The 144,179-nt window shown below is 44.1% G+C and overlaps 1 protein-coding gene across 1 annotated transcript; it reads right to left on the reverse strand.

Annotated features, from left to right (window-relative positions):
* Positions 1-9,387: 9,387 nt before the first annotated feature.
* LOC143961003 (adhesion G protein-coupled receptor E3-like) lies at positions 9,388-114,596 on the reverse strand. Its single transcript, XM_077470105.1, has 20 exons — positions 114,493-114,596; positions 103,065-103,097; positions 96,842-97,021; positions 90,782-90,874; positions 86,794-86,931; positions 73,902-74,024; positions 53,121-53,243; positions 52,226-52,290; positions 49,668-49,751; positions 47,284-47,452; positions 45,506-45,619; positions 45,187-45,347; positions 29,185-29,352; positions 26,711-26,905; positions 23,211-23,446; positions 22,919-22,979; positions 19,559-19,650; positions 17,643-17,811; positions 17,436-17,537; positions 9,388-10,298 (listed from the first exon to the last, which is right to left on the reverse strand). The coding sequence occupies exons 1-20, from the start codon at positions 114,521-114,523 to the stop codon at positions 10,269-10,271; spliced, it is 2,367 nt and encodes a 788-aa protein (XP_077326231.1). The 5' UTR covers positions 114,524-114,596; the 3' UTR covers positions 9,388-10,268.
* Between the last annotated feature and the right edge of the window lie 29,583 nt (positions 114,597-144,179).

The following is a 144,179-nucleotide window of genomic DNA, read 5'->3' on the forward strand; positions in this document are numbered from 1 at the left end:
AGTCCGCCAGACTAAGTCAGTTGGATAGTCGGCTACGTGTGTACGTGGCATAAGGGCGTACATTTTTGATTTAATTCCTCACTATCTATCACAGTTTCGGAGGCTATGAAATGCCAAGTTAGCACAACCCCCTCAAATGACCCCATTTTGGAACGTAGACACCCCAAGCTATTTGACAGGCATGTTGAGTTTGTGGAATATTTTATATTTTGCCACAAGTTTCAGGAAAATTATAAAAAGAATTGTTTTTTTTTCACAAAATTGTCACTAAATTATATATTGCTTAACATGGCATGGTTATATGCGAAATTACACCCCAAAATACATTTTGCTGCTTCTCCTGAGTCCATGGATACCACATGTGTGAGACTTTTTGGAAGTCTAGCCTCATCCAGGCCCCCTGATAACCAAGCACCATGTCAGGTCACCTAGAGGCCAGGTGACAGATGCACACCGTAGGGATCAGGAGTGCACCGCAAGGTTGTGGACCCTACGGCTGACTGCTGTGGATGGGAGTCAAGGTGATAAGGAAGGCAGGGCCGCCGGAACACCAAGACGGATTCCTCCGGGGTTAGAGAGTAAGATTCCCTGGGGCGCGGAGTCCAAGAGCCAGCAGGTGTTCACCAGAGCCTCTAGTGGTGAGGATGGACCGGGCTGCAACTGGCTCCAGGTCGCAACCCCCAGGGTCCCCCAACTCACACCCACAGTAGGCAACAGGTGGATAGGGATAGTGAAGGATATAGCCAAGGTCAGAGCCACAAGCAGACAGGGATAGTCAGGGACACGCCAAAAGGGCAGGATCACAGGCAAACAGGGATAGTCAGGGACACGCCAAAGTCTGTAACAGAACAACAGAAGAGCAGACGGCAGGTAACAGGAAGCCAAACACACAAAGGTTGATCAGCAGGGTTGGCCTGCAGTGCACAGGTTAATATAGAGTTCCCTGATAGGAGCTAGGGTGGAGCCATGCCAGAGGATGGATTACAAAAGCAGTCAGGTGAGGGTTGGCTGGTCTCTAGAGATGAACACATGGAGACAGGTAAGCAGACAAACTCTATTGCATAACCATGACACACCACCTTCAGGCTAAGGGTGTAAAATGGTGATTTCCCTTCCTCACTACTTATCACAGTTTCGGAGGCCCTGAAATGTCAAGATAGCACAACCCCCCCCCCCCCCCCCCCCAAATTACCCCATTTAGGACAGTAGACACCCCAAGCTATTTACTGAGAGGCATGTTGAGTATTTTGCACATCTCAGCTCTGGAGTCGCTGATTTACATATCGTGAGAACAAAGGCTGTTGCTGTCAAGATAAATAAATCAGTGCTGCAGCTGAATGGCAGACCTGAAAAGAAAATAATGGTTAAGAAAAAAAGACAGTAAACTGTAAAGTATAAAAGAATTACATACCTGAAAAGCAAACATGATAAAACATAGTAACAATAAAACATGGCAATTAAAAAAATACAGTAAAACAGAGCAGAACAATAGAGAGAGAACAATAGAGAACGAATAGAGAGAGAAGAACAATAAAACAACAACTATTTTTGGCTATATTATATTTATATATATATATATATATATATATATATATATATATATATATATATATATATATTACTTTTTATCTTTTTTTTACTCAGCTCAGCTGTCGGCTAATTTCCAGCTATCTCTCCACAGTTACTCAGCTGTTGATGATATCCTGCTCATCAGTCCTGCCTACTTAAGCCTTCCAGTCCAGAGGAGCTCTACCTTCTCCTGCGATCCTGTTCAAGACTTGCTTTGCTGACATCCCTTCTGGCTCCAGATCCTGCTTGCTGTTCCACTACATTGATCCCTGACTTCTGACTTGGTTACTGAAATTTGGCTATGTTTTGACCATGTTTGTTCTTTTTACTTTTATTATTAAACAAGTGTGATTTAACTGTACTTCTGTCTCAGCCTGATTTCATGGTTTCTGGCACACGTGATACTGCAATGCTGGATGTCCAACCAGGGTGTACTAGGCCTCTGGTGCTTGCCAGTTCACCAGTATGATGAGCAGCACAAATACTGGCTCTCTGCTCCATATGAGAGCACTGCGGTTCTTGCACCTCAACAACAGAAGAAGAACAGGGTCAGGTACGCCTGACCTTTGCAGGGACCACTACTCGGTCTTCAGAGCTATCTGTCAGGGTGCTGCTGCTGTCTACAGGATCATATACTGAGCCTAAATCTGACAGATGGGTGACTTCCCCTTTGCTTTCATCTGTCATGCTCAGAAACGTGGAGGCTTCTTCAATAGTGTACCTCTGTTTGGACATTTTGGCCTCTAAATTTATAGGTACACAGGCAAAAAGAGCACCCCGATTGTCAGTGACTGCTTCAATCGCTACCCAAAAAAACTGTTAGCGTTCGCAGGGATCAGGCCTGTCTCTGCGAACGCTGCAGTTATGTGTTTAGTATTTTGTAAGTGACAGTGATTGATTGATACTGCACTTGGCTGGGCGGAGGGGGGCTAAAAACAGGTGCTAGCAGGTATCTGGGCTGATCCCGCTAACGCTTCAATTTTGGGAACCCTAAATTACTGGGCACACTAGTATAGATCTGATCAGATCAAAGATATTAATGTCAGAAACTATGAAATCAGACCGAGACAAAAGTACAGTTAAATCACACTAATAAAAGTAAATAGAACAAACGTAGTCAAAACATAGCCAGAGTTCAGGAACCGGAACGTATAGTCAGACAAGCCAAACCTCAGGGAGTCGGAGATGAACGTAGAATAGCAAGCAGGATCTGAAACCAGAAGGGATGTCAGCCAAGCAAGTCTTTTAACAGGAATGCAGGCGATAGTCTCTGTGATGTTGACTAAGGCGAAGGCAGAGATCCTCTGGGCTGGACTGAACGGCTTAAGTAGGCATTCCACTCCTATGTAAAAAATCTAGTGAGCCTAATAATGCAATCTTATGCGATAAAAAGTTGCGATCATAAACAATAAAAAATTGCGTTCCTATGTGATGCTCCCAATAACAACCTGTGTAGCATACACTCCTCTATATACACATATTGCATTCATTTCAAATAGAGAAATTTGCAACCCTGTGTGATAATTGCGATAAATGTGATAATTGCAGTGACAACCTATAATATACATAAATCTATATAAAAGTGCATCAATATACAATAATCAATATAGAAATAAAGTGACCCGTTTTTAAAGTGCTCTTGTGCCAAACTAATTCATGCATTAATCTGTGTCCATAAAATCGCAACAAGTCCATCCGTAACTATTCCATTCTTCTGGTACTCATTGCAGATGATAAAACAATCAAGTGCTCATGTCCACTCTTGTGCTCCCCTTTGGTGTATGCGCTCACCTTAGGGCATGTGACCGTGCACCTAAGCTCGGTCAAAACACGATTTTAACCACCTGTGGGTCTATGGTCAGCATTCGGATCCTTGGAAGGTTGCTTGCAACAATATTCATATGGAAAACAGAGGAAACTGGATAGTGTATTACCGTTTTAAAAGTTTTATTAAAAATTACAATATTCCCTATATTAGGGTACTCACATTTAATATTTGCTATGAGCGCACCACGCTGCAACAAGCCAATCAAATATAAAGACGCAGTACTGGTGTGTCCTCTCCTGCTCTGAGATCACTCCACTGTCTCACAAAACATCCTGTCCCCTCCCCAACATATGTCGATACATATAATGTATCTTCCTCAGGGGAATTCTATTGGATAGTTGAGATGTCAATCATTTTATAGTGTCATCGCGGCCATTTTGCTGAAGACAGCAGACGTTCTATCTTTTATTGTAAGCTCTCAGTCATTTTCTGATAGATCAGAAGGCTCCACATTACTGCATACTGCATTACTCCATACTGCATGCCGTGTGTTGTGACCAAGCACAATAACACACAGCGGCACAATAACATCAGTTTATAATGGCTTATAAGGTACGTATCAGCCTAAAATTAGCCTATATATCCCTTTACAGGTTACATTCAAGACGATATGTAAGGAAAAGGACACATCTTCACAGCGTCACTAACATAAAATGCATAAAAAATATAAAACAGTATCATTAAAAACAACAACATCCTAACCACTTCATCTGTCTGTAAATAGCAGTTAACAATATGCTAATAGACCGCTACATACTACATCATTCTGCAAAGTGTCATTAGCTCATAATGTATTATTTAACCAGATCTCTAAAGAACATCATCATTACCTATAGGTCAACTCAAGTGGAATAAATGACAGGTAAATACATGTGTAGCAACATGCGTGAATGTATGCACAAACACACACATCCACACTAGCCCATCCCTAAATGATGTATCATGAAAGACCAACCTATTTTATTGCATAATCGATGAACTTAAAACTGTATTGATAATAAAACAATCTATATATATTATTATAAAATGAACTCTAAAAAACGGAAGCTGTCTAATACCAACCTACGTGTACATGTGTAAAACATCCTACATGCCCAGGTATAAAAGCCGAAAACAGCCTAATACCAACATACATGCACATAATAACCCAGTACCTAGTGCACATATGCTAGTATATACTAGGCCCTACAAAGCTGTAAAACCATCATAACAATTTACAAAAGTCATAGAAGAAAATATAAACAAATATATTAAAAATACTATCAACACACCTTGCCACCTCTCATTAACCCGTATGACATTCTCCAAAGTATAACAATGAAAGGAAAAGTAGGGAAAAGGCTGATGACCGGTTACACATATATGTACCAACCCATACCAGGTACTGATCACAAGAGCCCTAATGTGCATCATATCCAAACCTAATCTGCCTAGATCAATCTAAATGGGCATGGGAGATCTCTATCCCTCGTTGGCTCTATAATTGCCAACTTAAATCTGTTGTGACCCAATTCCCAACCAGAATAAATATGATGAAGATGTAATGCCTTTAACTATTACTAAGAAAAAACTTCAGGTCAAACTCTTTGTTTAACCCCCCAGGATCCCAATTGATAAATCCACCAGGATTCTTTCTTGCTGATCTTTTATAATTGGACCCTCTCCAGTGTCTCTTAGGGGCTCCTATGCCCCAAAATTGCACCCCTGCTGTGTTCTGATTGTGGACATCCTGAAAATGTACTGATAGATGATGCTTCTCGAAGCCCTTTTGGATATTTCTAATATGCTCTTCCATCCGAACTTTTAGCGCCCTTTTAGTTCTTCCTATATACAGTATTACATGGGCATTTTATAACATATACTGCCCCAATTGTATCGCATGAGATGAAGTCTCTAATCGTGTGTAGGTGCTGGGTTTTTGGGTTAACAAAACTTTTAACCTTACTAATATTATTTGGAACCCTAATACAACTATAGCACCTACCACATCCATAGAAGCCTTTAACATCCCAAAACATCTTAGGTATAGTTGTGGGTGGCTCAACAATGTTGTGTACCAGTTTATCTCTCAGGTTCGGTGCACGCTTGTAGACAATCCTGGGTTTATCTCACAGACTATCCTTTAAGTGTATATCCTGCTTTAGTACCCTCAATATATGCTAATGATCTTTTCCACCTCTCTATTTTGTAAATTATAGACCAACACAATGCAAGTGCCAATCTGGTCGTTACTACTGTTACTTCCTTATCTGCTAGAAACAGTCCTCTTTCTATACTTCTAACTTTATCTGTCTGTCTTGAGAAAATCTAATTGGTAACCCTTCTCAGTGAACATTTCCATTAATTTATCTGTTTGCATCTCAAAATCGTCATTATATCCCATCTGAGCTTTCTAGGGACCATGTTATTTTTTAAATATTTCTCCATTGTAGCTATATCCCACCATATGTTGCTCTTTTTATCCATATTGTGACCTAATTTCCTAAAAAGATGCACTATATCATTTTCTTTATTAGCCGTTTCTGAAAATAATTCCACCAAATCTATATCTTAATTATCAAAGAATGAAAACAAATCCATGGTTGCTGCTAGCAAGTATATGAAAGGAAGACAATCTAAAAAACAAAGTCTTGTGAGCTACCATGTGAAAATCCAAATGATAATTAGAGATGAGCTTCTAGCATTGATCACGTCCCATATGCTCATGCCAAATAAATTAATACCAATGTAATGCTGCGCTGTCCAAAAGTAATCATATGGTAATCTTACTAAATACTAATTATTACTGACTACAGTTAAATAGTGCTGGGATATATCATGTTTGATCTCTATCAAGTCATGATTTCACACTGTGCAGGTTGGTTGCAGCCAGGCTGTAATGTATTGGCATCTACAAAAACTGATACAATTAGAAAAAGTGGCACTTGGGAAGTATTCATTTTCATAAAACACGTCAACACCCCTCAGCATACTCCTCTCCTTTGACTTATTACCGTATATACTCGAGTATAGGCCGACCCGAATATAAGCCGAGGCCCCCAATTTACCCCCAAAAAACTGGAAAACTTATTGACTCGTGTATAAGCCGAGGGTGAGACATGGCTGTCCATCCCTGTGTGTGTGTCCGTCCATCCCTGTGTGTCCATCCATCCCTGTGTGTGTATCCATCCATCCATCCATCCATCCCTGTGTGTGTGTGTGTGTGTGTATTCATCCATCCATCCATCCCTGTGTGTGTGTGTGTGTGTATCCATCCATCCATCCATCCCTGTGTGTGTGTGTGTGTATCCATCCATCCATCCATCCCTGTGTGTGTGTGTGTGTGTGTGTGTGTCCGTGCAGCCTTGTGTGTGTGTGTGTGTGTGTGTGTGTGTGTGTGTGTGTGTGTGTGTGTGTGTGTGTCCGTGCAGCCTTGTGTGTGTGTCCAGCCTACCTGTGTCCCAAGCCTCCGTCCCGAGCCGCCGTCGTCCCGAGCCTCCTCCGACCCGTGCCGTGCCTCCTCCGTCCCGTGCCTCCTCCGTCCCGTGCCGTGCCTCCTCCTTCCCGTGCCTCCTCCGTCCCGTGCCGTGCCTCCTCCTTCCCGTGCCTCCTCCGTCCCGTGCCGTGCCGATGGATCGCCGCTCTTCTCGGCGGCCATTCTACAATTCAAAATTCCGCCTCCGCCTGTGATAGGCGGAACACTCAATTTCCCAGCAGCCTGTGTTCCGCCTATCACGGACATCCTCTCATACTCGTCCGTAGTATGAGAATGAGCGGATGTCCGTGATAGGTGGAACACTGACTGCTGGGAAATTCAGTGTTCCGCCTATCACAGGCGGAGGCGGAGAAGGAGGCGCGGCTTTTAAATTTTAATGTCCGCCGTCTGTCTGCTCGATACGCTGATCGAGCAGTCAGACAGCGGTGACTCGAGTATAAGCCGAGGGGGCACTTTCAGCCTCAAAAAAGAGGCTGAAAATCTCGGCTTATACTCGAGTATATACGGTATGTCATTTTCTGTGAATGCCCACTATAGGGACCAGAAAAGATGGTTGCCGACTAGACAGCTTTTAAATTTCAATTGAAGCAATGGTGGATTGCTAAGGGTCATTTGCTGGGACCAAAAATTAGGCGATCTTTTTTAAGTACTTTTTCACATTTAATACCATTTATTTTGCTGTTGCTTATTATCTTATTTGTAAAAATCCTTTTCTGTAAAGATTTTCTTACATATTTTTTACCTTTTCCTTCATTAAAATTATATTTAAAATTGTTAAACTGATTCTCTACATCCTCTAAACAAGAAATTCAAAAATATCTTTGAAGAGAACTACTGTATTTAAAACTCTATTACCTGTCTGTGTAGCAGTAAGTGTTACAGACATTTCTTAAAGGTCAGAATTGATAGGGTAAACATTGCACTTTTTTTTTTTTTCCACAAAATTTTTTTATTGAGGTAAAGAAGTCATGCAGAGAAATACAAACAATGGAGTAAGTATAGCATCAGAATATACATGGCACAATAAGGCATGAATGCGTAGATAAATAGTTAATAGATCAACAGCTTACTCCAGAATTTAACCAATTTCCAACCGTGGAAAGAGTCACATTAAAGATCTTAGTTACTGATATAGTTGAATCTAGAACCAACCTTAAGGGTGCATTAACTAGAAAGGAGGGAACACTAAGATATTCTGAGCTATCGAATGGGAAAACAGATCAATCAGAAATACATATTATGGGGGAAAGGAAGGGTGGAAAAGATTAAATTTAGAGGATAGGGGTGACACTGAGAAGGGTATAATCTAGTATATGAGAATTATTTAACCCAATTGTGAGGAGTAAGCGTCAGTAAGTTTGAAACGGCGCCAGTCCTGCCATATTTCTGAAAATTTTGTGACTGTGTCATTGGATATGCTAATTAATTCTTCAATGGTTTCGGTGTTATTTAATCTACGGAACCATTCCGCTATGGTTGGTACTGTAGAGGATCGCCAATGACATGGGATGCATTGTTGCGCCGTGTTAATCATAATCATATTGAGTGATTTAAAGTAGCGTGTCCTGGGGATTTTGGTGTAGTGAAGTAGGTAGGAAGCAGGGGAAAAATTATTGGTTTGGGATGTTACAGCAATTATGGTGTCATGGACAGATCTCCAGTAATTCTGAAGGGCGGGACATGACCACCAAATGTGAAGCATGGTCCCTTCCGCCTTGCCACAGCGCCAGCATAAGTTGGAATTATTGTCTGAGAATTTGTGAAGCAGGGAAGGGGTTCTATACCATTTGGAGAGAATTTTGTATCCTCGTTCCTGAACCGCTACATTAAGGGATCCTTTGAGAATATAAGTACAAATGGTTTCCCACTCTGAGTCAGAAAGTTTGATAGCTAGATCTTGCTCCCATGAGGAGTAAGGCTTGCTGGAGAACGCTGAATCTCCCATGAAGAGATATGTGTACAGGATGGAGATGAGATGTCTTTGTGGTTCGTGTTGTGTACAAAGACTTTCTAGGGTGTTCAAATCTCTTGTCCAATAGTCTATATTATGTCGTCTAGTCAAGAAGTGATGTAATTGTCTATACGTCCAGTCAGAGATGTGGATAGGGGAAGCCGTGGTATTCAAATCAGCCAATGATCTGAAATTCTTTCTCCTGTCGAAGAATTGCCTAGCAGTAAGATCTGTGTGGGGCCAGGAGTTGGCCAGATAAATGGGACTCTTGCCTGGTGGAAAATCGGGATTGTTTCTCAGTGGGGTAAGAGGACTCAGCCATGGGTGCGGATATATTGTTTTCAATGCCTTGTGAATAACAGACAGTGTGGGCCCAATCAGCGGATGTTTCTTGTGCTGTATCGGTATATGGCGTGGATTTATCCAGGGCAGTGATCGAAGATTTTGTGTAGAGACAAAGTGTTCTAGTGGTACCCAATCTTTTACATTTTGGTGAACATTCCAGTCAAACATTGCACTTTTTATAACAATTGCCCGTAATAAGTGACCATTTTCAATTTCAAGTTAAATTATATTTGCTAGTTTATTGGCCATATATTGTTTCAAATGCCTCTGATTCCAAGCAGACCTGTCACAGAACCACTGTAATAAAAGTTGCAAATTTAGGAATATTCTTCTGGTAAAATGCTGCCAGCAAAATAACCTTTAGATAAGAAACCTTGTGTGTCAATATACAGTACACCAAATAGTTAGAGGTTGCTGAAAATACAGAGACACTCAGTATAGATATTCACCTTTGGCTTTACTTATTCTTAGGGTACATGCACATGGACATTTTCAGGTGCAAGGGAGCTCAGTTTTAAAATTTCTTGCGATCTTCCATGCCCAGTAAGCCACAGGTGGCATGTACAGTCAACCACAGATGTAAATGGCTGTACGCACATGACATATTCATTGAATGTGACATTTCCACAATGCATGATTATGGTGTATGATCAACTGGCAAGCCATTGAAGTTAATTAAGCCAGACACTGGCGTGACTCCACCGAACCTAGACAGGTAACCTGGTTTTGTAACTACCAGAGGTCCAATATGTTCTGGTGCTGCTGCATTTACAGTATATAAAAAGTATATATTTAATAGCCCTAGGCACATATGTCATAAAGTGATGCTGTCATTTACATAGACCATTGCTTGCATATGTGCAATATAAGCAAATACTGGTTGACACACTTCACTTCCTTTTGGTCCCATCAATGGTTGTCAGCCCTTCAGTTCACTGCTCATGTGTCCACAACAACTTCTTGTAGTTCTTACAGTCCAAGAAAGGTTTTTTCCCCAACATAGTTCACAATGATCAATTTTACCAAAGGATTAGCTTTTGAATAGCCCATATGCTGCAGTGAAGAATTCCCAGGTTCTCTAGGGTAGGCAATCACTTCTTCTACAGATGTGTTACTGCTGATACTTGGTTCTGCAATAGAACATATTATAATCAGAGGTGTAACTATAGGCACTATTTACCACACTATTTCATTGGGGCTCAGAAGTACAGGGGGCCAAAGCTGTCTGGTTACGCAGTGATTTATGCAGGTAGCAATAACATTGGGCAAATACATATGAATCAAAGGAATGTACGCATGTTTTTGAACCTCTAGCCCAGCCTTTCTCAACCTTTTTTTACCCTAGAGGAACCCTTGAAATATTTTCTCAGGTCTTGGGGAACCCCTGCTAAAATCAATTCAGTGAAGAATGCCCCTTACATTGGTGGCCAGATGGAAGAAAGCCCTGCTTACAGTCATGGTCAAACTACCACTCTTAAAGAGCTGATATGATGTCTGGTGTAATGCAGCTGGCTCTGCCAACTGGTGTCAGCCCTAGAACTATGCAGGAACCAGCAGACAGGAGGTACATCAGTAACAGCTCATGGAACCCCTAGCAACCTCTGGAAGGACCCTAGGGTTCCACAGAACCCTGGTTGAGAATGGTCACATAATGCACTGTAAGCACTATAATTTTCTTTAGAGGAGATTAGGATTTCATCCCTTCTATTACTATTTGACCCAAGACAGACTCATAATATAGATTTATGCAAATATTAATGCATGGGCTGGGTGTCCTCCATGAAATGTCTCTGGGCTTCCAGAAGCTTTCATATTGCTGTAGACACCCTATACTGATTACTATTTGTTTGCTACAGTAAAAGGGCAATAATCCTCAGTGGACTGTAGTCCACACAGAAAGACTTTATAATGGAGATTCTACAGTCTCTTCTACTACACAATAGTAACTAATCTACAACCCCAAAAAAGTATGGGAATAACTATTACAAGGTAGACTTCTCTGTGTCCAACACATATTGGCTCTAACTGGCTCTCAGACAGGTTTACAATGGCATGTCATACAAGGTATATTTACATCCTTTGTGGCTACTGATAAAAATAATTTTCGGCCTAGAGTACAGCTTTAACAATGGCCACAGTGAAGAGAAATCTACCAAAGGGGACACATGTTCTGGATACAGTTGTGTCAGAGAGGATTTCCCCTGAATGTAGAGAGATTTTGTATCACTTCCCATTGTATCTCCGTAACATGAAAAATTCCCCAAATTGGGCACTGACTCCAGCAAAAGAAAGAGGGTTACAGGGATGTTACCACTCTCTAGGTCTATATAAGACAAAAATAAGTGTTCTGGTTAGAGATATACTTTAACAATAACATTTTAGGGCTCCACACAGGATAAGTAAAAGGAAGACATGTAAAATAATGTATGAGAATATATTTTAAAAGTTGTTGAGAATTAAATGCATGCCTTTGTATGATACGTTTTGAAGCAGTCAACACACAAAGCTGGCACGGAAGGACAATCGGGACAAAAAAGAACGTATGTCCATTCTTATACCTTGCTTGAAACAAACATGGCACCTTCTTGGGGTTATGTTTGCTGTTATGGCAATAGGAGCCACAAATTGTCGCTCTGGGAGGCTCCGTATATCTTGATTCCAGTGGAAATGTGGGGCCAGCTTGACGACACAAGAGATTCTCATAAATCTTTTCCTGGCGTAGAAAGGTTTCGTCTGTATTGCCCGCCTGTTTGTACAAAATATAAGAATTGTACATTTCCATCTGGATGAGATATAAGCCCAGCTTTTTATACCAGATGTACCAGATGTACGATTTGAGGACCAGGTAAAGTTTTAGAACTTGGCAAGACAAGACAATGTCCCTTATGTATTTGTTGTAATCAGAAATGTATATGGACTTTTGCTTTGCTGTAGTTAACCACTTCAGCCCCGGAAGGTTTTACCCCCCCTTAATGACCAAACCTGTTTTTGTAATACGGCACTGCGTTAGGTTAACTGACAATTGTGCAGTCGTGCAAAGCTGTACCCAAGTAAAATTTATGTCTTATTTTCTCCACAATTAGAGATTTATATTGGTGGTATTTGATCACCCCTGCGCTTTTTCTTTTTTGCGCTATAAAAAAAAGCGACACTTTTAAAGAAAAAACTATATTTTTACCTTCTTCTATAAAACATATCCAATAAAAAATGTAAAGACATTTCTTCTTGAGTTTAGACCAATATGTATTCTGTTACGTGAAAAAAAATTCCCAATAAGCATATATTGATTGGTTTGCACAAAAGTTATCGCGTCTACAAACTATGGGATAATTTTATGGCATTTTTCTTTTTTTTACTAGTAACGGCGGCGATCAGCAATTTTTAGCGGGACTGCAAAATTGTGGCAGACAAATCGGACACCTAACTGACCCTTTTGACACTTTTTTGGGAACCAGTGACCTTTATTCAATGATCGGTGCTAAGAATATGCACTGCTACTGTACTAATGACACTGGCAGGGAAGGGGTTAATATCTGGAGCGATTAAAGGGTTAAATGTAGTCCTAGCTGTTGGTTGCTAACTGTGTGGGGGTTGCTCTGACTGGAAGAAGACAGATCAGTGTTCCAGCTTAGCAGGAACACAAGATCTGTATCTTCTTCCCTGTCAGAATGGCGATCTGCCTTGTTTACATAGGCAGATCACCATTCTGCCTCTCCAGGGAATGATCGCGGGTGACCAGTGAACATTGATTGGCATTATCTGTGTCCAATCAGCACCCCCCCCCCCCGTGTCTATTGCACAAAATGACGTACAGGTACGTCGTTTCATGCAAGAGCTGACCGGCCGCAGTAAAATTGCGGTAGGCGATCGGCAAGTGGTTAAAGTGGAACTACACTGCTTCTGAGCACCACAAGCCAAAAACACTATTTAATTCATTAGTCCATCTGCCCTTAGCTCAGCCCTGCAGCGAGGAGGGTGTGCTTAGCTGAGAAAACCTCTCCTCCCCCCAAAGAGTCCTGGAATGTATGACATCAATTGCCTAGACATGGGAACCAGGATGTAACTGAAGAAATATAAAAAAAAAGTTTCAAACAAGTAAATATAATATAATTTCCGATCTATTTACTAATGCTAGCAGCATAAGGATTACAAATAGTCATTGTTGACCCCCCATTCTGTCACTGCTATGGAGCTGATGACGTCTTCCCTATCCTTGTATTACCAACTCTCTTCAGTTTTGCAGAATGGGACTGCATGCTTCGTATTTGCGCTGGCGGTACACTCTTCAATTAATACTTTTTTTATACATATATTTTTTTCTTTGCTTGTTTAAAGATTGTTTAATTAAAGATTGTACCCCTTCTCAAATAATTTTACACGTGTTTTCTCTTTAGTCGCCAAACAAGTTGGGCACCCTGGGGAATCTGTCAGCCCTTTCCTTTTTAAGTACAAAAACCTGTACTATAGTTGGTTGTGCTTTCACAAAACCATTCACAAATTCCATATCTCCCCTACCATTTACAGTGGCGTACTAAGTGGGGGGCGGGGGGGGCGGGCCGCCCCGGGTGCCACATACTGGGGGGGGTGCCAGGCCAGCGCCCTCCCCCTTCGCGACTGAAGAGGAGACAGCGCCGCGGGTTAGGCTGACCACACAGAGAGAGCTGGCAGTGGGCGGCATTGCAGGGGGAGTTACGAGCAGCACCCAAGTGGAGTGACATCTGCTGGCAGTGATTCGGGACCCGGCGCAATAATCCCCTTCTCTCTGTGGTTGCGTCTCGCCATTCTGATCAGTCTCGGGCAGCAGCTGTCCCTCACAGTCGAGCAGAGTGAAGCCGCCTCCCGCTCCTCCTGCATGCACAGCACTGTGTAGACATAAAGGAGGAGGGGGAGGTGGCTTCACTCTGCTCGACTGTGAGTGACAGCCGCTGCCCGAGACTGATCAGAACGGCGCTAGTCGTACAGAGAGAGACCGACAGTGGGGGGGGTGAAGAGATTCTCTGCAGCTCTTATTATGTAACCTCAACATCCCAAACTGCAAGACGCAGCTGAGGAGGACTACAAGTCCCAACATACCAGGCTGTGTGGGCTTACATTTCTCCTCTGCTGAGCATAGCAGCTTTGTAAGCTGGGACTTGTAGTCCTCCATAGTGCAGCCTTGCATGCTGGGACTTGTAGGCCTCCTCTGTAGTTCAGTGCAGCCTTGCATGCTGGGACTTGTAGGCCTCCTCTGTAGTACAGTGCAGCCTTGCATGCTGGGAATTGTAGTCCTCCTCTGTAGTGCAGTGCAGCCTTGCATGCTGGGACTTGTAGTCCTCTTCTGTAGCGCAGTGCAGCCCTGCATGCTGGCACTTGTAGTCCTCCTCTGTAGTGCAGTGCAGTCTTTCATACTGGGACTTGTAGTCCTCTTCTGTAGTGCAGTGCAGCCTTACATGCTGGGAGGTGTGGTCCTCCTCAGTAGTACAGTGCATGCTGGGACTTGTAGTCCTCCTCTGTAATGCAGTGCAGCCTTGCATACTGGGACTTGTAGTCCCCTTCTATAGTGTAGTGCAGCCTTGCATGCTGGGACCTGTGGCCCTCTATAGTGCAGAGTAGCCTTGCATGCTGGGACCTGTGGTCCTCCTCTGTAATCCAGTGGAGGCCTTGCATGCTGGGACACGTAGTCATCTATAGTGCAGTGCAGCCTTGCATGCTGGGACATGTGGTCCTCTATAGTGCAGAGTAGCCTTGCATGCTGGGACTTGTTGTCCTCCTTGGTAATGCAGTGCAGCCTTGCATGCTGGGACTTGTAATCCTCTATAGTGCAGTGCTGCCTTGCATGCTGGGATTTGTGGCCCTCCTCTGTAGTACAGTGCATGCTGGGACTTGTAGCCCTCCTCTCTAATGCATTGCAGCCTTGCATGCTGAGATATGTAGTCCTCTTCTTTAGTGGGGTCTACACTGAAGATGGGGATCTGTATGGTAGGGAGGGGAATCTGCACTGTAGGGGGTCTGTGTAATATGCAGGGGGTCCAGAGCTGTGAGGGGCTGTGTAATGTAAAGGGATGCAGAGGTGCAGGGGGCTGTGTAATGTAAAGGGGTCCAGAGGTGCAGTTGTGGAGAGGGGGGGGGTACAAAGTAGTGGCAAAAAGATATTGAAGGATACAGAGGTATGCAGGGGGCAAAGTGAGGTGTTTTTACATTTTAAGGTGGAGGGGGGGTACCAGGCATAGGATCCGCCCCAGGTGCCAAATGCTCTAGGTACGCCCCTGACTACCAAGAAGGAATACATTATATGTGCTTTGTCTTCTGTTCAATTTTTCCAGGGATTCATCAGATACATTGTGATTAGGTGTGTAGAAGCTTTAAGGATAACTGTGCCTTTGGTACAAGTTGTCCTCTAATGCCGCATACACACGACTGGACTTTCCGGCAGACTAGGTCAGATGAGCTAATCCGAGTTTTTCGTAAAACAAATCCGACGGACCTAGAAATAGAACCTGTTTCAAATCTGTCCATCGGACTCAATTCCTATTGGGAAAACCGTTCATCTGTAAGCTGCTCCGATAGACCAAATGCAACGCAAGGTAAGCTATTGGCTGCTGGCTATTGAACTTCCTTTTTTAGTCCCATCTTACGCCTTTACGTTCAAAATGAATGTCCGTTCGTGTGTGGCAAAATCCGTTTGTTCGGAAAGTCAGTTGGATCTCCGACTTTCCGGCAGACTAGGTCAGACGGAATCAGTCCATCGGACAATCCAATCGTGTGTGAGTTAATCCGATAGTTTTTTGTAAAAAAAACTCAGACGGACCTAGAAATAGAACCTGTTTCAAATCTGTCCGTCAGACTCAATTCCTATTGGGAAAACCGTTCATCTGTATGCTGCTCCGATGGACCAAATACGACGCAAGGGAAGCTATTGGCTACTGGCTATTGAACTTCTTTTTTTAGTACGCCATCACGTTCAAAATGAATGTCCGTTCGTGTGTGGCCAAATCCATTTGTTCGGAAAGTCAGTCGGAAACTCCACCGAAAAAGTCAGTCGGGAAGACCGTCAGACCTAGTCTGTCGGGAAAGTCCGGTCGTGTGTACGCGGCAAAAGACGTGCAAGTGTGCAGACCACTTGAAGAACTACTTATCTTTGCCCTCAATCTAGGGTTCTTCACCCTGCAGCTCTAGCCAGAGAAGTGTCTTCTTTGGGGCACACATGTGCAGGATAAATATGCAGCTTTGGGCAGGGATTCACAGTAAAGAACCCTGGATCAAGGATGAAGGTATTTCGTAAGGTTGGATGCATTTAGGGGATGATGGCATGCTTTAAAGGAGAACTTGTCGAAATGATACAGTTTTACTTTTTGGACAATTGGTTTAGAAGAGGCCTACTTTTTTTTACACTGTTTTGGATATTAGCTGAGAACAGTAGTGGACAGAGTTACCAAAGGGTTCCTGCCTTAACCCCATTTTTGTCCCCCCATTTTAACATACTGGCCAAATAAACACACTTATTCACTGTGTGTTCATTGACAGCCATATAGAAGTGAGCTTTGTCCAGGCCTAGATGACAATGGAGTATAAATTAATTTATCATTCCCAATGGGCCTTTCTGTAGCTGCACTGTCTGTCCACAACTGCTTGGAAGGCACTGACCCTTATTATCTAACTTCATAGCAGGATCTGGGTATAGGATCTGAAAAAGCAGGAATGTACTGATATGGGATTGTGGACCAGTTGGAGAGCAGAATTGTATATTTCCAAAGCCAATAGTAAGTCTTATTCTCAAGAATTTTCAAATTTTGTAATACCTCTTGGTGTCCATACCCAAGCCTTGGCAAGTAGAAGTAAGGGTTCTTTGTAAAACACTGTGCGACAAATTGCTTCCATAAACTGCAGAACATTTATTTAAAAGTTAAATTCAGGAGCAAATGAGGTGCTGGAACATGGGGTTTCCATGTTAAAATGCTGAAAATGACCATCATGCTCTTCTACCACTTGTATTTCAGCAGGTGCTTCTGCACTAATACCAGAATCTCATCCACACTATGCACTGACATTGGTCCTAGGCAGTCCTAGGTGTTGTATGGGCTGGCTTAAACAACACACTGCTTTCTGTGTTGTCAATGTCAATGTTTACATCTAATTAAGTTGATTAGCTTTTTAATGGTCGAAAAAGTGCTTGTATTGGGATGCATTCAATACACTAACCTATGTTCATCTCGTTTTATAATACATGCAATTACCTCTTTCTGTAATGTATACAAAAAACATGAAAATAAATCAAAGTGAGAACTTACCGACTTTAAAGTTGTGGGCACCGTATTGCCATAATTGGTTTCTTCCGACTCTGACTTCTTAGAATGGAATCTTCGGAATCCTCTCATATACTCTTTCCATACCTGTTCATGTAAAAAGAACACTGTTAGGGCTATTTTACAGAGATCTAGCAACAAAGCATCATATGCATCATGAGACATGATAAACAGGTGAATGTGTCACATGACCTGGCGGTTGAGTAGGCAGTGTACACAGAAGATGTACAATCCCTGGAAACTGTTGCAGATGGTGAAGATGTAGGACATGACCAAGGTGCCCGACCCAAACTGGAAGAGACCGAAAATCCAGGTACAGCCCAATATAAACAGCTGAGCTAAAGCCTTGAATGTCAGAAGACTGTGGGAAAAAGACAAAGGAATATGCACAAAGGTGAGAGCACAAAATAAATGAGTGAATTAAAATCAATGAATCAATGAAGTGTGAGGTGTGATCCTTTTCTTCAGCTTTTACAAATAGGTATAAAAAAAAACATAGAATACCACATGCCATGAATTGTGTTTTAACAAATATTTTTTTTAATTCAAAGATTTAATATAACCTATTTATTTTAACTGGATTTAATTAAACAAAGACTTTAAAGTGAAAAACGTTGCAGGAAGTTTACTATGTGGACCATTTCTGATTACCTATTCATAAATTCTACATATAGTAAATGCAGTGCAAAGCTGTTTATTTAAAATGCACCTCTAAGCAAAACCTTTTTTTCAGTTTTGGATAGAAAGAGAAAGGGTTGGGCCTTCTGTCAGGTTTTTATTACTCTCCTTGTCTTCACTAACTCTATTTGTACTGATGACCACCAGTCCAAATTCAAAAATATTAGAGATGTCACCAAAACTAACGTTACAGGGAAATCATCCAATGGGGACACTTGTTTTGGGGACAACTGTCTAAGAGGTGAATTTCCTTCCTGTGTAGCCAATACTTTTTTTTTTTTTAGAAAATAGAAGAGTAAGGATGGATTAAAACCCCTGTAATGGGGCCTATTATTGGCTAGGTATTGGTACCAAATTGCACAAGTCCCTGTCCCGCCTCTTAGGACAGATACCCACCTGTTGTTGATGGAACCCCCCTCCAAATTGTTTCCAACTCCTGGACAAAGGCCTACTCATCCCTGGCCATAGACATTAATAATTATGAATAATGGAATGTCCATACATAAAATCCATTTTAATCACTTTACTACAGCTTCACAGTTTATTGTGCTTCGGACTTTAGGGGGGCCAGATCGTGAGCATTTAGAGTAGAAAAGTTCCCGATATCTGTGGGGAAAAAAATAATGTCCCATCTTCTGTTTCAGTGGGAGTAATTGTGCCTCATAATTGGTGTTAGTGGGAGGAATTGTGCCCCATTGTTGGTGTCACTGGGATGAATTGTGTCCCATCATTGGTGCCATTGAGCCCCATTGTTGATGTCATTGAGAGAAATTGTGCCCCATCATTGGGCCGCATTGTTGGTCTCATTGGGATGAATTGTGCCCCATCATTGGTGCCATTGAGCCCCATTGTTGGTGTCATTGTGAGAAATTGTGCCCTATTACTAGTATTAGTGGGAGGAATTGTGCCCCTTCATTTGTGTCAGTAGGGGTAATTATGGCCCCAAGGGCCGAATAAAGCAAGTAAAGGGCTGCATCTGGCCCCCAGGCCACAGCTTAAAGACAATGCATTAAACCAATAGTTATGTGTATATTTGAATTATGATTCATGGTAGGACCACTGTGCTGCACAGGCATTAGTCCAGGGCTTTGCAAATCCCAGGAGCTAGGTACCTGATATTTATGAAAATTTACGGCGGACCTAAACCTTTTAAAGCCTTTTCTTTACTGAAAATACATTTTCCAGTTTGACTTGAAAGTGTCCACTGGTTTCCAGCCACATGCTATTCAGCATATTTGTAAAGTTATATTATGAGAGCAATTTTTTGTTCTGTTTTGCTATATCCTTAGCAGTCACCATTTCAATCTTATTATATGCAAAATTCAGCACTCCATTGTGGATTGGATATCAGTTTACAGATGTCCATTCGCCAAAAGATAACCTGAACATCCATCCTTCATATTGAATAACGCCTTATATACCACACTTACCGGGTGTTTTTTATAGTTGAAACATTTGAATTAAGAGATGACACTTTCTGCCTGAGAAGGGCAAATGTAAGAACCAGGAGAATAAAGTTTATCTAAGGAAAAATACATTGTGAGAGTTAAAGGTGAATTCCAGGAACATTTAAAGTGCACAAATTAATGCAGCACTGTATGTATGAATATATCAGTAAATATAGTTTTTAATGCAAGCAAATATAAGTACTGCTGCACAGTAGAGCTATGACTGTGAGAGGAAAAAACAGCATAAGTAGCCAATTGCTGCAGTGCTCATGAACTAACAAGCAACTAACAGACCTGTAAGTGTTAGCCCTTGTACACACGGTCGGATATTCAGACGGAAAATGTCAGATTGAACCATGTTGTCGGATAATCCGACCGTGTGTGGGCTTCATCTGACTTTTTCCGTTGGAATGTCTGACCAACAAAGTTTGAGAGCTAGATATAAAAAAATTTCCAACAACATGATCTGATCGGACTTTTTCCGATCGTTTGTAAAGAATTCCGATTGAACAAAGTGCCACATATGCTCAGATCAAATTCCTAGACCAAAGCTATTGGCTACTAGCCTGAACGTAGTCCCGTCGTAACGAAATAACGTCATCACGTTAGGAACGATCGGATTTTCCGAAGACTTTGTCCGACCGTGTGTATACAACACCAGTTTCGGACAAAATCCGTCGGAAAAAATATGACGGATTTTGTTGTTGGAATGTCTGACCGTGTGTACAAGGGCTTAAAAGTACACTTTGGGATTTTTAGTCTTCCTCAGACTACAAAATTCCAGAATGTCCCTTCAACTAGATAGAAATTGTCAACTAGAAACTGTGGCTTTTGCAGAACCACAAACAGTTTACAGAAATGCGTATTAGGATTATGTAATAATTATGTGCTAACAATCATGCCATGATATAAGGGGTCTCCAAACTACGGCCCTCCAGTTGTTCAGTAATTACAATTTCCATCATGCCTAGTCATGTCTGTGAATGTCAGTTTTACAATGCCTCATGCATACCTCCCAACATTTTGAGATGGGAATGATGGACACCTACTTAAAGCAGTTCTCCACCCTAAAGTGGAAGTTCCGCTCATGTGATCCCCCCCCCCCCTCCGGTGCCACAATCGGCACCTTTCAGGGGGTGCAGTTACCTGGATAATCCAGGTATCTGCACCCACTTCTGGGACAGATTGACGCAGACCGCCGCAGATGCCCCGCCCCCCCGTTGTGTTCTGGGAAACACAGAGTTCCCAAGACACAGTGGGGACCAGCAGAGACGCGCAGCGCGACTCGCGCATGCACAGTAGGGAACCGGGCAGTGAAGCCGCAACGCTTCACTTCCCGATTCCCTGACAGAGGATGGTGGCGGGGGCAGCAGAGAGACGAGCGATCTGCCGACATCACTGGACCCTGGGACAGGTAAGTGTGAATTTATTAAAAGTCAGCAGCTGCAATATTTGTAGCTGCTGGCTTTTAATATTTTTTTTAAAGGTGCAGAACCGCTTTAAAAACATATGTAGGCATAGGACACGCCCCCTGCCACACCCCCTTAAAGGAGAATTAACCAAAAAAAAGGTTAATTAAATCCACAAGTGCTTTTTTTTTTACCACTACTATCCTTTATCCTTTACTTGGCTTTTAAAAGGTACAAATGCAGCAATTTAGACATTGGAAGAAAGGTTTAGCGATGGGAAACACTTTTTGAAAGATAAAAAGTGCATTTTATATGCAACTATATGGATCAGACCAAAATGAGGGACAAATGAGGAGGAATGAGGGCAGGACATTGCTCCAAATCAGGGGCAGTCCCTCGAAATCAGGGACAGTTGGGAGTTATGCCTCATGGGACGTGTAGTTCCACAACAGCTGGAGGGCTGTAGTTTGGAGATCCCTGAGCCTAGGTTCACACATATGGGATCTCAGACATCACATGTGATTTGCATCTGCACAGCAGGTTTCGTACACATGCAATGTGCAGTGCGAGTTCAACCATACAGTTCGCACTGTGATCTCTGAACTGATCTGTGGGTGTCATTAACAATGTATTGACACCTGCAGCAGTTTGCAGGGGGGCAGTGTGAATTGCCTGCGGGAGAGATGCAATGTATATTGTGGTGGTACTACTAGACCACTTTTTTCAGCACTTTCTTGCTGCTGTAGTTACTGTATAGTGGTGGGAATACTTACATTGAGGCCCTGACATCTGAGATGCTGGAAGTAAGTGGGGAAGATTAGTTAGCTGGAAATTGAAGTTTAAAAATTTGATCCATGAATTTATGTCCTTTCATTCCCAGATAACTCCTATCCATATCTCTGGTCCCTATTGTAGCACTACCCCGACAGGAGCCGCTGGATATTGAGTCCCCCTATTTGCATTTCCTGACTTGCAGTCAGAGACAGGGAATCGGTCCATGGGCTTGCTTTTGTTGTTTTAGGGAAATAACTTGGATAGGGTATTGGGATTTTGGGATGCCCAACTTGGCTTGAAGAAACATCAGGTGAAGACAATTTCCTTCTCTGGGTATCCAAAAATGAAGATCCTGGACTGTACTCCCTCTGGAATAATTTCAGTCTCTATGGATCAGTGGCAAAGTTCTTTATGAAGGTAAGAAGGTATTTAGCTCAATGCTGTCCCTGAAAAGTATGCTACGTCTGGCAGTCTCTTCCTTTGTATGCCCCTAAGTGTGCTGCTGATCTCACACTGTTCCTTGCCCCCCGCTACATTGGACAAGACTTCTGTTCAGGCCTTCAACTGTTCAGATCCTCCCATGCCAGCCTGGATGTCCTCTGCACAAGACCCAAAGGTAATGGAGATCTCTCTCTTAGGCTTCCTCTCCTTCCTTTACTCAGCTCCCAGCCTGGAGGCAGAGCCCCTTAGCCCTGGTGTCCCCTCCCAGGCCTCACAACAGCAACCTCAGCACTCCACCTTCCACTTGGCTCTCCTGCAGGCCAGGCTCCATGATATTTAAGGGCTGACCCAACCACCCTGCCAGGGCCTTCTGCCTAGGGTTTGGCCAGATTCCCTCAAGTATGCTGATAAGGACCTTCTGGCCTCCATCCTCTAACTTCTAGAAGCTTATCCAAGCTTGTAGAACCAGGGGGAGGTAGCAGTGACCTGTCCTGTAGAGCCATCCAGCCTGACCTAAAGTTTGCATGAATAAATAAACATTTGACATGGAGAGAAAATCGCATAATAATATGAATTTTTGCCCCCATTTGCACAGAAAAAAATTTATTTGCAGTTTTACAGGACTCTGCAGATTTTTTTTATGAAAACACACCAAGCAGCGATATGTAGGAAACATAAAATCAAATGAGATCCAAGCAGTCTCATAGTATGTACTCACAGTCAAAAAAACACACACTGGACCAAGAAAACTCCAGATGAGATCAAGATGAAGCCAACAGCTAGAGGAAAATATAGCATCATGTAATTTTATGTAAATGTATACTTTATAAAACACATTTTAATAACACAGCGGCATTTGGAACAGAGGAGGAATTCACTGAAAGTATATATGGTAGTGAAGAAAATTTCAGGATAGGTGAAGTGGTGAGAGAGGGAGGATATATATAGATGGAGGGAAGAGTGAATGATACCAGAGAATAGAACTTTTTATTTTAATTTATAAAACATACTATTTTTCTGTTCCGTATGCATTGGGCCGCATTGCAGCAGAGATGATAATGATGATGAGAGGAATTCCAAACCCAGCTATACAAACATATGGGAAATGGGAGCGCTGTGATGTCATGTAATTCAAGGCCTGCAGGTTTCGTACAGTCATGAAGAGCAGCGAGCTCTCAAGAGACATCCAGCAGAAAGCACAGAGGAAGGAGAACTGGAGAAGACCCGCAATCACTGCACACAGGATCTGAACAATGGATACATATAATAATGAAGTAAATAAATAAAGGTCTATTTTTGTTGAGTGATTTTAAAGTATCAGAAAGTGTCTGAACTTCATATACAATATCAGTCTGGTGTGTTATATTGTACCTCCTGGGATCTGGAAGTTAGTGGAGATCCCTGGCGTAGTGGTGCCTACTACAGTGATTTCCAGCTTTTAAAGCAGGGGTCTCCAAACTTTTTAAGCAAAGGGACAATTTACTGTCCTTCAGGCTATAGGGGGGCTGGACTGTGGCAGTGGGTATCGAAAATGCCCCGGCATAGGTGCTCCATCATTGGTTTTATTGGGAGAAATAGTGCCCCATTGAGTATATCAATATATATCAATCAATACTCAATATATCAGTATATATACCCTATCATTGGTGTCAGTTGGTGGATTAGTGCCCCAAGGGCCCGATAAAAGCAAGCAAAGGGCCACATCTGACTCCCAAGCCGCAGTTTGGAGACCACTGTTCTAGAGGGATCCCATAGGTATGGTATATGCATAGTTACTTTGATCCAGGTTGTAAAAAATGGCATACCTAGAATTCCTCTTTAAGCTATTTTCATGTCTATTTTGTGTTATCTAAGGGAAGAAAATACTTTAATACATTTTTCCTCAAGCTTGGCCAATTAAAAAAAAGATTGGTTTTGCTCATCATATCCCAAATATTTCATTTTTATGTGGAATTAAAAGTCAAAGTTAAAGGAAATCTATGCTGATGGAAAAATGTCAACAGCCATGTATGGGGAAGTTATGGACTGGTCATATTTGGTTCATCTCTAGGGTATATGAAGGCACAGTTTGATATGAAGGCATTTCACAATTGCTCCTTAGAGATTTTTGTATACTGCCTCAGTTATCCATATGGTCTCCTTTATGTTGTTATGACCATACGGAACACTTTAGGGAGTCCCATCGCTTTATTGAGGAAGGGAGAAATAGACATAGTGTTCTCAGACATTTAGCACAATAACATAATAAGAAGACTGATAGCCTGACAGTCTGGGTCATTCATTGAATCCATCCCTAGTTCCTACTCTGCGGCTGAACCCTTTTTATAGGCTGTGCCAGCATGAAACCTATTGATTTACGCTTTGGATACCCTTGCTCCAGTTGGCCTTAATGAGGAGATAGAGATTAATACCATCCTTTCTTTTTTTTTTTACTCTCTTCCACATATCTATCCAGGTATTAGTCAGGATATATAGATATATTGTATACATATGTTCATATGTGTTTCCCTATGATAATAATATTAGCATCTCCAGATATACATAGAAAAGTCTGCCTATATATACCACATTCTAGCCTTTTTTGTTTTTGTCTGAGGACTATATTGCACTCTGAGTAACCATTTTGGTTGGGATCCATCTCTGATCCTTTACCATATATCCTTTTCTTATATATATATATATATATATATATATATATATATATATATATATATATATATATAAATGCTGTATGGTCTTGGCCACCGTGCTGCAGCTCAGTTTCAGGGTCTTGGCAATCTTCTTATAGCCTAGGCCATTTTTATGTAGATCAACAATTTTTTTTTTTGTTCTTTGTCATGGGGTGCCATGTTGAACTTCGAGTGACCAGTATGAGACAGTGAGAGCGATAACACCACATTTAACACACCTGCTCTCCATTCACACCTGAGACCTTGTAACACTAACGAGTCACATGACATTGGGGAGGGAAAATGGCTAGTTGGGCCCAATTTGGACATTTTCACTTATCGTTGTACTCAATTTTGTTGCCAGCGGATTAGACAGTTATTTTGAGGGGACAGCAAAGTTACACTGTTATACAAGCTGTACACTCACTACTTTACATTGTAGCAAAGTTTCATTCCTTCAGTGTTGTCACATGAAAAGATATAATAAAATATTTACATAAATGGCAGGGGTGTACTCACTTTTGTGAGATATATATATGTGTGTTTATATATATATATATATATATATATATATATATATATATTCCATTTATTCATACTACTATTAGCTGCTAGGTAGTCTTGCCCCCACATACATATCAATAGAGTATTCTTTTAGGTTTATGCATGCAGTTTTTATACATGTGTTTTCATGTATGCATTTGTTATATATATACATATACATATATACATGTGTATTCTATATGTACTTGCTATATATTCTTCATATTAGTTTTGTTGTTTTTGCTTTCAAGTGATGTTGGTTCGCTGAGCTCAGTAGTTCCACAGCGGCATTATATGCAGGAGATGTGATTTTGTATTTGCCTTTTCCTTTCCTCTTTTTCCACCTTTGAAATGCTTCTTTATTGCCAAGTGTTTTGTGATTGGCTGAAACTGGGATACCCACCCCCAACCCCCCAACCCCCTCTCTTAAAGCAGCCTATAAAAAGGCTTACCTGTAGGTAAAATAAATAACTCCTAAACGTACACCATTTAGGAGATATTCACTCTGCATGCAGCCGCTGACATCAGCGGCACATGTGCTCTGAAGGTCCAGCGTATCATGCCAGAACTTTAGAGCTGCTTGCCGTAACCGTAGGCTCCCACACGCATGCGCGGAAGTGATCGATAACAGCGCTGCAGCCTGCAAACCCAGAAGTAACGCCAGGGGAACATCTCGCCCCCCCTCAGTGGTGACCGGGGGCTTCGTTCTAAGATAAGTGTTTTATAATGAGCTTTTATGCCTTTGTCTTACAGGTTTTTTTTGTTTTGTTTTTTTGGGCATACAACCGCTTTAAATAGAGCTTGCCTGTCTATAATTTTTAATGATTTGAGAAAGGAGCCAATAGGAGTTCCAGCTGCCCCAGGTGTGACATCACATCCTGCCTTGTGTCCCACAGTGGCTCTCCTCACTTCCTGGAATACTGGACTTGGTTTCCTCACTGACAACATGCTGTTTGCTGTCACAAGTGGCTCTTCTGGTGGACAGCTTCTATACAACGTGGCATGGCTGCAGATAAGCTCTTTGATTTTATATTTCTGAGTTTGCATTTGTTTTTTTTTTAATTGTAATAAACCCATTGATGCTGGTCTTAGCTGGCGCCCTCCTTGTGTTCCTTTTTTGTATTTAAATTTTTTTTGGGGATTTATAAATCCTTTGGGATTTTTTATGAACTCCTTATAAACATTATATGAAACATCTTCACATTTATCTAGGGGGGGTAAAGGCTAACTCATGTGGTTGGTGCGTTAACATTTGTTTGCGCCAAAATTTCAATTGTTGTTTGTGAAGGCACAGTTACCTTATTCCCAGTCTGATGAAGGCCAAACAAAACCAGAAGCTGTCCAAGGAAGAGACATCCGCACAGAGCTGTCAGGACGGAGGTATGAGCACTTCTTATAGACCGGCACAAGGTGAATGTAAGGATAGACAGACACAAGCAGACCAGGGATACACTCAGGCCAATCCAAGAGATCAGAATGAGGCCATCATCCTCCTGTAGATGAGAGAGGTGTAATATACATGAGTGGTCAACCAGAAAATGACAATATTTTGCCTTTTACATGCCTTCCATGCAACATTAATTTAGCATGTGACTTTTGTTCTGGACCTCATTTCACTGCATTTAAATTTATTAAAAGGCTTCCAGAGGTCTTATGCCACATATACGTGATCGGACTTTTTGATGGACTAGGTCCGACGGTCTTCCCGGCAGACTTTCGGCGGAGGTCCGACGGTCTTCCCGGCAGACTTTCGGCGGAGGTCCGACGGTCTTCCCGGCAGACTTTCGGCGGAGGTCCGACGGACTTTCTGAACGAAACTAGAGACTAAGTCAGTTCGAAAGTCCGTTTATTTTGAACGTGATGACGTAAACGGGACTAAACAAGGAAGTTCAATAGCCAGTAGCCAATAGCTGGCCTTGCGTCGTATTTGTGCTTGAGTCCGTCGGATAGATTTGAAACGTATTATTTCTAGATGCGTCTGACTTTTGGGGAAAAAAAGTCTGCTGGAGCCCACACACGATTGAATTGTTCGACGGATTCCGGTCCGCCGGACCAAGTCTGCCGTTAAGTCCGGTCATGTGCAGATGCAAGAGCAATGTGGTTAGTAGGTGTCTACACAGTCATTAAAATCTAATATAATCTTAAATATGTTATTGTGATTTCAAAGGTCATTTTGAATATTTGAATTTCCTTTCATTAAAATAATATCTAGTGATTCTGCCATGAATGCCCTTGTTCATGCACTTCCTATAGGGTGACAACATCTTGTCCCTGCCTGCCAATCGTGTTCCTGTGGTCTCTTACTGTCACACAGGTTTTAGATGGAGACTACAAGCGGCTATTTCAATATACAGTATGTAGGCATAGTCCACTGTGTTCACTATCAGAAAACCTGCCCTAAATAATGGCATTCAGCCAACACTGGTGTGCATGCAGATAAGAAGTGTTTGCAAAGGGGTTACAGGAGATCAACAGGACTGTGACGGAACAAAAGATGAAAACTAATATTTTTTTAACCACTTGAGGATTTTAAACATAGGAAATAAATCCTAAAACAAAGTTTCTAGGTAGAACATGTCAACTATATTCTGCTTTTGTCCCCAAACCAGAATTGCCCCCTAGCTATTGATGACAATTATCAGCTGTCAAAATAACAGCCAGGATTTGCAATCTATTATATAGCAGGAGAAACTGTCAAACTGCAGCTACTTCTTTGTAAAATAACACTTCCAGATAGTCTGCAAGTGTCACTGAGCGTTACATATTTCATTCATACATAGATCAAAGATGTGACTCTAACCGCTTCAGCCCCAGAAGATTTTACCTCCTTCCTGACCAGAGCACTTTTTGCGATTCGGCACTGCGTCGCTTTAACTGAAAATTGCGCGGTCGTGAGACGTTGCACCCAAACAAAATTGATGTCTTTTTTTTTCCCACAAATAGAGCTTAGTGGGCGAATATAAAAGCGATGTAACCTGACGGTGATTCTCGCAGCCGAGCCATGTTGCTGGTCGGCAAGCGGTTACTAGAATTTCAAGGTTATTCTGTGATGCTAGCCAACATCCATATGTTGCAATCCTAACAAGACTGATGCTAGTTCCAAAAATTCTAGTCTTGCGTTCAAGAATTTTTTGGATACACACTATACTGATTAAACTAAAATTGTACAATCATTTTTGTGTTTGTCCCTTCAAATAATTTTGGAAAGCTGCGTGCTAACAATCAGATTATCGCACTATCATTTCTAAAGTGGTATTTTTTCACCAGTTCTGATCATGTGTACTAGGCTTTACAATATATGTGAATGTATGCAGATTAGCTCACTGTCCAGATAATTATATAATCAATGAATCATGATCCAGACAAGAGGATAATTGGCATGGGTAGTGAGCTTACATATTGCCGGCAAAAATACAAAATACAAAATATCTTATTATAGTTGAATGATCAGGCCCTTTAGGAAGAGCTTTCAAAGATGCTCTTAAAATATATTTTGAAAAACAAAATAGCTATGTTGGAATGCCTTTGGAATTATCTACAGTGTTGTCACCATTTACACCTTTAGACTGCCTTTACAGTCACACAACCTCATCCTCCTAGCTTCCCAGCATATATCCCTTTATAACAAAGACAGTTGGCAATTATAGGTTATTATTATACTTAAATGCACTCCTAACAAATGTTAACTTTTATGTATATTTTATTCATTAGTCAAAACATCATGAGCTTATTACTGTCTTATTTAACAATATATTGTTACAGTTTCCATTACCTGGATGTCACCGGGTGCCATGAGGACAGCAAAGGTGGACAGGTGGTTGCAGACACAAAGAGTGCTGTTCACTCTGTCGGACTTCTTGGTCTCGCATCCACGGTTTGACCAAACCATCGTCTCTGTATCCCAGAACACACATTTCACAACGAAGGATGGAGGAACTGCCTATAGGGGAATGTACATTGATGAGATTTAAAAGTACATTGTTTATGTTCATGTAGCAAAGTCTTTAACCTCTTCCAGTCTAATGAGGACCTCCAAGGCCAAAGATAGTTGACATCCTTCAATATGTAGTGGGTTGTGAGGCATAGTGGGTGCAAAGATGGTGAAAGTCATTGGGCGCCAGACACTTCTTGGATGTAAAAGAGGTTTTATTTCTTTTGACAGTTTTTTGTATTTTTGGGGGAAAGAGGGTTAGGGCCAGGACACCCTTAAGTAGTTGTAGATTCAATTGGCAGACTCCGAGACTTCAATAGGAGGACAGCCATGCAGGGAAAGGGCCCAGCAAGGCACCACATCTGCACATGCAGGAATGTTGTCTCCTATGGCAACAGTCTTTAACAGTTCCTAACACAAACGTAACAGTTCCTTCAGCGTCACTACAACTGCCTCTTGTAGTTCTTCAACACTGAGCTCTCGGTCTCTCACTAGACCCACTGATTCACTGACTCACTCTGAATCCCTTGAGCTCCTCCAATCTTTGCAGGGGTATCTCCCTCAAGTGTCACTCATGCTTCCCTGCTGGGTCCCTAGCTTGGCACTCCTGATACTCCTCAAGCTTCACCCATGCTGACCGACTTGGTCCCTGGTTTGACACACAAGGCTGCTCTGCAAGCATCACCTCAGCTGGTTAAGTCCCTGACTTGAAGTTTCCATATTCTCCACCATGCCCGTTCGGTGAGAATACTGCTTCGGTACTTGCTTCAGTTACTCACTGTGGTTCCTGGTAAAGGTTAGTCCCTTAGTGGCGACAGCTCCCCTTCTACCTCGGACCATGACAGGTTCTCCAGCCTAGCAGAACCGTCACTCAATCCCAACCCAAACCGCAAGCCTCAATCCCTACCCTGCGCTGCCCTCTTACTTCTGGATAGGCCCTTACACAGCCTGGTAGCCAGGTGCCTATGGGATAGGTCCAATCTCTGGCCTAGGAGCCCGGGGCGTACAACACACGTCCAGCCAGACAGCTATCCAGGACCCAGATCACCTGACTCCACCCAAATATATAGGTGCTCCCAGCAGGCCAAGGGATTAAAAAAAAACCCTGCCCATTGTCTGGGATACCCCATTTACCCATTACCTGACCGTGGGTTGCCCTTCTCATATCTAGTACCACCAAGTACCCGGCCACCTATTGGTAGAAGAGAAAAGTGCAATAAGGCCAAACCTAGGGAGAAATCAATAGATCTCTATTAATCAACCAGAATAACTTCTCCTGGCAAGTAAATTTATGAGGAGCTCCCTGCCTAAACTACAGGGTGCTACATCCATAACAGGCTGAAATAAATATCTTGTATTAAACACCTATAGTTTAGTGATGGCATGGTCTCCTGTATATCTAGACATATAGGTCTGCAAGGAAAACAATCTGGGCAGCCAGTGCTTTCCAGGTGAATTCACAGCATTCTGCTCTTCGTACAAAGAAATATAAGGATTTCACGTGATAAAGGACGTAGGCATCAATCATATCTCTCTAGTAATAATGCCTCCCAAATCATAAAGCAGAAAGTGTTTGTTAATCTTTACATATACCTAGTGAAGTGACTGGCCTCAGGTGATACACAGAGATGAAACAAATGCTCTTGAATAAGTTGTATCAGTTTATCTGCAGTCTTCTCTTCTCTACAGCCTCATAAAGCACACAATTTACACAGAATCTCTGGGCTCCAGCAGGCAGAGGAGAGAAGAGTGTAATCAGAGACCTGAGTGGATGGAAAGGACACCCCCCTGTAGACAGATCATATGGAAACATGCACAGCTGAGGTTGTCAATCACAGGCTGTGTGCTAGGGGGAAAGGGGCCGCAGGCCGCGGGTGATGGAGCCATCCCCTGGGATTCTATGGTGTCAGGATAAACTGTCAGAAGTGACTCAGATAGCAGAGAGGAGATAGCAGATGGAAACCATACTAGGTGGTTTGTATTGAGCTAGTACACACTATAGAGGGATATACTTTGTTAATTTTTCTTTTCATTGAACTCCATAAAATACCAATGAATGAAGTTAGCTCTTTGTCCAAAGATATACCCATTCAGTTAAAATAGATGGAAGGATCACTGGGTATAAATAAAGGAAAAAAACCTTAAAAATAAAATGGATAGCATCTAAGGACAGGTAAATTGCAATATATTTCATTTATTCCTGAATTTAAATGCACTTTCAAGTATATTTAAAACCAAAACTTATTTTCAGGTTTGGATACAGGAAGGATGATTAGAAGATATTCACACTTCTAATTGTCCTAGTGACCTTTTCCACCAGGACAGACAGCAATGACAAATCCAAAGTTTTACAGTTGTCATCAGACAACTCACACTTTAGTGCAGGATTTCTCAACCAGGGTTCCATGTAACTCTAGGGTCCTGAGTCCCGAGGGTTTTTGCCATGATCCATCATGGCATTGCATTTATTTTTGCTTCACGGTAGCTTCACTGCACAGAAACATGGGCTTGGCAGATTGATATCAGCCCTACAGTACTCTTGGGCTACTGATGTCACAAAAGAGAACACCGCAGGATTAGAGAAGTGGTCTTCACAGAGCCAGCAGCATGTGATGAAAGGACTCCAGTCTATTACCCAAGATATGTACTAAAACCCCCTTTGGCCGTATTTGGCAACCATTCAATCTTTAAGCAGAACTATATCGAAAAATGTTCTTTCATTTTGGATAGAGCAAGGAAGGGTTATAACCATCTGTGTCCCATTGCGGAGATTTCCCTTCCCTGACTATCCCATAACCAAACAGGACATGAATCTAAATCCCTGCAAATTAAGGGAATCCCTTGGGGACCCCCAGGTCACCAGAACTAGTGTCACCATTGGAAGATTTCCCCTTTAATACTGTAGCTTGAAACACATGTACAGAGAGATAACACTCAGGGACAACCCCTCCCCTTCCCTTTGCATTCAGGGAAGGGTAAACTGTCCAATAACAATAGACACACAGGTCTGGTGTATTCAAACTTCTCATCAGTAAACAGTCATCAGCAGGGAGGGGCTGCTGGAGGAATCCCCCCCCCCTCTTTCACATAGACATACATCCCATTATATACTTTTCTCCCAAGGCAGACACAATAGAGCAATGGAATACAACCATAACCCAAACGACCAAGCAAAGAGTAAACAACAAAATGAGACAATGTACAATATATACACACAACATTCCAGAGTGGTTGTACAGTGAGTCCAATTAGTACAGGTCAGACTGGATTTTCCGGTCTATTAGAGACACAGGGTGATTCTGGGTTCCACAGGCCCCCTGCCCAAAGTGAATCCCGTCACAAATACTTTTCTGGGGACAACCCAAAATTTAGGATTTTCTTTTACTTTCACTTTCAATGATAACAGTAGGCTTGTGCAATTAGTTTCATAACAAATCGAAATTCGGCCAAATTTTGCATCTTTCGGACATTCGGATGCATCCAAATGTCCGAATAAAAAAATAATGAATTTCAACTAATACAAAAGAAATTATAGCAGATATAACGAATGAATTCAACATGATTCGGTAATTTGTTACTCAAAGTAAATCTTACAGTCCAATTAGCTGATTCATTTTGTGCTGGAGGTTGGATTACCAGCAAAGTGCATTCTTGATAACTGAGTGAGAAGGGTGTTGTATTGTATTTGAGCAGAGAAGAAGAGATATTGTCATTGTGTGTGTTAAAAGATTATCACGAAATCAAAATACATACATAAATATTTAATTTCAACGAATACAAAAGAAATTATAGCGGATACGAATGAATTCAACATGATTCGGTAATTCGTTAAAGATCTAATGAAACAAAAGGTCAACTCAAAGTAAATCTTACAGTCCAATCAGCTGATTAATTTTGTGCTGGAGGTTGGATTACTGGCAAAGTGCATTGCTGAGAACTGAGTGAGAAGGGTGTTGTATTGTATTTGAGCAGAGGAGAAGAGATATTGTGTATGTTAAAAGATTCAATAAAAAAAACGACTTTCCAAACTACGAATCGTTATCACGAATATATATACATACATAAATATAAAATTTCAATGGCTACGAACAAAATTATAGTGCATATAACAAATGAATTCAACATGATTCGAGATTCAGTATAACGAATTATCCGAAAATGTATTAACGCAACATAGCGAATATAACAGAACGAAATTGTATGTATTTTATGAATGACAACGAACCGAAACTAAACAAAATTTCCCGTTGTGCACAAGTCTGGATAATAGTAAACAGGACAAATAAAGAGGATGGATCTCCATCATGGGAGCACAGAAAGCAATAAAAGCTGACAGGTTCTAATCCTTCTCCTCTCTATCCAAAACTAAAAAAACTGAACTGAACTGAACCTGAACTGTAGAACCCGAGGACTGCTAGGCTTCTGGCTGCTTTGTACAAATTGCAAACTGTATACAACTTTAGGCTGCACTGTACTTTCTCCTGGTTATATAGTACATGTCCTGGCTGTCTTGCACTGCCCCTGGCAACAACAAGCACTTTTACAGTATGACACGCTTCTGGATGTCTTGCACAACACCTTGCTGCACCAAGCACTGGCTTGCAAGATGAAAACCCCACAGACACTTCTTCACTTTGCAGCAGGATCAACTACCCAATCAGTCCCAGAATAATGGTGCTTCCTCACTCTTGTTCTTCTGGGTCTCATCCAGACTCTGACCCAGGCTTTCTTTCTTGTAGGGCCTCCAGCTAAGCCCAGTCTTCCAAAAATAAGGACTTCCGAGGCCTCTCCTCTTTCTCTCTGCCCCATAGGCAGAGCCTTCACCACATGGGTCTCCTCCAGATGGCTGGATCTTGGAACTCTGCAACCTGGCTACCAAGTCTCAGAATATTCATAGGCTCCCCAACCACATACTGTGCACACCTCTCCAAGGATTGGCTGGAGATCCATAAATTAAAATGATAACATACAGTGGTCTCACATTAAAAGGATCCCCTGATGAAGTCACGTGACCGTGATGTAGGGCTTGAGTGGAGGCATACTGGAATTGATGCGATTGTGGAACGAGCTCGTAGCTCGTGGATATACGCCGTTACTCTGCTTTTTAATGTGAGTGCATTGTATGATGTTATGATTTAAAAACATAAATTTTAGGTTACTACACTATGAGAGTGCTCTTCTTCCTTTATATATATCACATTGAGAGGACATTAGAAAACAGAGACACAACATATGTGAGAGCAGATCATTGGAAACAACTATAGAGGACCCAAAGCGGTGACTACACGTCAGTACACCGTCCAAGGAACCATAGGCTATGCTGATTTAATACTTACCTGAGGTGAGAGGCTAGAGAGCATGGAGGTGATGTGGGAGCAAGATTGTCACCTATATTATGAATAATCACCACTAAGGGTCTAGGGATATTGTGCCCTACCTCACAAAAAGGACTTTTTATATAAGGACTTGTATCGATGGACATTCACCATTATATTGTTGTTTAGATTTGTGTGTTACTGTAGGTGTCCAGCCCTGAGACACAAGTTTTTATTTATGCACTAGGATCACTTTTATTACATGTTTTGGATCATTATCCACAGTATGAAGAGTGTGGCAATTGCTGGATGGCTAGGCGCATCACAGAGTGATTACTTTTAGCCTTGAGGTTACACCCAGTAACGTTCAATTGGTTTATGCACTGAAGTCACTTTATATTTATATTTATTTTGATGGTTATTAGGAGTGATTAGGTTTACCTACCATAAGAGTTCACGTCACATATTGGTTAGATTGAGTTAACTGTCAGAGCCTCACTACTCTCTAACAATTTATTTATGAATAGTCAAAGATAAGTTATTTAAGTGAAGGCGGCAGGCTTGCTATACATTTTTTACCCCACACACAGAGTGGTAGCGTGAGAGTAACACATAACAAAAGTTCTGCTCATCTGTCTCCTCCTTCCCCCTCTTTAAATGTTGGCATCTTAAATTTTTTTGGGGGAAGCGGGTACCTGGTTTTGACAGGTACCTGCTCCCAATATGGTCGGATCACTGCGGCGATCCGAGCGGAAGTTTGCCCACCTTCCCCCACAGCCTTCTGGGACATGTCACAGGTCCCAGAAATTGATGGAACCATTCACAAAGTGCAGCACAATTTTAGTAAATATAAACTGCTAAATACCCTTTCTCATCAGGAGCATATAGCAATCTTGTTATTTTTATCAGTTCCTGGTGAAGCTTGTATTTATTATTATTATTATAAAAGATTTATATAGCGCCAACAGTTTACGTAGTGCTTTACAACTTGAGGGTAGACAGTACAAATACAATACACTTTAATACAGTAGAAATCAGAGGGCCCTGCTCCTGAGAGCTTACAATCTAAGAGGGAAGGTCAAGAGATACAAGAGGTAATAACTGTGGGCGATGTGCTGATTGAGAAGATAAATGTACAGTTGTTAGGTAGGGGCCAGATAGGCTTCTCTGAAGAGATGTGTGTTTCAGGAATCATCTGGAAGTGGATAACGTAGGAGAAAATCGGACAGATTGGGGTAGAGCATTCCAGAGGATGGGCGAGGCTCTGGAGAAGTCCTGAAGAGCAGCACGGGAGGAGGTGACAAGGGAGTTTGAGAACAGGAGGTCTTGGGAGGAGCGAACAGAACGATTAGGTTGGTATTTTGAGACTAGGTTAGTGATGGCTTTGTAAGTTATAGTTAGTATCTTGAATTTAATTCGGTGGCTGAGTGGCAGCCAATGGAGGGATTGGCAGAGGGGTATAGCAGACGCTGAATGGTTTGTAACGTGGGTGAGCCTGGCAGCAGCGTTCATGATGGACTGAAGTGGAGATAGCCTATTTAGAGGTAAGCCAATGAGGAGGGAGTTGCAGTAGTCGAGGCGAGAGATGACCAGGGAGTGGATTAGAAGCTTTGTGGTGACATTCGTTAGGAAGGGGCGTATCTTGCAGATGTTGCGGAGGTTGAGGTGGCAAATTTTGGATACCGATAGGATGTGGAGCCGAAAGGTTAGTTCAGAGTCCAGCATTACACCTTGACTTGGGGGGACAAGTTGATAGTTGAGCCGTTGATATTGACAGAGAAATCAGGGGAAGCGGTACCTGAGGGAGGAAATATCATGAGCTTGGTTTTGGATAGGTTGAGTTTGAGGAAGTGATGTGACATCCAGGCTGATATGTCTGCTAATAAGTTGATAATACGTGAGGAGACAGAAGTCTCTTTATAGTGTAGGAGGAGGTTTCATACTGCACTAGCTGTCCCATGAGGTTGCAGGGCTCCTGACCATCCATCTGGACTGTGTTGATCACATGCACTCTCCCCAGAACAAAAAACCTCTCTAGCAATACACACCAAACGGAGCATGTGCAGCCTGACTCCAAAGGCTCTGTCTTATCCAGACTTGTCCAGGTGGACAGTGCAGGGAGGGGTGTATCAGGGGTGTATACAGGATCAAGCAGCCTTTTAAACAGACTGCAGACATAATTCTCTTTTCATAGCATATTTCTTACAGCTTGATTTCTACTTTAGTACAGAAAATGACAGCATATGTATTTCTCAGGATTAAAAAGGTAATAAAAAGAAACACAGTTTGCAATAAATAATAAAATGTTTCTGCTGGTAGAACACAACTACCAGGCAATCATTTTATTTTGGGTATTGATTTCAATAAAACCAGCTTTCTGCTTGAAAGAGTTGTGATGAAGAATATGTAAAATGAATGTCATTTACACGTTGCCATCAAATCTACTCTTTATTTTAGGTTTATGTTTACAACTGTTTGAAATGCCTCTCAGTGGCAGGTTGTCTGTAGCCATCAATCTGGGACTCCTGGAATTCATGCAGATTTCAGGGGAGAGACAAGACAAGGCAATATGAAAAGTGTTTATATTGAATTGAGTCTATGCTAGACTGCCTTTGAGTTTGATGGTTGCTTTTGGTAATTTTGTACAAGAAAAAGGGAAAACAACATGGCACGCACTAAATACCAATGCAGAATAAGTTTATCACTGAACAACACTGAAAGTTAGTTTTTGCACTGAGCACAACTACAAAGGGGTACAATGTATTATGTATTATTTTATTTATTGCTATACCTACTAGGGTTGCCACCTGTCTGGGATTCACCCAGACAGTCCGGGTTTCGAATTGCGTGTCTGGGTTTAATACCAAGTAACCAAATATCACAACTGCTGAGTGCATAGGTGTGCACACGGGCCCCACCCCCATACATGGACAGGAGAGAAGATAGGGCTTGATCTACTCCTCCTCGTCCCGCTCCTATCCTTCTGCCTGCCCACCCACACTCCAATCCCGGCGTGCTGTGCCTCAGGAAAGGGATGTGTGAGCTGGAAGTTTGAAGGTCAGCAACTGACAGATACATTCTGGATGAAAGGTGTCGATGCCTGAGCCTCCATCCTCAGGTGAGTGAGCTCACAATCCAATGTCTGTGACTGAAGTCTCCGCCCTCCCTCCCTATTCTCTCCTGCCTCTATGTGAGTGAGTACACTAAGGTAAGGGGGACTCAGATGTAAGGGGTGCCGTTGTGGACTATGATGTAAGAGGGGCTTTGGGAACACTAATTTAAGGGGGAACACTGGGAACTCTGATGTAAGTGAGCAGAAACCTCCTTACATCAGAGTTTCCCTTTACACCAGAGTCCACAGCATTCCCCCTTAAAAAATAATATTTTTCCATGCACAGCTAAAGTGTTCGGCTTGGGGGGCGCTTCCAGATGTAGAGGGAACAAGACGTGTTCCAGAGGAGCTCCGCTGATCCTGATATAATCCGCAGTCATCCTATCACTGCCAGCACCAGGAGAGTCTCCAAACTCTCCCTAAACTACACCGGGCAGTATCTGCAACAGCCCCAGCAGAAATTGTGGAGCTCGGGCCGGCCGATCGAGTCTCCACAGGGCCGCGGCCGGCTCCACACTTCAGGGACCCGCCACCACCTTGAGGCCTACCTTGCCTGTAACATCCCGGGTTTGAGTGCCGCCATCTACTGGAGGAGTGGCACCAAATCCACAAACATCCTCATCGGCCGTCTCCGGGTGGAGCTGGATAGTGAGGGGGCCTGAAACAGCACCGGAATATCCACAGAGGCCAGCTCCGGGCGTCCGCAGCTCACCACCATCTTGCGGCCTGTCAATCCACGGCCATCCTACTACCACCAACAACCTGGAGGGCCTCCAAACCCTCCCCGTACAGCATCTTCACCGGCCCCGACCAAAATTGTGGAGCTCGGTCGGTCGATCGGGTAACCGCAGGGCCGCGGCTGTCTCCACACTTCAGGCACCTGCCTCCATCTTGAGGCCTACCTTGCCTCTGACATCCTCGGGCTCGAGTGCCGTGATCCACGGAAGAAGAGGCGGCGGATCCTCACACATCCATGCCGGCTGTCCCTGGGAGTGACCTGGATTGAGAGGGGGACTGGAGGAACCCTGGAGGATCCGTGGAGGCCGATTCCAGAAGCCTGCGGCCTACAGTCATCTTGCGGCCTAATGTACCAGGCACATCCTTCACACTAAGGTACTGTGTTCCAGCATTGCTATACTACCCTCCCGGTGCCCCAATCTGTGCCTCTGAAACACTGCACTCCCTTCTCTGTGCTGCCATTGGTGCCCCAGCAGTAATGCCTGGTCTACCCTGTGCATCCACCCTTACCGAAGCTGCACTCTGCTGAGGCCCTTGGTCCAGTGTGGAAAGCTCATCACCTCTCATCCTGCTACCAGAACCCCTGAACCTGCCTGCTGTCCCTCAACAAAGGAACTTACCAGAGCATCAATACGGAGACAGCTCTCATCCTGCTTCCGGGACATAGGCCCTCAGCCCACAGGCTCCCCCAGGACCCTCCTCCATCTCGGGGGGTGAACCTCGGATGGGCCACCCTACGACCCGCTACTCCAAATCCGGTTCGAAAGGCCCTTGTGCTCCCCCACTGGCGGCTGCCTCATCTGCAAGACGGTCCATGGGTAAAATGGCGACCAGTGCGCAGGCGGTCGGGGATTTGGGGGAGGTGGTGGCACCCACGGGAGCGGAGATTTTAGAAGCCATAATATCCTGCAAAGAAACCCTGACAGCAAAGATCATCTTCCTGACAGTGGATGTCAGGCTCATCCGCCAAGATATGGACAAATTCCGGTCCCACATCATCAAAGTGGAGGAGTGGAGGACAGGGTCTCCACAGTGGAGGACACAGTCCGGTCGGACTCAAGGGAGGTAAAGGCCCTGCAGTTCCAGGTAAAAGCGCTCCAGGAGCGTGCAATAGATACTGAAAATCGCTTCAGTCGGAACAATATCTGCATACTTGGACTACCCGAGAGAGCTGAGAGCCCTAGACCCGCTGAGTTTACTGAGCAGTTGTTGCCCACCCTGTTCAACCTGGGGGATATACCACCCACCTTCGTGGTTGAAAGAGCTCACAGGGTCCCACCGCTCCCTCCGAGACCTGGGGCTCCTCCGCACCCTTTCCTGTTGCGGCTGTTAAACTACCGCAATTGAGATTGCATCCTGGCGGCGGCTCGTACCATGCCTGAAATTAAGTATGAGAATACCAGACTGCTCTTCTTCCGGGACTTCTCTCAGGAAGTACAGCAACGATGCAAATCCTTTACTGATGTGAGACGCCGGCTCAGAGAAAAAGGAATTAGATTCGGCCTTTTGTATCCCAGCAGGCTGCGGATCACTGATGGTGACAACACTCGTTTCTTTGACACTCCAGAGGCTGCGGCGGCGTGGCTGGATACTCACTAACCATACAAGGCCATGGAAATAATGACCGACTACAACCAGCAGGGAGTAGACTAGCCAATCATCCCTTTCCCTTTTAAAAGGACTGCCTCCTGGTGACTCCCAGCATCAGTTGCTCTCTGTCCCCAATCCCTACCTACCCACTGCATCCCATTTTTACCCATATTGAATGTTTTCTGTCTTTTCTTGCTGGCTGGACTGCCGATCATTCCTGTCTGAGGAACTCCAACGACAGCCACTGAATCATCCCACCTTTGATCAGAGGCTCCCCCTGTTGCCCCCTGTTTCCGTACCCACACTTTGGATTTCCCTCCCTGAGTCTAGACGGACTTTCTCGGGAAGGGCTCTACCCACCTCCGACCCTACGGCCTAACGTCTAGGGGTCCTCGTGACCTAAGGACTTTATGTTTTTTCTAGTTACGGGACAAAACCCTATGTCGGTTTGTATGATTCTCTGGCCTATTTTTTGGTCTTTGAACGTGGTGTTAATGATGTTTGGGTAGGGTGTTATGTGTTCTGGGGGGAGGGGTTTCTCTACTTTAAAAAAATGTATATGTACTGTGCTGCTCAAATGCTGCTGAATATACATGCCAAAATTGGGTTTATTTACATCTACCGGTTGGATAAGACCATCCTGCTTCTGTTTCCCCCTGGTGTTCCATGATGGCCCCCTCAAATGCTGAGTCACTGACCATTCTGTCAGGGGGCTTAACTCCAAATACAAACGCTCACTGTTATTCCAATATTTAAAACTGCATAAATCCCAACATAGTGCTGTTACAGGAGACGCACTTAACTGGTAGTAAGGTTCTGGCTCTGAAAAAACCCTGGGTGCAAAGGGCGCTTCATGCGACCTACTCCTCGTATTCTCGAGGGGTGTCTATATTGATCAGTAAACGGGTTCCATGTGCAATTCATGAGATTCATTTAGATCCCCAGGGGAAATTTGCTATGGTGGTGTTGAGCATCTATAATAAGAAATATGTTATTCTGAACATCTATCTGCCTCCTCCGAGCCAGATACACTTCTGTACGCACTATATGAAAAGCTGGCTCCGCATTGCCCGGCGTGTGTCCTGTTCATGGGAGATTTTAATGCCACACTGTCCCGTGACCTGGATAGACCCTCCCCACAATCTACTATCACCTATAGTGGGGTCTCTGGAGGCCCTGAAGGGGTTGCTATTCAGGGGGCTAAAAACACCTCACTGCCTCACCCCTTCTATGCGCACCACTATGCAGGCGTGGAGGGTGGGAGAGGCATTGAGGGCACCCCAGCCGAACTCCTGGTCTCCTCACACCCCCCTGTGGCTGAACCCTAACCTATCATAGTTTAATACCATTCCAGACCCACAGGCCTGGACTCAATACAAAGTACCGACCCTTGAGCATGTTATCACCAATGGAGAGCTCACTCCCTTTCATGTGTTGTGTACCAAGTTTACCTGCACAGGCCCATTTCAGGTATTTCCAAATTGCTCATGCTCACAGGTGGCAGTTCTTAGACCAACCAATTATACTGGAATATTCGGAGCTTGAATCCACCCTTCGGGTTAAAGACCTGGAGAAACCCACGTCTCAGATCTATGGGTCCCTGCTGGTTTCTGCCGTCCCCGAGCTGTCATCCCTCCGCAGGAAATGGGTGGAGGACATACCAGGGCTGGATGAGGATGACTGGAGGGAAATCTGGGATTTTCCATTCTCCCCTCTGGTCTCAGCCAGGGACAAACTGGTCCAATACAAAATTGTACACAGAGTTCACTATATGCCTCACAGGCTGCACCAGATGTCGTCGGTGTATTATCCGGCGTGTTGGCACTGCTCATACCAGCCGGGGTATTTCTTTCACATTTTGTGGGCCTGCCCAGCAATTGCACAATATTGGAAAGAAGTACTCCAAGTGATCGCTAAGATCACTAAGACCAGTGTCCCTTATGATCCTAAACATTGTCTGCTGGGACTAGTGGAACAAATGTCAATGCTCAGAGCCAGGAAAATACTTATACTGTATCCTTGTTATTGTATTATGCACATAAGGTCATCACAATGAACTGGAAACAATCATCTCCCCCCTCGGTCCAATTCTGGAAAAATCTGGTGAACACCAGTTTACCCCTTTATAAAGCCACCTACTCGGGCAGGGGCTGCGCACAAAAATTTGAAAAAGTATGGACCTGTTGGTTAGAAGATAATACCACAGCAAACGATGCAGTAACCAAACCCTAGATCATCATTTTGGTTATAGTATGGTAGTACACTGACCCAATTACCCTCATGTCACATCATCCTGTCATTATAATATTGAGCACAGATTCTCCTGAACTAAACCTCTCCCCACATTGGGGTATAGATAAGTAAGGTTGTTATTATGTATGACCTGTCCTGTTGCAGTCTGTTGCTGCATCAGTGACAGGTTATTTATGTTGTATGATCTGCCCTGTTGTGGTCTGTTGCCACATCAGAGGATCTGCCCCTACGTGGCAATGTTTGGCCCCTGTGTGGGCATTATTGTATGCTACTGAAGAACTCAATAAAAAAGATTTTGCAAAGAAAAAAAAAAAGTGTTCGGCTTGAAGAAAAGGTGGCAACCCTAATACCTACACATATATTATATCTACAGTGCACTGTTCACACTTACGTCCCAGGTCCCCTCTTCCTTCACAGCTGTCTTTAATTACATGAGGAGCTGGGACTTAAACAGATTAAAAAAATTAACTCAGGGCAGGGCTTTTTTTCTCAAACAATAGGTGCTGGAACTTAACCACGGCCCCACAAAACCCCTCCCCTACACACACTCTCCAAATCACATAAAATTTCACGAAAACAGTAGGAGAGTCCTAAAGGGGCATTAAAGCGGAGGTTCACACAAAAATTGAACCTCCACTTTTCGGAACCCTCCCCCCCTCCGGTGTCACATTTGACACCTTTCAGGGGGTGCAGATACCTGTCTAAGACAGGTATTTGCACCCACTTCTGGGCATAGACTCCCACTCCCACTGCCTCTTCCTGTCCCACCATGGTGTCTGCTGGGACACACACGGGTCCCAGAGACAGCGCGGACCATTCTCATTGCGCTGTGTGACTCGCGCATGCGCAGTTGGGATCCGGGAAGTGAAGCCGCAAAGCTTCACTTCCTGATTCCCTCACCGAGAATGGCGCGGGCAGCAGCCGAGAGCCGAGCGATTGCTCGGCTTCGGCTGCCGACATCGCTGGACTCCAGGACAGGTAAATGTCCATTTATTAAAAGTCAGCAGCTGCAGTATTTGTACCTGCTAACTTTTAATAATTTTGTTTTAGGTGGACTCGCTCTTTAAATACCAGGATTGCATTACATACAGAGTGCAGAGCTGTCACTTGTAAACACAGAAACCAGACTTCTTTGTTTACAAGTGATTGTGGTGAGCAGACACCAAAGGGTCTGAGCCAGAGGTGGTGGAACTGAGTTCCACCAAGTTCCCTCTGAAAAAAAAGGCTTAACTCAGGGAACCCCTGAAATCATTTTTTCAAGATTTCTTCCAGGGTTAAAAGGTTGGGAGGTATATCCACTCACTTCCTCTTGTGTATCCAGGGCAGATCCCTAATTGAACACACATAGCAAAAAATAAAAAAAACCTGATGGGATTGTAACCACTCCCTACTTTAGACACGCTATAATAGTTACAGATTGTTAAGGACCAAATCTTTAAAGCTTAACAGTAAATGGATATGTTGTGCTAACTCTAAGCAAGTGCCTGCAGTGGCTGCAATCCTAGTGCTTATTTTATAGTAGTACATCTGCAATGAAAAAGGGAAGCACCGTCTCCATGGATACAATATGCCCGTCCCTCATTGCCAGTAGCAAATTATGCTTCCCTGTAGATGCTGAGCCCCAGGGACTCTACTCAGTTTGCCCTGATGCCCTCCCCTTTCCCCCTCCCTTCCCAATATCCACTTTCTTTACTCTCTTCTTCGCCTATTCTTCTTTCCACCTACTACATCCTAAACCTTCCTCTAATGTTATATAAAGGCAAAATCCTCTGTTGACTTGACCCTTCCTCTTCTTATAAATGGATTACGTCCCCTATTGGACCCAATTTCACACTCTGACCAGTTTCCTATCAGTTGCCACATCCCTTTCTCAATCCCTGTTAGCCACTACTGTCATGTTGTTTCCTCGGCCTATGGACCAGTAAGCCTCTGCATGGCTCGAATGTGGCCCCGAGTTACTGGTTATTGCAGTCTGGGATAATGAACAGTCCATTGGCTTTGTTTTGTTTTTTATTTTTATTTATAAGAATTAGAACTTGGATGGGATTAAGGATTTCATGGGATGCCCAGAAAAGATTCTTGCATGGCTTGGGGCAATTTAGACACTCTTTTCTGCACAACACATGCTGCAGACTACCTCTCCTTCTCACTCCAGCACAGTTTTTCAGGTGCAGCAACCAATGGTTAGACCTGACACTGGTTTCGGCCAGGCCTTAGCAGGGTGCCTTATTACAGGAAAGGCCACAGACCCCTATGGTGTAGCAAAGAAAGTTTTGGTGCTAGCTGCCCTGTTTGGTGGACTACTGATCTCAGTCAGCCCTTTGCAGACCCTGACAGCCCTCCTGGCTGCAGTGGCCTGACTTCACTGCCAGTCGCATCACAATCTTTCCCGCTGGCTCTACATCCATCTCAGACTGCACACTCCCAGTCCGCTCTGGCATGCCTCTCCCAGCTCTCCTGACTGTGCCTGTCACTCACCAACACCTGGTGGATCCCTCCTGGAGACTTGCCCAGGAGGATTCCCTACTGTCCTCTCTGGCTCCTGTTCAGGACACCCTTGGGTTATATGGAGTTCCTGTTCAGCGTCGTCTTCCTTGTTTGAATCTACTGACAAAAGTGCACCAAAAATGTTTCTAGGACATACATCTGATCTCCCTGTAGCTAGAGCAATACATGTCTGTACAACTGACTGGCTGCTGGCAGTAGGGGTAGTTTGGGCAGACTCAAGGATATCTAGGTTTATGTGAATCATCCTGACCCAGGTCAAATCTTTCTATAATGGCCAATATGCATACAGTGTGCAGATATCAAACTCACGGTTTTACTTGTACCGACCTTTAGCTGATTGAGGTAGAAGGCCACTGGAGGGTCCAAGTTTTCTGTATTGGGATTGGTGATGGCTCCACTTATTATGTTGGAATTGATCTCCTCTGTATTTTCATGGTCACTTTCCCCTATTTCTCCAAGTCCTTTATAGGTGATTAGGATTGCTCCATCTCAATAAAAAATAAGTACATGCAATAAAGACAGGGAACTACAGTCTGTACACTAAGATAGCCACTACCAGGGCGTGCCATATACTATAGAACATAGATGAGGTACAAAAGTCCACAGCAGCCATTGTTTGCCTTTTTTATAAGAAAGCTGTACTCACCAGTATTTCCAGGCACATGTGTGCATGGCACCCTCATGGTGTTCTCCACAACAGTCAGAATTATAGAAGGGGCTCCTTTACCACACAGATCCCTGGAAACCTTCATCTGAACCTCTGCAGCAGAGAAAATGGATAATAAAAGAGATTGTATACTCAAATAAAATTTTGAAATTTTTTCAAGGGTTCCTCTATGTTGAAAAGGTTGAGAAAGGCCGCTATTAAGGGATTTGCTTCATTCATATTTTGTGTCTGAGGTCTACAACCACTTTAAGCTGACCGTGGAGCTGGCAGGTATAGGATGTGGAGCTGACTGACCATTAGCAAGTGGGAACAAAGGGAGAACAGGAGCTGTTTGAGGACCACTAGTCAATAAATAGACAGGAGTCTATTTAGACAATAGTCAAGGCAGAGTGGCATCTGAGCATATATTTGGGAAGGTGGGGAAGGAGGCAGAATAGTAACTGGTTGTGCACCCACGAGGCAATAATTAGGCAGAGTAAAAGTTGATAATGATGAGGGTGGAAGGCAGAGAAGAGTAATGCCGTGTACACACGACCAGACTTTTCACCAGCAAAGGTCTGACGGAACGAATCTGCCAGACAATTCAATCGTGTGTAGGCTTCATCGGACCTTTGCGGTCTAAAAATCAGACGGACTTTAGATTTAGAACATGTTTCAAATCTTTCTGACAGACTTGAGTCCGGCCGAAAAATCCTTTTGTCTGTATGCTAGTCTGACGGGCGAAAACCGACGCTAGGGCAGCTATTGGCTATTGGCTATGAACTTCTTTATTCTAGTCCGGTCGTACATCATCATGCTCAAATCCGTCGGACTTTGGTGTGATTGTGTGTGGCCAAGTCCGTTCGTTCGGAAAGTCCGTCGGAACTCCACTGAAAAGTCAGTCGGGAAGACCGTCAGACCTAGTCTGCCAGAAAGTCCGGTCGTGTGTACATGGCATAACAGCTTCACATGGAACATTGTGAGAGGCAGAAAAAGGGGAACAACGATACAGTGAAAGATGACAGAAATCAGAGGATCATGGATGGGAGAACAGAGGAGAGGTAGAGGTTGAGTTGACCATGGATACGGGGAAGAGAAGGCAAGGCCGCATAGAGAAAAGGATCATGCATTGGAGGAAGATAGAGAACAAAGTGAGATATAGTAGTGTTTGTTCCATTGGGAGTGGAAACACTGGTCATAGATTGGAGTGGGGGAGACTTAGTGGACAGGGTTAACCATCTGCTGGACATATTTATGAAAATACAACTGAAATTGAATATATTCTTGGGAGCTTGTCTCCAAATTTGCAGCCTAGGACCAGTGTCCAAAAACATGATACTACAGAAAGGATTGCAGTAATTTCTATGGCTCCTTCACTTGTGAGTGTAAACTTCAGGTTGTGCTACTGAGCCTTGTAAACAAATTACTTCTTTAACAGAACAGATAAGTAGAGCTTGGACACCTGAAAAGGAGGCAAAAGCTCCACCTCCTGGATGAATAAGAAAATACAACATTTTCATATGCAATATATATATTTTAGCCCTGACCAGAAGAAAAACATGTACGAAACCCCATTAAATATTCCCCTTAATGTTAAATAGAGATTTTAAAAACATTCTTTACAGAATGGATTATTATTACAACTTCAAATTTTCACACTTAATTCCAAAACACTTTCTGAAATGACAATGAAAAATGTAAACTTGATTCTTTCAGTTCATCTCTAGCTCAGCAACTAGTTATTCAAACCTTGGAAGTAATTCTAACTGCCCACTTACCTAGCTCTGGCGTGCTGATGTTACGGTTCTGTAGATCTTTAGAGAACGTTTCCAACAGTGAGTTCTGAACACTATTGACTATGGAAGTGACAGCTAAACGTTGCTCTGAGGTGCTCAAGTTGGTTAAGGCAACATGATTGAGAACATTATTTAATTCCTGGACCACTTGCTATAAAAATAAAAGACAAAGTATGAAAGACACTCAGAATAAGTATTTGAAAAAAATTCCATCACCTGGAAACTCCCCAGAAGAGAGACCAGAAGATACTAAAAGTCCTGGATGGATAGTGTCACCTCACATAAAATATATTTTCTCATATTATTTATATTTTAAATGTTACTCCTGAAGCATGAGATGAGCACAGAACCACTCACTTAGCTGGGAGACATAAATACTAAAATCTAAAGCCATCATTTTATTTAGCACTGCATCTTAGGTCTGTCCTGTCCACACCTGTCCTCATTAGTGACCTTTAAAGTGAGACTACAGCTTCAAGCCCATGCCTGAGCAACAAGGTTAGTCTATTTGCTCATGCCCTTGACAGAAGACTGTCTTGAATTCTGTCTGGTTTGCTTTCATTAATTTCCTGTATATTGTTTGGATTGTGTTTACACTCAGCTAGTCTGAACTATTTCTGATCATCAGTCTGTTACATATGCTATTGTGTATCTCCAGTCCATTTACCCATCTGGAAAAGTGACAATTGTTTGTCCACACCTGGCCTGGCCATCAACTTACTGTCTCTGCCACTCTCTTTCATTTGCTCTGATCATCAGTCTAAGGACTTACACTGCTCTGCCATCTGTCCTGGCTGTTGTTTTCTGTTGCCCTTGGCAACACAGAGGTCCTAACAAATTCTACTATAAGTGATCGCTCTCTGCTGAGTGCCTAAATGTTCATACAACCATTAATGGAAATCTCTACTTGAAGAATTATTGAAGCCATGTGTCCATTCTGGACCTAGGATTCAGGGTACTCCACAATGACACAGGAATTAGTCTGAAAGTTATAAAATAATAATATTTAAGCTGCAATTCAATTTTATAGTAAATCTGTCTTGAGGAAAGTACAGGGGCTGTTTTTGCTGATCTCTTTCTGAAAAAGCAAGTGTAGCGCCGGCTCCTGAAGAGCTATATGTTTTGAAAGTTAATGTTTCACCTAAACTGCAGTTTGGTTTGGGTACCATTGTTCCAAATTGGGACCTCAGCATTAGTCTGACTGGACTATAGGATGTTCAGCCTGGCCACAGGGGACACTGTCTCTTCTGGCAGGCATGGAACCAAAGTCTGGTTGGGTGCTTTAAGGTTACCTTCCCTCCGAGCCCGCCCAGTGGGAGTGTCACTCTTGCTGTGCTTGCTGGGAGAGGATACTTAAGATGCGAATGTCACGTGGTTTGGGGTACCGGTCCAGAAGTATGTTCTGACTCCATGGTCCTGGTCCTCCTGACCAGCCCCCAGGAAGGCTATGGTCTGGGGTGCGGATCCACCCCACTTATTCTCTGGCTAGCCCGAGCCAAGGAAACTAAAGAAGGATTCCGACGTGGTTCAGTGTCGTCTCCGGTAGTTGGAGAGGCCCAGTAACTTCGTAGCTATCCAGGGGAGGACTCTTCAGAAGAAGGCCAGGTACGGGTTGGCTTCTTAGCAAGAGCCTGGTGGGGCTGAAGTACCTAAGTGAATCCAGTCTCGTGGGTATCGCCAAACTGGCTGAAAGATCCAGGTATCACACGAGTGTTCCACAAGTTCTAGTTTCCTGTATGTTCTACAACAACGCCTGTGGCAGAGACTTGTTCCTGAGTTAAGCACCTTGTTGGCTGCTAGGCCTTGTGAGAGAGGGACTATCCAACTTGAGTGAACATCCAGTTGTGAATGGCTATTCTCTGGATTTAGTCAAAGTAAGCAAGTCCTTCATTATTGACTTTGACACAAGAGTAAGAGTCTGTTTGTTGACTACAGTTTTTTCAAATAAAAATCCCTTTAATGCGGATCTGTCGTCAGTCTCTAAAGTTATTGGGCCATCTACCACGGGAAACCCCTAGACACAAATCGAGGAGAAGAAGGTAACGGTAAGCCCAATCAAACCAGCAGCTCCTTCGGGGGTCAGTGCTACACAAGTAACCTGCTTGACCTGCTAAAGTTAATACTTTGAGACTCTGATCAGGGACAAGTATGCAGCTGAGTATGTTTATGGAAAAGTCAGTAAGAATAGTCCTATATTGGAATACTTGTTTCCAGTAAGCAATTAAAAGTACTGAAGCAAAAGCATCTAGTAAGCATTTTCAGAAGGAGAGCCCCTGTTTTTCTTTCCTCGCAGGTTTAATACTTTAGTGACTGTATAGGATATGTGCAGCTACATAACAAAACGATCAAAACAGCTCTTTTGTTACCTCTACGGAATTGTTGGTCTTAGTGGTTTGACAAGATTGTTCCTGAATACGAGCATTCTCCCTCAACAAAGAGCAAAATGCATCCTGTAGTAAAAGAGACAATATGGCATTCACATTGATGCACAGTAAGACAAATGTTTTCAGTCTACTTGTGGAAAGAAATGATCATTGGCTCTTATGGCCATTAGATCTCTTTTCTGTGCTGTATTTTTCAGTTAAAGTCCATTCCAGGGCAAATTTTCTGCACATCCATACCACTTCCAACTATTCACAATTTAAAAAAAAGGACACTTTTTACTCACCCAGATATGCCATCATGTGACACCCCAAGTCCTCCAGGAGCAAAGACTGGAGATTCACCAGTGGATCAAAGGCCACCACCAACTGGTCTTTTCATCATGCTGCCACTGGAGTCTCCAGGACCTTGTGAGAACCCTGTGGTTGGACCCAACTGGAAGTGACTACGTCACTAAGCAATGATGTGGGCAACCAAGGAAGACTTAATACAGAGCCTGTCACATGAGCATAAATTCAGGTAAGTATTTGGGCCATTTAGATTGTAGGGTTTTTAATTAATGGGGCGACGTTTGGTGGGAAACCTCCCTGGCCAAACTTTTGCTTTGTTTAGATAACCTTTTGATTGGCTAATGGTAGACATAGTCATCAGAGTGGTAGACATAGTCATCAGAGGGCTCCTGTACATGACCTTGTAAATACCTTGGTGATGGACCCAAGTGGGAGTGTCCATGTCACTAAGCAGCGACTTGGGCACCCGAAGAAAACAGAAGACTTGTGATGAGGCCATTTCGATATTTTTTTTCTTTAAATCATTGGAGCTACTAGCTAGAGCAGCAGTCCCACATTTTTCTAAACAAAGGGTCCGTTTACTGTCCTTCAAACTTTAGGGGGCTGATCCGTGAAAAGTGAAATTAGAAAATGCCTCAGCATTAGTGGGAGTAAACAATGCCCCATCATCATTATTAGTGGGAGTGAAAGTACTCTGTTGTTGGTATCAGTGGGAGGAATAATGCTCCATTGTTAGTGTCAGTGAAAGGAAAAGTGCCCCACTGCTTATGTAGTGCACCCCCTAAGAAGTCGCAAGTAGAATGGGATCCCCCACCCTACACAGCCAGGCATACTGCATCTTCACAAGTACACTGCAGTCAGGAAACAGTCCAGTGCTTTGTTTTGTTTTGTTTTGTTTTATGGAGGGGAAAAAAAACTTGGAAGGGGATAGGGGTATTATGGGATTCCCACTTGCAGAACTCTTCAGGGACAACTTCTTTATACAGTCTATATACATACTCCTCAGCTTCCTCCAGCACATCACTTGCTTACAGCACAAAAATCTAAGGACCAGCTAGAACACTGTTAGATGATCTGACAAAAAGGCCTCAGTCAGATAAAGCAAAGGCCCATTACAGGCAGGGACCAGGGGCCCCCTTGGTTGTGTAGCAAAGCCCCAGTGTCCAGCTCTCCTTCTGTGGCTACTGATACCAGCATTACCTCTTCAGGCACTGCCACCTGGCTGCAGCTGCCCCTTTCACTAGCCCTCCTGGCTAATCTTCCACAGTCCTCCCAGACTGACTGCAACCATCTCAGCCTGTGCTCCCCAGTCCTCTCAGGTGCCTCACTTACCAGCGACTCAGCTGTCTTCTCCCTGGAGATCTCCCAGACATGCTCACGGGCTCCTAATTCCTCCGTGTGTTGTAGAGGGTCCGTAGACATGAGGTTACCCTGCCCCAGACTGGGAGGCTACCCTCAAGGGTCTCCAACAGACACCTTAGCACTCCACCTGCAGCTTCCACCCAAACTCTCCTCCCTGCTTGGCTGACCCTGAGTAATGAGTTATGAGATGGCCTGCCCCCTGCCAACCCATCTGGTGGAGATTAGTCAGGGCCTTCATAAATACTCCAGGCAGCTCCTCCTATCTTCCCTCCCATTCTTCTGGAAATTTCTCACAAGTTCCAGAAGTGGAGGGGTACAAGAGATGCTGCCCGATGCATCATACCAGCCTCCCTGGATAACCCACCCGACCCAGACTCAAACACAGGCTTGGCTGCCAACCAAGCCAAGCATTTTACCTACACAAACAAAAAAAACTAATACTACCTACAGTAGACAATAGCTTTATAACAGTGTGAAACATAGCACCCTAAGGACCAGATAAAGGCAAGCAAAGGCTACACCTGGTCCAGAGCCTGCAGTTTGGAGACCACTGAGCTGGAGGGAGAGTTCTGTTTACTGGGGGAAGATATCTGGCCAGAGTTTAGCTCTCTTTTTTTTTTTTAATCAGGTCATTTTTATTAGAAAACAAAATAAAAAGAAACAGGTAGGTGAAAACTTGAATCAAAATTGAACATAGTCACAGGGCGTTCCAGTTTACAAATAAGCAAATAGTTGAAGTATAATGAAATGCACATTGTAATAATAAACAGGACCTAAAAGACTATGCTTATTGAAATTCAGCTCTCCCTTGAACCAGCTCTGCAAAGCAAGAATAGAAGCCAAAGCATCCCTGGACTCCAATATTATATTACAGTAGCAGTAATACACACCTGACGCATGGATTGCTTGCATTCCTCTAGCTCCTTGCTATACTGTGGTTCACATCTCTTGTTTTCTGGAAAAATATAAAAAGATACATTTATCCAACACTTTATGCTCAAATGTGTGTGGACATCCCTCTGAGTTATTTAGTTCATTATTTTCATTATTGAGTGAAAGAGTACTGTAATGCCGACCGGACTTTTTGACGGACTAGGTCAGACGGTCTTCCCGTGCTAATATTTAGATTTGTAGATTCATTTAATGCAATACTGTGGAATTATTTATCTCTCTCTCTCTCTTTTTTTCAATGACATTTGTTTCACCTCATTTGCGCACTTGAGTATTTATCAAGGTGAGAGTTCCGTGAACATGGAGCTGTTTAATAAAGTTGGAAGCACACCATATGGTTTCACATTATTACATATGGATTCTTTCATATTAAGGAAGTGGACTATTTCTATCACGATTGAAGTTTATTGATTTATCACCCAATACAGTATATATATATATATATATATATATATATATATATATATATATTCTTTGACTGTGGACCACATCATTTTATACTCACGTCATATATTTCTTGAATTTAAATAGATGTATCATTGTAAAGGAATTTTGACACTTTAGAGGCTGCACAACTTCATTTATATAACTTGATCACTTTACTGTGGGAGCACACTAGGCGTTGCAGCAACACCTTTAATTTTTTTAATTAATTCACACTTTGTATGAACAATTTTATACACAGGTAGCGCAGAGGTATTTTATGTTTATTTCCGCTATGTACCTGAGGGATAATCATCCATTGATATTAAAAACTGAGCCTCATAAATAAAAAAAGTTCATGAAATGTGTAATCTTGTATAGTGACCCATAAGGTCCTAGTGAACTGCTTGCCTGGCTGTGATGTTTGTGGTATTGGGACAGTTGAGGTTCTCCAATGTGTACTTTGCATTGTTGCTGTTGTTTTACTGCTATCCACACTTGGTGTAATCTTCGCTGGTGGCCCAGTGCTGGGGGCTGAGGAAAAAAGATTTTAAAGGGGTACCAATTTAACTAACAATACAAAGAATAGTACACAAAGGCTTTCTATTATTTTACATTAGTGGTTGAAAAGGATTTTAGTGCAAAAAAAAAATCACATACTGGAATCTTTTTTTCTTCTTGGATTATTGAAGAAAAAATTGAATTAACCACTAGCCGACCACCCACCGCAGTTATACTGGGGCAAAGTGATTTGACTGTGCAAATCGCCATACGGTATACGTAGGCTTGTGAAATTGCTTTTGTGGGCGCATGGCAGCGCGCGTTACCATTGGCCAGCGGGGGAGCCAGTCAGTGGGTCCTGTGGACTCGATGTCCGCCCGCCACCAGCGATTGTTCCCCCACAGTGACAGAACGGGGATCTGCCTGTGAGAACAAGGCAGATCTCCGTTCTTACAGGGGAGATCACACAGATCCCGTCTTTCTGCTATGCAGGAAACGGATCTGTGTGTTGTCCCAGGGAACCCTTCCCCCATACAGTTAGAACACAAAGTGAGGGAACACGGTTAACCCCTTGATCGCTCCTAATGTTAACCCCTTCCCTACCAGTGTCATTAGTACAATACCAGTGCATTTTTTAGCTTTTTTTTTACTGATTACTGTAGTAACATCACTGGTTCCCAAAAAAGTGTCAAAAATGTCCATTAGGTGTCCGATCTGTCCACCGTAATGTCGCAGTCTTGCTTAAAATCACTGATCACCGCAATTACTAGTAAAATAAATAAATAAATAAATAAAAATGCCATAAATCTATCCCCTATTTTGTAGACGCAATAACTTTTGCGCAAACCAATCAATATAAGCTTATTGAGATTTTTTTTTACTAAAAATATGTAGCAGAATACATATTGGCCAAAACTGATGAATACATTTTTTTTTTGGAAATGTTTTATAGTAGAATGTAAAAAAATTATTTTTTTTTCAAAATTGTCGCTCATTTTTTGCTTTTAGCGCAAAAAATAAAATCTGCAGAGGTGATAAAATACCATCAAAAGAAAGCTCCATTTGTGGGGAAAAAGGGACATAAATTTTGTTTGGATGCACCATCACACGACCGCGCAATTGTCAGTTAAATCGATGCAGTGCCATATCGCAAAAAATGGCCTGGTCATTAAGGGGGCAAATCTTCTGGGGCTGAAGTGGTTAATGGAAAACTGTGGCTAATATTAGAAGCAATTAGCATGCTTTTATAGTTTGTCTGTATGCAGACAGAGCACACTAAATCATCTGCATTTTCTAGAAGAAAAGCACTTTAACCACTTCAGCTCCAGAAATTTTACCCCTTCATATCCAGGCCATTTTTTGCTATTTAGTACTGCACTACTTTAACTGGCAATTGCATGGTCATGCAACACTGTACTCAAACAAAATTAATATAATTTTTTTCACATAAATAGAGCTCTCTTTTGGTGGTATTGATCACCGCTGGGTTTTTTATTTTTTGCTATATAAACGGAAAAAAATCTCCCATAAATTTTGAAAAAATATATATTTTTTACTTTCTGCTATAAAACATATCAAATAAAAAGTAAAAATAATCGAATGTCTTCATTATTTTTGGCCAACACGTATTCTGCTAGATGTCTTTGAGAAAAAATCCCAATAATTGTATATTGATTGCTTTACATGAAAGTTATAGCCCCTACAAACTATGGTATATATACTGAAATTTCTTTTGTTATTTTTTTTTTTTTTTACTTTAATGGCATTGAGCTGTGACTTATAATGGGACTTTGAAAGTACAGTGAACAATCTGACGCTAACTGACACTGGGGGGAACTGACTAACTGTCACTGACATCACTAGTGGCATTATTACAGTAATCAGTAATAATATTATACAATTTCACTATACTAATGACATGAGCTAGGAAGGGGTTAATACCTACTATCCCTTTATATTGGCTTTTGGAATTTACAAATGCAGCAATTTAGAAATCAGATGAAATGTTTAGCACTGGAAAACACTTTTTGATAAATAAAAATTGCATTTTATAAAAAACTATAGAAATCAGACCAAAATGAGGGACAATTTAGGAGGAATGAGGGACAGATGGACATTGCTCCAAATCAGGGACAGTTGGGAGCTATGTGTAAAGTGTGCTGCTTTTACTAATGAATCTCTAAGTTTGCAGGGATGAGAAACAGAGAGATTGTCTCTGTGCGGAGCTCTGTGCTGATTAAAGAGACCTTCTACTTGCCCCTACCTTACCTGCACTCTCTCACTGATCCTTCCTCAGTCACACCCAGCGACATTACCTAACACATCTGAGTGCTAAGTGCTAGGCCTGATGTGTTGCAATGGCTATTTGGGTGATTATTTATATCTTAGATATGTGAATGGTTAGATTTTAGTTACATGTTTTAAGCTAGAATATAAGGCCACCCTATTAATTGCAAATGAACCTGTTGGACTGGTTTATGAGCTCAGCACAGGAAGTGAGGCTACAGGATATGATGTAGCAGAAAATAGGGGGAGGGAAATAGGACTTTGAACAAGCCATGTGCTTGAAGAACATGGGAGAAGTACGTTTTATGGAGGCTTCAGAGGAAACAGATGTTTTATGCTGGACTCAAGGGCCATGAGAAGATTCCACCACCAGGAAACCCAAGTTAGTTAGTAGCTGATTAGTATACTTATTCCTATCACATACATGGTCCATGCTTATTTGTTGGGAAGGATAGAACGTTTGCGCATGTGTACAGTAAATTGTATGCAGATATTGTTATACTTTGCATGCTATGAATTGTTTTTATTGCAGTTGTACGTGCAGTCTTTTCTATTTAGTAAAGCAAATATTATTACACTACAGAGTTTTAGTTGTTTCCTCAGTTTATACTGCAGAGAACATTAATAGACACCAAGCAAAACACCTGAACACTGTCATATGACTGGTAGATGTTGCTGTTTCCCCAGATAGCCAACAACAGTGATTTCAGCATCAGCTGTGACAAAGAAAAGATCAGTGACGGATATGGGTATAAAAAGTGGTGGCAGTCTGTTGCTTTGCCCTGTGAAGGCAAGGTAGCACTGGTGTTGATTTACTAAAGGCAAATAGACTATGCACTTTGCTCCAGAGCTTAGTAAATGTCCATCATCCAATCAGGTGCTGTCCAAATTTTTTTTTTCCTTGCATGTAATTGAGTAATCTTTGCAAAGTGAGGCTTTACTTTATTTATTAATCTCTAAAGCAACTGCACTTGCAAAGCGTCTATTTGCCTTTAGTAAATCAACTCCATTGTCTTTATCTTTAAATGGAAACTGAACTTTGAAAGCTGTGCCCAAAAAAGGCAGGCAGACCGTGACAGGTCATGTGACCTTTTATTTTTCACATCATTTCATTTTAATAGCTCTCTATTGGCTTCAGGGTCCTGAAGACAGTGGAATGCTAGTTGCATTTGTAAAGGACATCGACGTGCTTTAGAAATTCATGTTTTTTTTTTTATAGCAGCTGCAGTGGCGTTGCTAGGCGGATGCGGGCCACACCCGGGTGACACCCGCCAGAGGGGTGACACCCATGGGTAGCAGCACCACTAACAACGCCCGCTTCCCTGTGCCTCGCACAGCGGCTGTGTCCCTCAGCAGAACGGAACGAAGCCGCCTCCCCCTCCTCTCTGTTTACATCCACAGAGGAGGAGGAGCCCGAGCTCGAGAGACACAAACTGCTGTGTGTATCTGCTGTTCTGAGGTCTGTAAGGGGGGGCATCTATACTGATGGGGTGTTCTACACTGAGGGGAGGGGGTGTCTGTACTGGGGGGGTCTGCACTGCTGGGGTCTGCAAGGAGGGTTGTGTCTGTACTGAGGGGGGTCTGCACTGGGGGGGTGTCTGTACTGCTGAGGGTGTCTGTACTGGGGGGTTTGCACTGGGAGGGGGGTGTCTGCACCAAGGGGGGGTGTCTGTACTGAGGGGGGTCTGCATTGAGGGGTGTCTGGGGGTGTCCAAAGTCACATGACAGCTCCTCCTCCATATCCAGCTCCCTTCTCCTGTGCTAGTCTTCACTCAAAGGCCAGCACAGCTATACTGTACATGTGCACTGCACCCCCCCCCCCCCCCCGGTCCTGTGTGGATGGCTCTTTTTTTTATTTCTTCATTTTCTCATGAATTAGGATGTACAATGCATCCTTACTAATAAGAGAACACTGGGACCTATGATCAGCTCCTCCCATCCTGTATACGCCCACTGGCTACACAGGAACAGTGTGCCTCTCTGTGATGTCACTAGCTTTCAGTAACCACACCCACTGGCTGCTTTTAGACTCAAAATGAAGTTGGATTTCCACTTTAATTCCTAAAATATTCATATTACAATTATCATCATTAAGATTTTGGAGCTCAGAAGATTCTGGTAATTCGATGGCCTCTTCAATATAAAGGGATCATATAAGGATAACTTCCGTCCAAATCATTATATGATGAGCATACAAAATTGACATTGCTGGGAAATCAGCAAATTGTTGCCAAAGCGTTAGCTTTCATGGAGCTGCTATGGTGACATTTAAATGAAAAAAACGTATCTTCTTTTTTTCCTCAAATTAAAGTGGTTGTAAAGGCACAAGGTTTTTTACCATCATGCATCCTATGCATGAAGGTAAAAAACCTTCTGTGTGGGGCGTGGCCTGCGTGGAAATCGGATGGTCGCATAGATCCGGAGCTCCTGCGATCGCCCAGCTATAGTGGCTCATATCACCCCATCGGGACCCGAAAGCACCCCTCCTGAACGGCGAACCACCTCCGGACTACTCCCGCAGCATGTCCAGGAAAAGAAAGGAGCAGCGCAAGCCTCAGCGTTTGATGGACTTCTATCCACACAAGCAGCAGCATTGTAGGCAAAATGACCAGCACTTCTCCCAAAACAGACTCAGGGCACAGTAGTGATGGCTCTCCTGTTAGCGCTCAGCACTACTCTCTATCCCCTATTTCTGGGAGTCCCGCTAAGGCCAGATTCAGACTGGATGGAGAGGGATGCATTCCAAACAACCATGCTGCTGACTCTGGGGATGAGACTCATGAGTTACCTGATTCAATAGAATCCTTCCCAACTATGCATCAGCCTGTAGTTGATAGTGATGGACGAACTTCCGACGGGACGTTTCGCGAAAGCGAAATGCGAACGGACCCAAACGTTCGCGAAACCGAACGTTCGCCGCGGGCCCCATTGACTTCAATGGGAGGCGAACTTTGCAAACCTTCATGTCGAATTTGCGGCCACGTGGTAATTATTAGGGGGTAAAACGTAGTCCCACCATCTGGACAATGACATAATACATGTATGAGGTGAATTTGGGATCGATAACTACAAGCATTTTTATTTTATTTGGGAAATTGTTCTAACAATTCAGGACTATGGAGCTAATGAAGGCAATGGAGGAGAGGGAAGGTCAGGGACCAGGGTAGGCAAAGAAGAGGGTGCAGGAGATGATCACCAGCAGCGTGACATACCGGAATGACACATGCACCGTGATAGAGGCATCTGACAGCAGCACCGTAATACAGAGCACTGACAGCAGCACCGTGACATACAGCGCTGACAGCAGCACCGTGACATACAGCGCTGACAGCAGCACCGTGACATACAGCGCTGACAGCAGCACCGTGACATACAGCGCTGACAGCAGCACCGTGACATACAGCGCTGACAGCAGCACCGTGACATACAGCGCTGACAGCAGCACCGTGACATACAGCGCTGACAGCAGCACCGTGACATACAGCGCTGACAGCAGCACCGTGACATACAGCACTGACAGCAGCACCGTAAGCAGCCCCAGGAGGAAGTCAGCACAGCACAGGGATGGTGTGATCCCCTCATAATAAGAACCCCCAGGAGGAAGTCAGCACAGCACAGGGATAGTGTGATCCCTTCATAATAAGAACCCCCAGGAGGAAGTCAGCACAGCACAGGGATATCATAAGCAGCCCCAGTAGAAATATGACACCGCTCAACCTCTTCAAAGAGGAGGGTAGGGGCATATAGTACGGTGTGCTTTTTTGGGTCAAGGAAGTGAGCCAAATGAATTAAGAAGGTCTGTGTGCTTGATTAAAAAAATAGTTTATAGACATATACATGGTCTACTGGTCACATGTGTTGAATTCCTCCGAGATCCATGCCTCATTCATTTTTAGAAATGTGAGGTAGTTAACACTGTGGTGAGCTAGGCGAGTACGCTTATCGGTCACAATCCCCCCTGCTGCGCTGAACGTCCTTTCGGACAGGACACTGGATGAGGGGCAAGCCAACAGTTCGATTGCAAATTGGGCAAGCTCTGGCCAGAGGTCAAGCCTGCCCACCCAGTAGTCTAGGGGTTCATCACTCCTCAGAGCGTCCACATCGGCCGTTAACCCAATGTAGTCGGACACCTGACGGTCTAGGCGTTCCCTGATGCTGGATCCGGATGACACCTGTCGATGGGTCGGCTGAAAGAATGACCTCATATCCGAAGTCACCAACACATCTTCAAACCGGCCTCTTCTTGCAGGCGCTGTTGGATTGGTACCCGCAAATCCTTCTCTGGGAGTGGGAATTGCTCCTCTGCCAGCGCACGCAAAAGCAGAATGCAGCATTTCTCGAAGCAAGGCCTGGAAGTGCTGCATTCTGACAGCCCTCTGCGACGGCGGTAACATTTCCGCCATTTTGTGTTTGTACCGGGGGTCTAAGTACGTTGCCACCCAGTACTGGTCCTTGACCCTCATGCTTTTTATACGGGGGTCCCTATTAAAACACTGGAGCATGAAGGCCCCCATTTGCACTAAAGTGGAAGCGGTGTGGTGGCCTGGCTCCTGCTCATCATCCAGGATAATGTCGTCCTCTTCATTCTCCTCTCCCCATCCTCGCACAACAGGGATCCCAGAAAGGTTTAAAGCATGCTCTTCTTGCTCCTGCTCATCCGCCCCGGCACCATCCTCCTCTGACTCCTCATCAGACTCCTGTTGTTGACTTGTCTCAGATAGAGTAGCCCCCCCTGGGAATTCATCCAGCATTGCGACTTCCTCATCTTCCCGCTCCTGCTCCTCCACAGCCTGATCAATGACACGACGCAATGCACGCTCCAGAAAGAAGGCATAAGGTACCATGTCACTGATGGCGCCATGGCTGCGACTGACCAGTTTGGTGATCTCCTCAAATGGCCGCAGAAGTCTGCATGTGTCGCGCATGAGCAGCCACTGGCGCGGTGAAAAAAAACCCAGCTCCCCAGAACCGTTTCTTTCGCAGAGTTCATACAGGTAGACGTTAACTGCACGTTTCTGCTGGAGCAGCCTATCAAGCATATAGAAGGTTGAGTTCCATCGCGTCGGGCAATCGCAAATAAGACGTCTGACCGGCAGATGGTGTCGCCGCTGAATGTCAGCAAGGCGAGCCATGGCCGTGTAAGATCTTCTGAAATGGGCCGAGATTTTCCTTGCCTGCCGCAAGATGTCCTGGACCCCAGGGTATTTGACAAGGAATCGCTGCACGACCAAGTTTAAGACGTGTGCCATGCACGGCACGTGCGTGATTTTGCCCTGTTTCAATGCGCTAAGCAGATTGGCACCGTTGTCACACACCACTTTACCAACTGTCAAATTGAGCGGTGTTAGCCACTCATCTGCCTGTGAACGCAAAGCTGAAAGGAGTGCCGGGCCAGTGTGGCTCTTTGCTTCCAGGCACAACAGACGCAGCACGGCATGGCAACGTCTCACCTGGCATGTGGAATAGGTTCTGGGGAGCTTGGGCGGTGCAGTGGAAGAGACGCTAGCAGCGGAAAAGGAGGAGGCAGCTGAGGAGGAGAGGGAGGAGGATGGAGTAGGAGGAGGAGAAGAAGAGTCAGGCCTGCATGCAATCCGTGGCGGTAAAACCAAATCTACACGGGTGCCACGGGTTACATGCTTGACGGCCGTCAGAAGGTTCACCCAGTGGGCAGTAAAACTGATATACCTTCCCTGCCCGTGTTTGCTAGACCACGTGTCTGTGGTCAGATGTATCTTGGCACCGACACTGTGTGCCAGAGATACATTCACTTGCCGCTGAACATGGCCATATAGCTCTGGGATGCCCTTCTCTGAGAAATACTTCCTTCCTGGGACCTTCCATTGTGGTGTTCCAATGGCCACAAATTTGCGAAAGGCCTCCGAGTCCACCAGTTTATATGGCAGTAGTTGGCGGGCTATGAGTTCTGACAAGCCAGCCGCCAACCGTTGGGCAAGAGGGTTATCCGGCGTCATCATTTTTTTACGCTCAAACATTAGGCCCACGGAAGCCTGCCTTTTTGCAGAAAAATGTGAGCTTGGCGTGATGGAAGGTGGAGTGGAGGACAATTGTGAGGAGAGAGGAGAAGGAGAAGTAGAAGACGAGGCTGGACGGTGAGAGCCTGCAGTGTGGCTTTGTGTGTTCCGTTGCTCCCACTGGGCTCGGTGATGGCTGCTCATGTGCCTTCTTAAGGCGGTCGTCCCTAGGTGAGTATTGGGCTTACCGCGACTAACGCGTTGACTGCAAAGATTGCAGATGGCAACGCTATTGTCAGCAGCGGACACGTTAAAAAAAGCCCACACTGCGGAGCCATGTGCCGGTGTCCTGGGAGCGCCAGATGTGACCGTACATGGTCGATGACTCGCTCCTGATACATTTGCAGTCTGCTTTGTCCCTGCTGTGCAATGTAAGTCATTGCTGCTTCTCCTCCCTATCTGCTGGTCCATATCTCCCTCTGAACTCCCCTCCTCTTCCTCTCTTGTGGGCACCCACGTGACATCACTAGACACGTCATCATCAACGTCACCTTCCCCACCGCTATAAGTAGAGATCTCGGAGTAGGCAGCAACACCGGGGACCAACCTCCTCCTTGGACTGATCTGGGTACTGTCGTCAGACTGCTGAGTAGCGCTTGTTGCTACCTCCTCTTCCTGATCCAATACCAAGAGTGGCTGCGCATCAGAAATGTCCTCTTGATATGGATCGGAAAATAATTCCAGTGACTCAAGCGGAAGGTATGTGGTGGTGGTGGTGGTGGTCGTGTTGTTGGTGGTAGTGTCTTTGGGGGTGCACATAGCAGAGAGTGAAGAAGAGGGTGCAGATCGAGAGGATGAGGAGGGTGCAGAAGAGTAAGGCTGAGCGAGCCACTCAACCAAGTCTGGTGCATCCTTTAAAGTAATTGAACGCACCTTCTGCAACTTCCCACTTTGGCTCAAGCCTGTTGCTCCTGCCCTACCCCTACCACCCCTGCGGAAGGGCCTGCCTCTTCCTCTGCCTGTCATTTTTTAAATGACCCTGTGACAAAACTCTTAGTCCCTATACCGATGAAGGACTGCTGCAGTATAGGGCAGCGGTCAGCAGTGGTGCACGTCAACCCTATCTATTGTGGACCGATAGCGGTCCTTACAGAACAGCAGACTGTACCGCACTCAAGCCTATGTACCGTAGCACCCTATACCAAGTTACCAGTCCTTATAAGAACTTTTGTGGACCAAGCAGGTTGTGTATTAGTGTTTAGCAGACTGTACGTCAGTCCCTATACCGCTGAAGGACTGCTGCAGTATAGGGCAGCGGTCAGCAGTGGTGCACGTCAACCCTATCTATTGTGGACCGATAGCGGTCCTTACAGAACAGCAGACTGTACCGCACTCAAGCCTATGTACCGTAGCACCCTATACCAAGTTACCAGTCCTTATAAGAACTTTTGTGGACCAAGCAGGTTGTGTATTAGTGTTTAGCAGACTGTACGTCAGTCCCTATACCGCTGAAGGACTGCTGCAGTATAGGGCAGCGGTCAGCAGTGGTGCACGTCAACCCTATCTATTGTGGACCGATAGCGGTCCTTACAGAACAGCAGACTGTACCGCACTCAAGCCTATGTACCGTAGCACCCTATACCAAGTTACCAGTCCTTATAAGAACTTTTGTGGAACAAGCAGGTTGTGTGTTAGTGATTAGCAGACTGTACGTCAGTCCCTATACCGCTGAAGGACTGCTGCAGTATAGGGCAGCGGTCAGCAGTGGTGCACGTCAACCCTATCTATTGTGGACCGATAGCGGTCCTTACAGAACAGCAGACTGTACCGCACTCAAGCCTATGTACCGTAGCACCCTATACCAAGTTACCAGTCCTTATAAGAACTTTTGTGGACCAAGCAGGTTGTGTGTTAGTGATTAGCAGACTGTACGTCAGTCCCTATACCGCTGAAGGACTGCTGCAGTATAGGGCAGCGGTCAGCAGTGGTGCACGTCAACCCTATCTATTGTGGACCGATAGCGGTCCTTACAGAACAGCAGACTGTACCGCACTCAAGCCTATGTACCGTAGCACCCTATACCAAGTTACCAGTCCTTATAAGAACTTTTGTGGAACAAGCAGGTTGTGTGTTAGTGATTAGCAGACTGTACGTCAGTCCCTATACCGCTGAAGGACTGCTGCAGTATAGGGCAGCGGTCAGCAGTGGTGCACGTCAACCCTATCTATTGTGGACCGATAGCGGTCCTTACAGAACAGCAGACTGTACCGCACTCAAGCCTATGTACCGTAGCACCCTATACCAAGTTACCAGTCCTTATAAGAACTTTTGTGGACCAAGCAGGTTGTGTATTAGTGTTTAGCAGACTGTACGTCAGTCCCTATACCGCTGAAGGACTGCTGCAGTATAGGGCAGCGGTCAGCAGTGGTGCACGTCAACCCTATCTATTGTGGACCGATAGCGGTCCTTACAGAACAGCAGACTGTACCGCACTCAAGCCTATGTACCGTAGCACCCTATACCAAGTTACCAGTCCTTATAAGAACTTTTGTGGACCAAGCAGGTTGTGTATTAGTGTTTAGCAGACTGTACGTCAGTCCCTATACCGCTGAAGGACTGCTGCAGTATAGGGCAGCGGTCAGCAGTGGTGCACGTCAACCCTATCTATTGTGGACCGATAGCGGTCCTTACAGAACAGCAGACTGTACCGCACTCAAGCCTATGTACCGTAGCACCCTATACCAAGTTACCAGTCCTTATAAGAACTTTTGTGGACCAAGCAGGTTGTGTATTAGTGTTTAGCAGACTGTACGTCAGTCCCTATACCGCTGAAGGACTGCTGCAGTATAGGGCAGCGGTCAGCAGTGGTGCACGTCAACCCTATCTATTGTGGACCGATAGCGGTCCTTACAGAACAGCAGACTGTACCGCACTCAAGCCTATGTACCGTAGCACCCTATACCAAGTTACCAGTCCTTATAAGAACTTTTGTGGAACAAGCAGGTTGTGTGTTAGTGATTAGCAGACTGTACGTCAGTCCCTATACCGCTGAAGGACTGCTGCAGTATAGGGCAGCGGTCAGCAGTGGTGCACGTCAACCCTATCTATTGTGGACCGATAGCGGTCCTTACAGAACAGCAGACTGTACCGCACTCAAGCCTATGTACCGTAGCACCCTATACCAAGTTACCAGTCCTTATAAGAACTTTTGTGGAACAAGCAGGTTGTGTGTTAGTGATTAGCAGACTGTACGTCAGTCCCTATACCGCTGAAGGACTGCTGCAGTATAGGGCAGCGGTCAGCAGTGGTGCACGTCAACCCTATCTATTGTGGACCGATAGCGGTCCTTACAGAACAGCAGACTGTACCGCACTCAAGCCTATGTACCGTAGCACCCTATACCAAGTTACCAGTCCTTATAAGAACTTTTGTGGACCAAGCAGGTTGTGTATTAGTGTTTAGCAGACTGTACGTCAGTCCCTATACCGCTGAAGGACTGCTGCAGTATAGGGCAGCGGTCAGCAGTGGTGCACGTCAACCCTATCTATTGTGGACCGATAGCGGTCCTTACAGAACAGCAGACTGTACCGCACTCAAGCCTATGTACCGTAGCACCCTATACCAAGTTACCAGTCCTTATAAGAACTTTTGTGGACCAAGCAGGTTGTGTATTAGTGTTTAGCAGACTGTACGTCAGTCCCTATACCGCTGAAGGACTGCTGCAGTATAGGGCAGCGGTCAGCAGTGGTGCACGTCAACCCTATCTATTGTGGACCGATAGCGGTCCTTACAGAACAGCAGACTGTACCGCACTCAAGCCTATGTACCGTAGCACCCTATACCAAGTTACCAGTCCTTATAAGAACTTTTGTGGACCAAGCAGGTTGTGTATTAGTGTTTAGCAGACTGTACGTCAGTCCCTATACCGCTGAAGGACTGCTGCAGTATAGGGCAGCGGTCAGCAGTGGTGCACGTCAACCCTATCTATTGTGGACCGATAGCGGTCCTTACAGAACAGCAGACTGTACCGCACTCAAGCCTATGTACCGTAGCACCCTATACCAAGTTACCAGTCCTTATAAGAACTTTTGTGGAACAAGCAGGTTGTGTGTTAGTGATTAGCAGACTGTACGTCAGTCCCTATACCGCTGAAGGACTGCTGCAGTATAGGGCAGCGGTCAGCAGTGGTGCACGTCAACCCTATCTATTGTGGACCGATAGCGGTCCTTACAGAACAGCAGACTGTACCGCACTCAAGCCTATGTACCGTAGCACCCTATACCAAGTTACCAGTCCTTATAAGAACTTTTGTGGAACAAGCAGGTTGTGTGTTAGTGATTAGCAGACTGTACGTCAGTCCCTATACCGCTGAAGGACTGCTGCAGTATAGGGCAGCGGTCAGCAGTGGTGCACGTCAACCCTATCTATTGTGGACCGATAGCGGTCCTTACAGAACAGCAGACTGTACCGCACTCAAGCCTATGTACCGTAGCACCCTATACCAAGTTACCAGTCCTTATAAGAACTTTTGTGGACCAAGCAGGTTGTGTATTAGTGTTTAGCAGACTGTACGTCAGTCCCTATACCGCTGAAGGACTGCTGCAGTATAGGGCAGCGGTCAGCAGTGGTGCACGTCAACCCTATCTATTGTGGACCGATAGCGGTCCTTACAGAACAGCAGACTGTACCGCACTCAAGCCTATGTACCGTAGCACCCTATACCAAGTTACCAGTCCTTATAAGAACTTTTGTGGACCAAGCAGGTTGTGTATTAGTGTTTAGCAGACTGTACGTCAGTCCCTATACCGCTGAAGGACTGCTGCAGTATAGGGCAGCGGTCAGCAGTGGTGCACGTCAACCCTATCTATTGTGGACCGATAGCGGTCCTTACAGAACAGCAGACTGTACCGCACTCAAGCCTATGTACCGTAGCACCCTATACCAAGTTACCAGTCCTTATAAGAACTTTTGTGGACCAAGCAGGTTGTGTATTAGTGTTTAGCAGACTGTACGTCAGTCCCTATACCGCTGAAGGACTGCTGCAGTATAGGGCAGCGGTCAGCAGTGGTGCACGTCAACCCTATCTATTGTGGACCGATAGCGGTCCTTACAGAACAGCAGACTGTACCGCACTCAAGCCTATGTACCGTAGCACCCTATACCAAGTTACCAGTCCTTATAAGAACTTTTGTGGAACAAGCAGGTTGTGTGTTAGTGATTAGCAGACTGTACGTCAGTCCCTATACCGCTGAAGGACTGCTGCAGTATAGGGCAGCGGTCAGCAGTGGTGCACGTCAACCCTATCTATTGTGGACCGATAGCGGTCCTTACAGAACAGCAGACTGTACCGCACTCAAGCCTATGTACCGTAGCACCCTATACCAAGTTACCAGTCCTTATAAGAACTTTTGTGGACCAAGCAGGTTGTGTATTAGTGTTTAGCAGACTGTACGTCAGTCCCTATACCGCTGAAGGACTGCTGCAGTATAGGGCAGCGGTCAGCAGTGGTGCACGTCAACCCTATCTATTGTGGACCGATAGCGGTCCTTACAGAACAGCAGACTGTACCGCACTCAAGCCTATGTACCGTAGCACCCTATACCAAGTTACCAGTCCTTATAAGAACTTTTGTGGAACAAGCAGGTTGTGTGTTAGTGATTAGCAGACTGTACGTCAGTCCCTATACCGCTGAAGGACTGCTGCAGTATAGGGCAGCGGTCAGCAGTGGTGCACGTCAACCCTATCTATTGTGGACCGATAGCGGTCCTTACAGAACAGCAGACTGTACCGCACTCAAGCCTATGTACCGTAGCACCCTATACCAAGTTACCAGTCCTTATAAGAACTTTTGTGGAACAAGTGAGTTGTGAATGTTTAGCAGACTGCAGCAGAAGGGCAGCAGTCAAGTATAATATCCTTTCTATATTTGGAAGAAAGAATATTATACATGTACAAGCCTATTACTGTACCACTGATACCAGTCCTGAAAAGAACCTTTGTGGAACTAATAATAACAGCAAGTCTTTAAAATTACCCTCACTGCCTGACAACACTGCTTCCTTCCTGTCCCTATACAAATTGGCAAAAAAAGAGAACGATTAGTGGTTACTGGAACAGCTCTTTTGTGGACCTTGATAGTAACAGCTAATGATGATGATGATGATGATGATGATGAAAGACTAATCTGGCTGTCCCTGTAGCATACACCGTCCTTTCCCTTTCTCTAAACTAACAAAAGACACTCAGGCTGCTGCAAGAATCAGCAGCACAGCAAACCTATCAACACCTAACACCTATACCAGTCCTGAAAAGAACTTTTGTGTACCAAATAGCTAGTGGTTTATCTCTCCCTACTCCACACAGGAACCTGTCCCTATCGTAACAGAAGAAAGAATGTAAAATGGCCACCGGATCGGGTGTATTTATAGGTTAGGGGGAATGTACAAGTGTCCATGTGCTGTCATGTCTCAATTGGCTGTCCTGTATCACATGATAAACGTGTCACCAAAGGTTAAAGTTCTTGTATACATTAAACACGTAAGTCCGCCGCGGCGAACGACGGAAAAAGGCGTTCGAACGTGCGGACCGCGAATGTCGGAAATTCGCCGCGAAAGGACCGCCGGGCGAAACGTTCGTCCATCACTAGTAGTTGATACTGTCCTAAAAGACATGCTTCTGTCTTTGAGAAGTTCGCTGCAATCTGACATGGCTAAATGTATGCACAAGTTTAATCAGGACATACAAGCAGTGGAGGCACGTGTTGATCATATTGAGCACAAGATGGGTGACTTTGCTGATACTATTAATGACCTGGTGGACTCACACGAGGAGAGGATCGGAACAGGAGGAACAACTTAAAGATCAAGGGGATCCCAGAGTCGATCCAGCAGACTGAGCTGCGCTTTTACCCCCGCTAGCGGCTGAGAAAGGGTTAAAACTGCCAGCAATACGCCGCAATAGCGGCGTTTTGCTGGCGGTATTACAGCGCTGCCCCATTGATTTCAATGGGGAGCAGGGGTGGAGGAGCGATAAACACACCGCTCCGAAGAAGCTGCTGGCAGGACTTTTCCCTGACGTCCTGCCAGCACACCGCTGTAGTGTGAAAGCCCTCGGGCTTTCACACTACAAACAATAGTGCAGCTTTTTTAGGGCGGATTACAGGCGCTATTTCTAACGCTATAGCGCCTGCAAAACGCCCTGGTGTGAAAGGGGTCTAACACCACCAACATTTCTATGGAACTAAATAGGCCTGAACTTTTCCCCCACCATTCTGAGCAGCACAATGCTGCGTACGGGTATCAGGACCCTTCGCCCGGTTGGCACTGGTCCCTACATGTTGTTCTATTGTAGGTTTGACATTGTATTGATTCTCTTTTTCTTTATTTTGTTTTTGTTTCGCTTCTCCTTTTCTACAACAAACGGAGTCCAACCAGGAAATTGGGACACCTCAACTGGAATACGCACCTTTTGGTCCACCGGAACACTGGCATCCACAGCCCCAAACAGTGAGTATGACCGCAATCCTCTAACAGCACACTTCTACCAACAAGTGTCACTCTGCAAGAACCCACAAGATGGTGCTATTGCCTCAGTGACAGCTTTTTGCTACACTCAACACTCAGCTTCCCTTTCTCCCACACATGGGTCTGAAGATTTTATCAATTAATTCACAGGGCCTTAACCACCCAGCAAAAAGGAGATCTCTATGGTCTGAAGCCCTCGCCGCAAAGGCTGAGATAGTGTGCACCCAGGAAACACATTTTTCTGCAAATGCTCTCAACAATACGAAGGGAGTTCTCATCGCAGTGAAAGACTCTGTCACCTTTACCCTTCATGAGCTGGTCACAGATATCAATGGCCAGTATATTATTATGGTTTGTGAGGTTGACTCTGCCACCTACACTATTGTTAACGCCTATGCACCAAATAAGCATCAGATCCGCTTTTTCCACAAATTGATGAAGATCACTGATAAACATCAAAAAGGCAGTCTAATAGTGTGTGGAGACTTCAACGCTACCCCTGACCCTGTTGCAGACTCCACATCAGGAGCTAGAAGATTGGGGCCTTCCCTCCTACCCACACTCCATGAACAGGGTCTATTTGATGCTTGGAGTTGCCTGCACGCAGGGGAACGAGACTTTACATTTTTTTCCTCACCGCATAGAGCATACTCCCGTATTGATCTCTTTCTGGTGGACCAGAGCACCCTGGTCAATGTGTCGTCTGCAGACATCAATGCTATCACATGGTCAGACCATGCATCGGTTGCATTGACTCTGGGCAATGCAGGGACCAGTGTCCCACCACCTTTATGGCGGATTAACTCTTTTCTTTTACAAAAAATGGACTCTAAGCTAACAATTGAAACACAGTTGAAAGAATTCTTTGCTCTCAATAAATCCTCTGTACAAGACAATTTTGTTTTATGGAACGCCCATAAGGCATTTATCAGAGGCATTCTCATCCAGCTGGGGGCGAGGGCTAAGAGGCAGCAGCACAAAAAACTAAAAGACCTGACTGATAAAATCTTTCTACTAGAAGCTGAGAACAAACATAAACCCTTTACCACACTCTCTACCCAAATTTCTGATATGACCTGAGACTTCTATTGGAGAACTTTGACAAATCAGCCCAAAAACTTAAAATGACGCACTATACCACGGGCAACAAGGCTGGCAAGACACTATCATGACGTATCAAGGGCCTCAGACAAAAAAACAAAATCCCGTATATATTGCACTCTATCACTAAAAACAAATTGTATCACCCTCAAGCTATGGCTCCCTTTACAATCTACAAACTGATCCAAACACCACCCAACCGGACACAGTTGAAATCAATAGGTTTCTAGTGAAATTGAACATGCCCAACTTAACACAGGACCAACTGCAGTCTTTAAACCAGCCACTCAATGCCAGTGAAATCCAAACAGCAATTGATTCTTTACCCGCCAATAGATCCCCTGGGCCTGACGGGTTCTCTGGTGACTACTATAAAACCTTATCACAAATACTAGTCCCATACTTGGAACGGATATTTAATTCTGCTGCTGCCTCGACCTCCTTCCCTCCTGAGATGCTGTCTGCTGTTGTTGTGGCACTGCCGAAGCCGGGGAAGGAACCTAACACCCCCCCCAACTTTAGACCTATATCCCTACTCAATATAGACTTGAAGATATATGCCAAAGTCCTAGCTTCCCGCTTAGTTGATATACTACCTCTCCTCATACACCCAGACCAAACGGGTTTACCAAGGGCCGCCAGACGTCTGACGCTACACGCAGACTGACAAATATCATACACTTAGCTAGAGTGCACAAAAGGCCTTCTCTGCTGTTGGCCTTGGATGCAGAGAAGGCCTTTGACCGTATACATTGGCAATATCTTACCCTGGTCCTGCAGAAATTTGGCTTCTCGGGAAATATATTGCAGGCTATCTTAGCCCTATACTCTAAACCCTCAGCAGGGCTTCTCACATCGGGAGTCCTCTCTAAACCCTTTGCCATAACAAACGGCACTAGGCAAGGATGCCCTCTGTCACCCCTTATCTTTAATATCTTAATGGAACCTTTAGCTGTTTATATCCGCACTCACCCTAAAATCACAGGATTCCCCATGGCCAATCACACCCATACCATTAGTCTATTCGCAGACGATATTATTATGATCTTAACAGATGTGGAATCTTCCCTGGCTTCGGTTCATGAGACCCTAAAAATGTTCAATAGACTTTATATGTTATTATAAAGTCAATGAAAGTAAGTCTTATATCATGGGCATTGGAGTAGACGCAACCACTCAAGCGAGACTAAGCGCTAAATATCCATATGTATGGAAACAGGAAGGGTTGCAGTACTTGGGGATCATTCTCACATCACATACTGATGATCTGTATGCAGCTAATTACTCTCCATTCCTCACCCTAATGCACAGCAAACTCTTAGAGCTATCCAAAATAGAAATGTCATGGACTGGCTGCCTAGCGGTGTTTAAAATGCTGGTGCTCCCACAAGTGCTGTATTTATATAGATCTTTACTTATTCCGGTCAATAACTCCTTTTTTACCAAGGCCCAATCCACTCTAAACAACTACCTCTGTCAAGGTAAGAGGGCGAGGTGTGCCTTTAAAAATCGAATAAAAGCCAAGACTGCAGGAGGTATAGGGCATGTGCTACTGAAAGAATATTACTTGGCCGCTATCCTTGCACAAACCAGGACATGGTTTTCACACTCGCAGGGACCCAGATGGTTGGAACTATCACAAATCCCAGGACATAGCTTGGTGGACCTACTTCTTACCAGCAAATACCCCACACGGGCCCTGTCACACCTTTCACAAACTATCGGAGCCACTCTCCATACCTGGAACACTTTCGTGTCTCTGGAATTTTTAGACTGTCCCCTAAAAACCATGCAATTACCACTTGCTAGTCTATCACTCCTCATACCAGACTTAAACATAGCACATTGGACATCCAAAGGCATACGCACAGTGACTGACCTGATGATAGGCCCCTCTCCTAAAACCTTTAAGTCGCTCCAGTTGGAATACAACTTAGAGGATAGTGACTATTACAGATACCTCCAGATAACCCATTTACTCCACAAAACCCCCATTCACGACATTTCACTGCCATGGAGAGTAACACTTTACCTTACAAATGCGACCACTAACATCAAAGGGATATCACTATTCTACTCCCTTATCCACTCTAAAACCACATTTCAAATATCTAACAACATCAGGGCATTAGAGCAGGCCCTAGACACGGGGTATACAGAAGACCAATGGCGGAAAGCCTTAGAAACCAATCTTAACGAGACCAAAAGTGCCAATCTTTGGGAAATCACCCACAAGATAACCCTAAGGTGGTACCTAACCCTGCAAAGACTGTCCAAATTAAACCCCCAAAATTCTCCCATGTGGTGGAGGAAATGCGCCAATGTAGGCACACTGTATCATGTCCTGTGGGATTGCCCTGGGCTTCACCGACTTTGGGCCGAAATTTTCACCCTTATCTCTACATTAGCTGGGACTCCTGTCACACCAAATGCACCCTTGGCACTCTTATTACTTGGCATAGAAAACATACCACCAGGGGTCAGAACAGTAATTACTCACATCCTCCTAGGCACTCGACTAGTGATTCTACAACACTGGATGAACACTACTCCCCCGAATTTCAAGGAAATAATAGAGACAGTTAACACCCACACAACTTACGAAGCGATGTTTACCACAACCCAAGACAACTATGGCAAAATGAAATCAAAATGGACCACCTGGTCCTCATGGTACACATCTACACAACCCTAACTAGAATTACTACATAACCTACACAGAGTAACTAGTTCACCGACCCTGCCTTCCTTAGGAACTTATATTATCTGACAACCCCATCATATAAAACATTTACTGGGAAATATTGATCCTACCTTTGTGCATCTCCAACCCTTATTTTGTGCTACCTCAGGATCTTTTTATGTTTTACTTATGTTTCCTGTTATAATTTAATACTACACAATGAGTGCCACATGGACTATATATTCAAAATACTTGGCTTATGTATATACTAATAAGCATGTTCATTGAATACTGTATGACTCCAATTGAAACCATTAAAAATTATTGTTGTTAAAAAAAAACTTCTGTGTGCAGCAGCCCCCCTAATACTTACCTGAGCCTCCTCTCAATCTAGCAATGTCCACAAGAGTCTTGGCTATCCGGGGACTGGCACTCCTGATTGGCTTTTGACAGCAGGGGAGCCATTGGCTCCTGCTGCTGTCAATCACAGCTAATGAGCCAATCAGGAGACGGAGGGGGCGAGGCTGCGCTGCAGCTCCATGTACGAACGGACACACCGAGCTGTGCCTCAGGAGCGTGCCTGCTTGGGTGCCCCCATTGCAAGCTGCTTACTGCGGGGGCACCTGGCAGGAGGGCCAGGCCAGGAGTCAGGCTGCTCTGTGCAAAACCACTGCACAGAGCACGTAATTATAACATGTTTGTTATTTTAAATAAAAAACAAGACTTTACAATCACTTTTGATCATTCAAGTTTGGGTCCCATGGACTAATAGGGATTGTGATTTGGGCCTCAACTTTTTACATGTTCGGGAGTTCTAGTGCAAACCAAATGTGGGGGGCATTTGGCCCAACTCTAAGAAAGATGTTTTAGACATCTTTGTGGACAGTTTGCGGGAGGCTGTTTTCTGTACCATCATGACTGTGAAGTTTGTGTGGAGAAACTTGAGTGGCCTTTACAGAGTCCCTAACCATTGGGATGAACTGGAATGCCAATTTCTATTGGTACCGTACTATGTACTTGGGGGATAGTCATCCATAGATATTAAAAACTAAACCTTCTAAATAACAAAGTTCATGAAATGTGTAATCTTGTATAGTGACCCATAAGGAACCAGTGAACTGCTTGCCTGGCTGTGATGTTTGTGATATTGGGACAGTTGAAGTTCTCCAAGGTGTACTTTGCATTGTTGCTGTTGTTTTACTGGTCTCCACACTTGGTATAATCTTCGCTGGTGGCTCAGTCCTGGGGGCTGAGGAAAAAAAGATTTTAAAAGGGTACCAATTTGCTTAACCAACAATACAAAGAATAGTACACAAAGACTTTCTATTATTTTACGTTAGTGCTTAAAAATGGTTTTAGTGCAAAAAAAATCACATAAATCACATACAGTCTTCTTTTTTCTTGGATTATTGAAAAAAAAACTGTTTAAATAATCGAAAACAGTGGCTTATAATAGAAGCAGTTAATTTTCTTTTATAGTAAGTCTGTATGCAGTCTATGCACACTAAAGTATCTGCATTTTCTGAATTAGAAAAAGCAAGTTTTTTTATTTTATTATTTTCAGCATTTCAGAAAATTCAAATATTATCTTGAAACATTTGCAGTGCAATTTATCTTATTAGTTCCTGTCCTCTCCCCTCCAATAGCAAAATAGAGGAGGGGGGGGGGAACCCCACAAAAGGAAAAAGAAAGAGCAAAAAAAAGAAAAAAAAATCCAAAGTAAGAAAAAGAAGCGAGAGGATGGGGGGGGGGGGGGGGGGGGTCGACCTATGACAAATGTAAATATATAGAACTGGTCTTTATGTCCTCCCTGAGGTGATCCCCCTCTTACACATTGGGGAGGTACAGAAACTATAAGGTTAATCAATATTAATTAAAAAGTCATACTCTGATTTCCCATCAGGGTCTGATACTAATTCATAATATAGTTTAGTTTTCTTAAATTGAAACCAAAGGATATCCCAGGCTGGCTAATATTTTTGTAACCCTGACTGGGAGGTACAATGACTGTGTGAATATCAGTGTTTTGATACACGGGCAAAAAGAATCCTGAAAGGACAGCTGCTTAAAGGTTAAATGTTATAAATGCTCCGCAGGCGCGGTATAATAACAAGACATTTGACGCATGCTCTCGCTGAAGGAAAACTGGTCTATATACACTCGGTTGACCCAGCACAGGGATTTACCCCCCCTCTTGTTATTTTTTAGCTGCTTTGAGCTATTATTCTATTACTACCCCCCCACTTATTTTTTTTATTTTATTTTTTTTCTCTCTTTTTGGCCGTGCTGCCCCTTTTTTTTTTTTTTTTTCTTCTCTTTGAGGTCAGGCCTAGACTCTTTATACCAATCCTGAGCAATAAAGATGTCAAGGAGGAGAGGAGAGGATCAGGTACTGGAGGAGAACGAAGGGATACAACACCTCCGCTCCTCAAAAGAAAAAAATGCTCAGGTTGCGCGATCAGCTGCAGCAAAATTAGAACGGTATACCCGTACACCGGGTCAGTCTCCAATAAAGGGAGAGCAAACGGAACAACAAGCCCAGCCTACTCAAGTAAAAACACAACAGGGGGGATCAGTGGATAGAAAAAGCCAAGGTCCTTCAGGCTCAAAAATTGTAGCAGTACCCAGCTCAAAGAATGTAAGCAAACATCAAGGGACAACCCAAAATGAGACCGAAGTGGGTACTAAAGGTAATCCCCCTACTGTAGAGGAACCAACATTAAGAGAGGTCCTTCAAGCTGTTAATGCATGTAAAAACTCGCTGGGAGATCTATGTGGCCAATTTAAAAGTATGAAGGAGGAGTTACTATTGATTAGACAGGACATACATAACGCAGCGGAAAGAACGGCAGCATTAGAAATAAGGATAAGTCAAATGGAAGATGTTTTACACCCACTACATCAAGAGGTTAACAGTCTGAGAAAACAACTAACCAGCCAAACCGCCAGAATGGATGAAGTAGAAAATAGACTTCGAAGAGACAATATTAGGGTGCTGGGACTGCCTGAGAGATGCGAAGGCTCTGACCCTATAAAATTTTTAGAGACATGGTTCATAGAACTATTTGGCAGAGAAAAATTTTCACCTTTTTTCTCAATAGAAAGGGCCCATCGGGTTCCTTTTAAAGCCCCGCCTCCCGGGGGTCGTCCTAGACCAATGATTTTGAAATTTTTTAATTATAATGATAAAGTGACGTTGATGCGTAAGGCTAGGGATATGGGGAGTGTTATGTATGATGGTGTAAGGATTTCTTTTTATTCAGATTATTCACCAGAACTGCAGAGGCGTAGGGCCGATTTCTTAGAAGTTAAACGTACCTTAAGAACCCATAAGATTACATATGCCCTTTTATACCCAGCACGCTTGCGAATAGTGACACTGGGGGGAATACGGGTGTTCGACGCCCCGGGAGATGTAACCTTATGGCTGGAGGCTAACAAGGAGTCATTACAGATGCATTAAGGGGGTGGGGGAGGGGAATTAGGGTCTTTTTTTGAATATTTTTTTTTTTTTTTCTCTGGAGTACAGGGAGAGAGTTGAGGGAGATTTAAATGAGGTATGAAACAATGATAGTAGGGGAGATAGGGACTAAGGTTTCACCTTTTCTTCTTTATGCCTGTTTTATTTTACTTGCGGTGTTTGTCTCCCCTAGGGTGGAAGTAGAGTGTAATAAGTGTGGGGAAGTGAAGGGAGGGAGGGATGGAAGGGAGGAGTGTGAATGGGCCATGTATACCCCCTTAAGGGAGTACCTAGATAGGTGGTGGTGGGTTGGGGGGATAGGGAGGGAGGGGGTGGGTTGGGGGTATAGGGAGGGAGGGGGGGGGGTTAGGAGGGGTTGGAAAAGGAGAGAGGGTAGAAGGGGTCAAAAAATTTTGAATACAGAGGATCACAGAAGGCTGAAAGCTGCATATTGTATATTTTGCACACAAACAGTAGCCCAATTGGAAGCTACTATTATAAAGATGACACACCTGCAGGGATTTTGTAAACTAGGTGGATATGGGGGGAGCACGGGTAGAATGAGATATTATAGGATATTTTTCACAAAATTTGAAGTCCCACGCCCTTTTTGTTTATTTATTTAAATTTTTTTTCGTTATATGCTGAATAATGCTGGATAAGGTACTTAATGTTGCCTCTTGGAATATAAGAGGCTTGGGGAGTCCGACTAAACGAGCAGCAGTTTTTTCGATGCTGGATAGACATGCGATCGGTCTGGCCTGTCTGCAGGAGACACATTTAACAAAATCAACTATCCCCCAATTTAAAAATAGGAGGTATCAAAATCAATACCACTCCACCCACACATCCTACTCGAGGGGAGTGTGTGTGATGATAGGAACAGGGGTGAGATTCGTCTGCAGACAGGCCAGTTTAGATGAACTGGGCCGCTATATTTTTTTATATTGTGTTTTGGAGGATAGGCCATGTGTTCTGGCGTGTGTCTATGTGCCACCCCCGTTTAAGATGGAGGTGGTGTATAGACTAATGGATTTTCTGGCAGACAAGGAGGAGGTACCAGTAATAATTTTGGGGGATTTTAATGAAGTGCTTGATAGAGGGGCTGATAGGTTCCCCAGTAAACTTCAACTAGGAGAAACGGGGTTAACAAGATTAGGTTATTTCCTGAAGGAAGTAGGACTGTTGGATATGTGGAGGGTGAGGAATATGAATGTAAGGCAATATTCTTGTTTTTCAAGTTCTCACTCAACACTATCCAGAATAGATCTAGCCCTGGGAAATGAGGAAGCACTGCAAGATGTAAGAAATATAGAGTACCTACCTAGGGGAATATCTGACCACTCACTTTTGAAAATAGTACTGAGAACAGGGGAAAAAAGAAAAATACCGGGGGGTTGGAGAATAAGTCCATTCTGGCTTGAACTAATGAAGGATGTAGAAGAAATTCCAAAAAGATTAAAAGAGTTTTTAGTATTCAATATAGACACTGCCCCAACTAATACAACATGGGATACATTAAAAGCATATACTAGAGGTATTCTGATCCACCAGGTGACTAAAATCAAACAGAAATCTAGGAGCTGGGAGGGGAAAATTAGGAAGGAAGTAATAGAGGCAGAGGAGAACTATGTTCAGGATCCCACCTATGAAAAACAAAGAATATGGTTAAACAAACAGCATGGGTATAGGTCGGCAATTATTAAAAGGGAAGAAAATTAGCGATTATTTCAGAAGCAACGCTATTTTGGGGAGGGAGAGAGTGTCGGGAGAACATTAGCCCAGCTAGTAAAAACTAACTCCCCCTCAGCTATAATCCCAGCGATTAAGTCCATGAATGGGACAGTTCTTACAAGCGAAAAGGAGATTGTAGAAGCCTTCAGGGTTTTCTATGAGGAACTATACAGAACTCGAGGCCAGAGGAACGAAGAAGGTATGGGCGCATTTTTGGAAAAAGTGAAACTTCCAACCCTCACTCAAGAGGAGAGGGATGATCTGGAAGCCCCTATAACCCTTAGTGAGATACAGCAGGCAGTGACTGGTATGGCTAACCAAAAGTCCCCTGGGCCAGACGGCCTACCGGTGGAACTATACAAGAAATATAGTGAAATTTTACTCCCAGAACTACTTAGGACTTTGAAAGGGGCAAAGGTAGAGGGGAAACTGCCCGCATCTATGATGGAGGCGACCATTATTGTAATACCTAAAGAAGGAAAAGATCCTCAAGAGGTAGCTTCGTACAGGCCGATATCACTTTTATGTTCTGATGCTAAAATTTTAGCGAAGGTATTGTCGAATAGGCTAAATAAAGTTATTAATAGGCTGATACACATAGACCAGACAGGTTTTATTGCCGGACGATCAACCAGTATGAATATAAGAAGGGCATTTTTAAACATTCAGACCCCTCCGATGAACGCGGGCTCGAGGGCCATCCTATCTTTGGACATGACAAAGGCTTTTGATAGTCTAGAATGGGGATATTTATGGCGTGTCCTGGAGGGGTGCGGGGTCGGCCCCGCGTTCATCGGATGGATTAAAATGATGTACAGTGACCCCAGTGCAAAAGTAAGAATAAATAAAGAACAATCTGAAAGAATAGAGATGAGCAGAGGGACAAGGCAGGGGTGCCCTCTTTCCCCTCTGCTCTTCGCTATTGCAATGGAGCCATTGGCGATCGCTATTAGGTCAGACCCTGAGATATCTGGTTTTCAAAGGGAAGAGGACAGAGAGGAGAGAATCGCACTTTATGCAGATGATGTTCTTCTCTTTTTAGGGGACAATGGTCAATCTCTGGCAAAGGCAATTAAACTTGTAGAGGACTTTGGAGGTTTCACAGGTTTGACAATAAATTGGGGGAAGTCAGAGCTGCTCCAAGTAGATACCCCAGCCGCAGTGACTGCGACTGGGATACCGCAACTAGAAATGGTAGACTCAATGAAATACCTAGGTATATACTTAACAGTAAACTTAGAGCAATATGTTGATAAAAATATGCTTCCGTTATTGGGTAAATTCAAGCGAAGCTGTGACGCCTGGAGTCGACTTCCCTTGTCGGTAGCGGGTCGTTGTAGCCTGATAAAAATGATATGGTTGCCACAATTGTTGTATGTTCTGCACAATGCCCCGGTGTGGATAGGGAAAAAATGGTTTAAAAAGTTTGAAACTCTCTTTCGGGAATTAATTTGGAAAAAGGGACAAGCGAGAATTCGACTCCAGGCGTTACAGCAGCCAATGGATAGGGGGGGATTAGCCGTGCCCAACCCTAGGAATTATTATTTAGCAGCGCAACTGCAACATCTGGTGGGATGTAACCAGGAGGGGGAGGGTAACCCAAATGGCAGAGCAATGCTGATTGGAGCCCCACATAAAAAACTGGTAGATGCACTGGAAGCAAGTTCTTTTCAGCGCAAGGGCCCCATAATAAATATGCTGAGTAAAGTATGGAGAACGGTAAAAAAGATGTTGGGATGTACAGGTTGGTCAGAATATACACCCTTGTGGGATAATAAGAACTTGCAGGAAATATTGTCAATTGGGAGAATTAATACATGGGAGAAGAAAGGAATAGTCAGGTTGGGTCAAATCTACGATGGTAGAATTTTGAAAACATTTACGGATCTAAAAAAGGAATATGACCTACCGCAACAGACATTCTTTCAATACCTTCAGCTCCGGCACGCTCTGAAAGCGCAGTTTGGTCCACAGATCCCTGAGTGGGATAAGATATCCTTACCCCAGGAGATAATTAAAGTAGATACATCTAGGGGAGTCATATCTACCCTTTATGGGTTATTAGGTAGGGGTCTCAAAATAGAACCTGGCTTAGCCAAGCAAAAGAAGAAGTGGGAAGAGGACATAGGAGAGATCACGGAGGAACAGTGGAAGAGAATACTGGAACTGGGGCCTCTATTATCGGTTTCTCCATCACAGAAAGTGTCACATCTGATGCTGATATACAGGGCCTACTATACTCCCAAGAGACTGTTCTTGTTTGGAAGGAGGACGGACGCCAACTGTCCTAGATGCCGAGGCTATGGGGACCTTCTACATATGATGTGGAGGTGCCCAAAGCTGTTTCGATACTGGGAAGGAATAGCAGAAATTATAAATAAAATATTTGGGATTAACTTGGACCTAGATCCTAAAACCTGTATACTAGGATACAGGAAAATGCCGGGCGAACAGAAAAGTACTACGCTTGCAGTTACGCGCTGCTTATTTCAAGCGCGGAAACTGATAGCACAGAAATGGCAGTCCGAGAGTGCACCTCTTGTGAGTGAGTGGACCCAGGTTATCAACGATTTAATATGGAAGGAGAAAACTGTATATATACATAGAGGAAACCTTATAGGGTTTGAGAAAATCTGGAGGCCGTGGCTGAATGAATTAGGGTATCCATCTGATCAACAATAGTAGTAGAAAGAAAAGAAGGGAGGAAGAAGAGGAAAGAAGGAAAAGAAGAAGAAAAAGGGTAAATGAAGTACAAAGCAGCTTGAAAACCATGAAATACAGGTTTAAAAATTAGCCTAGAGATAACAAAGATAATTCTAGAGAAGAGGGACACTAGGAGAGGGAGGGAGAGGGGGAGGACGGGGTAAGGGAGGAGGGATGGGTTGGGAGAAGAGGGGGGGGGGTAATGGAATGTGGGATAAATTGATACTATAGGAAGTGTGAATATGTATAGTGGACAAGTTTAATTGTTGTGTGTATAAGTTGTTTGTTATGATATTTTGTACAATGGGGGAAAAAAAAATAAAAAAAAAATAAAGAGAAATTAAAGTTAAAAAAAAAAAAAAAAAAAAAAAAAAGAAAAAAAAAAAGAAGGAGCTGGCCAACCCTTCGTAGCCACTGTGAGATAGTAGGTATTAAAGTTTTTCCCTAATATAGTGTAATCAGAGATTTACAAGCGTTTAACAAATATGGGGTCATAGACATCTTGTATTGCTCTGTTGTTTCGTTCGTACAATAAAGTAAAAACTTTAATGGTTCAGATTTAATTACTCGGCCCAGTATCAGAGAGATTACCTTTGCCACTTCTTCCCAAAATGGCCAGATTGTAGGGCAGAACCACCATATGTGCCCGTGTGTGACTCGCTCTCCAAACTCCCTCCAACACAGGGGTGAGGTCGAGTCAGACATTGCATGTAATTTTACTGGTGTATAATGCAATTGAGATGAAAGTTTACCTCCGGCATTCTACTCGAGGTGGCGGGTATATAATAAAATTGTATAATCTTATCTTTTTGTTTATCTGTAATGCCCCGTAAACACGAGCAGATTTTCTGACGGAAAAAACTTGGATGGTTTTTGCCGACAGAATTCCACTCAAGCTTGGCTAGCATACACACGGTTACACAAAAGTTCTCTGAACTTTAGACTGTCAAGAATGCGGTGACGTACAATACTATGAGGAGCCGAGTAAATGAATTTTAATGCTTCTGAGCATGCGCCGAATTGTTTCCGAGCATGCGTAGGAATTTTGCACGTCAGAATTTGTACAGACGATCGGAATTTCCGATCTGAACTTTTTCCGACCGAAAAATAGAGAACCTGCTCTCAGTCTGATGGAGCATACACACGGTCGGAATTTCTGACCAAAAGCTCACATCCGACTTTTCCTGGCAGAATTTCTGATCGTGTGTATGGGGCTTTAGTAAGAAATACAATGTTGTGGCTTGATTGCATAATTGCTTCAATAGTTCTTTTAACGAACAAAAGGGCTATGGGAGATTCCAAATAAATTGAGACAACTGTATGTATCTCCATTGGTCCATAAATGTTGACTGATCTACTCCACATAAGGACCTACTTGGTTTAATTTTTGAGTCTTTCAATGCTTGGTGTAATAGCTGTGTTACCTCTGGAAACCATGATTCAAAGCCCATATCAAGTACTCCCGGCATTAAATATTCATGTTTTAGCAAGGGCATTAGTGGGGATTGGGAAATTATATTTCCAACCAAACCAAGAATGTAGGGAGTCCCATATTGCCAGGGTTGATTTAGTCAGGGGAGATATTGTGGCCAACAGCCACCTCAAAGGTCATGGTATCCATGGCACTACTGATAAGTTAGTATCTGCTAGTGCCTTTTCAGGTCCAGTCTTTTTAGCATATTTTCAGTCTGCCATGTGGGCTAGTGCAATTGCGTGATAATATAATAAAAAAATTGGTAAAGCCAGTCCACCTAGCTTTTTAGAACAGTATAAGATGTTTTGAGATATTCTAATACCCTGTCCTTTCCAAATATAATGTGCTATAGATGACTGTAGCATCGAAAAAAATCCTATAGGGACACCAAAGGGTATCATTTGGAATAAATATAGGACTCAGGGTAGAACATTCATTTTAACAACGTTGATCTTACACAGACAAGAATGGCAAACGGAAGTCCATTTATGTAAATCTAGTTTAATTTTTTTAAGTAAATCAAGATAATTATATTGGAATAAGTTGGTAAGGCTAGGTGTAAGATGGATACTTAAATACTTTAAGGTGGCTGTTTGCCAAGTAAAAGTGAATGAGAAAAAGCACTTTAACCACTTGTGATCCTGAAGATTTTACCCCCTTCATATCCAGACCATTTTTTGCTATTTAGTACTGCGCTACTTTAACTGGCAACTGCATGGTTATGCAAAGCTGTACCCAAAGAAAATGTATAGAATTTTTTTTCAGATAAATAGAGCTCTCTTTTGGTGGTATCTGATCACCACTGGGTTTTTTTTATTTTTTATGATATAAACCAAAAAAAAAAAAAAAAAAAACATTTTGAAAGAAAAAAACAATATTTTTTACTTTCTGCTATAAAACATATACAATAAAATGTAAAAAAATCTAATTTCTTCATAAATTTTGGCCAAAATGTAGTCTGCTACATGTATTTGATAAAAAAAAAAAAAATCCAATAAGTGTATATTGATTGGTTTGCGTGAAAGTTATTGTACCTACAAACTATGGTATATATACTGGAATTTTTACTGGCGGTGAGCAGTGATTTATAATGGGACTGCCATAGTGCGACGGATAATCTGACACTAACTGACACTGGGAGGAACTGACTAACTGCCACTAACATCACCAGTGACGTTATTAAAGTGATCAGTGATAATAATATAAAATATCACTATAATAATGACACTGTTGACAATCTACACAGAGCTCTATACAGGGAGAATGATCTCTCTGTTTCTCATCCCTGCTTTGCAGGGATGAGAAACTTAGAGGTCTCTTAGTAAAAGCAGCATACTTTACACACATTTAACCCCTTGTTCACCCTAGATGTTAAGCTCTTCCCAACCAGTCTCATTGCATTATACTGCAGAGAACATTAACAGACATCAAGCAAAACACCTGAACACTGTCATATGACTGTTACTGTTTCCCCAGATAGCCAGCAACAGTGATTTCAGCATTGGCAGCTCGTGTTTGACGGTCGGTCTGGCACTTTCCCCGTCGGCGACGGGTGGCAGACAGCAAGCAGCGCCTCTGGCTCTAATCAGTGCTTCAAAAAAACAGTAAACCTGTTTAATAAGGTGTGATATGCAGGGAGTTTTCAGTGTTCTACAAAGCGTGGAGTGTGCAGAAACTTCATTCCATGTCTTTGCTGCATCTGAGCCGCAGCAAAGATGGATGCAGTGGTTATGGAGCACAGTGTTAGATGGCCTCCATCCCTTCCTGCCATGTAAGGAACCCAGCCAAAGTGTAAGTTGCTTTCCTCTGTGCTCTGTAAACATGGCAGTCAGCTCCTCTGATCTCTGTCAGTGTTTCCTGCTTCATTCATCCCCTGCCTTTAATTACAGCTCAGTGCAAACACAGGAAAAGGTACAGAGGCAGAGCTGCTCTGACAGCCCCCCACATTGTCAGCAAAGATGGAGATGTCCTGAGGTCTAAGTACAGAACTCTGTGTATGTGCAGACTGGGGCAGCGCTGGGAGAAAGGCTGGGAGATTCCATATGTGCAAACACATTATTTCAGCAAGCTGCAAATGCCATAAACCTCGTTGGAAATCAGAGTCCCCCATGTCAGAGTGTTACCTCCTCGCTCTCTTTTCCAATTTATTATTTTAAAAATAACCCTGTTCCTGACAAATGCACTCGTATTTCTTTTTGCTCCTTCCACTTTGTAATTTATCCAATCCTGACTTCTGCACTCCAATTGTAGGTATAATGATCATGTGTAAGCAAGACGATTGGGGGGGCGCAGTTTGAAAAGTTTGCCCTGGGCGCTGGGGGACCTTGTCGCAGCACTGGATAGGGGCGCAGTGATGGACGGGGGGAGGCGGCGCCCGTGCGCCCTTAATGGATGGGCTGACCCTGGATTTCAACCTCACCAGTGACAAAGGAAAGATTAGTGAGGGAAGTGGATATAAAGTGTTTGGTGGCAGGTGGGTCCCCTTTGCAAAGAGTCTGTCACTTTGCCCTGTGAAGGCAAGGTAACATTGGGGTTGATCTACTAAAGGCAAATAGACTGTGCATTTTACAAAGTTGCTAGAGAAATTAGTAAATGAGCAGAAGCTTTGCTGACTTCCATCATCCAATCTTCTGCAAGCAAAAATTTTTTTTTTTTTTTTTTTCCATGCACATGATTGGGTAATCTTTGCAAAGTGAGGCTTTACCTCATTTACCAATCTATGGAGCAACTGCAGTGTGCACTCTTTGCCTTTAGTAAATCAACCCCATTGCCTCTTTAAACGGAAACAAAAGCTGTGCCCAAAAAAGGCAGGCAGACCATGACAGGTCATGTGACCTTTATTTTTCAGATCTATTCATTTTAATATCTCTCTATTGGCTTCAGGGTCCTGAAGACAGTGGAATGCTAATCACATTTGTAAAGGACACCAGCGTGCTTTAGAAATGCATGGGTGTTTTTTAAAGCAGCTGTAAGGCCATGAACAGGCCATAAGGCTGCTTTTAAATGGCTATCACTAAGGCCGCGTACACACGTGGGGACTGTTCGCTCAACTTTGTCCGCTGAACAGTGTTTCGGCGGACAGTCCGCTCGTGTGTGGGCTTTTAGCGGACAGTTTCAGCGGACAGTCTGCTGAACAAAGTTTTTTCGGAAATTCCGAAAAACTGTCCGCTGAAACTCTGTTTCAGCGAACAGTCCCCTCGTGTGTAGGCTTGTTCGTCAAACTAAGTTCCGCGCATGCTCAGAAAGGATTTACACGCCGAAGTTTGCATTGCAGTGTATAGGACGTCGTATTTTTCGTCCCGTCGTACGTGCCGTTCACGTCATCGCGCACGGTTTCAGCGGACTGTTCGTTCGTCGTGTGTGGGCAAGTCCGTCCATGCTAATTTTGAGCGGACTGTCCGCTGAAACTGTTTGACGGACAAAGTTGAGCGAACAGTCCCCGCGTGTGTACGCGGCCTAAGGAAGATCTGAAATGTCTGGGAATGGTGCTACAGAAAAAAGCAAGAGGTATAGAGGAGTGGATACAATTCCTTCAGAAGACCAAAACCCTAATATGTTGTAGTGCCATAGACTAAGTAGGTAAGTAAAGGAAGATCTTCCACATACCAGGTTTCTGGCTTGTGAACTTTTCCAAATAAAGTCCGAAAATATTCACATTACAGTTATCAGCATTAACATTTTGGAGCGCAGAAGATTCTGGATATGCATTGGCCTATTTAATATAAAGGGATCATTTAAAGATAACTTCTGTCCAAATCATTATATGATGGGTATAAATCTTAATCACAAAATTGACAATGCTGGGAAATCAGTAAATTGTTGCCAAAGCGTTAGCCTATATAGAGCTGCTAAGGCGACATTTGATTGAAAATAACACCCCTAATACTTACCTGAGCCCTCTCTCGATCAAGCAATGTGCACAAGACTCTTGGCTCTTCGAGGACTTGCACTCCTGATAGGCTTTTGGCAGCAGGGGAGCCATCGGTTCCTGCTACTGTCGATCACAGCTAGTGAGCCAATCAGGAGGCGGAGGGGGTGGGGCTGGGCCACGGCTCCATGTGTGAACGGACACACAGAGCAGCGGCTCAGAAACGTGTCTGCTTGGGTGCCCCTATTGCAAGCCTCTTGCTGTGGGGGCACCTGGCAGGAGGGCCAGAAGCCGGGCTGCTCTGTGCAAAACCACTGCACAGAGCAGGTAAGTATAACATGTTTGTTATTTAAAAAAAGAGAAAATAAATCACTTTAAGTGTGTTTTTGGGGTGTATTCAGGAAGTTTAATTTTAAAACAAGCCTGGAATAGTTTTAGTGTTAGCATAATTCTCATGAGCCATTTAAAGCTCCCTGCACCCTAAAGCCATCAGAAAACACCTTAATTCCACCTTCCCTATTGATTCCTATGCATTTAAGAAAAATAATGAATTTATGGGAAATTAAAAATTCTCAGTTATGTTAATATCTTGTTTTTTAGAATTGTGATGGTAGTGTTGCATTAAGTAGGTCATTTTCATCAAGGTATACTGTAGTAGTGATGGATATTTTGCTTCATTGAATGCCTTCCCCATCCCTATTGACAGGTAATAACATCTATCTACTGAAAATGAACATTTACTGTTACCTTTTCCATGTGATTTACAGTAACTTGTTTACCTGTGCACTGCTCATCCAATCTTATCCATGAGACGCACTGTTGTAAATATTCAGAATTACACTGTCCATCTGGACAGTAACATGTTTGGCTACGACAGCTGACATTTCCAGGACAATCCCTATTATCTGTACATTTATCTGTATAAAAACAAAGGTTTTTTGTGAATATTAACAAGCAGTTTTACTGTGACAATGCAGTGTAATTGTATTAAAAAAAAAAGTATATATAAAGCTTTTAAAAACTTAAAAAAACTTAAAAAAAACTTTAAAAACTATAAACTTTTTTGCTTTTTGGATAGAGAAAGTAATGGTTTAAACCCTTCAAATTATTTTTTGTTACCATCTGTTCACTGCCAGGAAGATTATGCTTAAAATTCTTTCAACGTCAAATGGCCTCAAACCACAAATATGATCTTAAATATACCCAATTCAAATTTTTTGGTTTTTATTATAGAAGATAATCTCAATACAGGTTATTTGCATAACGATATACATAGATATGGAAGATGAAATACAAATGCACATATATAGATATCAATGATGAAAGGATAGTGTATTAATAGAAATGTTCATCTGATCTAGAGTTGAGTAATTTCAGTTGATTGTATAATCTGTTGTTATCAAAAACGGGAATATAACATATATATATATATAGAACAATAATAAAACACATTATTCTATAAGAGATAACTTCCATGGTGTCCATTTTTTTTTTGTATATATGCATGGTGTCTAATAATGTGTGATGGATGTGTTCTGATAATTTAACATTCAGCATACGGTTCATTATCTGAGGCCATGGTATTGTAGAAGAGTGCCAATTGAATGCTATAGCCCAATGAATGGTTCTAAATAACGTATGTATTAGCCTAGTGTGTGCTATGGGTATATCCGGTATAGGAAAGAATAAGAGGCATACAGTATTTGTGGTGTTAAAGCTATTTTCCTACCTATTATTCTATTTTGTTTGCATTTTGCCATGTGGATTTAGACCCCTTTCACACCACGCCGCCCATAGCGTCGGCGGTAAAACGGCAATATTTTTAGCGGCGTTTTACCATCGGATTTGCGGCACATTTTGGCCGCTAATGAGGCACTTTTACCCCCCACTAGCGGCCTAGAAAGGGTTGAAATCGCCGGCAATACGCTGCAATAGCAGCGTTCTGCCGGCAGTAATACAGCGCTGCTTCACCGCTCCAAAGAAGCTGCTGGCAGGACTTTTCCTGATGTCCTGCCAGCGCACCGCTGCAGTGTGAATGGTGCAGCTGTTTTAGTGCGGATTGCAGGCTCTATTCTAACGCTATAGCGCCTGCAAAATGGCCTTGGTGTGAAAGGGGTCTTAAGGTGTGCGTAGTCCCAAAAAGTGTGTAATATTGAAACTTTTGTGGGGCACGCTCTGAAACATAAGGGGGATTTTGCTGGGTAGTATGAATTCATTTTATGAGGGGTAAGGTACCATCTGTATTGTAATACGAATAAATCAATAAGATTGCGCTACGGACTAATTCTGAAAATGTTACAAACAGAAAAAAGAAAGAAGAAAGAAAAAATTCCTGATCAAAGTCTTAAAGGGTTAAAGCTGCCTATGCCTAGGTCCTCCTCCTTTGCATAAAGGAGGGGGCAAAAGGTAGAAAATTAAAATTAAGCTTTGGCGCTAGAACCCTATGTTTGTGCATCTAAGTGCGTACAAATAAGTGCCTTAAGATTATTAGAAAAAACTGTACGTGTTTAGCAATTATATATCCAGTGTCGGTGTTGGTTTTCTTATTGCTTATTTCTTATGTGCGTGTTTAACAAAAAATTATTACTTATAAATCCAGTATGAATACTGGTTTTCTTATTACATACTATGTATCAGTGTGAGTGCTGGTTTACCATGTATATAACTGTGTGATGCTGTATATATGTTTTCTGATAAAATACACACAGGTACCAGATAAACAAAGATAAACGACAACATTTTTTTTTACAATTGTGCACAAAAGTGCTGATTAATGATCTTAAACAAGTGTCATGCAACTACTAGTGCAAAATAATCGTGCAAAAAACAAGAAAAAAGTCCTTCAATATGCAAAGAAATTCATGCGATTTTCTAGCAACTTCAGGATGCGATTTTGAAAAAATAAGAAAAATAAGAAAAACGCAATAAGAAAACCAACACCGACACTGGATATATAATTGCTAAACACGTACAGTTTTTTCTAATAATCTTAAGGCACTTATTTGTACGCACTTAGATGCACAAACATAGGGTTCTAGCGCCAAAGCTTAATTTTAATTTTCTACCATCTGTATTGTAGTTTTATGGCTGATCCTCTGATGGATGCGGTTTTGGTGCTTTTTTGCAAATTGCAAATCATAATATCCCATTGTTCAACTGAAAATTATTCATTCAAATTGGATTCCCATTGGATCATTGGATGTGATTTGTCTGGTGTATTATGCTCATTTAAATCTTTGTAGATTCTGGATATCAATCCTCTGTCACGTGATGATGTTAAACATATTTGTTCAAATAGCCTAAAGGGAGTTTGGAGGGTGAGTGAATAATATTTTGGATAGAAAAGTTTAATTTTATTATAGTTTATTTGTTCTGTATCTGATAAATTGGATTCTGCTTGCAGATCTGAGAATGAACAGAAAATATTATTTTGCGTGAGAGATTTCAAGTTACCCAATTCAATTTTTTTAGGTAAAAATTTTGATGCAATCAAATGTAATATTTAAAAAATTTCTCTGACGTGCCCATAGGTATGGGCATAGGAATAACATACATTTTCCTTGCCAAGGCAGCTATTGCCAAGGGTTGATAAAAAAAACAAAAACAAAACAAAATGTTCTGAAACACAAGTTCAACTGGATCATGATTAAAGAAATACTCAGTATCCTACATGATGCTGAAGCTAAATTTGATCTAATGTGGCAGCCCTGAATAGAATGTATAAGGTGACCAGAAATAAGATAATTAGAGATGATTGGGATCTTTGAACTAATTTTATTTACTTATACATTATTTTCCTTTCTTCTTTTATTGTAATCTTCACTTTTCTGCAGCTGCCTCCAAAGACCCCCCTTTTTCTTACCTGTCTCTGTCTTCATTGGATAGATTGATAGCAGCAGGAGCCATTGACTCCCACTGCTGTCAATCCAATCCATTGGACACAGCAGCTGGACTCGGGAGTGAGCAGCTCTTCGTGGGGGCACCCGATGAGGGGGGTGGGAGTCAGAAGCATTGGTAGAACACCCCAGAAAAAGAGGATCGGGGCTGCTCTGTGCAAAACCCTTGCACAGAGCAGGTAAGTATAACTTGTTTGTTATTTTTATTTAAAAAAATGTGAACATTTACAACCAAAGTACATGTGAACCCTCACCTTGTAAAACAACCCATTCAGTGCAAAATAGAAATGAAAGGTAAAACATTTGTGTATACATATGAAAACCTTTTAAATTCCCTTTTACCCTTTTTTTTTTATAAGTGATCATATGCCCTGTGTTCTCAGCTGCATAGGAGCTGGGGGAGGAGAAGAAGCAGTACACTGAGCTTCTCAGTGAAAGGTTGTGTAGGGGGGTGGGCATGTCAGCACAAGCTTGATCATTAGATTAGCTCCCAGCACAGCAAGAAAACTGACCATAATGTGCTCTCATGCCTAGTGTGGTCAGTTTTTAGTAGGAAAGCAGAGGGACTGGCAGGAACTCCAGGAACAAAATGCTATGGTAAACAGACACATTTGCCCTTCCAGGCAGGACACAGGAAAGTCTCCATGGGTACCTTTAGGACTAAGACTGGGCTGATATGTGTTTTCTGACAGGAGAGAATACAAGTAAATGATAGCACACACAACAATCTTTGAAAGGCAAGGCTGCTCCATTATAACAACTTTGTGGTCATTCTTACAACCGCCCAATCCACAATGGTTCCCATTATACTACTCAAGAATGAGCAAATGAACTCTGAGACATCCATTCTCTCAGCACAGCAATATCTTACCTGTACAATAGAAAAGATCTTGATCATTTTTCTTCCTACCGAATCCAGAGTAGCAAACACATGGAGAGCTGCTTCCTCCTTGTTTACAGAGTTCTAGTGATTTAATGGAATAAAAAAGGTCAATGTAATGCAGTCAGTGGGGTAATAATAAACAGTAACTTGTGTGACCCTTCACTTGTACAGAGGTTGTAGCTTTTGGCCATACATACAAATGAGTTTAAGCGAATGTGTCTAAATCTGGCCCCTTCTAACACATAGCAAGACTCTTGCTGTATGCCCATTTGCCAGGACTGCTGTACTCAGGGGACAGGGCTTACATTCACCTATCTTTAGTATGGGCCAAATCATATTACTAGGGGCACATCTTGCTCTCTCCCTGCTGAACTGGAAACCGGGAACCGGGAACACCTTCCCCTTTAATACGGACATAGCGGGATTGTTTGTATTATGTATTAAGAACATGCTTCTAGTTTCTGGCTTCAAAACCCCTCCTCCCTCATGTTTACCATCTTTCAATCATTAATTCCCCCTAAATTTGCAGTTTCTTTACGAAGATGGGAATAACTTGAGGCTCACACATCTCAACTGCAGAAACACCTGAACTGTAGTTAGCTTTATCAACTGTCCTGTACTCAATAGGGAAGAAGAGAAGGCTGGCATGTCTCTACATTCTCTTATCCTATTTAACATTTGTTCTTTGTTTCAACTACAGCTTTAATAAAACATTTAGGGAGGCAGCTGGCACTCCTATGGTGCCCCCTAGGTTCCTCCCATGCTGGGAGGGTCTTTTGACTATAGTGCTAGTGATATTCTTTGGCATAGTCTATCCATCTGTGGCAATCAACACAATGTTTCTAGCACACTGTAGAAACATTCCATCCTTGCAGAACGAAAAGATGTAAAGGTGTGTCAGGAATCAGCAATAGGGATGCCCAGATTTGCATGGCAGGATACTGGGACCATGCTTTAAAAGAGAAGTATGGGATTTTTTTTTCAGTTTTATACTTACCTATACTCACCTTGTCCCCTGGCGCCTCTGCATAGAGAACCGAGCGATAGAACATCATCAATGGCTCGATTCTCTCAGCTCCCCGAGCAGAGAGCTACTGACTGTCAATCAGTAGTTCTCCGCTCTGTCTCCTCCTCACTCACTGGAGCACTGAGCTGTGGAGGGCTGGGGAGCAGGCTGTCCCAGGCTCTCAGCAGGTCACTGAGAGGTTGAGACGGGTATCAGTCCAGGCACCTGGTGGATTCAGACTTCCATTGTGGGGATGATACGGTGTCTGGACTAATTCCTGTGATGTCAGCAGAAAACGGACTTCAGGACTTCAGGAGTGTAAAACAAATTGCACTCCTGTGACCCATAGGAGAAAGACTGGGATCAGCAACAAATGGAGCAGATTAGGATCAGGGTCAGAATAAATGGCACACAGTATCTGGCAGCAGAGCAAAACACTGACGTGGGAGGCATTAGTTGGACAGGACTTAAATACCCTCCCAGCAGCCAGCATCAGGTGGAAATTGATTACTGGGATCTGCTTGCTGCCAGGAGACACCTGCTCAGTAGTTTTCTGTTACTTTTACTATTACAAAAATATTTTTTTTCAATAAGTATGCTAAAAAAACTATATAACCTGCCCTATTTGCACACTACTCTGCGCTTGTGAATGATATAAACAGATAAATAAAACTGGTCAAGTGATCGATTTAAAATTATAACCATTTAAATCAATTATGCAGAAGCTGCTGCTTTTGTGTCAAACATTGTCTATAAAGAAAATATATAAAAAATGAAATCTTAATAAAAAGAATGTGTCTCATTGCTCGACAGTTTAACATAATGGTGTATGAAAAAAAAAATGGCACAGAGGAGTCCAAAAGAATTTTCGACAAAGGATTACATGAAACAGTTGAATCTTTTGGGTTTTCCTCTGACTACTGACAAGTACTTGAAGGCAGCAGTTATGACACCAGGGCCCTAATTGTTCCACTATATAGGTATGTCCCTTATCTCCTTCCTGAAAGGCAGTACTTATATGAATATTTTTGTTGGGGCTATTCATATAATTTTGGGATGCTCTCCTCATGTCTAGGGTGTGTCGAATGTCTGCTTATTTTTGTAATAAAGAAAATATATAAAAAATTAAATCTTAATAAAAAGAGTCCACTTTTCATATATAGCAGTGCTGAGTCACTTTCCTCTAAGTGAATAACTGTTGATTTCTCTCTGTGTTTTCAAAAATGGCACTTAATGGTGATTAGACAGTTCTTATTGTGACTAATAAAAAACAGCTTCCACCAAACGATTCACCACTCGTGATTCAAACAATCCCCCTTTGGGGATGCACTCACCAAAACGCCAGAAAAAAAGAGCCTTCAGTATAACATCATTCATTTGTGAACTCTTCCTTAGCCACTAGATGTCTCTGTTATTGGAATAGGGGCTCCAGTATACCATATGGAAGGAACAAAATATACAGCCATAGCGTAATTCCGTTTTATACCTTTTATTATTCAAATGAAATCGAGTCCGCGGGTCCCGCGACCGGACTCACGGGGGTCCCGACTAGCGCGGGAGCGTGGCGGCATGCTCCCGATGGCAGGGCGACAAATTTAAAGGGACGTACATGTACGCCCATTTGCCTGCCCGTGCCATTCTGTCGACGTAGATCGGCGTGCGCTGGTCGGCAAGTGGTTAAGCTGAATAAAAAAGGGCTAAGCCAAGTCAAGGCTGGAGGCCAAGGTTTTGAAGGTTTTTTTTCCAAGGAAGCCAAGTCCATGAACAAAATAGATTTTACAGTGGTCATAATATGAGCAACTAGCGCCTACCTTTTGTTATATTTTGAAGTGGTGATAATGCAGTAAGGGAAAGCAGTGAAATAATCAGGAAGTGAAAAGGCATGAAATCAAAGAAGTCCATTTCACACCAGTTTTTCGGATTACTCTCTGCTCTGAAACTGTGATGAAACTAAGTGAAGCTGAGTGAAGCATGCATACTCAATACTGGCATTGGTGCAAAACAGCCTATTTAAATCTCAAAACGGGGACGGGGTGCTTTAAAATATTTTTTTTATTGTTTATTTTACTTTATATTTTTACACTTTCTCTTAAAATTTTGTTTTTTGATTACTTTTATTCCTATTACAAGGAATGTAAACATAAATCCAAATTTTTTTTTATTTGTTCGGACTTTGAACAATAATTCTATTTACATTTTTCTGGGATTACAAGTAGCATTTCAGTCTTTGTAGATGACACCAAGCTATGCAGTGGAATAATATCCTTACAGGATGTCTCCAACTTACAAACCGATCTTAATATACTGTTTAATTGGGCAACTATGTGACAAATGAAGTTCGGAGCCGCGATATCCGGAACACACGCCGAGGGAACATGTCAGCTCCCTCGCCGTGTATTGGGCGAGATGTCGGGGCCTCGTTCTAAGGTAAGTATTTCATAATGAGCTAGTATGCAGTGCATATTATCTCATTATGCCTTTTCCCTTGCAGGTATGAAAAAAAAAATTCTGCGGGTTTACTCCCGCTTTAAGCTGTATAGCTCTGTATGAGAAAACAGTCTGTGTAACCAGGGCAGCCTTGCAGGGGGAGTTGAAGCACACTCCAAAACATGTGGAAAGAAAATAGAAAATAGGCACCACTTAAAGCGGTTGTATACCCGCTGAAGTTTTTTTTTTTTTTCCTGACCTGCAAAGGAAAAGGCATAATGAGCTAGTATGCACCGCATACTAGCTCATTATGAAATACTTACCTTAGAACGAGGCCCTGACATCTGGCCCGATCGATGCAGAGGGAGCTGACATGTTCCCTCAGCATTTCTTCCGGGTATCGCGGCTCCGGCGCTGTGATTGGCTGGAGCCGCGATATTGTCACTCCCGCACATGCGCGCAGGAGAATTCCTTCCGGCAGGGTCCGGCGTCTGTCGGACTTTCAGCCAAGAAGTCCCTGTGCGCATGCGCCGCTGCAGTCAGTGGCACGTTGCAAGGGGAATATCTCCTAAAGCGTACAGGTTTAGGAGATATTTTTTTACCTACAGGTAAGCCTTATTATAGGCTTTCCTGTAGGTTAAAGTAAAAAATTTGACTATACAACCACTTTAAGTAAGACTGTATTTGTTTAACCACTTGCAGACCGGACCAATTTGCTGGTCAAAGACCAGACCCCTTTTTGCGATTCGGCACTGCGTCGTTTTAACTGACAATTGCGCGGTCGTGCGACGTGGCTCCCAAACAAAATTGACGTCCTTTTTTTCCCACAAATAGAGCTTTCTTTTGGTGGTATTTGATCACCCCTGCGGTTTTTATTTTTTGCGCTATAACCAAAAATAGAGCGACAATTTTGAAAAAAAACACATTATTTTTTACTTTTTGTTATAATAAATATCCCCCAAAAATATATAAAAAAACATTTTTTTCCCTCAGTTTAGGCCGATACATATTCTTCTACATATTTTTGGTAAAAAAAATCACAATAAGCGATTATTGATTGGTTTGCGCAAAAGTTATAGTGTTTACAAAATAGGGATAGTTTTATAGCATTTTTATTAATCATTTTTTATTATTATTTTTTTTACTAGTAATGGCGGCGATCAGCGATTTTTATTGTGACTGCGACATTGTGGGGGACCCATCGGACATTTTTGACACATTTTTGGGACCATTGTCATTTATACAGTAATCACTGCTATATAAATGCAGTGATTCCTGTGTAAATGACACTGGCAGTGAAAGGGTTAACCAGTGGGTGGCAGTGTAGGGGTTAAGTGTTCCTAGGGGTGTGTTACTAACTGTGGGGGGGTTGGGCTTTCATTTAGTGAACACTGATCTCTGCTCTAATCACATGGAGCAGAGATCAGCGTCACTAGTTGCTAGGCAGAATGGAGAAATGTTGTTTACACAGCATTTCCTCCATTTGGCCGCTCCATGAGACGATCGCGGGGATGCCCGCGGCGATCGAGTCCGCTGGTCCCGCGACCGGACTCACGGGGGTCCCGACCAGCGCGGGAGCGCGCCGCCGGCGGCGTGCTCCCGATGGCAGGGCGGCATTGAATATTGGACGTACCTGTACGCCAATATGCCTGCCCGTGCCATTCTGTCGACGCACATCGTCGTGCGCTGGTTGGGAAGTGGTTAATAAACAATGCATATTAAAAACTCACATTGAAGTATCTTTACAAAGGCACAGTGGAGTCCAGTGAAATCGTCCAATCTCCGACTTGGCTGTCAGCGATGGTCTTGTCCTGTTGAGTTGTTCCAGACCTCGTTCTGGATCCCGCCTGAGAGCTGAAAGATCCCTGGTGGACAGGATGCCGGCCTCATACAGTTCAATGGGACGAAACCATCGCTGACAGCCGAGACAGAGATTGGACGATTTCACTGGACTACACTGTGCCTTTGTAAAGATACTTCAATGTATTTTCTTTCCAAATCATTAGTAATACCTCTACTGGAATATGCAGTCCAGTTTTAGACACCAGTTCTCAAAAAGGATATTGGGGAACTGGAGAAAGTGCCGAGAAGGGCAACCTAACTGATGAGAAGCATGGAGGAGCTCATCTAGGAGGAAAGATTAGAGAACTGACTTCTCTCTTCAGTTGATCCAGGGAAAATCTGATGGCCTCTTGGGGGATTAGGAAGGAATTTTTTCCCCTTTGTATCATGCTTTGCTGGGGGTTTTCACCTTCCTCTGGATCAACTGTAGGTGAAGGATTGTGTATATGGGATTGAATGATTCTTTTTTTTTCTTTTTTTTCATTGAACTGGATGGACTTGTGTCTTTTTTCAACCTGATCAACTATGTAACTATATATAACTATGTAACACCGTGCCTGCAGTTTTTCCTTTCTCCCATAATTTTACCAATCCGACTTGGCCTTATTCTGAAATATGTAGGCATATTTCTGCTAATTGATATAACTGCAATTACAAAAAAAAAAAAAGATATAAAACTTCAGCCTAAAAACTTTCAAACCTAGAAAATTAATATGACCCAAAATCTATTGAATTTCCCTTTACATGCAACCCAACAGAGGGAAATATATTACCAGTACACTTTCCTCCAGGGTAAGTAATTGTTATCCGATCTTTGTCATTGTAGAATCCCTTATCACATGCGCAGTAGTATCCTTCCCTGGCTTCCACACAAGAGGAATTACTAGGGCAGTCATCTGAAGTTGGGGAGCATTTGGTAAAATTAATGGCTTTGTCAGGCAGCAACCGAATTCCTGCAATGCAGAAGAGAAAGAAGTGATGTATGACTTACAATATAATAATTGGTATATCACACTGAATACGTCTCTTATCTGTTGTCTCTGTGTTGAAAAGTGACCTCCTGCAAAATCCTTGCTTCCAATTCTCTGTTCCATTTTGAATAATTGAAATTGTAGCTATAATGCTTCTTGTTTAATTTTATGTATATTTTTTAAAGCTGACAAGTTTGTAAAGTGAAGATTGCTACTTTTTAATAATATACATATATTAAAATGACTTCCCCAAATTTTATTCAGATATAGATCCTTTCATCCTGTGATCTTTGATCTGCATGTAACATCAATTAACCACATAACGACTGGCGCACGCCGATGTACGTTGGCAGAATGGCACGGACAGGCAAATGGGCGTACCTGTACGTCCCTTTGAATTTGCTGCCAGCGGCACGTGCGTGTGTCCGTCTCGAGCTCCATGTGTCTGACCGCGGGTCCCGCGGACTCAATGTCCGCGGGGACAGCCGCGATCGTCTCACGGAGAGGAAGAAAAGGGAGATGCTAATGTAAACAAGCATCTCCCCGTTCTGCCTAGTGACAGTGTCACTGATCATAGCTCCCTGTGATTGGGAGCTATGATCAGTGATGTGTCACACACAACCCCTCTCCCCCACAGTTAGAATCACTCCCCAGGACACACAATTTAATCGCACTGATTGCTGTAAAAATGACAATGATCCCACAAATGTGTCAAAATTGTCCGATGTGTCCGCCATAATGTCGCAATCATGATAAAAAAAATCACAGATCACCGCCATTACTAGTTAAAGAAAATGCCATAAAACGAACCCTTATTTTGTAGACGCTATAACTTTTGCGCAAACCAATCAATAAATGCTTCTTCCAATTATTTTTACCAAAAATATGTAGAAGAATACGTATCGGCCTAAACTTAGGAAAAAAATCTTTTTCATATATTTTTTGGGGATATTTATTATAGCAAAAAGTAAAAAGTAATGCGTTTTTTTTCAAAATTGTCACACTCTCTGTTTATAGCGCAAAAAGTAAAAACTGCAGAGGTAATCAAATACCAACAAAAGCAAGCTCCATTTGTGGGAAAAAAAAGAACTTCAATTTTGTTTGGGAGCCACATTGCACGACCGTGTAAGGCCCCTTTCACACGGACGGATAGAATGGTGCTTTTAGCTGCGGATTTTCTAGTTTTCTACCGCAGCTAAAAGCACGCAATGCTTTCTTATGGCCCCATTCACACACAGCGTTTAGCTGCGTTTTCGTAACATGCGGTTCGGTGCGAATAGAAAAAATAGAATTTAATGCGTCCAGGTGCGATGTAGCGCAGCTATATGCACATAACCGCAGTCTTTTGTGTCAACTGCGGATAGCAGGGTGAGAAGGGATTCAAGGGACCAAAAAAAATAATTAAAAAAATGTTGCTATGGGAACGACTATATTAGATAACTGCAGCTGAACGCAACTGCATAGAAACGCACATAAACGCAGGTAATTGCACTGTACAAATGCAGCTGATCGCTGTGCCTGGAGTCTTGAATTTGACAGAAAAAATAAACATGCTAAACTGCGGCAGAACAGCCGTCCCTGTGAAAGGGGCCTTATTGTCAGTCAAATCACAAAAAGTGCTCTGGTCTTTTGCCAGCCAAATGGTCTGGGGCTTAAGTGGTTAAGGAATCCTTACAAGTAAAAAAAAAACAAAAAACGTGTAAATTAAGTATTGACCATTAGTTAAAGTGGTTGTAAACCCTCCCCCACAACTTTGTCCCATGTAAATCAGCATAAAAAACCCTAATGAACACTGCTTGTAGATATCTCATTACTTGCTTAGTATTGTTTAATCCTTTTTGTTCTGTAGAATGAAGTCATTGAGCATGCCCAGATCTCCCCTGATTTAAAGAGGTTGTAAAGGTAAATGTTTTTTCACCTTAATGCATTCTATGCATTATGGTGAAAAAACATCTGACAGTCCCGGCGCCCCCAGTCCCCCCGTTTTACTTACCTCACCCCTCGAAAGTCCCTCGCTCGTCCCCCGACGTCCTTTCCACCGTTCAGCCTGGCCGCTGATTGGCTGGAGTGGATGGATGGAAAGCAGCGCAGCCATTGGCTTGCGCTGCTGTCAATCACATCCACTGACGCAGAGCGCCGGGGGGCAGGGCCGTGTGATACAGCGAGCGGCTATAGCCGCCGGCTGTATCACGGGAGCGCGCCCACAGATGCTTCTCACCATGCGAGGGAGCTCACATGAACGTGAGAAGCACCTGCAGGAGGAAGCTGAGACATCCGCCGAGGGACCCCAGAAGAGCAGGTTCGGGGCCACTCTGTGCAAAACGAGCTGCACAGTGGAGTTAAGTATAACATGTTTGTTATTTTAAAAAAAATAATAATAATTCACTTTACAATCCCTTTAGGGCACACTCTCTATGTCTTAACTATCTGTTATCAGGACTTCCTATGGCACAACACTGAACTCTGCTAATCACTCAGAGCTTCCTCCTACACACCATGTGACCATGTGACCTCACATACAGTCTAAACTGCAGCCATTACTGCAGTCTTATTAGCTGAAGCTGATAAGTCTGAAAAGGTAAACATTAGACATCGGCACAAGTAAATACTATGAAATAAACAAGTCAGCTATGAACAGGGAAGCAGGGTTGCCATAGAAACGTTGGATTGAGAAAGAGGCTTGGTTAACAGTACAGGAAGTGCTCAATGTAAGGGCGGAAATACACTCCACTGTGGACTCAGAAAACAATACTTAAGATGGCGCTGCCTAACCCCTGGAAACAAGTTTTTTAAAGTTTCTTTAAAGAGTAAGTAATATGCGATTTGGGCTGGATTACAGTGGCTATAGTCTGATAATTACTTATTATAATGGACTAAATGAAAAGAAGCATCAGAGTGGGAGAGTTTACTTCCTCTTTAACCCTAATAAGTCCTAATTAACTCCTTTATGTCTTTTTGCCTATAGATTACACATGAAATAAAATAATTTTTGCAAGCCAATATTGCCAAAAGAAAGCTTAGTCTGTTATAGCTAAATAAACAGGCTCACAGTGGAAATGTAAAAATTGCTCTGGTCCAATCAGTATTACTTCACAGAGACAGAGTTTAATAAAGTGATTGTCTTCTTACACAACAAAGGGCTGGAAAAAACATCCTCTGTACTACAATTATCTGAAGTAAAGCTGTATTGGTTTAAAGTATTTGTAAAGACAGAAGGTTTTTTTTATCTTAATGCATTCAATATATTAAGATAAAAAGCCTTCTGTGTGCAGCAGCCTCCCTCAGCCACCCTCAGCCCTCCTAATACTTACCTGAGCCCCATCTAGATCCAGCGATGTTGTAGGATTGTCTCAGCTTCCCGGGACTCCCCTCCTCATTGGCTGAGACAGCAGCGCTGCGCCATTGGCTCCCACTGCTGTCAATCAAGTTCAGTCAGCCAGCCAATGAGGAGGGGAGTCCCGGGCTGGGCTGCAACTCCATGTCTGAATGGACACAGGGAACTGCGGCTCTGCTTGGGTGCCCACATAGCAAGCTGCTTGCTGTGGGGGCACTCGTCAGGAGGGAGGGCCAGAAGCAGCCAAGTGGGACTCAAGAAGAGGAAGATCTGGGCTAAGTAGGTAAGTATAACATACTATGAAGATCTTGCGAGCCACCTATTTTAAAAGTGACAAAACCTAAAAAAAATCCCCCTGAGGAAGATACGAATTTCTCTTGTATTATCACATGTAGGGGAGGAGACAGGATGGTGCAGGAAGCAGCATTTTAAGGCAAATTACAAATTGGTGTACTTAATGCACTTAACCCATGTGAATACCCTGTACTGGTGTTAAATGGTGTCGCGCTATGGAGTCTCTTTCGTCTGTTTATATATGAGGATACAGCTTCAGTGAGCAGTCTGGATCCATACAGCTAACTTAGAATCCCTGAGGTGATTCATATGCTTGTTTGACCAAACTGAATTGTGAGGTTACACGCTCTAATGTGAACGGCCATTGCCTGAGGGTGAGGAGCACCTGAGTGTGGACACCGCAATATGTTATTTTCACGTTTTTATGAAGTCACCTTTATACCTTTAATAAGGAATATATACAGATTATGTTGGACTGATCTGCTTTTGATTAGAACATCACTGTTTTATGCAGTATAACATCTTAGCCCACGTACACACGGTCGGAGATTTTGCCAACCAAATCCGTCGGATTTTGCCCGTCGGATTTAGTCCGACGGATTGTGTCCGAAACTGTTGCATACACACGGTTGGGGCAAGTTGGCGAAAAATCCCATCTTTCAGAACGTGATGACGTAATTTCGTTACGATGGGACTACATTCAGGCTAGTAGCCAATAGCTTTGATGTAGGAATTTGATCTGAGCATGCGTGGCACTTGGTCCGATGAAAATGCTCTACACATGATCGGATTAGGTCCGTCCGGCCCAGTTGGTCGGGAAATATTTCTAACATGTTGGAAAATTGGGTCGGACGGAGATTCGGACGGAATCAGTCCGATGCGTACCACACACAGTCGGATTATCTGACGACACAGTCCGATAAGACTCATTCCGACAGATTCTCCGACCGTGTGTACAAGGGCTTATGATTCACGTTTGTGGCACCATATATTATAATTTGTTAGTTTATCATGGTTTTTACTTATTATTATTATTATTTCTCTCATCATTGTAAAGTAGGCACTTTAAAATTATTTGTTGGAACCAATGTTGGGAGATAGCGCAGCATAGTCATTTTCGATAGGTATGTATAACACGTTTGTTATTTTTAAGTGGAAGTGGAAGGGGGGGAGGCCGGGATCTGGGGATCCCCTTGTTAAAGGGGGCTTCCAGATTCCAATAAGCCCCCTGCCCGCAGACCCCCACAACCACCGGCCAGGGTTGTGGGGATGAGGCCCTTGTCCTCATCAACATGGGGACAAGGTGCTTTGGGGGGGTACCCCAAAGCACCCTTCTAATGTTGAGGGCATGTGGCCTGGTACGGTTCAGGAGGGGGGCCGCTCTCTCGTCCCCCCCCTCTTTTCCTGTGGCCTGCCAGGTTGCATGCTCGGATAAGGGTCTGGTATGGATTTTGAGGGGGACCCCCATGCCATTTTTTTTTGGCGTGGGGTTACCTTTAAAATCCATACCAGACCTGAAGGGCCTGGCATCGATTTTGAGGGGGATCCCCACACCTTTTTTTCTTTTTTTTTGCCGCCGGTTTCCCTTAATATCCAAACCAGACCTGAAGGGCCTGGTATGCTCTTGGAGAGGAACCCATGCCGTTTTTTTTTTATTTAAAATTAAAGTCGCCTGGCCTGGGGGTGACTTAAAGTCGTGTTGTAAGTCGTGTTGCCCCTGTGTGAATGGACTGTTAATGATACGGCGTGCGCTATTATCAAAGGCATATTATTATCGCGTGCGCCGGCATATTATCTATTGCGCTTATAAGTGTGCCGGTTCACATGCTCAATCAATAATTTATCTGGCGCACAAATTAAGGTATGAACCAGCGCAGCGCATTCATCTTAGTAAACTAGCCCCATAGTGTCAAAAAAAGCAAAAGCTTGAAATACAGTCGTTCGTGCAGGAACGTGGGCGCTGGGAGTATTGGAGCTATTAAAGAGTTAAGCTGCCTGTGGATGGTGCCAAGTCAGGCTTGGGGTGGGTTTGTATACTGCTTGAAATACAGTCGTTCGTACAGTCGTTCGTGCAGGAATGTGGGCGCTGGGATTATTGGAGCTATTAAAGAGTTAAGCTGCCTGTGGATGGTGCCAAGTCAGGCTTGGGGTGGGTTTGTATACTGTTTGGCTGTAAAGTCAGACAGGCCCATTGCTATTTAACTACATACGTTAAAAGACTCCTATGTCCTCTGTGGATTGGTTGTCAGTATCTAAACTGGTGGGGAATGCATATGTATTACTGGCCGCTAAACACTGTATTTTAGAGAATGAACTGTGCTGTAACACAAGACCCTGATGATACAGCATGGTATTAATAGTACGACTATTGAAAGCATATATTTTTCTGTAACTCACCTGTCACACTAATCCAGAGTATTAGAAAGGCACCTGAGGAGATAATCAGAAAAAAAAAAAATTTTTTATTAAGATACAATTTGTGTTTTCTGTATTTTAGGTAATCTCATTCTATAATCTAAGGCTTTACATTGTTATGACTGCAGTTCCATACAGTTGAAAACAATTATTTCCACTACCATTCATCTATATGGGCTCATTCAGACTGACGATTAATCCCGTCCTCCATGCAGAGCTGCTGGCAGATGCATGTGCATCCACCTTTTAGCTGCATGCAGGCAGCCCATAGAAGTGGATGCATGTGTGATGCTGGAAGAAACTCAATCACATGTCAAAGTCTGGCATGCGGGCAGGATGGGGTGCACAGGTACGAGCACAGAGGCCCATCTGAATGAGCACTAAAGGAACACTAAAGAAAAACTCCAGCCAAAACTTTCTTTTTTTCAGTTGTGGGTGCAGTATGGAAGGTATGGAACCTATTTTGTTGTTTTATTGCTGCCTAGGGGACAGCCCTTACTTCACCTACCTAGTGGTTTTAAACCCAAAAGAAAACATTTATTATAGTGCAGCTTACGATTTTTTAGATGTGATGGCTGCGTTATTTTTCTTTTTTAGGCTTCCTTGCTTCTATTTTTAGCCTGTGCTCTAGCCAGTAAGTCTGTTGTTTTTCAAGTACTGAAGGGTCTGGTATGGATTTTGAGGGGGACCCCCACGCATTTTTTTTTCAATTTTGGTTCGGGGTTCCCCTGCGGAGAAATCCCCATGCCGTTTTTATCAATGAACTTTAATGTGTATTGCGGACCGACAATTCATTGTAGCCGCGAGTAGTTTTAAATTACTTTTTTTCCTTTAGAAATGTAAATTTTCTGTCAGACTGTTCTAAACACAGGAAACTTCCGCCCCTTTACAAGCATACTATAGACACCCCCCAGGTAGAAATTCAAAGGAATATTACACTTTTATGGTTTCACTTTAAGCATTACTAAAATCATTGCTCCAGAAAAAACATCAGTTTTTAAAACTTTTTTTTGCATTGATACATGTCCCCTGGGGCAGGAATCAGGCCCCCAAACACTTTTTCTGACAATACCATGCATATAAGCCTTTAAAATTAGCACTTGATTATTCATGTTCGTGTCCCATAGACTTTAACTGTGTTTGCGTGTTTGAACAAATTTGCTTGTTTGCATTTTCTGGTGCAAACCGAACGGGTGGGGGGGGGGGGGGAGGGGTGTCTAGTGTGGTGGGGCGATTTGTGTTTGGTTTATCCCTACTTACAATGATCTGTTTTTATCTATTTATGCAAAACCTTTATCCCAAAAGTAACAAAAAAACTGCTGTAACTGCTTATAATTTGTGTACCAAATAATACCTGCGCTTAGGGAAAAAAAAACAAAAAAACAATAAAAGCAGCTTGCACAATTTGCAGGCAACAATTCAGGTAAATAAGCTCAGTGCTAAACATAACATATAATCACAATATAATAAGGTATAAATAAATAAATAAAAAACTTCACACTAAAGTGAATCTAAAATGTGGTATCATTTAATAGATCATAAGTAAGTCCATTAACATTCCTCTTAGGGTGGCCAATGGATGACAAGACCATAATTAGCCTGAAAAGGGTGCTCAAAGAGTGTGACATAAACCAGAGAAATCCTCCACCAGCAGTTATCACACACAGCCTCTTACCAAAGAAACAGTGGTCAAACAGCGCAATCAGATGCCCAATGGCTTAAAGGGGATCCATTGATTCACATAATTTGCATCAATCTCCCAGGTACCAGAATCGTCTCACCCAAATGATAACAATTCTCCAGAAGGTATAATTCAGAAAAACAGCAAAGCCATCTCATAATGTAGAAAGAATAAAATTCAAAAATGTATTCAAAAGTAATGCACTCACATTTAAACAGCATAAAACAGCATAAAACCAGCATATTATATAGATGCCCCTGACGACACCTTTTGTTGACAAAACGCATAGGATGGAGCTTTGGTCATCTTGTTGGTTTGAAAACATTACTTTCCATATGATATGTTGGTTTTATGCTGTTTAAATGTGAGTGCATTACTTTTGAACAGTGTTCTCCAAACTGCAGCCCTGGGGCCGGATGTGGCCCTTTGCTTACCTTTATGCGGCCCTTGAGGCATAATTCCTGCCACTAACAAAAACAATGGGGCATAATTCCTGCCATTGACACCAACTATTTCTCCCCCTAATACCAAAGATCCGGCATTGTTTACTCCCACTGGGCACAGTCCAGCCCCCCCAAGGTCTGGAGAGCATTAAACATGGCTCCAGATAGGTCTGCTACAATCATTCAGCTTCAAAAATTTGGGTGCTAGTCCAGCTCGTACCATGGGATAGCGAAGATAATGATTGGATGACAGCACAACGATACCCATAAAAGCCAAAGGTTTATTTCAAAGTGTAAAATATGTCCATACAAACAAAACACAGGGTGGAGAGCTAGTGTTGTGTTCCCTTCAGTCTTCCCTAGTTGTATAGGCTTCTCTCCTGTACTGAGATTTCTCATATTGTGCATTAGAAGCTATCACAATTCAGATGGAGCTGGCTGCAGGACATGATGCATGTCCTGCAGCCAGCTCATTATCTAGCTGTTTTCTACCCAGTCTGACTGCCCTTTTTTTTTTTTTTAAATGTAGCTGTATATTTCTTGCTACTACCATATTCTTCCACCAAAGAATAACCCAAATTCAATTCTCCTGCTGCTGGCGATTGCAGTGATACCACATATGTGTATGTTAGTTGTTGTTTGTACCTATAGTACAGCCCAAAAGCAGTAGTGCCCATTTTTTTTAAATCTAAAACACACTGGGGGTTATTTACTAAAGGAAAATCCGCTTTGCACTGAAAGTGCACTTGAATGTAAATTCGCTGTAGATCCGAGGGGGACATGCAAGGAAAATAAAAAAGAGCATTTTAGCTTGCACATGATTGGATGATAAAATCAGCAGAGCTTCCACTCATTTCACATCTACCCCTCAGATTTAGAGTGACTGCACTTCCAAGTGCACTTTCAGTGCAAAGTGGATTTGCCTTTCATAAATAACCCCCAGTGAGACTGACACTAACTGGGGCAGATACTAATTTAAAAAATATATATATATTGACCCTGACCTTGACGTTTGACCCTGACCTTGACCCAAACACTAACCCGGGCACTGACCTAGATCAAACCTTGATCTAGGTATTTTTTTGTATTTTTTTTTATCATTGTTATTATTATTTATTTATTTATTTAATTTTTTTACGCACACTTTTTTTTTCTCTGCTAGGAGAAGAAGAGATAATAATTATCTCTCTCCTCCATTCACAGAGAAAGAAAACAAGATGGCGGGCTTCACAATGACTGATCACTGTGATAGCCAATCAGAGGCTATCACAGCAATTAGGTTACCCAGAATCGGGATTCCATTAATATGGGCCCGGGGCTCTCTGAAAGACCCCGGTCTCTGTGCTAGGAGCACTCCCAGCACAAAGGGAGATGCACAAATATGCAGCCCCACAGAAAAAAAACCCAGTCCAGTGGGGCCACATATTTCCATACGGTCGGTGTGAAGGGGTTAAGATTGTTTCACTGTCACTGTAAATTCTCTAAACACATAGGGTCATATAAGGCTTGGTTCACATCTACTGGTGCAACCAAGCATGTGCGCATTTCAAGGCATTTGTCACGTGTTTTGCTTGTCACCTGTAGGTGAAGCCCGTTCATTTCAATGGGCAGCCCTGCATGTGAGAAACGTGGAAAAGATGTCTTTGACTCCTTTCCAAAAGTGTGCCACACCGAACCACATGGTGCTGTGGCACAATATGGTTTGGCCCACACAAACACATGTGCATTTTGCAGATTAACAATAAATAGCACGTCTGCTAAATCACAGCCTATTTCTGTGCTTGTTTCTGTGCATGTTGGCAAAGAACGCGGTTTCGCACATGTTCCTGACACGCAGTAGCATGAACCTAGCTTAGGATCAGGTGGTGACTTTAGTCCAGTTAACCTCCCTGGCAGTATTCCAGAGTCTGGCTCGGAGTTGAATTTCAGTAGTTTTAGCGGTAACCCTGAGCCAGACTCGGGATCGCATCGCAGGATACAGGGAAAGCTACTTACCTTGTCGCCTGGATCCTGCAATGTCTCCCCGCTGTGTGTGCGAGCTGTCTCCTCGCTCGATTCACACAGTGCCGAGGTCCACCGGGCTCCGTTCCCCGCGAGCACTGCGACGCACTGGGACGGAGAACGGCGCCAAATTCAAAAAAGTTAAAACACAGTACATATACAGCACACTGTAATCTTACAGATTACAGTACTGTATAAAAAAAAATAAACATCCCCTTTGTCCCTAGTGGTCTGTCCAGTGCCCTGTATGCACTTTTATATTATAAATACTGTTTTTTCTGCCTGGAATTTGGAGATTGTCCATAGCAACCAAAAAGTGTCCCTTTATGTCAAAAGTGGTTTTAAACCAGCTAAAAAACAGAGATAATAAATTAGAATCACTTGCAGAATTGAGCGATAGTGATTTGTGGGGAAATTCATCATCAAACACTAAATCTAATGACAGCGACAATTCTGCAACTGAGTCAAATTGCAGAGTTTTTGATAAAGTGAAGGTAAACCCCACAAATAAACTTCTCCTATTTGGCGCTTGTTGAACTGATAAACTAACCATTTAAAGTGTTTTATTACATCTGATCAATACGTGCAAAAAACACCTGTCTGGGACAGGAATTGTGTTACTGGCAGGATCTCCAGGTGAAAATAAAAGGAAAAAAAGAAAACGAATGCATCTAAGGACTTTGTACCTGCAATATCTTTATTTTTTTAAATCTTGGTCCTACATACACTTTAACCCCTTCATACACGTTAACCCCTTCCAACTTTAACCCCTTCATACACTTTAACCCCTTCCAATGGTATGCATATACAGTTGTGCTCATAATTTTACATACCCTGGCAGAATTTATGATTTATTGGCCATTTTTCAGAGAATATGAATGATAATACAAAAACTCATGGTTAGTGTTTGGCTGAAGTCATTTATTATCAATCAACTGTGTTTACTCTTTTAAAATCATAATGGATATAGAAACTACCCAAATGACCCTGATCAAAAGTTTACTGGTGATTTTGGCCTGATAATATTCACACAAGTTGACACAAAGGGGTTTGAATGGCTATTAAAGGTAACCATCCTCACCTGTGATCTGTTTGCTTGTAATTAGTGTGTGTGTATAAAAGGTCAATGAGTTTCTGGACTCCTGATAGACCCTTGCATCTTTCATCCAATGCTGCACTGACGTTTCTGGATTCTGAGTCATGGGGAAAACAAAAGAATTGTCAAAGGATCTGCGGGAAAAGGTAGTTGAACTGTATAAAACAGGAAAGGGATATAAAAAGATATCCAAGATGAGGGATAGGCTTGAGGAGCATGACCTGGTCTGGGGGAGATGGCGGCTGCTGGAGGATTGATGGCGAACCGGTATGGGTGTGGTGATGTAGACCGCTGGCGCTATAGTTTCTTTTCTTTTTCCGTTTCTTCTTCTCTGTTTCTCTCCCTTCTTCTCTCTTCCACCTTTCTTGCTTATGCTATTGATGGTCCTTGTCCTGTTTTAAGTGTGGCATATGAGCTAAGCAGCAGACCCTGGGTGGCTTCTTGGTTTCCTATGCGGATGTTTGACTCTGTGTGTCTCTCATCCCGCTCTGCACCCCTGGTCAGATCGCCTGTTCTCGCTGCACCTCCCAATACTATGTTATTTTGTGCTGTTTCTTGGCAATGGGCCCTCCAAACTTTGGGAGCCTTACTGCTTTTGCTGTATGCCTGTACTATTATCTCTGTTTTACGACCACGAAAAATAAATAAAACTGTTATTTGTAAAAAAAAAAATATATATATCCAAGGAATTGAGAATGCTAATCAGCAGTGTTCAAACTCTAATCAAGAAGTGGAAAATGAGGGGTTCTGTTGAAACCAAACCACGGTCAGGCGGATCAACTAAAATTTCAGCCACAACTGCCCGAAAAATTGTCCGGGACAAGGCCACACTGGCCTACTGGGATATCAGGAAATTTCTGGGTAGGCCGCCTGTCCTGGGGCCATTTTGAGCTGCGGCTGCAGCAGCACTCAGGGCCGATCCAAATGCAGAGTCCTCTTCTCCATCCCTCTGTTTGTTTAACAGGCTGCAGATGGGCACTGATGAGGATATAGATGGGCACAGTGAGGCTGAATTGTTGGTACAGTGAGGCTGCATTGTTGACACTAATGAGGCTGCAGATGGGCAGAGTGAGGCTGAATTGATGGCTCAGTGAGGCTGCATTGATGGGCACTGAGTAGGCTACATTGTTGGCACAGTGAGGCTGCAGATGGGCACAGTGATGCTGCAGCGTTGGCACTGATGAGGCTGCAAATGGAAACAGTAAGGCTGCATTGCTGGCACTAATGAGGCTGCTTTTATGGCTCAGTGAGGCTGCTTTGATGGCTCAGTGAGGCTGCATTGGTGGGCAATGACGAGGCTGCAGATTGGCACAGTGAGGCTGCAGATTGGCACATTAAGGCTGCAGATGGGCACAGTGAGGCTGCATTGTTGGTACTGATGAGGCTGCAGATGGGCACAGTGAGGCTGTATTGATGGGCACTGATGAGGCTGCAGATGGGCACAGTGAGGCTGCAGATTGGTACAGTGAGGCTGCAGATTGGCACAGTAAGGCTGCAGATGGGCACAGTGAGGCTGCATTGTTGGCACTGATGAGACTGCAAATAGTCACAGTGAGGGTGCATTGTTGGTGAGTGTGACACAACATTATCTTTTAAAGTATTATTTTATTATGACATTATATTATTAATTATCTTTAAAGTATTATTTTATTATGATTGGGGGGGTTGTCGGCACGGAGTGTGACCTCCCTGAAATGAGCTTGCCACCTCCCTGAAATAAGTTTTTGCAGGTTGGGATGTCTGGAATCTAGAGATGGATAGCAAAAATGGTAAAAGGTTTGGGGGCTAAAACATATCGAGAGCGACTTCAGGAACTTGATATGTACAATCTGGAGGAAAGAAGATAAAGGGGAGACATGATTGAAACCTTTAAATACATTAAGGGGATGAATAAGGTTCAGGAGGGCAGTTATTTCAATATGAAACCAAAATCAAGAACACAGGGACGTGACTTCAAACTAGCTGGAGGAAAGTTCCAAACATATGTTAGAAGGTATTGTTTTACTCAAAGGGTAGTTGATGATTGGAATAAACTACCGGCAGAGGCACTGAGACAGTCAACAGTAAATGGCTTCAAATATGCTTGGGATAAACATATATCTATAATCAGACAAAAAAGTTAACAAAAAAGAAAAACAAAACAGAACGAAACAAAAAAATGGGCAGACTCGATGGACTACTCAGTCTTTTTTCTGCTATAACTTTTTTATTTTTCTAATGGCGCGTACACATGTAGCAGACTATCCGGTGGACTTAGTCTGGCGGAGTTTCCGACCTACCTGCCCACACACGGCACTTTTGTGGCAGACTAATGCGGCGTACTAAGTCCGCCGGACTATCCACCGTACTTTTGAAATGAACTGACTCGCCCACACACGCAGAGGAAATTTCCGCTCATTTTGAGCGCGTCTCCAGGTAGCCGGGGCCAGCGAAGGAGGCATCGCTGGCCCGTCACCTGGTATGGACTTAAAGGGTCCCCCCCTAGGTCCATATCAGACCCTTATCCGAGCACGCTACCCGGCCGGCCAGGAAAGGGGGTGAGGACGAGCGAGTGCGCCCCCCCTCCTGAGCAGTACCAGGCCGCACGGCCCCCCCACCCCAAAGCACCTTGTCCCCCCCCTTGTGGTGACAGAAGACCAGGCCACCACCTGTAAAAGAGCTAGAAGAAGGCGCGGTGGCCCGGCAAGAAGAACCGAAGAGGGGGACAAGACCCCCGGAGTCGGAAGAAGAGGGCGGCGGCGAAGAAGAAAGCCGGGCTCCTCCGCTAGTAAAAGAGCTAGCAGAAGATAGCGGAGGAGTCCAGCGAGAAGACCCCCGAAGATGGAAGAAGACCCCCGGAGCTGTGCAATAAACTATTTTAACCCTTGTGTTTTTTTTTTACTTTTTTTTTACAGGTGAATGGGTAGGGGTACCTTGTACTCCATAATCATTCACATAGGGTGGGGGGCCAGGATCCGGGGGCCCCCTTATTAAAGGGGACTCCCGGATTCTGATAAGCCCCCCGCCCGCAGACCCCGACAACCAATGGCCAGGGTTGTCGGGAAGAGGCCCTTGTCCTCATCAACATGGGGACAAGGTGCTTTGGGGTGGGGGGGGGGCGCGCGGCCCCCCCTTCCCCAAGGCACCCCCCATGTTGAGGGCACGCGGCCTGGCACGACTCAGGAGGGGGGGCGCTCGCTCGTCCCCACCCCCTTTCCTGGCCGGCCGGGTAGCGTGCTCGGATAAGGGTCTGATATATGGACCTGGGGGGGACCCCCACGCCGATTTTTCGGCGTAGGGATTCCCCTTTAACTCCATACGCCTCCTTCGCTGGCCCCGGCTACCTGGAGACGCGCTCAAAATGAGCGGACTTTTATCTGGCCGGAAAAAGTCAGTTGATTTAAAAAGTACGGCTGACTGGCACACATGGCCGGATTGTCCGCGGAAATGCGAGTCCGGCGGACAGATTGGAGTGCAAAAATACTTTCTTAGTCCGCCGGTCTTTTGGGTAAAAAAAGTCCGCCGGAGCCCACACACAGGGGGATGGTCCAGCGGACTTGAGTCCACCGGACTTTTCCACCGGATTGTTTGATCGTGTGTATGAGGCATTAGATGTAAATTGCCATCAGGGATCTGTAAAATGCTAGTTGTCTGGCTTCAGTTCCAGTGACTATATTACTTTTTGACCTACAACAAGCATGCTCACTAGCAAAGGCAGAATAATGTGAAATCTCCTGATCTGCCTGTGGATTAGAGCCCATTCACACTGCCTACACACGGAAACGTTTTGTTTTGGTGTGAAAGCATTTGTCATCTTTGGGCTGCAGTGAAGTGTGGCAGGGGTTGGTGCGATGTTCATTTTACCACATTACACAGTTCCCCCCTTTTTTTTCACATTTATAAGTACAGATAGTGACACTTACCGGTGACTGGCATTCTTCCAGTGTTGAAAAAAGCCAGTCACTGCACTAGTGTGCGCAAGCCCTTATGGGTTTCAGAAAATATATAGCAACATCAAAAAGTTAAATCACTGTAACAGTCTGACAGCATGTTTCATTTGGCGAGCATTACACCTGCCTAATGTGGCCAATGCAAGTATATGGGGTCTCACTGCAACCACATGCTGTACATGTGATTGTGGTGTGGTATTGTGGTATGTACAAGGGCATCTTCACGGCCTGTAAAATGCCTTCTGAAGTGGGATCCAACTCGCTCGGGCTTCAGAGGGCACTGCACATGTAAACAAGTCCTAGGGCTGGGTTCAAATATACAGTATCTCACAAGAGTGAGTACACCCCTCACATTTTTGTAAATATTTTATTATATCTTTTCATGTGACAACACTGAAGAAACTACACTTTGCTACAATGTAAAGTAGTGAGTGTACAGCTTGTATAACAGTGTATATTTGTTGTCCCCTCAAAATAACTCAACACACAGCCATTAATGTCTAAACCGCTGGAAACAAAAGTGAGTACACCCCTAAGTGAAAGTGTAAAAATTGTCTCGTTAGTGTTACAAGGGCACAGGTGGGAATGAGGAGCAGGTGTATTAAATTTGGTGTTATCACTCTCACTCTCTCATACTGGTCATTGGAAGTTCAACATGGCATCTCATGGCAAAGAACTCTCTGAGGATCTGAAACAAAGAATTGTTGCTCTACATGAATATAGCCTAGGCTGTAAGAAAATTGCCAAGACCCTGAAACTGAGCTGTGGCATGGTGAACAAGACAATAAAGCGGTTTAACAGGACAGGTTCCACCCAGAACAGGCCTCGCCTTGGTTGACCAAAGAAGTTGCGTGCACGTGCACAGCATCATATCCAGAGGTTGTCTTTGGGAAATAGACAAATGAGTGCTGCCAGCATTGCTGCAGAAGTTGAAGGGGTGGGGGGTCAGCTTGTCCGTGCTCAGCCCATATGCAACACACTGCATCAAATTGGTCTGAATGACTGTCATCCCAGAAGGAAGCCTCTTCTAAAGATGATGCACAAGAAAGCCTGCAAACAGTTTGCTGACGTAAAGCAGACTAAGGACATGGATTACTGGAACCATGTCTTGTGGTCTGATGAGACCAAGATATACTTATTTGGTTCAGATGGTGTCAAGCGTGTGTGGCGGCAACCAGGTGAGGAGTAAAAAGACAAGTGTGTCTTGCCTACAGTCAAGCATGGTGGTGGGAGTGTCATGTCATGGTCTGGGGCTGCATGAGTGCTGCCAGCACTATGGAACTACAGTTCATTGAGGGAATCATGAATGCAAACATGTACAGTGATATACTCAAGCAGAGCATGATCCCTCCCTTCGGAGACTGAGCCACAGAGCAGCATTCCAACATGATAACAACCCCAAACACACCTCCAAGATGATCACTGCCTTGCTTAAGAAGCTGAGGGTAAAGGTGATGGACTGGACAAGCATGTCTCCAGACCTAAACCCTATTGAGCATCTGTGGGGTATCCTCAAATGGAAGGTGGAGAAGTGCAAGGTCTCTAACATCCACCAGCTCCGTGATGTCATCATGGAGGAGTGGAAGAGGAATTCAGTGGCAACCTGTGAAGCTCTGGTGAACTCCATGACCAAGAGGGTTGAGGCAGTGCTGGAAAATAGTGGTGGCCACACAAAATATTGACACTTTGGGCCCATTTTGGACATTTTCACTTAGGTGTGTACTCACTTTTTTTGCCAGCGGTTTAGACATTAATGGCTGTGTGTTGAGTTATTTTGAGGGGGACACCAAATTGACACTGCTATACAAGCTGTACACTCACTACTTTACATTGTAGCAAAGTGTAATTTCTTCAGTGTTGTCACATGAAAAGATATAATAAAATATTTACAAAAATGTGAGGGGTGTACTCACTTGTGTGAGATACTGTATGTGAATTGTAAACCGCATCCAATTCGCATGACATGTGAATGTGACCGACTCTCGGTGGAGCTGATTCACACATATCCGAGGAGGATGTGGTGTTTTTTGAAAAAGGGTCCTGTGTGTTTTTGGGTCCACTGCAGGTGTGATTTCAGGCAAAAATTTGCACCCAAATCATACTTGAACTGGCGAACAGGAATGCATCAGACCCCAGACTGCAAACCACAGCCGCACATATGTAAACCCAGTCTGAACGTTTCTGTAACTTTTTTAGTCACAAATACCAGTGCATGTCCCCCCAACTTTCCAAAAACCCCTCAAAATTCTAACACACTTACCCCACAGCAGCTGTCTCCTGGAACAAGTCATTGTGTATAATACTGATATACCGAGAAGCTTACAAATGTAAATGTTAAACTGGGAGGATACCTCTCCACACCAAGGGGAACCACACCGATTACATAACAGTTCCTCCTACACTCTCTAAAAAAAGAGAAAATGTGTTGCACTGTCCCATGAAAAAATGTACTGAACAATACTAGTAAATTTTAAACACGTAACAAGAGAATTGCGTTTTTTTTTAACTTAATATTCGTTTCACAGAAGGAAAAGGGAAGTGGCCCCATGAAATTGTCACCACATTTTATCTTTCATTTATTGGTCATTCACTGATTATATCTGTAGCACTACCCCCCCGTAGGAGCCACTAAGTAGATCCCTTTGACTGGGTTGATACTTAATTATTATGTATCAGCCACAGCTTGACTATGAAACACTGAGCGATCAAACCCAGTGGCGGCCCGTCCATTAGGGACGCAAGGGCGTGCCCCCCCCCCATCCATGCATCCTGCCCCCTGATCTACATACAGGGCGCCGGATGCATGGATTGCAATGGAGGGGGTGTTTTTTTTTAAGCACGTGATTAGAGTCAGAGGCTTTAATAGGCTTAAAAAAAGGGTGGGCTCGGGGAGCAGAGCGAAGCGCTCCGAGCCCACCCAGTTGTGTTAAAATAGCAAATGAATATTCGCTATTTTCACACTGATTCTCCTTCCGGCCAAATATACACAAAAAAAATATTTGATTTTTTACTCCAGCAGTATATAATGAGTTTGGAAATTGTAGAGAAATGCTCAAATAATGCATTACAATTTAACTACACCCATTCAATTTTAGACAACTAAAATGAGTTTAATCAACTAAAATGTACTGGAGATTCAGTCGGCTAAATACCACCAAAACATTTTTAGAAGACTTAAATGAGACTAAAAGTAAAATGCCATTTAAGTCACTGCCAAAATAAACACTGACTACGGGTACATACAAAACTTAACAGCTAGATTTAACTTTTTTTTTTTTTACTATTTTGGGCCAGTTTTTTTTCCAAACCATCCACCTAGCTACCCCCCCCCCCGGACCGGCGGCCGGGTCACAGGGGGGATACAGTCTCCCCCATCTGTCAGTCACCCCATCTCACAGGGGGCAGTGGGCTTTTTACCCTCGGTTCCTCAGCAGCTTCTCTCTGGGCTGTGGGCATTTGCTCCCTCGGTTCCCCAGCGGCTTTTCTTTGGGCTGCGGGCGTTTCCTCTCTCGTAACCCCAGCGTCTCCTACCGCCTCCTCCTGGTGGCCAATTAGATCTCATTTCCTTGCGGCCAATCGGGTGGCGGTTCTCATGAAGGAAGTCCTGGAAATGGAGAGAGTACAGAGAAGGGCAACAAAGCTAGTAAAGGGACTGGAGGATCTTAGTTATGAGGACAGGCTACGCCTATCTGTTTTGATCTGGTGGGGTGGGAGTGGTTAGAGTAGCAGTGGGTGTGACCACCTTTGCTCCAGGTCTGAGGCGCCTCAGATGCCTGCTTCCAGGAAGAATGTTCAGGAAGAGGAGGCTGGGCCTAGAGTTGGAGTGGCAGGCAGTACATGTGGGAGCCCTGACCAATCCCTAACTGGTGTTGGTAAAGGGCCTCCTATATTATCTAAGGTGACATCCTGCTGGGGAGGAGTAGTCGACTGGGTGACATGAGGAATGGAGTGCTAGACAGCCAGAGGAGCACACCCACATCTGGGGGGGAGTAGCGATCGGAGGAGGAGGCTCGGGGAGAACTGTGAGGGAACATTGCCTCTACACCGTCATTGGCAATATCTCTGTCACTGCACAATCTGTGGCAGGGAACTCCTGGAGCAGAAGGGCAGGAGAAGCTGTCGGAATGCATGATCCGGACAAATTCCTCATTAGGACTCAGGCTGGAAGGTCGGTGAGTGTTACTACAGTGGATGGCTGGAGGTGCCAGGGAATCTGGACGGGAACTCTGCTTCTGCACAGTGACTAGCGGAGTCTTTATCATGCACACGGTTGTGGCCAGTAGAGGGGCCTATTCAGAGTGGGTTCTTCTTACCCATTAGAAGAGGATGTGTTATATCTTAAATGTAATCACAAGTTGTACAGGAGGAAACCAGTTGTGCAAGAGGAAGCAAGTTTTGGACAGGAGATGAAGAGATCTAAGACCATTACACAGTCAAAAGTGATGTTTCTGTGCCTCACACGGTGATGGATGGAGAACTCTTAGGAACAGTAGTCTGTATGGAGATGCAGAGGGAGTAACAGTCTGCAGGGAGCTGCAGGAGAAGATTTCTACTTAGTCAAGTGTGCACATTTAATCCTCAGGCTCTATGATTAAAGTATACTGAAATCTGTAAACATGACGACAATGATTAATTCTATGGGCATCCCATACCCCAATCCCTATCCAAGTTGTACCCCCCAATTAAACAACAAAAACAAAACTTGCAAAACTTGTTCATTGTCTCTGGAAAGGATGCATGAAGTCTGGCAGTTGGATGATTTGGCAGATTGTTTGTCAGTAGTGCCAACACCATGGCTACATATGGAGGTCCCACCAAGATCTGCCTTCATGATTAACCCGCTGGCCATCGCCCTTAGCAACCGCAAAAGCCAAGGAAGACTTTGCCTGCTTTGCCTAGTTTGGGGTACAATTAAGGAAAATAATTATAAATTCTGAGGGAAACCGCGCTACTTATTCACAGGTAGAGGGGAAAATGGGTGGGAAAAATTTTTTACGGATAGAAAATGTCCTTACAGTAAGGACTAGACAGGTTGCAGCCCGCCACCAAAGAAAACCCCCAAACAAGGTTTTCACAATATTATAACCTAAAAACCGGGGTATCTGGCGCTACCTATGATTAAGTAAAAATTAGATAAAGTATAGAGTAGAGATACAAAGTGAGTATTTTTATAGTCCCTAAAAATACCAGCAATCTCAGAAAATGCGCTCTATATCTCAAAGGCCTATATCAGATATCCTATTCCCGCATTAATGGGAATATTAGCCTCTATCAGGGACAAGGTTCAATAATCCCAAAGACTGCTGGGCGCCAGGAGCTCTATGTGATTTAGCCAATGTGAACCCTATGCGACTTTAACAATAAAATCACATAGATAATCTTGGATGTGGCCTGGTCCGGAAATAATACGCACTTGTATCAAAAGGACCTCAGCTTCCAAAAGGTGCTTATGTGCAAAAATATATAGAAATATGTGATATGGTGCTCACATGCAACTTATGCCAGAAATCGCATAGATGTTGGTGCATGTAAACTCATCCAGCAACATGTCACCCTCACGTATAAGCAAATCTACTCCTAAAGTGCAAATGTGTAACAGATTAAATCAAACATACAAAATGCGTGTGCCTATATCCGAAGTGAATCAGAATTATAAAGTGCAAATTATTGTAAACATAAGCTCCAAATCTTCCTAGTGAAATACCCAACCACAAAAAATATATTGAGTAAGACTGAAAAATAAATAAAATGATTAAAAAATAGAAAATAGTCAGAATCTAGATAAAAAAAATCAGTCTGAAAACAAGAAGAAAAAAGCACAAAACAAACAGGCACCACACCCTAGATTGAGGGGTATATAGAAAAGACCTAGAAATCATAGGCCAAAAACCCTATCACAAAGTGTAAATGTATATTACAGATCAAAAGTCCATATATAAAAGGAAAAAAAGAAAAAATGAAAAAAAATCCAAAATATAAAAATGTATGGATAAGTGTACCACACCACCCTTAAAAAATATATATAACCAAAAACTAAGAACCACAAAAATTAAATTAATATATTAAATGTCCATTGTTGAACAATCTTCTATTGTGCAAGTCCAAAAATTATAATCATAAGGTGACTTTCGTGCTTGCTGTATATCCTTCAAAGTGACTTCCGTGCCTCCCCACAAGGTTCCCCACTCACCAGAAAGATGCACCCCAGCTGGGGTAAATCGCCTTTAATCAGCCTTTTAAAATTCCGGCTCCTTGCCCATGTAATCCTTCACATCCAGACGGGGGTTCCGTTTATCCCTCATAGGAAAATATAAAGTCTCCATAGTGTAGTATGTATATACTTAAGAGAAGCACTAATGATTTATTTAGGCAAAAAACTGTTTATTTCCACAAAAATGTATAAAAATATAAAAAAATATATCAAAACAAGCTACGTATAGCATATATATGTATATAAGAAAATATAGTCCAGGACTCCCACTTTCTATAACATCCGTGGGTCAGTGACCATCAGAAAAATCAGAGAGCCCACAAGCAGATCAAGATATGAGTTGGGAAATATAGAAATACATTTTTAACCATAAAAATGTAAAAAAATTAAAAAAAAATAAATAAAAAAAAATAAAAAAAATAAAATAAAAAAAATATATATATAAAAATAAAAATAAAAAATGTAAAAAATAATAAAAGCTGCACAAATGGCTATCCAACCCAAAGGGATCAGGATCAGTTCTTACTTATGGTCAACACCACTTCACTATAGGAAAACTCAAATAGTTAATTTTGGTTAGTGAGCCTTCTTAGTTGTAGGTGACCTTTAAATTCCAGGACTATCCCGTGTGCAAACTGCAATTGTAGATTCCCCTAGGGTAGGGCCATGTATCTCACCTTCATAGCATATGTTAAAATACTCCAGGGTTCGCTCAGTGGATGCGCTGCGTGCGTGTCATCTGCGCTCCACCATTCAAACCGACCCAGAAGTGACGTAGTGTGTGTGGTTCCGGTGAATCTCCGGTGACCGGAGAGTGCCCGCTATGCAGAGACTGGTGTGCAGGACCAGGTGCTGACTGATATCGGCATCCACCTAGAACTTTGTGGGGGACTTGCTTTGGGAGTGATCAGAGGAGTGGAGCAGCTGTGCATGCTATGTTCCAGGTGCCATTTACCTACCATCTAAGTCAGCGCTTGGGCCCGGTGCAGTCACTGTGGGGATCCACTAACCAACCTAGGGCCTGTGCAGCAAGAGGCAACATATTACAATAGCCATCCGCTCACAGAACTTTGCACTCTGCCACAGGACATTCTGAGGGCTGGAGAGGGCCAGGGATCACTTGCCAGTGATGGAGAGGAGCATCCAACAGGTGTGTCCAACCCAGAGTTCCGGGACATAAGAGGAACAGAGTCTGCTGTGAAGACCCCTGGCCTGGCCAGGGGCCCGGAGGCTGCAGGAGTCAGTGTGGGGCCTCTGGTTGATATACCTGAAAGGCTGGCCTCCAGTAAGACCCTTGCTGTGCCCATCCAGAGGAAGCCCATGCTGCAAGGAGGAAGTTACTACAGGTGAGCTGGATGTGGTAAGCGAGGGTCGGGCCATTGATTGGGGTTCACCCAGAGTGTTGGAGCGGTTTGGGTCAATAGAGAAGCTGTTGAAATCTTGGTCTTCCCCTGAAGAGGGCTCAAGTGAGGAGGAATGGGAGACCGGGGATTCCCTACCTGTTGATACCTCACCCGATACACTGGAGGAACCACAGGCCTCAGCATGGACCCCAATATGTTCCAGCAGAACTTTTTATAATCAGCCTTCCACAACCCAAACAAGGGAACCCACTTACAGGCAATGGGCTATTAAGGCCCCAGATCCCTTTGTCCTGCCAGGAAAAGGGAAAGTTAAAGACCTGCCCCAGCTCTCCAGATTCCAGCAGGAAGTTCAAAGAAGGGTTGCCTTGGAGTGGGGCTTTGATTATCCTTTTGTCCCAACCCAGACTATGAACATCATTGATAGCTTACGGGGACGGTGGGAGGGTGACATGGTTTGGGTGGTTTTCCTCAATGACACTTACAAATTTTACAGGGACAGCTTTTGCCCGCCACCCAGGGTGCCTGATGGAAGGAGATATATCATGGACACTAGGGTGCACAGTCTCTGTCAAACCTTCATGCTACCTGACATTCAGGAGGGGCTCCTCCAACTAGGAGCAATTAGAAGGTTTTCATTTTCTTTGTTTTACTATTGGCATGCCTGTTTAGGCTGCACTCTGCACGAGGTCCCTAATGCCGTGTACACACGACCGGACTTTTCGACGGACTAGATCTGATAGTCTTCCTGACGGACTTTTGGGCGGAGTTCCGACTGACTTTCTGAATGAACGGCCTTGGATACACACAATCACACCAAAGTCAGACGGATTTGAACGCGATGACGTATGACCGAACTAGAATAATGCCGCGTACACACGGGCGGACTGTATGGCGTACTTAGTCCGTCGAAACACATTTCAACGGACAGTCCGCTCGTGTGTGGGCTTCAGCAGACTTTTTCAGCGTGCAGTCTGGCGTACTAAGTATTTCGGATTTTTCGAAATTCTGTCCGTCATACTTTGGTTTCAGTGGACAATCCGCTTGTCAGTAGGCTAGTTCGACGGACTAAGAATGGCGCATGCTCAGAAAGGATTTACACGGCGGAAGGGTGCTTTGCTGTGTATTGGACTTCCTATTTCTAGTCCCGTCGTACGTGCTGTACACGTCATCGCGCAAGCTTTCGACGGACTGTTTGTGCATCCGTGTGTGGTCAAGTCCGTTCAGTCGAAAGTATGACGGACTGTCCGTCGGATTGTATGACGGACTAAGTACGCCATACAGTCCGCTCGTGTGTATGCGGCATAAGGAAGTTCATAGCCAGTAGCTAATAACTGCCCTAGCGTTGTTTTTTGTCTGTCGGACTAGCATACACACGAACAGATTTCTTGGTCTGGCGGAGTTCCGGCGGGAAAATTTAAAACATGTTCTATTTCTAAAGTCCGCTGGATTTTTGGCAAGCAAAGGTCCGATGGAGCCCACACGATAAAACTGTCCGACGGACTCGTTTGGACCTTTGCTGTCAAAAAGTCTGGTCGTGTGTACGCAGCATTAGACTCCTTTTCAGGGAGTGACAGTATTAATAGGGAATTACATGGCACTTCTGGTATTTTGAAAAGAAAATGTGTGTGTTTTATTCAACATGTAGAGGATTATAACCCCCTCTATCTAGTGAATACTGTATAGTTAGTGTATAGTTAGACTGTGTGTGTGTTTTGTCTTCTCTTGGGTTCATAAGAGATGGGACGGCTGTCCATCTACATCATGGAATAACAGATGAAGACCTTTGGTAGGCAGCGTATTCCTCCCACTGGAGCAGTGCTCTGTCTCCACTTGTATGGAAATAGCTACAGAGACCTGTAGGTTAGGTGGTGTGTATAAAATGTACCGTGTAAATGTGTGAATGGAGTGTATATACTATATTTTTGTATTTTTATACAAAATTTCCCATCCAAGTTGTTACCCCTTTCCCCATCCAACCAAATTTTATGGGATGCCCTTTACTCCTGGGCCCAGGAGGTATTATTTTGTACATTATTTTCCACAGCTGAGGACAGCTGTGATTTTGGTGGGGGTGAATGTAGCACCCTCTACCAATAGGTAGGTGCTAGTAAGTGTTATTTTACTAGGTTGTTCAGCAGAGGCAAATTTAGGCAGGCCTATGCTGCAAGCTAGGCCTGTCTGTTTCGATCTGTGGGCTGGGAGTGGTTAGAGTAGCAGTGGGTGTGACCACCGGTGCTCCAGTTCTGAGGCGCCTCACCTGCTTCCAGGGAGAATGTTCTGGAAGAGGAGGCTGGGGCTAGAGTTGGAGTTGCAGGCAGCACATGTGGGATCCCTGACCAATGCCTAACTGGTGTTGGCAGAGGGCGGGCCTTCTATATATGCTGAGGTGACATGCTGCTGAGTAGTAGTAGTAGTAGTTGACTGGGTGATGTGAGGATTGGAGTGCTAGACAGGTGCAGGAGCACACCCCCATCTAGGGGGGGTGTAGCGATCGCAGGAGGAGGCCCAGGGGAAAATGTGAGGAAACATTGCCTCTACACGGGCATTGGCAATGTGTCTGCCACCATACGGTCAGTGGCAGGGAACTCCTGGAGCAGAAGGGCAGGATAAGCTGTCGGAAAATATGACCTGGACAAGTTCCTCATCAAGGACTCAGGGCTGGAAGGTCGATGAGTTTTACTACAGTGGATGACTGTAGGTGCCAGGAAATCTGGAATGGAACTCTGCTTCTAATGGTCACTAGCAGAATCTTTATCACGCACACGGTGGAGTCCTGGATCAGAGAAGAGACAGTGGGGAATTGTGTCAAATCAGTGTGGCCAGTTGGCACATGGTTTTCAAGTTGGACTGGCTGGGAGCAGTAGTCCATTTCCTAGAAGATAGACTTTTGCCTACTAGGTTTCCGGCGAGAGGTTCTGCAGGCCTCAGGCCTAGTAGCAGCGAGTCACCAGAGCCAGGGCCGGATTAACATAGGGGCTATTGGAGCTGCAGCTCCAGGCTCCTTTCTCAAGATAGGCCCATTTGCCCAAAAAAAAAAAAAAAAAAGATTGAGTTCGAGGATTGTAGCTCGGCGATCAGGAGTCACAGAGACCCCAAATTTGGGAGGTAGGTAGCTAAAGACCCACTCCAGCACTGGTTAAAATATGGGGCTGCTATCATCTATGGTTCCGGAGATACAGGGCTGCTTGCACAGTCTGTCAGAAGCTACATATAGAGCAGCCAGTTTAAATACAAGCTGGAACACTCTGCAGCAGACTGAGAGGATGAACTCACAGTGCTTCTAATAATTATTTGTATATTACTTATGATAATTAACCCCTTGCCACCCAGGCCCATTCTGAGACTTCTCTCCTACATGTAAAAATCATCATTTTTTTATGCTAGAAAATTACTCAGAACCCTCAAGCATTATATATTGTTTTAGCAGACACCCTGTGGAATAAAATGGTGATCTTTGCAACTTTTTAGGTTACACGACATTTGCGCAGCAATTTTTCAAACATTTGATTTGGAAAGAAACTGTTTCATTCATAAAAAAAACCCACAAAAGTTAGCACGATTTTTTGTTGTGTACTAAGCGATGCTTAACATTTTTTTACAGGTTACATGTTTAGAGTTACAGAGGAGGTCTAGTGCTAGAATTATTGCTCTCGCTCTAACGATCGTGGCGTATGTAACCTGTGTGTATCTGGCTCTGATACTAACCAGTGCCTACCCAGGGATGACTAGTATCTCTCCCCAGCCTGTCCCCACACACCCTCTCACCTGCTGACCTGTGAATGGGGCAATCATTCCCGCAGTGTTATTGTGTTCTGCCAGTGAATACAATGATTAGTGTTGCTAACTATAGCTGGCAGCACTGATTGTTTTGGGGAAAACCTGACAGGCTGGTTGTACTCAAGTCGGTTAATAGGTTGACTTGTGTAAAACCAGCTAGCCCATACATAGATCGACTATGGCTGGTCTCTGCTTAATTGGTGTAATTTCAACCCATGCTTAACCACTACGCAGTCCCTAAACATCCTTCCACAAACCTTTACATTTTTCCTTCCCAGATTACTTCATCCTCCTCTCCTAAACATAGTGCCCACTGTCATACTCTCCACACTTCTCTCCTATACATAGTGTCCACTGTCATACTCTCCACACTTCTCTCCTATACATAGTGCCCACTGTCATACTCTTCACACTTCTCTCCTATACATAGTGCCCACTGTCATACACTCTACACTTCTCTCCTGTACATACTGCTCACTGTCATACTCTCCACACTTCTCTCCTATACATAACGCCCGCTGTCATATCCTACACACTCCTCTCCTGTACATAGTGCCGGCTGTCATACACTTTTCTCCTGTACATAGTGCCCACTGTCATACCCTCCACACTCCTCTCCTATACATAGTGCCCACTGTCATACCTCCAACACTTCTCTCCTATACATAGTGCCCACTGGCATACCCTCCACACTCCTCTCCTGTACATACTACTCACTGTCATACCCTCCATACTCCTCTCCTATACATAGTGGCCACCGTCATACCCTCCCTCCACACTCTCCTGTACATACTACTTACTGTCCTACTCTCCACACTTCTCTCCTGTACATAGTGCCCACTGTCATACCCTCCACACTCCTGTACATATTGCTCGCTGTCATACCCTCCACACTCTTCTCTTATACATAGTGCCCAATGTCATACCCTCTACAGTCCTCTTCTGTGCATACTGCCCACTGTCATACCCTTTACACTCCTCTCCTGTACATAGTGCCTTCTGCCATACCCTCTGCACTCCACTGATGTACATAGTGCCCACTGTTAGACCCTCCACTTTCCTCTCCCTCACCTGCACATACTTCCCACTTTTATATCATCCATACTCCTCCCCTATGCCTCTTACCCACAAAAACTGTTCTTTAAAATTATACTGAATATCCTCAATGTTACCAGCTCTAGAATGGGCACTTTTGTCAAGGAAATCTCACAGTCCTCATATTTGTTCTGTCCCATTATTAGTACTTATTTAATTTTGTAATTACTATTGTAATGTATAGAGGAACACGGGGATGTCAGCTACTCTAAATATGGCACTTGTAAAAAAAAGCGTCCCTAAAAATATTTTTGAAATGTTGACAACTATGCACTTAGGCACTGCCCAAGGGCCACAGGGTAAGTATGTGGCCCCCCGAGAGGCTCGTGTGATATTAAAGCGGTAGTAAACTTTTCTAACATTACTACTTTTTAGAGGCCCTGGGGTAGGTTATGCCATAATGTACAAGTATGCCCAGCATATTAGCACATTAGGGTACACTTACCTGTCAGCAGAGGCGGCTCTCCAATTAGGCAAATTAGGCGATCGCCTTAGGCCTCGCGATCACAGGGGCCCCACAATCGCCGAATTTGCCTGATATGTGTAAGCGGGTGCCGCGGATCCCCATTCCGCTTGCTCTCCCCACCGGCCGCCGCTGGCAAATGACAGGAGCGGGTCCGAGAAGGAGACCTGCTTCGTCCCCCCTGCTCAAGCCGCCGCTAAAAGACTGGATGTCTCTCTCTCTGTGCTCCCTGCCCATTTCCCTCCTTCCTCCTGTCAGAGGAGAGAGCAGAGCAGCAGAAGATCGGAGCGATCTTGTCTGTGTAGAGAGAGAGAAGCTGCTGCGGGCTCTTCTCTCCCCCCCCCCCCCCCTTCTCCTCCTCTCAACACTGTACTAGTTTTTTTTTCCCTTCTCCTTCTTATTGGACAAAAAAATACTAAAATGAAGCAGAGAGGAGGATTGTGGGAAATGTAGTCCAGAGGGCTGGACATGCAGTCTTTGTTTAGTGCTTGTGCTCTGGTCATGGTTTTCTGCAAAAGTTTATTGTTGGTACTGAAAAAATCCACAGTCTTGAGAACGGCTGGCACAGAACATTCAGGAACAGAGTTAGGTAGAAATGATGGGTGGTAACCATAATTGGCAAATAACGGGTCTGCTTGATGGTAGAGCGGCCAGTGGCAACAGAGAGAACCAGTCACCCTGAGAAAAGGAGGAAAAACAATGAGGATACTGCTCGAGAGTCTGGTTAGTTCTCTCTGTCTGCCCATTTGTCTGAGGGTGGTATGCAGAGGAATAAGATAGCTCGATGCCAAGGGAACTGCATAGTGCTTTCCAGAACCGAGAGGTAAACTGCACTCCCCTATCCGATATGATGTTGGCTGGTACTCCATGAAGTCTGACAACTTCCCTGATAAAAAACTTGTGCAGTTTCCGGTGCTGACGGTGTTCCTTTCAAGGGGATGAAGTGTGCCATCTTGGACAGCCGATCTACTACCACAAAGATGACAGTATGGCCTTCTGAAGGGGGGAGTCCATGGAGATTCATTTCCAGGGTCTCTCTGGAGCAGGTAAAGGTTTGAGCTAGACATGTGCAAAAGGAAAAAATTTGTTTAGTTTCGTTTCGTTTAAATTCGTTAATTCATTAATTTAGTTTAGTTATATTCGTTAACTTCCTTAAATTCGTTTTCGGATTTCGCAAAATCGGGTCGCAAAATGTTATTAGTTAATAGAGCAGAGAATGACATTTTGCGACCCAATTTTGGGGCCACATATCTCGGGGTCACTTATAGCTAAAAACCCCAAATTTAGTATGCAAACACAATAATACTAGCTCTACAACATATCCAAATTTGAAGTGTCTAGCACCAAGTGACCCCGAGATACATAGCCCTAAAGTCGGGTCACAAAATATTTTCGAATGCGGTTGAAATAATGTTGAATCATATTGAAATCATTTCGAATGCAGTTGAAATAATGTCGAATCATGTTGAAATAATTTCGAATGCATTCGAAATTATTTCAACATGATTCAACATTATTTCAACCGCATTCGAAAATATTTTGTGACCCGAATTTAGGGCCATGTATCTTGGGGTCACTTGGTGCTAGACACTTCAAATTTGGATATGTTGTAGAACTAGTATTATTGTGTTTGCATACCAAATTTGGGGTTTCTAGCTATAAGTGACCCCGAGATATGTGACCCCAAAATCGGGTCGCAAAATGTCATTCTCTGCTCTAATAACTAATAACATTTTGTGACCCGATTTTGGGGCCACATATCTTGGGGTCACTTATAGCTAGAAACCCCAAATTTGGTATGCAAACACAATAATACTAGCACTACAACATATCCAAATTTGAAGTGTCTAGCACCAAGTGACCCCGACATACATGGCCCTAAATTCGGGACACAAAATATTTTCGAATGTGGTTGAAATAATGTCGAATCATGTTGAAATCATTTCGAATGCGGTTGAAATAATTTCGAATCATGTCGAATTCATTCGAATTCATTCGTTATATTTCTTTCGTATTCGTTGTAATTTGTTATTTTTTTATTCGGACATTCGGATGCATCCGAATGTCCGAAAGATGCAAAATTCGGCCGAATTTCGATTCGTTACGAAACGAATTGCACAAGCCTAGTTTGAGCAAGCCCCAAGCCCTGACCTTATTACCCTTTTTGCGAGTACAGATGGTACAAGACTCCACATATCTTTTGCAGTCCTTTGCAACTTGTGGCCACCAGAACGTGCGTTGCACTAGGTCAGAAGTCTTGGAGACACCGAAGTGTCGGGCTAGTACATGGTCGTGGCAGAGCTCGAGTATGGTGACCCGAAGATTTTCTGTAATGAAGATTTTGTCATCGAGCCAGAACAGACCGTCTTTCTAAAGCAGCCCAGGGCGGGGGGGGGTCTTCACTGGAAGCTTGCTTAATTCGACTTAAAAGATCTTCTTGAAGGAGAAAGTTTTCTGCCGACAGAATAGTGTCCGGAGAGGTAAGTACTTTGGGATCATTGAACATGTGGGACAATGCGTCCGGTTTGGTATTTTTAGAACCCGGTCTGCAGGTGACATGGAAGGCAAACCTGGAAAAGAACAGCTCCCACCTGGCTTGACGCGGCTTCAACCATCTTGCAGATTTCAGGTACTCCAGGTTTTTTAAACCGTATAGATCAGGATCGGGTGAGCCTCTCCTTCCAGAAGGTACCGCCACTCCTCCAAAGCCGCTTTTATTGTTAATAGTTCCCGGTCTCCCACATCATAGTTTCTTTCAGGAGCAGTCAGCTTGCGTGAAAAGAAGCCAACAGGAAATAGAAGAGCCTTGGGACCTTGTCGTTGCGAGAGTACTGCCCCAACAGCGACTTCCGATGCATCGACCTCCAAGACAAATGGGAGAGCTAGGTCAGGGTGTTTCAGTACAGAAGCAGAGGTAAAAAGTCTCTTGAGGGTGTCAAAAGCAGTTTGGGCTTCTGGAGTCCAATGAAATCGAACTCCCTGCTTGGTCAGCTGGATAATAGTCAAGATGATGGTTGAGAATCCTTTAATAAATTTACGATAAAAGTTTGAAAAGCCCACAAACCGCTGAACCCCCTTTTTATCCACAGGAGCAGGCCACTCAAGGATAGCAGAAATTTTTTGAAGGTTCATTTTAATGCCCTCAACAGAAATGATTAGTCCCAGAAACTGTATGCTCTGTTGTTCAAATTCACATTTCTCAGGCTTTGCATAAAGGCCATGCTGTCGAAGTCGCTCTAACACACACTTGACGTGCTGACGATGGCTACTGATGGAGGCAGAAAAGATCAAACTGTCATCTAGGTAGATGATGACGAATAAGTCCAGGAAGTCTCTGAAGATGTCATTTATAAAATGCTGGAATGCTGGCAGGGGCGTTGCAGAGCCCAAAAGGCATCACAAGGTATTTGAAATGTCCGAATCGGGTGGGAAAAGCTGTTTTCCATTCGTCACCTTCCCTTATGCGAACCAGATTATAGGCCCCCGTAGGTCTAATTTAGTAAAACTGACTGCTGCCCCCAGTCTCTGGAAAAGTTCTGGCACCAAAGGGAGAGCAGCATCGTTCCAGTTGGTGTCTGCACTCCAACGGCTGAACTCTGCAACGTAGTCTTCTGCGGCCCTGCTGTAATGCATGGAGAGCAGCTTCGGCTGTTGCTGAGAGCTGAGGGTCCTCCAACACCAAGCTTATCCAGCTATATAAAAAACAGCATGGGATCGGGTATGCCCGGGGTGTTCCACAGATGGTAAACTCCTCCCTCCACTGAGCCAACCCGCTCCCAGACAATCTTCAAGGACAGTAAGTCTTCCACAGCTTCTACGCTTTTCGCAGTTCAGCGTCGTCAGCGTCGTCCTGACGACGCTGAACTGCGAAACGCGTACTATGCAGCAGGGCTCATTCCTGCTCTCCAACTAGAGTATCTGTGAGAGTTTGCAGCATCATGGCACCAGCGCCTATGGCTAAGGCCCAATTTTTCAGCCCCTGTTTAACAGGGGCGTGTAATTACAATTTTTGATGCAATACTTTGCAGCAGGGCTCATCCCTGCTCTCCAACTAGAGTATCTGTGAGGGTTTGCAGTCTCGTGGCACCATTGCCTAAGGCACAATCTTTCTGCCCCTGTTTAACAGGGGCGTGTAATTGCAACTTTTGATGCAATACTTTGCAGCAGGGCTCATTCCTGCTCTCCAACTAGAGTTTCTGTGAGGTGTTGGAGTATTGTGGCACCAGTGCCTAAAGCCCAGTTTTTCTGCCCCTGTTCAACAGGTGCATGTAATTACAATTCTTGATATAATATTTCACAGCACGGCCCATTCCAGTGCCCGCCAAGAGTAACTGTGTGGACTTACAGTGTTATGGCACCAGCACCACCACCACCACCACAAAAAGGCTAAATTTTTCTACCACTGTTCAACAATGTCATGTAATTACAATTCTTGATATAATAGTTCACAGTAGGGCATTCCAGCGACCACCAAGAGTCACTTTGAGGGCTTACAGTGTTGGGGCAATACCAACACCTTAGGCCCAAATTTCTGCAGAGCATATAGGGCAGGCCCCTACTTTCAAACATCCAACTTACAAATGACTCCTACTTGCAAATGGAAGGAGACAACAGGAAGTGAGATGAAATCTACCCCTAGGAAGGAAAATTATCTCCTGTAAGAGTTGATATGGGAAAAAATGTGTCTCCTCTCCACTGATGCTTTCCTGACAGGCTCCATGGCAGCATACGTGTGGGTTAGCCCCGCCTCCATAATTACCCAATAGGACCTCTACTCCCATAAATCTTTGCTCCAAGCTGCTATCCGTGTTCCTTTTTTGTCCTCCTCCATAGGACAGGTGTTTCCTATCTGAAGAGATCTTCACTACGATCAAGTCGGCTGACTATCAAGCTTTTTGTTCCTCCGATAGGCCCTGTCTGTTAAGCATGGGTATGGAGTGTATGGCAGAGTAGCGCTGAAGACTTTGTTTATCCGAAGATAAGTGCGCACGGCTTATTACCTGCTATGTAAGGTGGCCATTATCTGCCCGGTGGATCGGTGGTGTGTGCTTGAACCTGTTCGGCCAGACGATCGTTGGTGGAGTGGTGAGCTGTAAAAATTCCGTTTTTCATGGCAGCAGTGTTTATGTGTTTTCTTTTCTACCTGTGTCTTTTCATATGCCAGCTGGTTCTTGTGTATAGGCGCTGACGCTTCCGCGTTCCAGCAGCCTTTCTCCCCCTGTTTCCGGGTCCAGCGCTGCGTTCTGCGCATGCGCAGACCCATATCCAAAGCGAGGCTTGGTTCCCGCGCATGCGCGCGGGCATCTCGCGTCTGACGCCGCTGATGACGTCATGGGCGCCATATTTAAAACACAGTGAGAGATGTCAGGATTTGGGAATGATTGCAGGAGATTCAGCAACTTCCCGGGGCCATTCTCTGGTTGGTGTAAGGTAGGTTATGATCTGCTCTGATGTATTGTTGCTCCTGTGTTTTGTATGGCTGCTTATGAGGGTTTATTGTTGTTACAGTCAGCGTTTTTAGTCATGGATGCCTCACTGCCTACCAGTGACCTGCCCGCTTGTAACAGGTATGTGCATGGCTGGATTGCTGTGTATTTGTGGAGTATTCCTTAGCATTTGATACCAGCCTGGTCTGTATCTCTCTCTTTTCTTGTATATTTCCTTATAGCCCTTCTAGGTCTGAACCGCATTACAGTGCGCATAGTCGCAGTGGATCGTCAAAATCGCACCACCGCAAATCATCATCAAAGTCTGGTTACCGTAGGTCTTCCAGATCTGAACAACGCAGTGGTCACTCGCACTCAAGCAGAGGACCAGTTAATTCATGTTGGGGCTGTAAGATGCCCATCCCATCAGACAAATCGCTCTGTGATCATTGCTTCTCTAAAGTCGCAGATGAAAGAGATGGTGCGGATCAACGCTTAGAATCTATGGTGAGAAGGGTGGTAAAGGAATCCCTGCAGCAGAGGGAAGCTCATCACGCTATGGAATCCCCCTCAGACCCATTATGTCCTTCAGGTGGTGAAGGGCTCTTACAAGAGACTGGGGAATCTTCTCAACCAAGCCACCACTCTGTGCTCTTGTCTGACAGCGAATCGGATCCAGAGGATCCAGGAGTAGGATTTGATTATGCTTTAGTACCTGCTCTTGTCAAGGCAGTGAAAGAAGCTTTAAAATGGGAAGAACCCACTACTTCTCCCCTCCCCAAACAAAGAAAGTTTTTCAAACAACTCAAAAAGGAACGGCAACATTTTCCTTTCCTATCTGAATTGGGAGAAATCATTACTGAAGAGTGGAGCAAGATTGATAGGAAGAGCTCCATGCAATCAAAGGTGTCTAAATTGTACCCCTTTAAGGAGGATGATGTGAAGCACCTTGAATCAGCTCCTCTGGTAGACGCAGCACTTATGCGTTTAGTAAAATACGTGACTCTCCCTTTGGAGGACACGGTATCTTTCAAAGATCCGTTAGAGAGAAGAATTGACTCAGATCTGAAAAGAATATATCTAACTTCAGGGATGGCTTGTAAACCAACTTTGGCTTTAGCCGCAGTCTCAAAGGCTATTGAAACATGGGCCGACAATGTTGAAGAGTTCTTGAGAGGTATCTCGGTGAATACGGCTAAAGACTCTCCCATTCAGGAGATCAGAATGGCATCAGCCTTTTTGGGGGAGGCATCTATTGACATTACCCGCCTTCTGTCTCGGGCTATGTTGGCAGCAGTCTCGGCACGCCGTGCTTTGTGGCTCCGTCCCTGGTTGGCGGATCCAACATCTAAGCAGGCATGGTGTCGTATACCATTTGAGGGAACCTCCTTGTTTGGTAATAAACTAGATAGCGCCATATCCCGGGCCACAGGTGGGAGGTCTGGGTTCCTCCCTCAAGACAGACGTCTTCAAAACCAAAAACGTATCTTTCCAAGAAGGCAGACCTCGGATCGCGCTAGAGAAGCGCGCAGTTATAGACCCGGCAGGGAGTTCTCTAGATCTTGGAGGTCCAGACAATCCTCCCTTAAGAAAACCTCAAAGGGGGCTTCCGCAGGTAATCAAGATTCTACCAAATCTTTTTGAAATTGGGCCCGCTCAATCATGTCAGGTGGGGGCTCGCCTTCTTCACTACCGACATGTTTGGGCGGCCTCAATTCAAGATTATTGGACCGTCAAGACGGTTTCCTCGGGTCACAAGTGGACTTTCATCAACACTCCGAGATTAAGGTTCATTCCCACAACGATTCCAGGCTCGGAGGAAAAGAAACAGGTCCTATTGACCTACGTAAGTTGTTTGCTGGATCAAGGCGCAGCCGTGCCAGTGCCAGAAGACGAACGTGGCGAAGGCATGTATTCTCCTCTATTTATGGTTCAGAAAAGAAATGGCGCATGGAGGCCAGTGATAGATTTGACCTTCCTCAATTCCTTCATTCGCAAGGAAAAGTTCAAAATGGAGTCTCTTCTTACAATCCAACAGTCGGTGCAGCTAGGGGATTGGTTAATCTCAATCGATCTGAAGGACGCATACTTTCACGTGCCAGTAGCAAGGGATTTCCAGCAATTTCTCCGTTTCGCAGTTGGCGATCAACACCTCCAGTTTACCTGTCTCCCATTCGGGTTGACAACATCTCCTCGGGTCTTCTCCAAGGTCCTCCTAGCGATAGTAGCTCTTTTACGAGTCAAAGGAGTTCGTCTCCATCATTATCTGGACGATTTGCTCCTATTATCTCAAGACAGAGATCAAATTCTGGAACACAAGAGTTTAGTCATCTCCACTCTACAGACGTTTGGTTGGCTCCTGAACCTAGAGAAGAGCCATCTGGTTCCAACTCAAGTGATCGTGTTTCTAGGGGCTCAGTTCGACACATTAAAAGGCACTATCTCTCTGCCAGAGGAAAAAATCTGTGTTATCCGGGACAGGATTCACAAGGCTTGGGAATCATCTCATCTTTCGGCTCTACAATGCTTGAAAGTGATCGGCACAATGACGTCCACCATCCCTATGGTGAAGTGGGCCCAGTGGCACACTCGTCCCTTCCAGAAAGGGTTTCTGCAACAGTGGGACTCGTCCAATCAAACACAGCGCATACTCCTTACACCAGCGATGAGGATGTCTCTCCTCTGGTGGCTTCAAGGGAAGAATCTACGCAACCATCATTCGATAGTCCCCATTTCCTGGGTAATAATAACCTCAGATGCCAGCAACAAAGGTTGGGGCGCTCATTGCCTTACGGAAGTAGCTCAAGGAAGGTGGTCGTTCCCGTCGCTGTATGTAGTCTCCAACATCCTGGAATTGAGAGCAGCCTTTCAAGCACTCATAGCATTTCGCCATCTGGTGGCAGGGTCATCAGTAATGTTAAGACTGGACAACACAACTGCGGTGGCCTATATAAAGAAACAAGGAGGGACTCGCAGTGGGTCTCTACTACGAGAAGTAGAACCGATAATGAACTGGGCTCAGAAGAATGTGGTCAACATTTCTGCTGTATACATCCCAGGGGTCCAGAATGTTCAAGCAGATTATCTGTCAAGGGTCAAAATAGACAACAACGAGTGGTCCCTTCACAGGGATGTCTTCGAGTGGCTTCTGACTCTGGGAGTATCTCCAGAGGTCGATCTGTTCGCTTCGCCGTACAATCGCAAGATGCACAGATACTACTCGAGGTTCAGGGATCCTCAGGCGTTCGGGATAGATGCTCTCACGGATTGTTGGAAGTTCCAGAGAGCCTACGCCTTCCCTCCAGTTCCTGTAATCCTACAGTTCCTTCGCAGGCTCAGAGGGGAGAAGGTGGAAATCATTGCGATAATACCATTCTGGCCCAACAGGCCTTGGTTTCCTCTGCTGTTGCTCCTCAGCTATCAGGACCCAGTTCCCCTGCCTCTCAGGCCAGATCTACTGTCTCAAGGCACACTGTTACACCCGTGCCCATCCTGTCTACACCTCAGGGCATGGTTCTTGAGAGGGGAAGGCTAGAAGCTCTAGGTTGCCCAGAAGAAGCGATTCCAACCCTTCTTAGTGCCAGACGGAAGAGTACCAATAAAGTGTACGAGCGTATATGGGCCAGATTTATGGGCCACATGTCTTCTAGGTCAAATTCATATAATTCTCCGGCAGTTCAAGATATCTTGTCTTTCCTTCAGTCAGGGTTAGACTTGTCTCTGGCAGTTAGTTCTCTTAGAGTACAAGTTTCAGCCATTTCAGCCTTTACAGGAGTTTCGTGGGCGAATCATACATTAATACAACAATTCTTTAAAGGAGCCATCAGGCTTAGGCCACAAAGAAGGCCCAGGTTTCCCAAATGGGACCTTCCATTAGTACTGGACTTTCTTTCTGATCTTGGGAAAAGTTTGGACGTTCCCCTGTCTTTAGGAGATCTCACTATCAAGACGGTGTTTTTGGTGGCAATAACTTCAGCCAAAAGAGTGTCGGAAATTAGGAATCTTGGGTCAGTTGAACCATTTCTAACTTTCTTTCCGGACAGAGTGGTCCTGATCCCTATGCTTGGGTCAAATCCAAAAGTCACATCAGTATTTCACGAAAATCAGGAGATCGTGCTACCTACGTTTAGAATGTCAGACAACCAAGAGATTCATCCCCTGGATGTTGGTCGCACCTTGAAACAATATCTGGACGCTACAGCCTCGTTCAGACGAACAGACTTTCTTTTTGTCCTTCTTCATGGAAAAAATAAAGGGATGCGAGCATCAGTTAGATCAATCTCATCTTGGGTGGTCCAAACGATTCAAAGGGCATACAAGGCAAAGGGCATGGTTCCTCCTGAGGCAGTGACGGCTCATTCAACTCGGGGCATGTCGACCTCTTGGGCAGCAGTTCGACATGTCGCACCAGAAGTGATCTGCAGAGCAGCTTCCTGGTCTTCAATTAATACCTTTGTTTCCCATTATTGTGTAGAGCCAGCTGCGCTCTCTTCTGTTAATTTTGGTTTACAAGTATTGTCAGTGGACAATGAAAAATAAAATTCTAGTTTCTTTGCTCAACATTTTTAGCCCACCCGGGTGTGTTTGGCGAGTTATTTCCCACACGTATGCTGCCATGGAGCCTGTCAGGAAAAAGGAAAATTTATATCAAATACTTACCGTAATTTTCCTTTCCTGATGGGCTCCATGGCAGCAGGAGTTCCCTCCCAAATGTTGGAGTAGGCTAGTTACGGAACACGGATAGCAGCTTGGAGCAAAGATTTATGGGAGTAGAGGTCCTATTGGGTAATTATGGAGGCGGGGCTAACCCACACGTATGCTGCCATGGAGCCCATCAGGAAAGGAAAATTACGGTAAGTATTTGATATAAATTTTCCTTTTTATCCCAATCCTTGTTTTACTAAAAACCCCAAATTTTCAAAAAACATTGGTCATTGGGACAGAAAATTAGGTGAAATCTTTTGAAGAGGTGCACAGACGGCAAACATTTTTTTACAGGGGTGATAATCCTTACCTATGTTTTACAAAAAGCTGTTCTGGGTATATAGGGCCTGGGGGCCCCACGCCTTTCCGTTTTTTAATTTGGGTACGGGGTTCCCCTTAATATCCATACAAGACCCAAAGGGGCTGGTAATGGGCAGGGGGGCTACCTATGCCATTTTTCTCAATGATTTTCATTCATATTGCCGGAACCAGACATTACATTATAGCCGCAAGCAGTTTTAAATTACTTTTTTTCTGTTAGAAATGTCATTTGCAGGGACTGTTCTAAACATGGGAAACATGTGCCACTTCACAGGCATACTATAGACACTCCTCAGGCACGATATTTAAAGGAATATTTCACTTTTTTAATTCACTTTAAGCGTTATTAAAATCAGTGCTCCCGAAAAAACTGCCGTTTTTTTAAAAACTTTTTTTTTTTTGCATTGATACATGTCCCTTGGGGCAGGAGCCAGGACCCCAAACACCTTTTAGGACAATAACTTGCATATTAGCCTTTAAAATGAGCACTTTTGAGTTTGAACGTTCGAGTCCCATAGACTTTAATGAGGTTCTAAAGTTTGCGCAAATTTACGGTCCGTTTGCAGGTTCTGGTGCGAACCGAATTGGGGGGTGTTCAGCTCATCCCTACTGGGGAGTACAATGTGCAGCTTGGAGAATAAAATGTCTGCTGGAGCAAGAGGGGTAAGAGCCAGTGACCCCTCTTGTCGCAGTTGTGTACACTGATCCCTGTTTACCATCAATGGTGAACATGAGTGCAGAGCGGATGAAGCAATGCAACATGTGTGATGGAACATGGGGGATAGCAGACCCTGTATGTATGTGTGTGGTGGGGCTTTACTTAATTTAACGGGGGAGCCCCTGTGTGTCCTGAGCAGGAACTGTACTCCCAATGGTGGAGTCCCTGTCATGTGGATTAGGGGGGCTGCATTCATATTAAGAGACCCCTGTGTGCCTGTGTATATATATATAGCTAGCTGTATATACTATATATACACATTGTGAGTACATGTGTCCTGTATACAGGAAGGAAGAAGGTTGGTGTATATAGCTATACACTACCCAGGACAGATGTACTCACAATATGTGTATATTATCTGTGTAGTAGTGTATACAGCTATATATACCCACACCTTCTTCCTTCCTGTATATAGAGACCTTGCTCCATTATCATTGACTGTAGCTATACATCATTTGTCCTGTTACTGTATATATAGCTGTATACAGGACAAATGATGTATATATGCAGTCAGTGATGATGGAGGAAGGTCTCTATATACAGTAAGGAATGTGGGGTATATATAGCTGTATATGAGATGGCACTGGTGGTCACAGATGAAACGGCACTGGTGGGCACAAATGTGACAGCACAGATAAGACGGCACTGGTGGGCACAGATGAGACGGCACTAGTAGGCACAAATGGGAGGGGGACCTGTGTAAGTTCACCTTACAGATTTTTCTGTAAAAGTGAACTTACACTTTAAGTAGCCATGCAACAGACTCAAGCAGACGGGGAGACGAATGAGAAATGCTATATACCAGGCTTTATGAGAAATGCTATATACCAGGCTTTGTGAGAAGTGACATATACTAGGATTTGTGAGAAATGCTATATACCAGGATTTGTGAGAAAAGTTATATACCAGGACTTGTGAGAAATGCTATATACCAGGATTTTTGAGAAATGCTATATACCAGGATATGTGAGAAATGCTATATACCAGGATTTGTAAGAAATGCTATATACCAGGATTTGTGACAAATGCTATAGCCCAGGATTTGTGACAAATGCTATATACCAGGTTAAATGCTATATGCTATACTCTGCTGTGATTCTGGGCTGTATACTCTGCTGTGAGTCTGGGCTGTACACTCTGCTGTGAGTCTAGGCTGTATGCTCTGTCCTGTGATGAATTGTGATAAGCTGTATACTCCTGACTAGGGATGAGCTTCGTGTTCGAGTCGAATATACGTTCGACTCGAACATTGGCTGTTCGTCCGTTCGGCGAAGTCCGAACATTTTGGTCCGTTCGCGCCAAATTCGTGTGGCGCTCACGGCCCACAATGCACTGCGATGGCGCAGTGCATTGCTGGCTCATGATTGGCCAAGCATGCACTGTGACCCCGCATGCTTGGCCAATCGCAGCGCCAGCAGCGAGGAGAGCCATGATTGGCCACAGGCAGGATGCCTGTGGCCAATCATAGCTCAGGCTGTGTAGTGCACGCCCCACACTATATAGGGCCGCCAGCGCGGCGGCCTTGTGTAGTGTGTTGGCATCTGAAGCAGTGGGTGTTCTGTGTACCTTCAACACAGTACACACCGATCGTTTTCGGCCGATTTTTGATCTTGCTGTTGTGTAGTGGTTATTGTCTGCATGCCCTGACCGCAGTATACACCGCTATATTCACCTCACCTATATAGCTAGTGATCTATCTTTTATAATAGAGCTTGCAGTCAGTAGTGTTAGGAGATAGTGCGTGCTGTCTGCGTGCTCTGTACCCAGTACATACCGCTATATCCACCTACATAGCTGTTCTCTATTTGAGCCCACTTGCCATCTGCAGGAGTTATTGGAAGTTGTGTGTGCCTCCAGCTCAGCACAGTATACATCTGTATATACCCCTTTATCTCTGGTGTTCTATAATAAAGGCATCTGCAGAAGTTAGTGGGTGTTCTGTGTACCTTCAACACAGTACACACCGATTGTTTTCGGACGATTTTCGATCTTGCTGTTGTGTAGTGGTTGTTGTCTGCGTGCCCTGACCGCAGTATACACCGCTATATTCACCTCACCTATATAGGGATCTATATTTTATAATAGAGCTTGCAGTCAGTAGTGTTAGAAGATAGTGCGTGCTGTCTGCGTGCTCTGTACCCAGTACATACCGCTATATCCACCTACATAGCTGTTCTCTATTTGAGCCCACTTGCCATCTGCAGGAGTTATTGGAAGTTGTGTGTGCCTCCAGCACAGCACAGTATACATCTGTATATACCCCTTTATCTCTGGTGTTCTATAATAAAGGCATCTGCAGGAGTTAGTGGGTGTTGTGTGCCTCTAGCACAATATACACTACCCAACTGCTTTTTTACCCAACTCCCTTCAGGCCATTACCATGTCTGGAAGGCCAGCAAGGAGAGGCAGACAGGCGCGAGCCGATAAAAGAGGGCAAGCAGGCTCTGTGTCTAGAGACAACAGTGCTGGTCGTGGATGCGGTGCATTGTCATCAGCACGTGGCCATGGGACACGCTTGTTCTTCTTTTCGGCAGCTGGACATGTTGAACCGCAACATGCACGACTTGGTAGAGTGGACTTGGTAGAGTGGATGACCAAGCCCTCTTCATCCTCCTCATCCTCTCTCACCCAGTCTCAGGGTACTAGCAAAGCAGCTGCCAACGCATCGTCTTCCCTCCTCTCAATGTCATCATCAGTGACTCCTTCCCTAGACCCACCACGTCCTCCTGAGGAGTCTCCTGAACTCTTTGAGCACAGTGTTGGGTACATGCTCCAGGAGGATGCCCAGTGTTTTGTGGGCTCTGATGATGACACTCAGCTAGAGGAAGGCAGTAGCGTGAGCGCAGAGAGAGGGGATGCTCAAGAAAGACAGCAATCTGGCAGTCATGTTCCACAAGCTTCAGCATACTGCCAGGTTTGCTACAGCGATGAAGAGGGAGGGGATGATGAGGGCACTGACTCCACGTGGGTGCCTGGAAGGAGAGAGGAGGAGGAGGAGGAGGCACATGTCCAACGAGGCAGGATGCCCTCCGGGGGCCAGCTTAGGGGCAGCACACCGACTGAATCACACCGCAGAGCTCCGCCTGTGCAGAGCGCTGCCTCTGCGCGTTATTCTAAAAGTTCTTTGGTGTGGGCCTTTTTTGAGATGAGTGCATCAGATCGCACTGCTGCTATTTGCAACATATGTCTCAAGCGTATCTCACGTGGCCAAAATATCAGCCGCTTGGGCACCACATGCTTGACCAGACATATGTTGACCTGCCATGCAGCTCGTTGGCAAGCGTACCTCAAAGACCCACACCAGAGAACAAAGCGGACCTCTCCTTGCTCCTCATCAGCTGGCATCTCCAACCCCACTAGACCTTCAGTACTCTGAAACCTGCTCTGAGAGGAATGAAGGTGTAGAATTAGGTGTGTCACAGCCAAGTGCTTCCGGGAACTCTGCTCCACGTCCGATTATAGCAGGCAAATGTCCCTGCCCCAGCTGCTGGACCGGCGAAAGAAGTTCACTCCCAGCCATCCACATGCCCAGCGGTTGAATGCTAGCTTGGCTAAATTGCTAGAACTTCAACTGCTGCCTTTTCAGTTGGTAGACTCGGCCCCCTTCCGTGAGTTTGTACAATGTGCGGTTCCTCAGTGGCAGGTCCCCAAACGCCACTTTTTCTCACGGAAGGCGATTCCGGCTCTCTACCGGCATGTGGAAGGCAATGTCCTTGCCTCGCTGGACAGGGCGGTCAGCGGTAAGGTGCATATTACCGCTGACTCATGGTCCAGCAGGCATGGACAGGGACGTTACCTGTCTTTCACGGCCCATTGGGTCACTCTTCTGGCAGCTGGGAAGGATGCAGGACAAGGTGCAGTAGTGTTGGAGGTTGTTCCGCCACCACGCCTCCAAAATGCTACTATTGGTTGTGACACACCTCTCTCCTCCACCCCCTCCTCTTCTTCTTCCTCCATGGCCTCTTCCAGTGCTCTGTCCTCAGAACCAGCGGTGCTCCGTAGGTGTTCCAGGGGCTACGCAAGTACGCAGGCAAAACGATGCCATGCCGTGCTTGCGCTGGTTTGTTTGGGGGACAGGAGCCACACTGGGGCGGATGTTTTGTCAGCTCTGCAGGGGCAGGCCGAGAGGTGGTTGACGCCACGCCAGCTTAAGCCAGGAATGGTGGTTTGCGACAATGGCACCAACCTCCTCTCCGCCCTCCGACAGGGACAACTGACCCATGTGCCCTGTGTAGCTCACGTCCTTAACCTGGTGGTGCAGCGGTTCTTGGGCAGGTACCCGGCTTACAGGATGTCCTGAAGCAGGCCAGGAAAGTCTGTGTGCATTTCCGCCGATCATTTAATGCCTGTGCTCGGCTGACTGAGCTCCAAAAGGAGTTGAACCTGCCCAAGAACCGCCTTATATGTGACATGCCCACCAGATGGAACTCAACATTGGCCATGCTGCAGCGGCTGCACACGCAGCAGAGGGCCATCAATGAGTACCTGTTCGACTACGGCACCAGGACAGGGTCAGGGGAGCTTGGTTTTTTCTCACCACGCCAGTGGGGCATGATCAGGGATGCATGTACTGTCCTGTCACCGTTTGAGGAGGCCACAAGGATGGTGAGCAGTGACAGTGCATGCATCAGTGACACTGTACCTCTTGTCCACCTCTTGGAGCATACGCTGCGTGGAATAATGGACAGGGCACTTGAGGCAGAACAGAGGCAGGAAGAGGAGGACTTCCTTGCCTCTCAAGGCCCCCTTTATCCAGACAGTGTTCCTGCTGTGCCACCCATCACACAGGAAGAGGATGAGGAGGAGGAAGAGGAGGAGGAGGATGATTGTGTCAGCATGGAGGCGGAGGCTGGCACTCAGCATCAGCATTAGCAGCAGCAGCAGCAGTCTTGTAGGGATGATTTACAGTCCCAAGAAACACGTGGACTTGTACGTGGCTGGGAGGAGGTAGCTGCGGATCATGTTGTCCTTAGTGACCCAGAGGACTCCGGACCGAATGCCTCAGCTAACCTACGCTGCATGGCCTCCCTGATCCTGCAAACCCTGCGGAAGGATCCTCGTATTCTTCGGATCAAGGAGAGGGACCATTACTGGCTGGCCACTCTCCTTGATCCACGGTACAAGGGTAAGGTTGCCTACCTTATCTTGCCATCGCAGAGGGAGCAGAGGATGAGACATCTCTGGGAGACCATTGCAGAAAGGTCTGTGCAATGCGTTCCCAGAGACTGGGAGGTTACAAACTCCTGGTCCTGGACAACGTGTTGCTGAGGCATCGGTCAGAAGGAGCAGTGGAGAAGGTGGCCGTCTGACTGATGCTTTCAGACAATTTTTTAGTCCGCAGCCCCAAGGTATGATCGGTCCCAGCAACCATCGCCAGCGTCTGATTTACATGGTGCAGGAATACCTAGGGGCAAGGTCAGACTTGGACACCTTTCCCACCGAAAATCCTCTGGCTTACTGGGTCTTGAGGATGGATCACTGGCCAGAGCTTTCACAGTATGCAATTGAGCTACTGGCCTGTCCTGCATCCAGCGTTCTTTCAGAACGCACCTTCAGTGCTGCTGGTGGCTTTGTTACCGATCACAGGGTGCGCCTGTCCACCGAATCAGTTGATCGACTGACCTTCATCAAGATGAACCAGTCTTGGATCACCCACAGCTACCAAGCACCTGAAGCTGATGTAACAGAATAATTTTTTTTGAAATATCACATCCCTTCAAGACTGCCTATGCTGATGCTGAGTGACTGTCCTGTTATGTTGATTGTCTATCCTCTTCCTCCTCCGCTGATATGTTGGAAGAAGATTTCTGGTTCTGGGTGATGCCTAAGGCCCAATTTTTCTTCTTTTTTTTTCTTCTTTGCAGCAGGGCTAATTCCTGCAATAAAACTAGAGTATATGGCAGAGGTTGCAGTGTGGTGGCACCAGCACCAGTGCCTAAGGCCCAATTTTCTGCCCCTGTTTAACAGGGGCGTTTAAGTACAATTTTTGATGCAATGCTTTGCAGCAGGGCTAATTCCTGCAATAAAACTAGAGTATATGGCAGAGGTTGCAGTGTGGTGGCACCAGCAGCAGTGCCTAAGGCCCAATTTTTCTGCCCCTGTTTAACAGGGACATGTAATTACAATTCTTGATATAATATTTCACAGGAGGGCCCCTTCCTGTGCCCACCCAGAGTAACGGTGAGGACTTATAGTGTTGTGGCACCAGCACCACAACCACCAAAGGTCAATTTTTCTACCACTGTTCAACAATGGCATGTAATTACAATTCTTGATATAATCGTTCACAGCAGGGCGCTCCAGCGCCCACCAAGAGTCACTTTGAGGGCTTACAATGTTGTGGCAAACCCAACACCTTGTTCCGCCATTTCTGCAGAGCATATAGGGCAGGCCCCTACTTTCAAACATCCAATTTACAAACATCTCCTACTTGCAAACGGAAGGAGACAACAGCAAGTGAGATGAAAAAAGATGGACGACAAAACAAATTATACAAGGGTGATAACCCTTCCCTATGTTTTCCAAAAAGCTTAAAAATAGTTTTTTTGACTGGAGCTACACTTTAAAAATGTACCAGTTGAAAATTACAAACAGATTCAACTTAACACAACAAACCTACACAGTCCCTGTCTTGTTTGCACCGCCTGTATACTGCTGTTCTGAGTATATAGGGCCTGGGGGCCACACGCATTTCCTTTTTTTAATATGGGTACGGGGTTCCCCTTAATATGCGTACAAGACCTTAAGGGGCTGGTAATGGGCAGGGAGGGCTACCCATGCCATTTTTCTCAATGATTTTCAACCATATTGCAGGAACCAGATATAACATTAAAACCGCAAGCAGTTTTAAATGGTGTTATTTCCGTTTAATGTCATTTTGTGCAGGGACTGTTCTAAACACGGGAAACACGTGGCACTTCACAGGCATACTACAGACACCCCCCAGGCACCATATTTAAAGGAATATTTCACTTTTTTTTTTCACTTTAATCGTCATTAAAATCAGTGCTCCCGCCAAAACGGCCATTTTTAAAAACATTTTAGGCATTGACCCATGTCCCCTGGGGCAGGAGCCAGGTCCCCAAACCCTTTTTAGGACAGTATCTTGCATATTAGCCGTTAAAATTAGCACTTTTCATTTCGAACGTTCGAGTCCCATAGACTTCAATGGGGTTCTAAAGTTCGGCATGTCTGTCATAGCGTTTCTGCCCCGACGATTCTGGCAGACCATTCGATCGTGTGTGGGCTGCAGCGGACTTTTGATTTGCAAAAATCCATCAGACTTTAGAAATGGAACATGTTTCAAATTTTTCCGCCGAAACTCCGCCGGACCCAGTTCCTACCGAGAAATCCGCTCGTGTGTATGCTAGTCCGACGGACAAAAACCGATGCGAGGGCAGCTATTGGCTACTGGCTATGAACTTCCTTATTCTAGTCCGGTCGTACGTCATCACGTTCGAATCCGTCGGACTTTGGTGTGATTGTGTATGGCCAAGTCCGTTCATTCAGAAAGTCTGTCAGAACTCTGTCAGAACTCCGCCGAAAGTCCGTCGGACCTAGTCCCTCGAAAAGTCCGGTCGTGTGTACGTGGCATTAGCGTTTCTGCCCCTGGATTTCTATCATAGCGTTTCTGCCCCTGGTTTTTTTCTGTCAGTGTTTCTGCCCCTGGTTTCTGTCATAGTGGTTCTGCCCAGCATGTCTGTCATAGGATTCTGCCCCAGGATTTCAGTCATAGCGTTCTGCCCCGGCTTGTCTGTCATAGCGTTCTGCCCCGTCATGTCTGTCATAGCGTTCTGCTCAGCATGTCTGTCATAGTGTTCTGCCCAGCATGTCTGTTTTAGTGTTTCTGCCCCAAGATTTCTATCATA

Source organism: Lithobates pipiens, unplaced genomic scaffold (assembly GCF_037356315.1).
Source record: "Lithobates pipiens isolate NorthernLeopardFrog02 unplaced genomic scaffold, aLitPip1_a1.2 Scaffold_8, whole genome shotgun sequence".
Classification (NCBI taxonomy): Eukaryota; Metazoa; Chordata; class Amphibia; order Anura; family Ranidae; genus Lithobates; species Lithobates pipiens.

Bases quoted from the DNA above. Each gene is read 5' to 3' on its own strand.
- LOC143961003 (XM_077470105.1), bottom strand. From the start codon at position 114,523: ATGACTTGTTCCAGGAGACAGCTGCTGTGGG. The intron at 103,098-114,492 runs GTAAGTGTGTTA...TTATCTCCTCAG, and splicing joins CAGGAGACAGCTGCTGTGGG to GTGCCTTTCTAATACTCTGG. The intron at 52,291-53,120 runs GCAAGCAGTTCA...ATATTTTTCCAG, and splicing joins ACCACAAACATCACAGCCAG to AAAACAAGAGATGTGAACCA.